Source organism: Micrasema longulum, unplaced genomic scaffold (assembly GCF_059751315.1).
Source record: "Micrasema longulum isolate JH-2025_06_02 unplaced genomic scaffold, ASM5975131v1 h1tg000760l, whole genome shotgun sequence".
Classification (NCBI taxonomy): Eukaryota; Metazoa; Arthropoda; class Insecta; order Trichoptera; family Brachycentridae; genus Micrasema; species Micrasema longulum.
Genome location: NW_028277954.1, coordinates 1 through 144,179, shown reverse-complemented (window position 1 = coordinate 144,179; position 144,179 = coordinate 1). Strand labels below are relative to the sequence as shown.

At 33.8% G+C, this 144,179-nt stretch overlaps 2 protein-coding genes and 1 long non-coding RNA gene across 5 annotated transcripts; 2 read left to right on the top strand and 1 right to left on the bottom strand.

Annotated features, from left to right (window-relative positions):
• The first annotated feature begins 43,334 nt into the window (after window positions 1-43,334).
• On the top strand, window positions 43,335-104,908 carry Pc (chromodomain protein polycomb). 3 transcript variants are annotated; one of them, XM_088230430.1, is made up of 4 exons: window positions 43,335-43,454; window positions 44,086-44,502; window positions 95,297-95,368; window positions 102,759-104,908. In XM_088230430.1, the coding sequence occupies exons 2-4, from the start codon at window positions 44,434-44,436 to the stop codon at window positions 103,554-103,556; spliced, it is 939 nt and encodes a 312-aa protein (XP_088086556.1). In that variant the 5' UTR covers window positions 43,335-43,454; window positions 44,086-44,433; the 3' UTR covers window positions 103,557-104,908. The 3 variants fall into 3 exon arrangements, with proteins under 3 accessions (XP_088086556.1, XP_088086557.1, XP_088086558.1); XM_088230431.1 differs by lacking the exon at window positions 95,297-95,368; XM_088230432.1 differs by lacking the exons at window positions 43,335-43,454; window positions 44,086-44,502; window positions 95,297-95,368 and adding an exon at window positions 101,305-101,529.
• Window positions 104,909-112,242: 7,334 nt separating this feature from the next.
• On the bottom strand, window positions 112,243-139,906 carry Tbc1d8-9 (TBC1 domain family member 8/9). Its single transcript, XM_088230429.1, has 19 exons — window positions 139,641-139,906; window positions 139,387-139,553; window positions 139,134-139,301; window positions 138,963-139,059; window positions 136,871-137,134; window positions 129,434-129,698; window positions 128,628-128,842; window positions 126,647-126,773; window positions 124,432-124,711; window positions 123,447-123,640; window positions 122,632-122,826; window positions 121,834-121,983; window positions 120,990-121,175; window positions 119,579-119,764; window positions 118,944-119,152; window positions 117,073-117,221; window positions 115,266-115,508; window positions 113,614-113,732; window positions 112,243-112,690 (listed from the first exon to the last, which is right to left on the bottom strand). The coding sequence occupies exons 1-19, from the start codon at window positions 139,682-139,684 to the stop codon at window positions 112,514-112,516; spliced, it is 3,435 nt and encodes a 1,144-aa protein (XP_088086555.1). The 5' UTR covers window positions 139,685-139,906; the 3' UTR covers window positions 112,243-112,513.
• A 1,920-nt stretch (window positions 139,907-141,826) lies between these two features.
• LOC148279117 (uncharacterized) lies at window positions 141,827-144,178 on the top strand. Its single transcript, XR_015822975.1, has 2 exons — window positions 141,827-142,028; window positions 143,666-144,178. It is a non-coding gene; the product is annotated as an uncharacterized LOC148279117 (long non-coding RNA).
• The last annotated feature ends 1 nt before the right edge of the window (window position 144,179 follows it).

Below are 144,179 nucleotides of genomic sequence, written 5' to 3'. Positions count from 1 at the left end.
TCTCTCACCGTCCAACACTCCACGCCGTACTTGAACATTGATAAAACAAGGGCCTTCACCAAACTTACAAAACTCATAAATGATCGCATTCATTTCTAACTATCCAATTTTTTGGTAAAGAGAAAAATTTCTAACGTTGAATTTCTTTGTCCATTGTCCCCTAAATAGGTCGTTTGAGTTTCGATGGTGATTTTGTGGCTCGTCCTTACGCAGGATTTTATGAAATCTGTTATGTAAAGGATAGTAAAGAGCCAATACGTGAGAAATTAATTAATTATGTATAGATATGGCAGTCAGTTCGTGGCAAGCGTTCCAAGTTATACTCTGTATATACTAGATTGGCGTATAAAAACCACTGGACGGCCTTCAGTGACTAGACTTTCTGCAATAACCGCCCAAGGAAATAAATCCGCATTTTACATCGCCTACTCTTAACGTAATTCTTATAATGTTCTTGTAGATGCATATTTACATTGTAAATGTTATGAATCCATTACGTACCCATGTATAACTTGAATATTATGTGCCTACATTTTACGTAAAATTATGTCCTTTTTTTTTAGCCAATCAACAGGCTTAAATAAGCCCTAATAGATTGGCATTAATGAGTAATACTTAATCTAAACATTCTTAAAATCTACTTAAATTAACAAAGTGTATAATTAACAAAAGGTATGTATGTATATAGCATAATCTAGGCGGAAATGGCAAGTGTGACATAGCGAGTCAGGAGAGACAACACCGCTTGCTTCTTAAATGCCTGCCTTTGCTGTAAGAACACATCGACAGTACCGTTTAGTGAGATTTCGTTTACTGTTCTGAGGATCCTTGGCAGAGGGGAAAAGAATCCGATGTTAGTTTTATAATTTCCCACAGCAAAGACAGGATTGGTACGCAAGTTATGGCGAGATACATTAACGTTTATCTGAGCAAGGATATCATTGGCAGATATATTTTTGGAAGAATAGGTCGTACAGACAACAAGCAACGTAATATTACACTAGTTAAACTCAAAATCGAGAGAAAAAATATTTATTATCACCATTTTGTTAACTTCCCATTGTGATATGGGCCCAAGGCTCCGATTAAAATGGCAAGTTAACATTTGTATTCAATTTTATCTACAAAGTAAAATTTAGTTTTTTGTATGAAAATCAGAATACGCATACATTTTTTTACTTTAAACATTTACTTTAAATATTTAAAAATGTTCAATTATTGGCTATCGATGAAGATACTTAAAATGTTTATGAAAATATACTCATTTTCGTACACAAACATCGATTTTTCTTTATAGACAGACGAAGATAACTCTGTTAACTCGACATTGTAATCGGGGCCCAGATACACTTGACATTCGACGATATAGGCACTTTTATATTGACAAGCAGGTTAACAGATCTGATCAATTTAAAAGTTTTTTAAGAAAAGGAATTTTAATTCTTATCTAATCGTTTTATATTTTGGAATATAATGATATATCTGGAAATAAAATGAAAATATGAATACCAAAGTATTGAAAATACGTTTTTGTAGCAACCGACATCTTGACTTTTGTAAAATCATCTAGATTTTATACTTTTACCATCGGTACTCTCTTATATTGTATTTTATCTCTACAAAGTTACCAACTTTATATTTAATGCGGTCCAAGGATTCGTTGCACGAACCACCTATTTATTTATCTTCGAAGTTTTCTTCGCCATACGGAGTATATGAAACATTTCCATGAAGTGGAGACTAATTCCCTGAAATATCTAGTCAATATGACGAATAGGAACTTGGAACTAAAAAACATTATTACCTCGAAACGGGTACATCCAATCAAGAATTTAAAGCATAAAGCTGAAATTAATGTAACACAACAAACAGCCTCCATTGTATTCCGCATTATTTTTACAAAAAATGGAATCATTTCTAAAAGTAAAAATATCTTTTAAAATTTCGTTCGCTATTAATTGTTGTAGATTTTCGCAATCAATCGTTGTAGATTTTCGCAATCAATCGGTGCGATCTCCTTTAAAAACGCCTGAAACATTACTAAGTATCTATCTATCTTCAAAATTCTGATTTTCATAATATCTTTCCTCTTTTTTCGAATACTCTCCCTTTCCCCTTCCAAACTTTACCCGATCACACTTCTTACGAATTTCTTATCTCGTCATAGTAGTCATTTATTTTTCTTTATAAAATCACTATCTGCCCATTAAACAAAAATCTGTATAATCGGTTAAATACAAAAATTACACCAGTAGGTTTCTGTTGATTAGAAGATATCGACTTATGAAATAAGCTCTTATATTGATTATCTCGCCATATACATACATATATTCATAGCCATGATTATTTCTAATAAATTTGGCTTTCCAATAGAAGCACTCCAGAGGTAGGCTGGAGCAGAATAAAAAGGAGCGGAATCTCTAGAAAGATGGCCAAAAACAGAAGCTGATGAAGAACACGCCTAAATGAGATCGATTTCTACCCTGGGATGCAGTGAAGAGAAAATACATGCTTTGTTTACAAAAAAACGTAAACTCACATTCCCGATGTAAACTCACATTCCCGATGAAGAGTAGAATGTAGAATCTACAGAAGTATTATTCGCTCGAAGTCAGCGTCGCGACATCTCTCAAATTTTAATTTTCTCCTAATTCAAGCATCAAGAGATATTAAAAATTGAAGCTCCGATTTTACTATGAATGTGATTTTGTAAGGACAAAAATCGTACCAGTCATAATTTAAAAACACGCGTGAATTTCAAATAGTGAATTAAAATATTTGTATTCGTTATTCGCAAATTTGACCACATAACCGAGTATCGCACGCAACTACACTGGCTCAGTATCAGGCATAGAAGAAACATTCACATTCTGTCACTTCTTCACAATATTTTAAATAATCCCACTTCGCCTGTTTATCTGAGAAAGCTCATCCAACCACTTTCACAACACGGACTATCTTACCCCCTTTATTACCCTGTCATCGCTTTAATTTTCTTGCCTCCTCTTGCACAGTAGTAGCCGCTCGATTGTGGAATAATCCACCCACTAATGTTAGAGACACCCCTTCTTTATTTACATTTAAGTCAAGATTGAAATGTCAATATCTAAATATTTAAATTGTTCCTTTATTTTTCCCCTCTCCTCTCTTCATAGTATTGTGTTAATTTTTTTTTTGTATATTTATTTTTGTTATTCTTTGCTTTTAATTTTTGTATAAAATTGTAAGATTCAATATGTCCATGTCTTTATAATTTTCTCAAACTGAACGGTTTGGGTAGGTAGGAAGAAATTGCTTTAAGGCAATATGCCCACCCTTATATGTATATTTATTGTATATGTTTATAAATAAATAAATGAATAAAATAAAAAATCAAGGCCTGTAGTATTTAAAGGGCCTGGAGAAGACATCACTATCTAATTGCGTCAATTAATGATTTTAAACAATAAATAACACAGAAGGAGAAGTTCATCTAAGTAAGATGGTACTTATTTTATCTGATCAGAAAATTAGTTCACGGGACGCACTATTAGATGATATTAAGGATGCTTACATTAAAACGAAAGAAAGCGAATTATTAAATTGATACAAGTAGGTAGCGGGAGTTAAATTATTTTTTATTTTTTATTTTATTTATTAAATCATACAATTTTTTTTTGTACTCCCAGGAGTTACAACAAACTCATTTTGGGACAGAAAAATATTTACATATAGGTATGTTAACAATAATAATCTAGCAACAAATAGTAATAAAGTAACAAGTAATAATTTGTACATAAAAACTGAAATAAGATAGCAAGCAAATATATGATACAAATCATACATCCGCTTGCCATCCTTTAAACAATCCATAATAAAACTAAAAAATAAAAAAAATTATATTTACATATTGCAAGAAATAAATATTTAAGGGAAAAAAGAACTTAAAACTAAATTTCACCCTCCACGTACCTCCTCAAGTAGTAATTTTTTAAATGAGTAGTCATTTATTGACGTTTTATAGGACTCCGGTAGCCTGTTGTACTCATTACAAGCAAGGTATAGCAGAGACCTTAGACCATACCTTGTCGTGCGTGATCCAGGTACGTGAATATTTTGACGCTGTCGCGTATTATATTGATGGACGTCACGATTAAAGGTATAGCCAATATTAGTCAGAGAGTCTTTATTCACACCTTGAAGCACCGTTTTTGCAATCTCATAATACGGTATGACCAAAAATGGGAGAATGTCAGTAAGTTTGTAAATGTCTTTGACATGCGTTTCCATTGGTATACCGTATATGTTTCTTATAGCTCTATTTTGTATTACTTGTATTTCTGATACACACTTTTTTGTGGCAAATCCCCAGATGCACGACAAATATACCATATTAGAGTGTCATCAATGTGGCCAAAACAAAGATGATAGTGTTTAGCCGAAACCCTCACAATAATGCTGTATTGCGAATAAATGGTCAAACAATAGAGAGAGTGACTAACTTTAAATACCTCGGCAGTCAAATCACTTCTGATCTGGATCCGGATAAGGAAATTAGATGCAGAATAGAAATAGCACGATCAGCATTCAATGGCATGAAATCATTCTTCTGCAGTGATAGCCTTAATTTAAAACTGAGACAGAGGATGGTCAAGTGCTATGTGTGGTCAATACTGCTCTACGGGGTTGAAACATGGACTCTCAAGGTGAACTCCATGAACCGATTAGAGGCTTTTGAAATGTGGCTTCACCGGAGAATGCTGAAAATCCCGTGGACAGATTTAGTGACCAACGTGGAGGTGTTGAGACGAGCCAGTGCCGAAAAAGAACTACTGTCCTCAATAAAACAGAGAAAACTCGCATATCTGGGCCATATTATGCGCGGAAGCAAATATACGCTTCTACAGCTTATTATGATGGGAAAGATCGAGGGAAAGCGTGGGGTTGGAAGGCGATAGATGTCCTGGCTGAGAAACATCCGCGACTGGACGGGAGTGCGTGGGGTCGAGGCGCTGTTCCAGTTGGCGCAGGACCGGAATGCCTACTCTAGAGTGATCGCCAACGTCGGGGAGACCTGATATGGCACAGAAAGAAGAAGAAGTGTATCATTGAAAAGTACACTGCGCGGCGAAGTGAGATCGGAAGAACTCCCCTAAACCTATGCATTATACCAGTGATTGAAGAGATTTTAGATTTAACATAATCAAAATGGTGAATCCATGAGAGCTGTGAATCTATGTAGATTCCCAAATATTTTGTCAATGGGAGCCCCGAGAAAATAAAAACATCACGATCCTGCGATACATCCTAATTAACACATTATTTTTTTAGTCTCAATTAATATGAAACCGCCCATCGATGAAGGCATGAAATTAATTGAATAATAATCAATTACCCCCTTAGAGCAAATACGGCGGGTGTCGTTGTTTTATCGCTTGTTGATCTTTACGGACGTCGGTGACACGAGAAACTTGGAAATGTATCTGAGAGATTAAATCTCTCAACTTAAATAACATGCCTTCAAAACCTGAAAACACTCAGCATCCTTAATTGGACCGAAGGCCGTTTGAGACTAAAGTCTGCGCTGCTGTGCGGACTCCTCTCGACTCTTGACTCACTTTATGTATAAGTGCACTGTATAAATTAGAGGTAGTAGGTGTGTATTTAAACAGTCATATCGTAAAGTGTCTCGTTAATTATATTTTATCTTTTTATTGGCGCCTCAAAAATGATTTTATCCCAAACTGGGTAGATCCCATTATTTATTTTAACAAGTTTATTCAAGTATTTTTTTTTATTAAATTTTTTCATTGATAAACCCTTGCGGGCTACACATATTTAACAAAATATTTTACTTTTAAAATTCACATTCTACTTTCAATAATAATATTTTAACATCTTTTGTAAAGGTTGTCTGGGTCTTTCGTTTAGTTTTGTCTGGTAGTTTATTGTATAATTTCAGTCCATGGTTTATTAGTCTCGATTGTCCTTTCCTCGTTTTGAAAGGTTGTATATGATATTTTTCTGATATTCTCGTATTGTGTTCATGTTTACTACAGTTTTTTTTAAGCTATAATACTTACAATTCGTCAACAATTACATCACTGGCTAATTTATGAATAAATTAAAAAATAAGGATTCTAGTTAAAAGAGTTAAGTTACATTTAATTGTTTAGTTTGTTTAAAAAGTTCTTTATTTGCTTTTAGATGGGGTATGTCATATACTAACTTCAATATTTTATTTTGCTGTCTTTGTAGTCTGTTTATGTCATTTTGATTTCCTGTTCCCCAAAGTAGTTGCATTTAACATATTTTTATTTTTACATAGGCTTCATCCATTTTTTTTCTTCCTTTATTGGAACAAAGTTTTTAATTTTAAAAAAAGACTCGATAAAGTCGCCACTTTGCTAATTAAATTGTTGATACGAATTGTCCATGTCAATTGTCTGTCTATTGTTAGTCCTAATAAAACTACCACGATGCTAAAGATTTGATTTATATTTTTAAACAAATTTAAATCGAATCTGAATCGTCTACATGCGCTGGGTAATAAACATTCGGATTTAGGTGACATATTTTTATTGAAATTTCCAGCTTATAAACAATTACTTGTAAAACATTTTAGTGTGGAATCAATATTTTAATTATGTTCTTTGTAAGTAAGCATTGAAAAAGTTGTTACTGTATATACTCCACTGTAAATGTAAAAGGTACTTGTACCATTAATTCTCGAAAAAAAAAAGAAAAAAATCTGCGTCCGTGCGTTCTATTGGTATAACCGAAATAAAAAAGCCTAATAAATTCGGGTTTATTCCCGGAAAAGTACCTGTTCGTTTTAGTTTATGTCACAATAGTAAACAAACAAATCATGGCGTCATTTCACCATAAAGAATGGATAAAACGCCACACAACTATGTCTTTACCTACAGAATACCGACCCTGGCTTGCTTCCTCAATATTCGTTAATCTTCTCACCGATTTGCTTCGATTATTGCGATTTTTGACATGCCCGTATTCGAATATTTCTCGAATTTAGTTATGCCAATTCATTTTCTAACTTTCTCGTTTCCTACATCCACCGACACTCTTATTTTAGTTAGTTATTATTATAATTCCTGCTTACATTATTCAATACACCGCCGGCGTCTGATAGGCAAACGGAAAAACTTTGGTTTAAATCATTGGAGCCAGTAGTTAATTTTTTTCTTTGATGGTACTTAACTTTAAAAGACTGTGGTAAATAATTCCTTTGCGCGCGGAGATGTAACATCGTGTTATCACAAGCAAAATGCGGAATATTCTAAAATTCAGATATATAAAAAAAAAACATGGAGACATACAGTTTAATAATTTCTTTTCCATATTTTTTTATATACATAATTTAGCTCTGTTGTAGCAAAATAAATTTTAAATTATGAATACGTCGGTCATCTTACATGCGTGCGTCCCCCAACTCTGTCAATAACCGTCTGAACCTCACACAAACACCGGCCATAGATCAGAATAGAGTCTCTGTCTTCCGTGTTATGAATTATATCTCTGTGTTCTCTCTTACACAGATTTTTCGCTGTATTGGCGTCACATTCGTTATTCGCGTAGCAAATATAAATATTTTTTGTATTAAGAATAGCGATACAAATATTGCTTTCCAAATCCGATGTGAAAATGTCCATTTGAAGATAAGAAAAAAACGTAAATTCATCATTAAAAAAAATAAGAGAGATTTATCAAGTCTTGTATCGTATGTAGACCAGTGTGACGTTACAGCCTCACAAGAGTTCAAGAATAGTTATTTGTTATTAAAATTAACAGATTTATCTTCTTTTCCATATTACCTTATCTTTTTTAAGTGGTAGGTGGTATCTTACAGCATATGTTAAAACATTAAAAAAACAGTCGGTCGAACCTACATACATGATTTAATTACAAAATCAATTTTAAAAACGCGTATATATAAGTACCTATCCAGTTGGCGGCCTCCGTGGTGAAGTGGTCAAAACACTTGAAAACACAAAAAATTAAATGTGATTTTTCTCAAGCCTAGGTGTTCTGTGATGTAATTTATTATTGTAATTGAGCCTCCTGTTGTGGTGCAAAAATAAAATAAATAAATAATGTCGACACAATTCGAAGTTTCCGAAGGATATTAAAAAATGGATAAAATAAACAAAAATATTCCAAATATTTTGTGTAGGTTTCTCTACATCCAAATATACGTAAACAAACACGTTCGTAAACAAACAAATTCGATACTAGGCTTTTCGTATATACGTAAGTATTTGGCGAATGGATACTTTCCACAATATTTATATCTAGGGCAAAAAGTGCATAGGAAATAAGCCCACACGCACCGTTACTCCTTTGCGGATTCTGAGTTCTATGCTCTAACGACTTCAGCAATAAAACAATAAACTCAAACAAAGAGAATTCTTTTACACAACAAAATCGGCTAATCAAACTGTCACGGTGTCTTCCCAATATTGTTTCAGCGTAGTTCATAGCGGTGATATCTACTGGCGTTCTTACCCAATGACCTGTAGGTCGCACAGGAACGATCAGTGACCCCGCGTTACCGGTGGTGGTATTCTGAATCTTCTCTATCCCCTAGAGAGCGGTTAATTTGGGAATTTTTATTTTTTGCATGCACCTAAACTTTGCTTCGTTTATGGCCACACTGATGATTAAACAAATACGAACACGTGCAACTAAATATGAAAATTTTCAACTGTGAAAACAAAATTGCGACCTTAAGCATTACCCAAAACACTTAATTGGGTTTAATTGACCGAACCGTATTCGTTTTATTCCTCTTTTTTAAACAGTTTTATACATCATTTGACATTGCCATTTTATGAAGTAAACTGTCGTCGCATTTAAAAATAAAAGTCCCCAAATTAACCACTCTCTAGGGGGTATAGAAGATTCAGAACACCACTCCTGATGAGTATTCTCTGTTCTGTGGCAGTTGAATAAAAATAAATCTCAACAGCAATCCTCCGTTTCTTCTTCTTTCTTTTATTCTCCATCAACTTGCCTCCATATCCAGACTAGTCAGTTTCCAAATAAAATCAAATAATGTCGCTATGTTCTGTCCTATTAACATATAAAAGTATCTAGGCGTTAGAAAGTTACTAATGTAAAAAAAAATATTTAGTTATAATTTTTTTTCCATCTGTTTTACTATTTTCTGAGAGAACGTATCGAGAGTCGGCCTTGTAATCGCTCAGTACCACCTCAGTAAATAAATTCAGACGATCGTTAAGCATATCGTCTTGGCAAGTGTCAAAAGTCTTTTAAAAATCATGTTCAAGCGATCATTTTTTGCTTGAATTGGGATTCATTGGAGTTTATAATCGCTTTAAAATGGGCACTTTCTATCACAGAAGCCTGTATAAAATATAAATGAGAACTATTTTAAATGTTAATGAAGTAAGGAACGTGGACTAATTTTTGCGGTCATTCGTTGGTTCGTTTCGATCATATGATGTCGATATGATAAGTAGGTAGAACATACCGAGGAAGATACAGATAGTACATAAATTAAGTATTCCGTCTCGATATGTTAAGATTAAGATAGCGTTCATAATTGAGGCCCAGGCGCAAAACCTAGCAGCTTATGTGATAATAGTAAGATATAGATAAAATAGGTAAGGTGGGTATAAAGTGAAATCGGGTTGTGGTCCTGTGGCTAGTGTCTCGGACCCACGGACCGAAGGTCCGTTGTTTGAATCCCACTCTATCCCAACTTGATTCCATTTTCTAATAGTGAGTTATTTACAACTCGTTGAAAATGGCCCTCAAAATTAAATATTTGGGTAAATCATAAGAACGCAAATATTTCTTTTTCTCTGTTTGTTCTCGGTCTGTTTTTTACTAGATTTTAATTAACGCCATTCGATGCGATTTGCGGTGGCGTTGATCCTGGCGTCAACCTTATCGGTGTCAATTGCTACTTACAAATGCGATTAGGGAAGATGGGCTACACTAGGATTGAGACTTATCAACACTTTCCCTTGGATCGGATCCAAACACTTAACACTATAATAGCGCCATCGCGATTTTCAAGACACACCGCTGCGCTAGCGTAAGTGGGTGAACACGTTCAAAACAGCATAAGGTAATTTAAGGTAATTTACAAACAAATACGTTTATTTCTATTTTTATATATTGTTCACTTTTTAATCTTTTTATTTTTTTTTTCTATTGAATATGTTCTGTAACTTGAATTATAAAAATAAAACTTTTATTTTATTGGTTGGTTGGAAGAAATTGCCATTTGGCAATAAGCCCGCCAATGTACAAATAACATTATGTACAAAAAGTTAAATAAATAAATAAGTTACATATTCTAAACAACATAGTATAAGAAAAAATATACAAAGAATTAATTATGCCCTGTCGGTAAGTTTCATATTTCAAAAAGCGAGCCAGTTATTTATCTTTTGTGCAACTCTTTTTGCTGTTGGAATACGTCAACCGAGCTGTCAGTTGGACACTTCATTGTAGAGCCTAAGCATTCTTGGGATTGGTGAAAAGAATCCAGTGTTGGCTCTGTAATTTCCCACAGCAAATAAAGTATTAGTACGAGTGGTGCGATGTGGAACATTGATGTTAATTTGAGATACAAAATCTTGAGTATCCATCTTACTGAATAAAATTTTATTTTATATTATGAACCCCCTAATAAATGTATAAAATTTAATTCTTAGACTGATGCTTCAATGTCCCCCCACTTTCCCATCGGAGACATTGTTTCAATTCATGAAGTTACTGGGCTAGAGGAGATTCCAACAGATAGCTCCTACGAGGTTTTCCTGCAGTTTGAATTATTTAATACCAAAAACACGTACGACTTTGCTCGGAGAAATTTTTGTTTTGTGGCCCCAGGAGTGTTCAGGGTCCTGAATGAATATATTAAGTTCTCCAAAACGAAATCCATGTTCAGGAGATGTGCAGGTGCAGGTACAAGTTTGGATTTTGTCTAAGGGAAGGGACTATTGCAGGAGACTGCTGCGAGATATTGCATAGATTTATATACTATTAAGCGTGTTGTCCAGATGTTTATTAAAATATATGTTTATGACAATGTATCTAATTATTTTTAATTTTTAAATTTGCTGTTATTTAATCATGTGCATGCTTCCACTTTCCATTATGTTGTATCCCAACTGTACACAGGGCTCTTGGTCTCATAGAGTTAGGGATACGTTATTAATATTTTTTTGATATATATGTATTTGTATAAAAAAAGAAATATAAATAAACGAATAAATACTATTAATGAAGCTAAAGTTCTCCTGAATTTCAGGCTAAAAATATAAAATTATTCCAGTCTATCGAAGTTTCTTCGAAATTCTTAAAAGTTTACGTTACACGGATTCAATTCGCTTTTTGTGGATATCGTAGATGGGACACCATATCGTCCGGTTTCTGGCACAAATTGGTAATTATACATTTATTTATTTATTTTATTTTATTTTATTTGGGAAATCAACCGTTCTACATATATATTTTTAGTAAACAAACAGATATAGTGTATAAACTCAGAACTAATAACAGATTTCCACATAGTATACAAAGTTAGTAAAGAAAATATATTACATATCAAATAAATACTTACAATTTATACATATAAAAATGTTATTTTCATGTACTCAATAATCAAAGATTTTTTAAATATTTATTTTAAGAACATTAAGTTACTGTAAATTGGGCGGGATAAGGACAAAAATGCTTGAAGAGAGGATAAGAAGGGGAGGGGAGATGTACATATTTATTTATATTATGTCTACTAAGTTACAAAATACATTTTTAGTGTAAATTTTAAATCTGACAGAGTCGTCGGTATCAATTAACAGTAGTTACCAACTTGTGCCAGAAACCCGACGATATTTTATAAATAAACTCTAATATGCTCCTGACCCAGGATTTATGAAGAGTAATTGCAACTTCGTTCGTCAAAGACTAAATTCATAATGGGAAGGGGTGGGTAGTTTTTTAAATTTGCGACAATGACAACCGACATCAATCCGTATGCGCGCAGGCAGAATATTTTGAAAAACCATTTTTCTCTGATTTTCCTCGACACCTTCGCATTTCGTGTACATTAATGCTTAATGACATTGACGAAATTCACGTGGGTCACCATAATTCCATGTCCGCTCCTCGGTTGGAGGTTGGAGCACTTGAGTCCACAAACAGTTTACTCTTGTGCCTCCTCCGAAGTCAGGTTCCGATATAAACTACCGGCGAACAGCAGACGTCCCGGAGATCGAGAACCTGGACCTCGTAACGTAAGCAAGCTTGGTCAAAGCTCCTAGGAGGAATCTGCAGTAGATATTTCTTTGATAGGCGGACATAACTGCAAAAGTGTAACTTTTCAGGAAACCAAAAAAACGTTATTATGAACTACATTATGGCTACATAACTTATATTTTGCGAAATGGGTTATTATTTGCAAATCATTTCATCTGTGTTACCACATTCGAGTAATTTGTACAAGTAATAGAAATATTCCAGATATACAACTTGAACCATTAAAGATGGGACACAAATGAGACAGAAAACTAGAACTAACTTGTACTTCGAGGCATATCCAGAAAGTAGGAGTACTGTTTGGCTCTCGTGCTTTGATTTATTTCCCCAAAAGTTGGTAACACTGATTGGTAGTGGGGGGGAGGTCTCCTGAACACAACGAGCACCTGCGACCCTCGTTAGGACCAAAACTTGCGTAGTGTTCGTTTCTGTGAAAGATTTCAATGAGAAATCTCGCAAGTGCGAGGTGCGCGCTGTCATAAAGTTCCTTCTCGCGGAAGGAAAAACTACGGCTGAAATTTTTGCAAAGTTTGAACTGGTTTGGTTAGGACATTTTGAACCACCCTGCATACTCCCCCGACTTAGCGCCTTCAGATTTTCATCTTTTCACCTTCCTGAAGACTCACATGGGTGGAAAAAATCTAACCGATGAGGAGGTCTTGAAGTGAGCGAAAAAGAGGGCGGGAGAGTTCTATGAGGAGGGCATCAAAAAGCTTGTGCCATGACTTACAACCTGCATAAAACGGGAAGGCGACTACGTCGAAAAAAAAGTAATTCAAATAAAAACAATGTACTGTAATGTTTTTTTTTTAATATTTTTTTTTAAATACAAAAATTGAGTACTCTTGCTTTCTGGATATGCCTCGTAATTTTACGACTCAATGAATGATAAACAATGTTTAATAGGATCAAAGTTGTTTATTTATGTTTTGAAAAGTCGCATAAGTGTACTGTTAATAAAATTGATGCAGACACAAGGAACATAATCTAATATAAATCGTAAAATGAACAAAAATGCAGTGCAAAACTGTTGTCACCGGAGGTTGCTGCGTCTGTTCTCTAATTAGTTTATTTCTTACCAAATCAATTCACGCCAAGTCAAGTCTAAGGCCGAGAAAACATTTGACCCTTTTAAATAATTCCCATCTAACGTAAGTAAGTACCAAGTTTTACCTACCTAGGGACAACAAAAGTAATGTAATATTAGGTACCTACCTACCTACCTATATTATGTATGTAATAATGGTACATGGGTCGTTTAGTACATAAGCATAAATGATACACGTGTTAAAATAAGCTTGAACATCCATTTACAAATAGCATCCAATAAAACAATTCATTCGTTGTCGAACCAACCTTCTGCTAAGGCCATAAATCATTTTCAGCCATTTTAGCAACAAACAAAACTCGCGCAACAACGCAACGAAACGCGGGAATGGAAAAAAACCAATCCGTTTGAAATTAACCCACGCGTTTTCCAACTTAATCCGGCCTTTGAGCGCTTCTGTTTCGTATCGAACGCCGCTACACCGCTATTACTCCAATGCGGCTTGTTCCTAAAATTCAACTAACCGCGCACAATATGAATACGTTGTAAAAAAGTACAAAGTTTTACGGTGTATTGAAAAAAACACGAACCTTCAAAATGGTATTCTTTTATAAAACGCCTTGTTGCTTTTGTTCTCGTTTCCGAACGAGGGTCGGCCAATGCGCGCGTGTCTATAATAATGCTGTGTAGGTATGTACTGACTTTTCTGTATAGGAGTTCGTGCGCTGGGGAAATGAAAACAGAGACTTGGCAACGCCGCGCGTCACTTGGCGGGACCGCACGTTCGAATTACAAACGAGTGAGCGGAACATAACCTATAATTACGGCTATTACCTACAAGTAATGAAGTACCCGAGTGACGTACAAAAGAAAATTTTGATGCTGCCTTAATACCTACATGGTTAATGGGACTTTCTCACGGAGCTGTGACATTATGAGTACACCAATGTGCTAATTTTACCATAAAAATAGCATTCAAAAGCTCACGATTCAATAAAATGAAAGGTTGGCTTGACGTTATACATTATTTTGTGCAAAAATACGTAAATGTTTGTCGCGGGAGGCGAAATTAGTCGTTCACAATGAAGTCACAGTGGAGGAAAGTATAGCAACAAAGTATGAAATTGGAAAAACGAGGATGAAAGTAGGCAGAATGCTGTCCAATGCGATCTCTCGGGCGAATGTTTGATAAAACTAGGTACGATACCTACGTGTCGAAAAGCCGAAATACGTACACTATCCAAAGCTGGGATAAGAATTATCGACAAAACCAAGAAAGGAGTTCTGCGTAGGTTTGGTTTGAACATGTAAAAGCGAATGGATGGCGAAAAACGGCTCTAAGGATTAACGATGCGACAGTTAATGAATCAAATGACCAAATCTAACGAATACTTGAATGGACATGTCAAAAGGCGGAATGATTGGCGCGGGTACAAAAGGCGATAGTGAAGAGGAAGCGAAGTATGTATGCAAGGACAAAGTTACATGGCGTTCTATCTTCACTGCCTACACCTACGGGGAATCGGCGTGATGGTTTGTTTGTTTGGATATAAGTAGGTACTGCTTTTGATTAAAAGGTTAAACTCGACATATTTCTATTTCTTCAACGTCTTCGTTGATTTTAAGCCCGTCTTTGTAAATGTTTTGACACATGAGCGAACTTGTGATGTACATTATTGTCTAATTTCTATCGAGGAAAAAATTGTGGCTATACCAACATAAAGTTGGCGTTCGGCTAGTCAAATTGGCAGTTGAATGTAAAACGTGTCCCATTTTGGAATTTGGTTTAACCTCCTAGAAAATCTTACAACATTTCTTCTTGAATTCGTAAGTCAGAAACTAATATAGGTTAGTGACCGGTGCCAGAGTTGATGCATATTCGGGCTCGTTTCGTAGCATTTTCCATGACATTTGTTTAGACCAGTGGCTTCAAAACAAACCGGACGATCTTGTGGACCAGAGCATATCGCCAAAACCAGAAGCAGCCGTAAAACGCTAGCTTCAGAATGTCCACGGTCGCTCGTGCTGTTAGTGAAATATTCACTTCCCTCTTTTCCTCAATCCAATGAATCAGGTATATATTATGAACTCCAGGATTACATTCTTTCAACATAAAGATGCTAAAACCACCAGATTGTAAATAGCTTCTTCGGGAAGCTTTTCTCGTTCGGAATCGAGTAATTTTCTTTGTATCTTGGCACCTCCAAGGACACTTTTCTTTTCTTACAACGTACAAACGTATTCCCGAATTTACTCCCTGAAAAATGACACTAAAGTAATGATTTTTTACCTACTACAGATATCCGACTACGACTTTATTCGGCGGAACTGAGGGGCGCTGGATTGACGCGGAAGGAGGCGAGAGTGCTGGCTGGCGATAAGGTCTCCCGGAGGCAACTGGTGATGTCCACATGCTCCACTTAGGAACGGATGTGGAAAAGAAGAGAAGAAGATAGATATCCATCATTGGCGGGTCCCCGCCGCTCAGTTTTTTGATAAATTGTCAAATAAGAGCTAGGACCATCCAAAAAATTAAAAAAGAGCCTAGTTTTATCTGCGGTCTTCGGACGTACGGTAGGTATACAAACATGATATGAACACTTGCCGAGACAATTTTTTTTTCTGAAACTTAAAAAAAAGGGGAGTTTGGATCTTCTATTGTCTATTAAGGAAAATCGATTTTTTTGCACGAAAATGTGTATATTTGTATAAAAAAAAATAAGTATCTTTGTCAACAAGCTGTGACTGAAGATGTTTTAAAAAATAGTTTTATGAATATTAAATTTTTCGTACGGCATTTTTATTTTTATTTTATAGACAATTAAAGATAACTCTGTTAAATTTCCATTGTAATTAAGGGGGTGGCAGCTTTTTATGTAGCCAGATGCATTGTACAGTTTCGAAGGAGAAAAATGGAAAAAAAATCATTTAAAAAAAATATTTTCAATGATGCCCTATTCGGCCATTTTCTATACTGAAATATCCGAATTCTAACGTTGTTATCAATATTTTCAATCACTTCCCATTTCTTTGCTTCGAATCTTATAATTATTGTAGATAGGCAGAAATAATATCAGATTTTCCTAATCCGGGTTCCTATTCAAAGCGTAAGTAGGTAGGCAATGCTTTGCCTACCGCTGACATATCTGTACCTCAGAGGCAGACGGATGCAAATCCAAACGTCAAATGTTCAACAAGAGTCTAAAGAATCTTCTTATTCTAAGTGATTTCTAATAATTTATTGCATTAATTTGTATTCTCAGTATATCAATATATAGGATATTTCGTTATAAGACTTACGTTTTTTTTTAATCAATGGATATGATCATAAACTGGATACGAAAATCGAAATGTCATTTCATCAAATTCTGGATTTGCATCCGTCTGCCTCTGAGGTACAAATATATTGTTCGTGTTTTACCCTCGCAAAAACACTGATACATGAAAAAAACTGATCAAAACTGCACACATAAGTTTATTTTTCTTTACCAAACAATATGTTCATGTTACCCATAGATAAACAATGAAACAAGATAAAGAGATTAATGATGAGCGCTGTAAGTGTACAATTATTTAGAAAATATAGTACTTTTAAGGCCGCCGTCACGTCAAACATATTTTTTATTAAAATGACACTACGCAATGAGTATTTTTGATGAATTAATTCTGAATGACGCCACGACGATCCAAAACTAAACTGCCAAGTTGCTCGTAACCGGAGCCGTTACATCAATTTAACGGAATAAAATAAAATAAAACACCGATGAAAATTAAAATCGGAGTGCCAAAAAGAAGCAATTGCATGAAATGCTATCGATGTTTTGTTGATCCATGAATCGCATACAAGTCAAAATTAAAACACATACATAATAATCAGACCTTTTTCATGTCGATAGGCATACTGTAGGTAAGATGTGCAACGTGCATCTTTGATTTTATCAGCTTTATGGACATTGTAAAATAGATAATGTAAAATAACAAATCGAAATGTTTATTAGTATGTATTATTTATTCCGTACCAATTTTGAATACGTTTAGCTAAGAAATGTTAACAGCATGGCACCTATCTTAGATTGCGTATGCATTCTTCTTGAATAAATATTATTCTTACATTGAATTACACGATTATGAATAAAATATAACGATAACCTCAATTTTTCCGGAACTGAAGCTGACTGATAAACTCTCGACCATATGCCTCAGAAGAAGAAGATTGCCCGGAAAAGCTTGTTGTGGTCGGCAGCGTAACAGCGCAGGGGAAGAAGAGAACGAGAGAGGTCTACCATGCGCTGGTCGGACCAGATAAAAACTGCCACAGGCTGTTCCTTTATGACAGCTCTCAGAAATGCAGGGTGCCGAGACGAGTGGAGGACTGTAGTTTCGATAGTACAACGTGGTGGTGACGATCCTCAGTCATGAGGGGCCGACTAGGAAGAAGAAATAACAATAAAAGTAAATACAGGTTCTTAGAAAACAAAAAACAAGCCGATACGGATGACATTTAAAAATGCAATGGGTTCTCACGTCATGTAGGTTATAGTAAGAATTCAATTTATTAGTTCGTTTTGTTTCTTACTTTGAATATACATATATATACGTGACTATGTACCAGGGACGAACCGTGTATAGAAGCGATTATGCGCAGCTTCTTTATATTTGACTAACCATAGTAATGTTTTACTGTAACTTTATTTACAGAAAAACAAATAAATAATTAGAATGTGTTTTAAATCATTTCCACTGTTCGTATTTTTATCCTAATATAAATATTAATATTATTAAAGCCCACCCAGCGCCTGCGGTGAGCCAAGAAACCAGCCGATTATTCCAGCTTATTTTTTCATACAAATAAGTATACTATATTTTAAATGTCTTAACCCCAGTGCGGGTTTTTTCTTCTAGATTAAACTTGCCGATTACACAAATTATTTGAAGATTCTTAATTTGGAAAACAGTATATCAAACATTATTTATTTACGGCTATTTTTTTGTAGATGGTACTTTTGACATAAGACTATAATTACTTCCATGCGTCATATTGGAGGACATGTGGCGCTCGACGAGGCCGTTTTTAGCACTATTAATTCCTAGAACAATTCGGCCAGTTGACATTTTAATTGAATACCTAATATCGACTGAATTCGTAGTGCTATTTTTTATTTATTTTTTGAAGAGTTATGTATTTAAGTAATGGATAATATATATATATATATAATATAATATATCACTGAAATATTATATTATATAGATATATTATCGATTGTTGATTTCATGGATGGGAGTTGTTGTATCTCACAGAAAAATATCAATTTATAATATATATTAGTTACATTATATTATGTACCTTCTATGTAGGTACGAATGTATGATATTATTTTTATAGGTTACCTGTAAGTAAAACCACCATTCGCCACTGTTATGGACTTAAATAAATATGTAGGCTTCTTTTTCATCTTCTAATTGTTCTGGATCATTGATATGTTCTTGAGCAAGAACCGTTCTTTTGGATGTAGAGAATTAACTATCTTTCCATCTTTTTGGCGGTCTTAAGAGTAATAATGGGTTATATTATTGCTTTTTATCAAGATACAATTTAAATTCAATATAAAACATCCTGTAATTTTTCACAAAAATGGCGCTCATTATTTTTTCGAATTAGAATATATTATTGAAATTGTCAATAAATTGGAGGGATTCAAAATCAACATATCTAAATTGACAGACTGGGGAAGCTGCTGTCGTTATTGAAAACGAATTATAAAAAGGACTGCTAGCTGAGGGGGGATTGTTGTTCCCCTGAATCTGTATCAAACAGTCCCAAAAATATCTGAATAACAAATTCTGAGCCCAAAAAGAGTCTAAACATTTAATAAGTCTAGCGTGGTTCTTTGAGTAGTAGAGACGCAATAACCTAAAGTTATTCTGATACCCTTCATTGAAATATTATGTATACCTTTATACAATTATTATGAAAATAAAACAAGAAATGCAATATTTGGAATGATTCAAGATTTACGTTTATCATGATCAGATACATGTAGGTATTTCTGTTTTATAAATTATTCTTAATTAATTAAATTAATTATACATATTATTAATCAAGGTAGGTACCTACTATAATATTTATTATAAGAGTGGCTGTTATATCGTAAGAGAATTTGGCGGGGTAAAGACTTTCTCCGCAAAAATTATTCGGAATAGGTATTTGAATTTCGAATTTCAATACGTAATAGTAAGAGACAATTTTTTCCTATATAGATTTTATTTTTTATTTTATTTTATTTTTATTTTATTTTATTCAGAAAACATACAGTCATACAAAAAAGGTATTAAAAACAACAATTTTTTAACATAAAAAGACCAATTAAGTTTTCATAAATTAAAAGGATATAAACATTAAATGTGACAAAAAAATAAATAAGAATTTTAAGTGAGAAAAGAATAATTGTTGACGTTTGCGTTTTCCATGGAGGTAATAAATAAAAATAAATAAAAATACCGAATGTACACTCCGAGCCATCCACGCACACACATGAACGCACATATAAAACATATACAAACATATACATTACATGCGGCACATATACATAGCATAAACCACTCAAGATGCACATTCAGCAACTATCCCAAATAATCGACCCCATGAAGAAATTTTCTGTACAAATGCAACGTGCAGTTAAAAATGTCTACATCAATACTGAGTCCGTTATAATTTCTACAGGTACGTCTTATGAATGAATTAGAGGTATAATTGTTTTTACAAGTTGGTACATAAAAAAAGGGAATTTAATCTAGTATAGCGAAGAGGACAACTGAAACCAAAATTTTGTAAAAGATTCGGCGAATCAACTATATTATTGAGAATTTTGAAAAGAAAAATTAAATTAATTAATTAGGTGATTATACTGCTGGTGTTTTCATAGACCTAAAAAAGGCTTTTGACACTGTGGACCACAGCATTTTGATCAAAAAACTTCAGTATATTGGTGTAACTGGAATACGTTTAGAAATTTTTAAAGACTATCTTTCAAACAGATCATCTTTGGTAGAAGTTGGAGGTAAGTTTAGCAATTCTGGTAAAATCACCTGCGGGGTACCTCAAGGGTCTATACTCGGTCCGTTGCTATTTCTTATATACATCAACGATGTGACAAAATGGGGCATCAAAGGAGGAATACAGCTTTATGCAGATGATACGACTATTTTATATCACACTAAAAACAAACAAGATTTACAGAAGATGGTTGAAAGTGACGTTTTACATCTGGCGGAATGGCTGCGTTTAAATAAATTGAGCTTGAATGCAAAAAAGACTCACTACCTTCTATTTGGAAACAAGAGTAATGAATCTATTGATGTCTTTATTGGTGTTGATCGTCTGGAGAAAAAAAATAGCACTACGTACTTGGGACTGTTAGTGGACTCGCAGCTTACTTGGAATGAACATGTTGAGCGCGTGAAAGGAAAGATTGTCCCTGTAGCTGGAATACTGTACAGATTTCAGAGAATGCTTCCAGTTTCGCTGCTTCGAGCAATCTATTTTTCTATGGTTCATTCGCATTTATCATACCTATGCTGTGTTTGGGGTTTTGCAACTAAGAGCAAAATTTCTGAGGTGCAGATTATTCAGAATAGAGCGATCAGAAATGTGTTTCACCTACCGTATGATACTCATGTAAGGGACATTTATTTTGAAACAAAAATCATGCCTTTTAGCATGCTTTCCTATTTCGAGATAACTGACACTATCATTAATACTACTCTCGACTCAATGCACAGTAACATAAAGCCAGCTTTCATTGGAGACATCCATCGGTTCAGTACTCGATCAAAAAACAATATATATATTGATTCTGTGAAGTCTACGAAGTTTGGTACTAGATCTTTACAATACATAGGTTTCAAGGAATTTAATAAATTGCCACAAAAATTTAAAGTACCTATTTCAAAATATAGAAACAGGACGTGCGAATTGAAGAATTATTTTTTCCAGAAGTACTTTGAATAAATAATGTTAGTTTATAGAGAATGCGCATCTTGAACATATACCTTTTAATATTTCACCGTTTTTGCTTGTATATGTAATTTTTAATACTATTTAAATGTTATTTGTGTTTTTTTCTTTTTATATACCTTTTTTGGCTTGTATGCATAATTTCAATTTTTTCAACGTTTTTGATAAAAAAAATTAACCTGTATTGGGTGTGCGCATATTTTGTTAATAAAGAAAAATGATTTTATTTTGTACTAGTTCAGTATGTATATATACATCCATGTAATTTTTAAACTTTTTAAATTTTCTTTCCCAGATTGCATAATGTAAACATTATTTTGAATTTATTTCCATGCCTAGTATTCTGTTTATTCTGTTATTTTCAAGTATTTTTCATACCCTTTTTAATTTGTAGTATATCATAATTTTAATTTTTCTGCTTTTGTTAAATAATATTATAGTTTAAAATTTAAAAACGTCTCTAAAAAAATTATTATCTGTATGTCCCTAAATGAGTTTTTTTTAAAAAAACTCCTTGGGAATATTGTATATAATTATGTATAATATGTTTTCAATATAATAAAAAAAAAAAATAAAAAAAAATCATATGTAAGGCGCCTTTTTTGTAGTGATTCTATATTAAAATTGTTTAAACATGCGCCGTAATCATTTTCAATGTTGCCAAAACGATATTCCAGGCTCCTTATAAATTTCATTTGAATGTTTTCAATTTGATTAATATATACATTATATTAAGGGGACCATACTAATGAAGCGAATTCTAGTTGACTTCGCACATAAGTATAGTAAAGAAGTTTGAATGTATTTGGTGATGAGAATGGCTTGGAGATTCGTAAGATAAATCCTAGAAGTCTGTACGCTACTATTGTATTTATGTGATCTCTAAATAAAAGATACACGTATTCATAAAATTAATCTGTCACCTTTCGGTCATTTTGGACCCTCGGTTGTTTTCGACAGACGAACTAGTAAGATGCGTTTTCGCGTGATCGGCGAATTTTCAAGATTATTTTAAAACAAAAATGTCGGACGCCCGCTCATGCCTCGCGGCTTGTTCGCTTGAAAAAAGTTAAACTGCAATGATGCCGCAGCCGCCGTATTCAACGGACTTGGCCCGTCGCGACTTTTTCCTGTTCCCAAAGATGAATATGACTATGAAAAGAGGCAGTTTCGCGACCATAGAAGAGATAAAGACCGAACCGCTGACAGATCTGAAATTCCAATAATGCTTTTAGGATTGAAAACAAACGCTGGCGTAAATCCGACGGTGATAACTTTTTTTAATGTTATTTTTATTTTTAAATTTCATTGATAATTACATTGGTTACATGGGTACATTTAACAAAATATTTTTACTTTTGAAATTCACATTCTACTGTCGATTATAATATTTTTAACGTCTTTTGTAAAGGTTGTCTGAGTCTTTTGCTTAGTTTTGTCTAATAGTTTATTGTATAATTTCAGTCCATGGTTTATCAGTCTCGACTGTCCTTGTCTCGTTTTCGAAGGTTGTTTATGATATTTTTCTGATATTCTCGTATTGTGTTCGTGCTTAGTATAATTTTGTTCAAGTTTTAGTTCTTTGTCTACAATTACATCAGTGGCTAATTTATGAATAAATTTTAGGAATTCTAGTTCAAAGAGTTCAGTTACATTCAATAATGGCGGACGGGAAGTGTCGAGGAGAGGGGATAATAACGCCATAAACAATGATACCAATGTCAAAAAAAATAATTACGTGGTGTGACGTATTTTTAGTACCAACCAAATAATATAGCGTTTCAATTAGCTTTGATTTTATAAATTAAAATTATGAATGAAAATATCAATTTCTAGAGTTTTGATGAGGTGAAAACGATTTCAATAATGAATCTCTAAATGATGAGTGTATTATTTTGTAAATTCATCGTTCGTGATAATACCCTATTGCTTAGTTTGTTTAAAAAGTTCTTAGTTGCTGTTAGATAGGGAAGGTCATATTCTAACTTTACTATTTTATTTTGCTGTCTTTGTAGTCTGTTTATGTCATTTTGATTTCCTGTTCCCCATAGTAGTTGCTTTGAACCGGACAGTATTAATATTGAGGAATAAATAAAGTTTTTTTTTTAAATATACCTCCGCGAATTCTGTAATTGGGATACCGGACTTTAAAAATATATCACAAACCTTTCGCTCCATTTAGATTGTATCAGTCTTAAATCCCTTGAGGTATTTTATTACGAAAATGGCGCTATATAAGTTATCCATAATTAATTAATTAATTAATAATAGTCCTGATTTCGTTTGTTTTGACGCCTTTCCTATTCTAACCTTGTGTGATACCACCTCTCTCTTTTCTAGTTCGTGGTTTTCTTTTCACTCTTAACAACAATAATCATTTTAAACAGAATAGTGCTATATTACCCAGCGTTGTAGCTAGGTGCTAACCCCCAGGGGGCCCACCGCGCGCCTGTGTAATTTTAGCACCTATATGATGAGTGTATCAAAACCAAATATCAAAGTAAAAAATATTTTTTAATCATAAGTGATACAAATACAAAAAAAAATGTAAGCAGGTACCTACCTAGAAAATTTCATTAAAAAAACAATAAAGTAAATTAAATTATTAAGACAAACTATTGTAGCAGGGGTTTTCGAATCCTGTGCACGATTCATGCAAACAGGTCACATAAAATCGAAAATAATAAATTAATAAAATATTTGGGTAGCTCATAAAAATTTGTATTCATAATAAGGCACCTATCGGTGCAAAATATTATATATTCCGCACGCGGCATATTGCTCAATCCCTCTAAGGGGTACTACCGCATAAAACAATAAAAAACATTATGTACTAAATTAAAAAACCAAAGGTGTCAAAGCAAGCGGTCGCAAAGAAGATCGACACTGCTTGAGATATGTATTTTTTATTTTTTTTTATTGATTTATTGAAATCTACAGTCATATACACAATAATGCGGTTATTATATAATAGATACTTAATACTAGACTAAAAATGAATTCAAACTTACAATTCACAATACCTATACGTAATATGTCATAAATAAAGTTACATTACGCAAGAATAGAATTTGGAAAACCATAAGTGAAATTTTTATGCATTGTAGATTTCAAACAAAATAAGTATTTACTCATCACTAGTCACCCACGACGACAATGCCTGCATGCTGTCGCTGATTTCCCTTTTGAATTTATGATTATTCAAGTTGAATATTTCACTCGCATTAGCTACAATAATTTATTTATTTTATTTATTTATTTATTTAATCCAATATAAAATACAAATACATCGTTAGCAAAAATGTTTATACAATAGGTAGGTACATTCAAAATATATATTTTTTTATTTATGGATATAGCCACTCCACTGGCCCACAGGCACGTTCCGGAGTGTCAGTGTATTATTTATTTATACATGTTCATAATTTCACATGAATCGTGTAATAATTCAAAAGAAATAAAAAAAAATAAAACATACTCAATAAAACGAAAAAGGATTTTCAAGAAACTAAAATTATATTCTTATATATGAAACATATTCTTCAGCTTCCAGTCTAGTCTTTTTAGCAATCCATTCGCCAATATGTCCTTGCTTAAAAAGTTGTACAGCTTAGGGGCCAGAAAAGTATAATGCCTTTGTCCGTAATTTGTTTTTTTCTTTGGGAGCAGAAGTATTGTCTTTTGACTTTGTCTAGTGTCGTAAATTTGTTGTCCGTCATTATGTCTGTCAGGATTTTGATGGAAATGTCTTAAAATTGTCTTTATGTATATTTGTCTTATGTCTAGTACTGGAAATTCTGGAATAATATTATTATACAAGTTGCAAATTCTATGTATGCATGAATTTTTTGATGCATTTGTGTTTACATCGGTGCAGTCAAATAATTTGGTGTGACAGGTACGTTTAAAAGATAAATGGAAAATAATTAAACTAAGTAAGTTGGGCCAATCAGTAATGCCATTTAAATCTTAAATAGAAACAAGTCAGCAAATTGTCGTCTATTCTCCAAAGAGTTTATTTTAAAATGTACTCTCGCTTCATTATGATTATTGAATTGGTAATTATTTCTGTATGATAGACATTTTGATAATTTATTTTGGACTTTTTCTATTTTATATTTGTGACTTTCATAGTATGGGGACCAGATTAAAGTTGCATGTTCAAGCCGACTTCTAACAAATGCTTAATACATTTTTTTTAGGGTATTTATATCTTAAAACATTTTAGTGACGCTAGTGACAAAACCTAACCTTTTGAATGCATTACCCGTAATATGCCTGACATGTTCGATATAGTTGAGTTTACTATTTAAAAGAACACCGAGGCTCTGAGTTATTTGAATTTTCTTAATAAATTTGGTAACAAGGTTATATTGATGATAAATTATATTAATGTTTCGAGCATATATCCCAAAGGAAGAAGTTCAGCGTTTTTAAAATATTTTTTATTTGTTAATAGACTATTAAACGAAGCCAAAAAAATATTTTCAATATTTATACATCGTATTATCAGCGCTACAATTTTATAAAGTTTTGTATTTCTGAAATAACCCCGCGTGTGACATGAGAGCTTCATTTCCGCATATTCAGTTCTTCCCATTGGTCCAGAAACGGCAATCAAACTATTAAAATCATACTTAGCAAATCGGAAGCAGTATACATATGTAAATGAAAAAAAAGCCTTTTGCAAACGGTAAATTTTGGAGTACCCCAAGGATCCATTTTGGGTCCAATATTATATATTTTATACATTAATGATTTGTCACTGTACAATTTCAAGGGAAAAATTATTATGTATGCCGACGACATTGGACTATTCTATAAAAATCAAACAGACGTATTAACAAACAATGACATAAACAAAGACCTAACTATGTTGACTAAATGGACAAACACAAACTTACTTACACTTAATGAAAAAAAATGCAATATTATCCATTTTGAAACTAGAAAAGAATGTCATTTGTTTATTTGTTTAAATTTAATGTTGTGCACACAGTGCTATGTTAATATAAATCTAGACAATATTACGAACAAAAAATAAACCTAACACAGCACCAATTACGTACACAACACAATATATGAAACAACTATCTAACAGTACAACAAGATGTAAGAAGAATTTGTGCTTTGTGTGAATTTACTAGTGATTGTGTTTTTATTGTTGTGAGTATGAAATGTAGTGCGTGGAGTGAGGTGTATGGAGTGATGTGGTGTTTATGTAGTGTGTATTCTGGTAGTACCTAGTTTAGTATTAATTGTTTCTGTTTATTTTCAAAGAGGCTAAATGATACTAATATTACAGTAACTTTAAACTTTGAAGTAGGGCACACATAAGCAAATTCCCCTATGTGCTCCAATAATAACAATAAAGTAGATGCTTACATAAATAATGAACGACTTACTGAAATTGAACATGTCAAATACTTAGGACTAACAATAGACAGACAATTAACATGGACAATTCATATCAACAATTTAATTAGCAAAGTGGCGACATTATCGAGTCTTTTTTTAAAAATCAAAAATTTTATTCCAAAAACGGAAAAAATTCTAATGTATGAAGCCTATGTAAAAACTAAAATATGTTATACGCAACTATTATGGGGAGCAGGATATCAAAATGACATAAACAGACTACAAAGACAACAAAATAAAATTATTATTATTATTATTATTACTATTTCACTGCAAGTTGAGAACTTTTAAAACAAACTAAGCAATTAAATATAACTGAACTCTTTCAACTAGAATCATTAAAATTTATCCATAAATTAGCCACTAATGTAATTGTAGACGAAGAACTAAAACTAGTAAAAAATTGTAGTCAACATGGACATAATACGAGAATATCAGACAAATACCATATACAACTTTCTAAAACAAGACAAGGACAATCAAGAATAATGAACCAGGGACTGAAATTATACAATAAACTACCAGACTAAACTAAACAAAAGACTCAGACAAACTTTTCAAAAGATGTAAAAAATATTATTTTGAACAACAGAGTATAAATGAAAAATGTATATATTATTTTATGTAAAATGAATGTAATAATCCGTAAGGGTTTATAAATAAATTTTCAAATAAAAAATATAAAAAAATCTTCCATAGCTCTCGTTAATTCATATGAACCAGCGACGTCATTCAAAGTTGTGGGTTTTTTTTTTTTTTCGTACATTTTCAAGAAACTTTGCCATACAATTTAATGCTTTGATTTTTACCCCGCGCGAGAAAACATTTTTTGTATCCAATATCCCGTAGGGCTGCAGCTCCTCATTGATGCGTCGTTTATAAATGACACACAGTTATAAAATGGTCAGTAAAAAAGTATACCTACCTAATTTTGTTTTTTTTACAAACGTACTTTTTGTATGATAATGTGACACCGAAACCCCAAAAAATTATCTAAGATGAACTTTCGACAATTTATGTTAAAGATTATCGCCATACGTGTACAAATTTTAAAATTTGTACTTGTTGTTATTTGTAGTTGTTTACCGTGTTAGAGCGGCGTATTCCTCGTAGGGCCATATTTGCCCATTTTACCTTAATGTAAGCATAGAAAAATCATTTAAAAACGATATTTTCAGAAAAAAATTGTTCCGTAAGTAAAGTGAATGTTGCCATAGATATTATGGAATGCATGCGAGTTAGTTAGGTGCGCTTGTCACCAGTTCCGACTAAATGGAATGCTTAGAAATTCCCAGTTTATTGCCGCGCGCGTCGTCACCGATCACGTCATCGATGCGAGTCCCGAAGGCGTATCAAGAACCCATTTTTATCACTTACTCACAGTTTCGGACGATTACGTACTGGAATTTGTAAGTACATATAGGGTAGGTATCAGGGGCGAACCGTGTAAAGAAGCGATTATGCGCAGCTTACCATTATATTTGACGAACCACAAAAATGTTTTATTGTAACTTTATTTCCAGAAAAACAAATAAATAATTCACATTTATTTTACATCTTTTCCACCGTTTGTATTTTTATCCTAATATAAATATAAATTTTAATAAAGATCTCCCAGCTCCTGCGGTGAACCAAGAAACTATCCGATTTTCCAGCTTATTTTTTCATACAAATAAGTATACTATATTTTGAACGTATTAACCCCAGTGCGGGTTTTTTCTCCTAGATTAAACATGCAGATTACACAAATTATTAGAAGATTCTTGATTTGGAAAACAGTATTTCAAACATTGTTTCTAAAGGACTATTTTTCTTTGAGATGGTACTTTTGACATAAGACCATAATTACTTTCATGCGTCATATTGCAGGACATATAGCGCTCCACGCGGCCGTTTTTAGCACTTTTAATTTCTAGAACAATTCGGCCAGTTGACATTTCAATTGAATATCTGATATCGACTGAATTCAAAGTGGTATTTTTATTTATTTTTTAATGAATTATATATTAAAGTAATGAATAATAGATCTATATAATATAATATATCAAAAAGTTACATCGTTTGAGTTGATTTCATGGATGAGAGTTGTTGTATCACACAGAACCACAGAAAAATATCAATTTTTAATGCATATTATTTACATTATATTATGTACCTCCTATGTAGGTACAAATATATGATTTTTTTTATTGCTGACCTGTAAATAAAATCACCATTCGCCACTGTTAGGTATGGGAGAGTTGACCATGCAAGAGAGATAACCAGCAAAATTATTTGAGCATGCTGATAATCAGCTGAGAACTAGAATCCTAGACGACGGTTTTCGATTTGATAAATTTACTGGCTCTGTAGCTCAACATACGGACCACTTCACCACAAGACGGACAAATACTTAAGTTTGGATTATTTGACTTGCCTATTGAAAACCCTATTTTTATAAGCAAGTGCCTCTGGGCCACGATTACAGTGGAAAGTTATCAGAGTTATCTCTGACTTCATAATGTAAATACCTCAAAAGCATATTTAAAAAAATATTCTACGCAATATTTAATTTTATTTATCTTAGCTTAATATTCCAAGAATAACTTCAAATGCTTTAGAAAACAAGTGGATTACATTTTTTTAAACATCACTTCACTCTTGCAGTTTCGCACTTCTGCTAGGAGAACATTCCGTCATTCCATGCCGTAGGACTTGCGACCGCAAATGCATGTTCACTGAATTTAGTGCACTGTTGCCTTATTCTGTAACTAATTCGTTTCGTAAATTCATTCGTATCGTATCAAAGGGAATTAGAGCGAAATACGACTTTGATTGCGTTAGAGCGAGTTGGGTATATGACGAACGAACGAACTTACGAAACGAAATTAAAGACAGAATAAGCCTCCTGGGTCCCGATAACAATGTGAAGTTAACATTTATCTTAATTTTTTTCTACAAAGTAAAATGATTTTTTCTGCATGAAAAGCCGAATATGCATACATTTTTTTCTTCTAAACATGTTTAATTAAAGGTTACCGACGAAGATACTTTAAACGTTCATGCAAATATATACTTATTTTTGTACACAAATATCGGTTTTTCTTTATAGACAGTAGAAGACAACTCTGTTAACTTCTCATTGTAATCAGGGCCCTGAGCTGCTTTTCCTATCGACATATAAGTATGCCTAGCTGACCTAAGCTATAGTCCTTAAAATGTAACATGATTAGAATGACAGTTGTCAGAAAAAGTGACGACATAACTTTGTAGTAACGTCAAAGGAGTTATTTATATTGACACACGAAAAATCGTTTGTATGTGGCGTGTTAATTTATTTTTTAATACAATGCTTGAAACATAAATCAACATTAATGTATAAAATCAGGTTTAAAACTAAAAGAAAACTAAAAAAAACCTAATTATTAACGACGTTCTTACAAGGTTACATCATTTTGCAAAAAAGTTACAGATGGGACAAATTGATCAATGTAAATTGATCGAATAAAAAAATAATTAATTTTATTTTGTTCATGAAAAAAGTATAAATATCTCCTTTTTTGGTGAATAATTGTGTTAAACACACTATAATAGGCTTGTTTTTGCGTTTTTTATGTAAATTTTCGGAAACAGAGTTTCATGTTTGCATGAAATAAGTAATAAAATCAATTTGATCAGTGATCAGTAATTTCCCATCCCTAATGAAATTAGTTTGACAGCTGTCATTCTAATCAAGCTATATTTTAAGGACTATAGTTAGTCTGGAATCCATAGTATAGTTAGATATTCCAGAGCACAGTTGTGCAGTGATTTAACATAAGCCAACTGAGTTTATGTTCCACCCTCGGTGGAAAGCGTAGCCAGTGTATCTAATACGCAATGGCCCGAAGTTATACAGACTGAAAGCGAATAGTTTTTTTCATTTGGCCCCGATTACAATGAAAAGTTAACAGAGCTATCTTCGACTGTTTGTAAAGAAAAACCGATATTTGTGTACGAAAATGAATATATTGGTATGAATGTCGAATGCATCTTCGTCGGTAACCTATAATTAAACATGTTTAGAAGAAAAAATGTATGCATATTCTTATTTTCATACAGAAAACTTAATTTTACCTTGTAGATAAAATTTAAGATAAATTTTAACTTACTATTGTAAACGGGGCCATGTGTAGATACCACTACAATAAAGCCGAATAGATACGTACTTCCTACAGATAGGCTATTGTGATTAAAGTAAATACAGTTTTTGCTACCATTCGCATTTGCATTTGCAATATAGTCATGAGGATGAACGACTATATCCGACAAAGGTCCTCCATATAATTTGCCAAACTCACAGTGAGAGGGGAAGTGAGAGTAGCAGAGTTAAATTTAATTATAATCGCGATATACGAAATTGAACATTTTAAAACAGTAACTCGTTTATTGACAATTTTTTTTTGCTTTTTTGTATAAGTGAAACCGATAGGAAGACCCACGATATTTTAAACGGTTTCGGGTATGTGTAGTAATGTACTTTCTGGTATTACCTATAGCATAGCATCAAACCAATTAACTCCGACTTGTGCAATAATTCCCACGTATCTATATAATGGTTGTTTTTGTGGGCCTTTATCCTTAGCATTTCACTTGGCGTCCATCATTTGAACAGAAAATAATACGCGCGGCATAGAAACCCGGACAAACGTTTTTTTATAGCTTTTAGGTATCGTGTATCTGAAGAGTCGTGAAAATCTCAAACTACTAGTAGGTACTTATATGAAGTGAGGAAAATCTACCCGGCTAATTTCAAAACCGAATAAATGAATTAATACTACGCTTTCGACGTATGTAGGTTTTTGCAATTTCAAATATTCAGTGGACGTTGTTCATTCATCTGTTTATTTATGTAAGGACGCCGCGAAATTGCACAAATACCAACCTAGACGATTTCAATCATGATTATTTATTAGCGACGCCATTGCATTGCGGCAACTTATATCCAACTTAACCCGGCCTTTAGCCCAAGCCGGTTGCCGTTTGCATTCGCTCAACTCATTGCGGCGTTGCCACATATATTCATTTTCATTAATGTTTTATTTTTATTTATTATTTGTGTAGATAACATAAATACGTACCTACCCATGTAACCGACAATAAAATACGCGATACTGTTCTATGGTGGACTTATTATTCATAAATAAGTTGCTGACGTCATTGGACGGACAGCCTCTATTTATTATTATTATTATTATTATGGATAACTTATATAGCGCCATTTTCGTAATAAAATACCTCAAGGGCGCTTTACATAGTGATTTTATTGTTAAATTAATTTAATTGAAGCTTTTAAATTTGTAATTTAATTAAAATAATTTATTTTGTTGTCACATGCTACGGATTTATTCAAATGATTTAGAGAACAAGTGGGTCTTTAGTTTTTTTCCGAAACATCACTTCACTTTCACAGCCTCGCACCTCTGTTGGGAGAGCATTTCATGCCATAGGGCCTGCGACCGCAAATGCGCGTTCACTAAATTTAGTGCGCTGTTTGCGTAGAGGTATAATAATTTTTCCTCTCGCCGTAGACGTAGCTGATCTAAGCGTGAGACGCCTGTCAGCTAGTTCATCTGGAATGCATAGTTCCCTTAGATATTCCGGAGCAGAGTTGTGCAGTGACTTATACATAAGCCAACAGAGTTTGTATTCGACCCTCTGTGGAAAAAGTAGCCAGAGTAGTTGTTATTTCATTGTTTATCGAATAATAATAATTATGGATAACTTATACAGCGCCATTTTCGTAATATAATACCCCAAGGGCGCTTTCCAAAGTAATGATATAAGGATATAAATTTAATTTAAACTTTTTAATTCAAGAAAAATAATGTACTTTTTCATATTACTTTTTCACCACATGCTAAGAATTTATTCAAATGATTTAGAGAACAAGTGGGTTTTAAGTTTCTTCCGAAACATCACTTTACTCTCACAGTTTCGGACTTCTGCTGGGAGAGCATTCCATGCCGTAGGGCCTGCGACCGCAAATGCGCGTTCGCTGAATTTAGTGCGCTGTTTGCGTAGAGGTATAATAACTTTTTCTTTCGACGTAGATGTAGCTGATCTAAGCGTAAGACGTCTGTCAGCTAGTTCATCTGGAATGCAGAGTTCCCTTTGATATTCTGAAGAAGAGTTGTGCAGTGACTTATACATAAGCCAACAGAGTTTGTATTCCACCCTCTGGGGAAAACGTAGCCAGTGCAATTCCTGAAGTAGTGGAGAGATATGACTGAACTTAGAGATTCCAAAAATAAGTCTCGATGCGGCATTCAATACAGACTGTAGGCGAGTCATTTTATTCATTCATAGACCTGCATGGAGATCATTACAATAATCGACTCTAGACACTACAAACGCATTTATTAATTGACGGGCGGCATCAACTGACCAATTTTTGCGTATGCATTTAATCTGTCTCAGCTGGTAAAAGCATGAACTTATCGTTCAACTAATTTGAGCGTCAAGAGAAAGGTCAGAATTAAGGATGACTCCCAGTAGTTTAACGGTGGGTAAAACGGTACTCCTTACATCGGGTAGTGCCGTATCCTGAATCAAATTCTGTCGTCTGGCTGAAGCCATCCATTTTGGGATATAAATGATTATCACTACTATCCGTGGCCCTGTTATAGGTCCTGTCGGATATACAGATCTGGTGGCTTCTAAAAAGAATTTCAAGGCTTTTAAAAAGTTTTGTAATCATTTCGGCGAATTGATCATGCCAATCAATTTAATCCCAGTCAGTGAAGAATTCACTTCCCTCTCTTCTCAATCCAATGAACTACATATTATGTACTTCTGGATTACTTTCTTTCAGCACAAAGATGCTAAGACTACCAGATTTCAGAGAGCTCCTTCGGGCAGCTTTTCTCGTTTGACAACGAGCAAATTTTCCGTGTATGTGGGCACCGCCAAGGAGACTTATGTCCTCAGATGCGGTGTGCGGTATGTGGTGGGTAAGCTATAAATGATTATCAAACCAAATAGGATATAAATGATTATCAAACTGCAAAATAGAGTTTTCTTTCAAACATAAAAATAATAATATCTACGCTTTATATAGATTAGAATAGCTTTATAAATTTATCAACAACATATGTATCCTACCTGCACGATGCACTTAAATCAACCTTGGCGAATAAATGTTTGTCGCAAGAGGCAAAACTAGCAGTTCACAATGGAGTCCTAGTCCCGAACATGATGAATGGGAGCGAAGAATAGACTTAGAACAACAGGGATGAAAGTAGGCTGAATGCTGTCGAAATGCGACCTCTCAGGAGAATGTTTGGTAAAACTATGTACGATAGATGCACAAATGTTGAGATCCGTACATTAAGCAAGGCTGAGATAAGCATTATCGATAAAATCAAGAAAGGAGCTCTGCATTGGTTTGGACATGTAGAACGAATGGACAGTGAAAGAACGGCTAAAAATATTTACGATGCAAATGTTAATGTTTGCAGAAATAGAGGAAGACTGAGAAAAACATGGCATGACCAAATCCAACAAAATGCTTGAAGATGGACATGTTAAAAGTCGGAATAATCGGCGCGCGTGCATGAGAAGATGTATAAATGTAGAGGAAGCGAGATCTGTATGTAAAGATATAGTGATGTGGTTTTCTATCCTCTCTGCTTACCCTTACAGAGAAACGGCGTGATGATTTGTTTGTTTGTGTAATTCATCTAATGATTTCAAGATCATTCCAAGAATATGTTAAATTAATGTCAATAAATAATTATAACCATATAACCACTTACCTACCGACTTTTGTAAGGCCACCGGTTTCGAGACACATCCGCCTCTTCGTCAGGACACTAATTACACTAACATGCAAAACCCACAGGTCAGAATAAGGAATCACAATCGTAGCAGAAGTAAGAACCAAATCCACTATGTGAGGTGCATGATTCGTGAGCCCAACTTTTACACTGGCCGCATTGCATCCAATCCTCTGTTAGTGGTTCAACATAATTTTCCTCACAAATTAGGCATTTAAAATGTTTATTTTCATCTGATTTTGCTATTACTTTTAGTCCGCTGGTAGATGGGCAAACTTTTATTCTATTCATAATTTTATTTGTTTTATTTTTTCGAATTTTGGCTTCATTTCTATCTTTTTGTATATTTTTCATGGGAGTAGAAGTAAGAACTTCCGACTTTTGGCATTTTTTTTTCTCTGCGCCGAATTAAAATTTGATTTGGGCATTGGTCTAATATCAAATGGTGACTTAATCTTCGTTAATAATGAGTGCGTAGATTTGAAGGGTGTTTTTTAGATTTCACTGGTGATTTCAGCAGGAGGCAAGGAGGCTTTATCTATGATAGGCACAGAATGCGATGGTTGATTCGTTGGAGATGTGCGTCCTTGAGAATTCACCGATTCAAAATGTTGTACAGGACGATCTGTCACTGTAGCAGGAGCATAATTAATGTCACTAAATGTATTTCGATTGTAAGGCCATATTCCTGGTTTTTGAAAGCCACTGGCTGCATTTTGTGGAGATGCTCCGTTTAAAAAATAAGTTGCAAAATGTTTTGCCATGTCATATTAATTGACTATGCGTGATTTTATTAAGCATGATTCTTTTGAAACATGTTTAGTTCTTGATTAAAATATTTTTTGATTTAGCCATCGTTGAGTCGGTCCAACTTGCCTGGTATGTTTTTCGTTCGTATGTATACACCATCTATAAAAACGAAAAAAATTTAGTAAAGACGTAATACCCACATAATCAATCAAAAAGTAATTCACTCGGGCAAAGCGAATGGTCCATCCGCTTTGCCCTATTCGCTTTGCCCAAGGCAGTATCGAGTAACGTTTTGTTAAAAAATATAATTTGGTTGCTGTATTTCATAACTAATCTAACTAGTTTTTCACATAGGTAACAAATGAACATTGGATGAAATAAACTAATATTCACCTGATATATAACCAAATAATTATAATCACAAATACCTTACCTTTGTTTATCGTAAGAAAATGCTAAAAAAACGAATTATTATCACAAGACGTGTGCATTCCTGTCAAACGACAAATATTCACTGTCATGGCGTCAGTAGTGATGCGGTACACCGATTGTAAGACTATTACCGCAATCTAAAGGTAATTTTCGGAAATATTCAATTCATTCGCTTTGCCTGGTACATTCGCTTTGCCTGGGTCTCCCCTAGGTACCTATACCAGGGGCGATTAGTCAAAATAAGCTATTATACACAGCTAACCATTATATTTGACTTTCGATAATAATGTTTTATAGTAAATACGTTTAAGCGAAAATAAATAAGATAAATTTATTAATTATAAATCGCCATCACCGTTTATATCTTATATTTTATAAAAATATATATGAAGTGCGTCCATCGCCCAGCCCGTTCTTTATGATCGACGAAACTTTCCTTACCTTAGCTTATTCCTCCATACAAAAAAGTACACTATATTTTACGTATTTGACCCAAGTCAACTTTTTAAGTACTAAAACAAGCAAATTTCAAATATTGTTTGAGGATTGTCTATTTGGAAACTAGTATTTCGAACATTATTTCCAAAGGTCTATTTTTCTTTAATAGGATACCGTTGACATATTATATAGTATCACATAGGACATTTGGCGTTCGCAGTGGCCGTTTTTGGCATTACTCATTTCAAAAGGAATCGGTCAGTGCTCAGTGTTTACAGTCATTGTGGTAATTGTTAATAAACTTTTGTACAAGTATTGTATTGAAATAGTATAGAATAAAGCTACATATATCGCGTGGTTCATGATAATTCTTGTTTGAGTTGATTTTCACAGAACCACAGAAAAAAAATAATTAAATAACTTAATAACAATATGTATAAATTGTATGTTTTTATTTGATATGTAATATTTTCTTTACTAACTTTGTATACTATGTGGAAATCTGTTATTAGTTCTGAGTTTATACACTATATCTGTTTGTTTACTAAAAATATGTATGTAGAACTGTTGATTTCCCAAATAAAAAAATTTAAAAAATATTATGTAAGTACAAATTAAGATATTTTTTTGTAGATTACCTATAAAATAAATCACGGCTGGCCACTGACCTATAGGTAGGTACCTAGTTGGAAAAAAAAATTTTTTTGTGCCATTGTGATATTTTTGTGTACCTTACGACTATGGTAGAGGTTTGTAGTGGGATTGGCAGGTTTATTCAATTAACGTCCCGATGAAGAGACGGGTACGTCTCGAAACCGGTAGACATAGAAAAGTCAGTAAGTGTTTGTCTACAATTATTTACTAACAGTAAATAAAATGTTTGACTACAAAGACAGATTGATTGAGTAAATAAGGTTTAGAATTCCATCCGTCCATGTGCTCTGTAGCAGGAGGACGCGTTGTAAAGTGCTTCTATCTGTATTTTTTTTTATCATGTATGGAAACTAGGGACTAGAATCTCAGCCGTACATGCACTAGGCAGCTGCAAGACGTGTTGAGATACTTATTTTACAGCGCCCTTGAGTAGATTTTCACAAAAATTGAGGTATATAAATTAACCATAATAATAGGTAATAATGCCTACCTGCATCTAAAACGTCCATTTGTAAAAGATTATTCTTTAAGAGGCACGGTTTCATTGTTATGTTGTGTTGTGGAGTTGTGTGTTGGGGAGCTATCTGGCGCGTACCACTTCCATGTATTTTATTTAGTTAAAATTATTTCAGAGCTATAGTGTGGTCTCTCGTGGCGCGCCACGATGCAGTCCCGATCCAATGATTTTTATGTTTGCGCTAGAGTGATAAAGGGATGTAATAGCGCGTCACAACACCCCACAACAACGTGTTTCTAAAAACGTCTCCTTAACGCATTGAGTCACTGTTTACAGTTCCGAAAAGCACGTTAAGCAAGCAAAGCAAACACAATGAATGATCAATAAAAACGACTGAAAACCTATCATCACACTTTACCACTCCATAACACGACACAACAATGTAATCATGCCTTAACTCGCCATTACGACAGACCAGACCTCAACACGACACACGAGAACAGTGTAATCCTACATTTAGTCGTTTGCTCTTGCCAGAGTACACATCCTTGTACCACCAATAAAAATTGAAACTCAAAAGATTCTTAACAGAAGTCAATTTTAAAAATAATGTAAGGCGGTAGTATCATAGAAAGTAAGAAAACTGCACAATTTCTTCTTCTTCTTGCGGTGCCTTATTAGGTCGTGCGCTACTCCGAGGCCTGGACAACTGTTTGTTGGATGTACTCGCCACAGTAGTTCATGGGAAAATATGACCAGAGTGGTTCAGACAGTTCTTTGCCTTCTCTGGTGGATTTTTCTGTTAGGGTTACCTTCCCTTAGCTAGTTGTTTCTGGTTTAGAGGCGCCAGAAACTCGCTTTTCATCCTCTTGTTTTCATCACACCGATATGAGTGTGATCCCATTGCCCGGGGTTCGCGACGTGGACGCTAACGAGTTGGACTAGTCAGTAGTGTTGCCGGTAGAATGCAACTGGGCATTCGCAGCATTTAATATAATCACACCCTCTAGCAAGATGTGACTCATTTTGACCTTACTGACGCGACGGTTCGAACCCCAATAATTGCACAATTTAGCCACTTTATAAAATTTAATTTATTTTTTAAAAGTATTTCGAATTTTGAAATTTAGACCAATCTTTGGCTCATTGATTTTCGTATAAAAGCTTAGTTAAAAAGCAAAAATAGTTTAAATGATACAAATATTCAAAAATTGTTTAAAAAATACAAATATTCAATTGAAAAAAAAGACAAAAAGGCAAAGTCCTATTTTTTTCCCTATAAATAAATACAGTTCATTGGCGAAAAATCGGCGTTTACTATAAAAAAATAATACAATATAGTATTGCATTTGCAAAACATTAAGGAGTATCTAATCCAAAAAAGGGAAAATAAAATTACAATTACTATGGCGACTGCTTTTCTTGACATTTGGCTTGCCAACCGCTGGCTAAATGCAATAAATAGCATGATAAATAACAAATAAATAAATAGCAGTTTTGGAACATTTTCCATATTTAAAACGGTAAAATTCAAATATGTGATTGCGCAGCAGGATTTTACGTCGCGAAACGTAAATATTTTGACATTTAATATTAGGTGTTCACGTATGTTCCATTGCGATCGCGAATACGATAAACAACCATAGTGAGAAATTGTAATCACGTCGCTTATTAGCACGTCGATAGTTATTTGTGATTGAGCTTCTGGAAAACGTGGCCAGTGTAATTCTCGAAATGGTGGTCTGATATGACTGAACTTAGAGATTCCAAAAATAAGTCTCGCTGCAGCGCGGCGTTTCGAGCGTTGCGCGTTGTATGCGAATCATTTGTTCAGAAAATTGATTAGGATGTCCGCAGGGCGAAGGGGAATCAACAATTTTTATAAACAACTTTTTAAAATTAAATTTACCACGACCTGATAAAAACTGAACCACCAACTACAGTAGTTAACTTCCTTTCTTTTATTTATTTTTTTAAATCTGTCTCGCCTACGGTCCACCATTTTATTACTTACCACCTATGTTTTCCGACTCTTTTTCCTATAGGTGGAAATTCATATTTCATCTTTATCTACATCCGCTTCTAGGTGGAGCATTTGAGTATCACCCGACTCCGGGAGACCCTTTCTCCAGCCAGCATTCTCGCCTCCTTTCACGCCAATCCCGCATGCCTTAGTTCCGCCGAGTAAAGCCGAAACATCAAAATTGACGGCCTTCCAAGACGGCAGCGGGGCCTGCACATGTAAAGAAGAGGCAACTTGAGTTAGGCTCTCGTCGAAACCAGGTCCACCACCGCTTTCTCAAAACGCTTGTTATAGGAGGCTGCTGTGTTAGTTCTTATACTTAAATATTAGTGATGAAATCGAATCACCTTATTGCAGGAGCTAATCGTCCAAACAAGCGACTATGCGCAGTTTATCAATAAATTTGACTCGTTATTTATTATAAATCACTACCACAGTTTTCTGTGTCTTCCTACAAAAAAATATCTATAATGTGCGCCCGTTCTCAATGAACAACGAAACTAGCCGATCACCTTAGCCTATTCCTCGGTACAAAAAAGTTCTCTATATTTCGCACCCAGTCGCGGTTGTTAAGTACTAAAACAAGCTTGCAGATTACAAATACTATTTGAAGATTCTCTATTTGGAAACTAGTATTTCGAGCATTATTTCCGAGGGACTTTTTTTCTTTGATATAATATTGTTGATATATTATGTATCACATAGGACATGTGGCGTTCGAAGTGGCCGGTTTTGGGAGTGTAAATTTTAAAAGGAATCGGCCCGTGATCAGTGTTGACATTTTAATTATAATGGAAATATCCACAGAATGTCATTGTGGTATATTTTAATAAAGTTGTGTACAAGTACCGTATTAAAATAGTGTGGAATAAAGCTACGTATATCGCGTGGTTAATAATAATTGTTGTTTGAGAAAGAATGCTATTTATAATTACGTTAGGTAGGTACTTATACCGCTTCACAAAATTATGACAGGAATAGTTGACTGTGCAGAATTACTTAGTTTAATAACAATATCTACATGTTCCAGTCAGAATTTGTCGACGGTACCATTTGCTTCATTAACCAATAAGTAAAACATCGTATGTTAAAAATGCTTTTTTTTCGGATGACTTTTTTTCAGTGTACAATACAAAATTTAAAGACACAGACTACACAAACATCAATCTGTTTAATTTAAAATTGACAGTAAAACTACATTATGTAACTTAGTAGACATTATAATGATAAATATGCACATTTCCCTTCCCCTCCTTATCCTCTCTTCATGCATCCTTGTCCTAATCCCGCTCAATTTACAATAACTTACTCTTTCTAAAAAAGTATGTTCTTTGATTATTCAAAATATGTACATAAAAATAAGATTTTTATATGTATAAACTTATATGTATTATATTTTCTTTACTATCTTTGTACACTTTGTGGAAATCTGTTATTGGTTCTGAGTTTATACAATATATCTGTTTGTTTAATATAAATATGTACGTAGAACTGTTGGTTTCCCTAACAAAATTAAATAAATAAATATGATGTACTTAAATGTACATTTAAATTAATGATATTTTTTTGTAGATTACCTATTTAAAAAATCACCGCTCGCTACTGCCTTAAAGGTGGTATACTCCCAAAAACTAAACTAAACTCTTTATAGCTCAACTGTTCGCCCTCTTCTAGAATATGCCTCCGTGGTCTGGTCTCCATTCTATGTCAATCGCATAAATCACATTGAATCAGTTCAACATCGCTTGCTTCGAAAAATAGCGTGGATGCTTGGACTAGAGAGAGGTAATTATTCTTATGCTGAAATAGATTCGATGTTAAATATTTCTAGTCTACAAAAACGTAGAACTAATATTGACTCCCTATATATGTTCGGCATACTAAATGGTATAATCGATGTTCCATCATTACTGGGACAAGTAAAATTCAATATTCCGACTCGTAGATTGAGAAACAATGAAGTACTGTTCATCGATCAGCATATAACAAACTATGACCTTAATTCTCCAATGACCCGTCTTTGTAGTATTGTTAACTCAAGACAAGATCTGGACTTTTTTGGTTTTGGTTTACAACGATTTAAACGAGCACTAAATAAATTCCAGGATTCGCACCCATGTCTAAAGAAGTATGTACCTAGGTACTCACTGGCATAATACAAGAGTTAAATAATCGTCATTTTGTTTTGACCTAGTATCGACTAACGACTAAAGTTACTAAAGCTAGGGTTTCCTAGGACAGCGGTGCCCGTATTTTAACGGCCGTAGTAAACGGTGATGCAGTGGACAGCCATCGTAAAAGTGATTAGAGAGTGGTTTCCTAGGAAAACGGTGTTAAATGGTGTTGATAACACCGTTTTCCTAGAAAACCACACTCTAGTCACCTCTACGACGGCTGTCCACTGCATCACCGTTCACTACGGCCGTTGAAATACGGGCACCGCTGTCCTAGGAAACCCTAGCTTTACAGCACCACAGTACAAAATACAAATGGAAAACTTCCGTTTAAGCATTTTCACTAAGTAGGTAGGTACATACTTAGCGACCGACTATCGTGTGAGAGCGGGTTATTTATTTATTAAAATATTTTAAATGCAGTTCTACTAAAATTGTCAATAAAAAAACTCAAATAAACATCTATGTTTCTATGTTAGCCAACCAAAAATTGTCTAGAATCTGGAAGAAGGAACACTTGGGTATAAAATTAATTTATCTCTAAATATCTATGTACCCACATAACAATTAGTAGAAAAATGCCTTGATCAAGTAGAAGAAGATTCTTGTTTCGAGAAAGCATGTTTACAAGAAATGAAAGAATATAAAAAGATGTCGAGAGAAGGTTGAAACGCGATCTCTTGGATGAATTTGTGTAAAATCAATGTAGGTATGACAGGGTTAAGAATGATGAAATCACGCGAGAGTGAAAATCCGAGATATAATTAAGATAAAATTAAAGGGTCACTGAGATGGTTTGGTCATGTAGAACGAACGGACGAATAAATAATGGTAAAGCAGATATGTGGCGAGATTGAACGGCAACGCAGGACGTGGACGGTGAAGAAAGACGTGGCGCCATCAGATAAACCAAAATTTTAAATCCGGTCATTTCAAAAGCATACACAACCAAAGGGCATATATGACAAGTGGAATGTGGAAGCTAGGAATGCATGTCAGGATAGGCGTAAGTGGCGGTCCATCCTCTCTTCCTACCTAGTAGATAAGGGTAAAACTGCTGGTTATGCTGCTGATATCACTTCTTTACAAATTGTGATTTTTTCGTTGAATCTTAAAACTTGAATCTCATGTTATGATTTAAAATCGTGGTTTGTCGCATAACCGTTTTAATGAATGCGGAGATTTCAAAATCCTCAGTCTGAAAGTTATTTCAAATTATGCAAATCTATCTATATTTCTTCTAAGAAATATCATGAATGCTGAGCCTTGAATTTAATAAAAGAACCACGTTAAGATGCCAAGGGATAATACGATAAATTATCACGAGGCACAAAAAACATTCCTTATAGGCGTGCCTTTTTAGTTCGCTTCGTTTTTTCTAACGGACAGGACCACGTGCATTGTTCCCGCCGAGCCGCTCCGAATACATTATGTTTGAGAAGAAAAAAAACGACACAACGCTGCGAGCGTTTATTTTTATAACATATAATCTTCTCTATGGCCGAACAAAAAGAGCGGGCCCGCAGCGCTCGCTTTCCCCCTCGGCCCTAAAGTTCCGAACGGCGGTCTTTTTTTGTTCTCCCGACGAGACAGCGCCGCGAACAAAATTCATTTCCAGTTTCGTGACCTCCTCGCGCAGCCTGCCGCGCTCGAAACGAACGAAAGGCGGAGTCTAAATCAAATGGAGGTCCGCAATTGGCCGGCGACGTGGTGGGGATGCGTTCGATCCCCTCGGCAGCCAATGGGTGCGAAGGGTACGGCCGATAATTGTACGTCGGGCCGCGGGGTTGTCGGCTCTCCGCGCTCGGAACGCCGAGCGGAGTTTAGTTGGTGTATGCCCGCGCTACGCTGCGGCTGTGTCGTCCGTTTCCGAGAAATTTTTTTTTTCTGAAAAATTTAAGTGGTTACTTTTTTTCAAACTTGGGATTATCATAACGGATTTTATCCATCTTTAAGGTATTTATAAAAAAAAAAAATTAAACATTTTTTTTCATGTTATGATTATAAAATATTGTTCCGTATTACCATTCCAAAGTACGTTTTTGAATTTTTTAGTTTTGTGATATCTTTGCCCCAAAACCTTATTACCAAATAAAATAATTATTATGCAAGCTGACTCGGCAACCTAGCATATCGATGGTAGGGTTGGCGCCTGTCTCGCTCGGACGCGCGTAACGCGGAGTCTGTCTCTGTCTCACTCTCGGCACTGCGGACGAGTCCATTTATGAGGCGAGGCAGGAAATTTCGTGGCCCATGTATTCAGGTTGTTAGTTGCGCACATACTTTTTTCTGGTATTTATGTATCATTATCGACTTAGATAAGAAAGTAATGTGACTAAAATACGAGAAAAACATAGAAATGCACTGTGTAGAGACAGCAACTCTCATATTTGTACAATATGTCAAAATTTTGACATTTATGTCATTAATGATTAATTGAACATCTCTAATCAAAACGATCCCTTAAATTTTGCTTTTTGTTAGTAATTAGAAAGAATAACAATACATCGAAGGTTTTGTAAATGTCAGGAAACAAACACCGGTAGTATTTGCGACTATGTTGTAAAAAAAATGTATTTTTTTACAGAGGAGAATATCGAGCGAATTTGGACATTTGACAACCGAACGCCAGTGAACTCTAGCGAGTGAAAAGTGAACTAAACTGCCTAGGTGGGGGTTCGCCTGACGTCACTCGCCCCCCATGCTTCAGTGTTGTGGAATGCGCGGAGCCATGTAGACGTATCGCCGGCGTATTCTTTATCGAGCCGGTTGAGCGGGAAAACGTTGTTTATCGAGAGCTGTGCCGCGCGACAGCTGAGCGACCCTCGGATATTGTAAACAAGCCTGAGTTTGGATTAACATGCTGTGAACGCGAGTGAATTTTGTGATTCTTCGCCATTTGGATTAATTGGGATTAACAATACTCAACATTGCCATGGAGCTGGGAATCGTCGGAGATCGGGTCTATGCGGCCGAGAGGATTATGAAAAAAAGAGTGAGAAAGGTACGTCATCTTACACTTTTTTGTGCAATTTTACCGCTCTTAACTAGACGTGAAACCATTTCTAAATTGATGTCCCATATACTTTTTATGCAAGTTGGAATAAACGGGTTTCCGCGCGAATACAATTGCACAACATTTTAAAATTATTTTTTGCTTAGTCGCTATTCTTTTGTTTTTTTCTTTTAAAAACTTTTCTTTTTCTGGCATTATTTCTTAAAACATAACGAATAAGAACGTTATTAATCGGCATTCAATGTTTTTTTCACTTCAGGAACACGATAAATTAGATTTTTTTGTAAGTTATTTTAATAAATCCAATGTTTTTATATTTTTTAGTTAAATTACACTGCATATGAATGTTAACCGTTGCTTTTGAACATATGGTAGAAATGGATTTTGTTTTTTTTAGAAAAAAACCTCAAATCATTCCTTAGTTTTTTGTGGGTTTCGGCATCAAAAATGTAAAATTGTATTTAGTTTTTTTTTGTTTTAAATTCGGAATAAAACTTAACGCTATTTGTTTTATTGCATGCATATCTATTAATACATTACATGCACACACCTATTTTGCATGGCTAGTAGAAATACATAATTTTAAAAAAATAGGTTTTATCTAGCAGATCCTAAAATTTATTTGTCCAATTTTTCGCTGTTCCGATAATTGATGAATGAAATATTATATTTGACTTTTAAATGTTAAAAAATTGCTTTTCGTAGACTTTTCTTGGAAGAATACATTTTTTTTAAAGTTGTATTTTTAAGACTTACTCCGGTCACATTAATAAAATAACACTTTTTGGTTTGATTTTAATCCATGATAATATTTATACCGTCGTCTTTTGTTTTATATTCATTTTTTTTTTAAATCTATTTTACAAAATGTATTTTTTATGCATGTTTAACCAAGTTTAGCCAAGGAATGGAATCGTCATTCGAAAACAGAATTTTAATTTCAAAATTCTTTTCGTTATTTTGTATCGTATCTACTATTTGATACCTGAATGCCCTTTCTTGTTCAGAAGATGCCATTTGATTGAATAATCAAACGAATTTGAGGGGTTGAAAGGTTCCTAGTTCCGATAACTTGTAATGGGGTTACTTTGCACAATGTGGAGTAAACGTGTTTTAAAAGCGTAGATCCCTTCCGATTTAGGTACCTGTATTCGATATTTATTATTTAAGTACCTACACATTGATATTATAATAAAAACGATTTTCTGTATATTGTAGTTATAGTATTGTGTTGTAATTACATGATTTATGTGGTTCCGTTTTAAAACTACGATTGTGTCTGATATGATATTAAAATCTTCACGGTTCGTATGTATATTGCCATTCCCCGATTGTAATTGATAGATTGGCATCAAAATCTGCTAACTATGTCATTTCTACTCCTATTCAATATAGGGTTTCCTAGGACAGCGGTGCCCGTATTTTAACGGCCGAAGTGAACGGTGATGCAGTGGACAGCCGTCGTAACGTCGACTAGAGAGTGGTTTCCGAGGTAAACGGTGTTAAATGGTGTTGATAATACCGTTTTCCTAGGAAACCACACTCTAGGCACCGTTACGACGGCTGTCCACTGCATCACCGTTCACTACGGCCGTTAAGATACGGGCACCGCTGTCATAGGAAACCCTAGCTTAAGGTATGTCTCAAAACGACGCGTAGTAAAATTCAGCAACATAGGTTAGCTCGCTAGCGCGTTTCACCTACTAAATACGCGATAAGAACTAAGAAAGCGGTTTCTACGAGCGTTATAATGTTCAGAATACCAGCCTAGGTCAGGGTGCCCAATTGCGGTAGTTAATTACAGTACTAAACACCCAGACTTGATCGATCTACCGGGAATCGAACCCGACACCCTCCATGCACGTGGCGAGCGTCTTAGCCCTTAAGTACCGACACCATGGGGCCGCCAAGTTTACGGTAAATTAATGTGTTATTTGTAGGCTATCGAGTATTTAGAAAAAAATACAAACTGGCAACAGACAGGTAGAGGTATAGGTGCCTACCTACAAGTTGCAAAATACATACGTATATATTTTGTTTACCAATCGGTAAGTTTTCCAACTCGAAATGATTGGAACAAAATTGTTCAATTGGACCTCGAAATGCCGTTTTGTGGGTGAGGATTTACGTAAGAGTTGATTTCCGTGGAAATTTAATATAAAACAATCGCAGCATCACTGAAATCGCTATTACTTATACCTGCATTGACACTCTTTAACATAAAAACTTAGCGCGTAAGAATCTTCATTAAAAGTGTCCATTTTGTTAGTAATTGTAAAGGTTTTTCAGTCAATGAAATATTTTCACCCAGTTTCACGTAGGTATTCCAGATTTTTTGATCTACATAGATGTGTTAATAATCTACCGTTAAAAAAAATTGACCTCACTCAGTTAAAAACAAGCTTACAGATTAGGAGCAAACCCAATTACAAAAGAGGCGGGCTTGGAATTTAGGAGTCGGATTGGACGAAATTAGGAGTCGGTTAGGATTAAGTTAAGATAGATAGGAAATTTCCTTGTTTATGTTCTTCGTATGATCTCCAAAGTACCCATAGAAGCACAAATTAGAACTTATTAATTAGGTACTAACCGTTTCCTTTAGTAACTCGACTTTCTTTCAGTTCTTTGCCTCGCCCCGTATTTCGTATTTTTAATCTTATTTCGTCTTAATTGCGTTTTTTCTGTTGAGAAATATGAGATTTTCACGTTTTGAAACATTGTCAATATTTCCTTTTGCGAGTAAGTAGTATCCTAGATATTCGGTTAGTACCTTCTAATACAAAGAATAAGGCTTTATATTATCAAGGGTAAATTTTAATTGCATCTTCTTTCGAGTTTCTCGTTCTCATATACCTACAAATCGTAGAAAATGTCTAAGCTATAAATAAAACTATGCAGCCGCGTCTATTGATTGCTTTTTAATGTTCTATTTTGATGCACTGAATAATAAAAGAAAATAAGCAACGTTTTCATGAAACCGAATCCAGAAGACGCGTCAGTTTTGAAAAACGACGTTATTTTGTTTTTATTGTCATTCCAACTTAACCCGCGCTCTCCATTTCGAACGTGGCCGCGTGGGAATACGCCGCGACGCGCCGTACAATACCTACAGCTCTATCTCCCTCTCCCTCCCTCTCGCCGTCCTCCTCGGCTAATCAGTCGCCCCATCCCTGTCTCGCCCGGTGAAAATTTCAAATTTGAAATACCGATGCGGCCGGCTTCGTGTGAATTATACGACCTATCCGCGCGGGGCAAAGCGTCGATTCTAAAATGGCGGACACTGAACAAAAAGCGACGGCGTATTCGATGCCATCTTCTTATCGAACCTGCTATGGAAATTATGTTTTTTACCATTTACTTTTATATCTTTCTTTTTTTGTTTCGCATAATACAACCGGCTTAATCTCTCGGCAGTCATTCGTCAGTGTAACTTATATTCCGTGCATTAGATTCCTAAACACAAAAAAAAACTTTTTCGCATTTGTTTTATCATTCATCATTCTCCATTCGTAGTGCATTAAGCGCCGAGAAGGCTAGGTATGACCTACATTGCAAACAAAATGTAGATTTACAAAGATAAATTAAAGGTACAAATCGTCGGGATCGTAGAACAACGACGGATGTATGGAAAATACTCATTGACTTTCTTTTATATTTGATCTTGAAATTTTATATAAGGTTTTTTCCTGGTTTGAAAAATACATAATATACTTATATAACTAACCCAAGTATCGAATAATGATTTTTTGTATGTGACAAGTGTCCGCTCTGATTCAAATGTGGAAAAATTCTCATGACGAAATATATAATTAGGTACCTACCTACCTTAATCCTATGCATTGTTTCAAAGAGATTTTTTTGATTTTTAATTTTTTCAAAATTAATAACAAAAAAAAAACAATATGACAACTAAATATTTTTTTTTTACATTAATCAAATACATATATTTACATTAACGTTTCCCATTACGTAAAAGAAATAAACAATTATTGTGTACATAATGGGGAGTGACGTCTTACAATAGATTATTTTATTTTAATCAATAATATTTTTAGAATAACATAAATAAATTACAAAAAGATATGAACGATGTTTTCAATCAGTGTTACGTAAAGAAGAATTATAGATGTAATTTTTTTTACTTCTTTCTTAAGTATATTGTATTCCTGACTGTATTTTTTATTATCTTTGTTAATTTCATTAAAGAAAAATATTTCTCTGTAAGTATAATGATGTTGTGCAGTAGTTGTTTTTGATTTAGGAATTAAGATATTACCACCTGTTCTAGGTCGCGATCAATTTTTACTTCCGTGATATCTCGCTTCTGATGACAAGAGAAGAGCATTATTTTACACAGAGCCGGATTCATAATCTGAGGAATCCTTCTCCTTCTGTAATCATGGATTACTTTCTGTAAAATTATTATGTAAGAGCTCTAATTTATCCACAACTAAATATGTCTTAAGGTGCCCTTCCTACCCCTAACCGTGCCCGTGCCCGGTGGTGCAAAGTACCCGTTGGCACTGAGTGTAGGAATAGCGATTGCATCGTACGTACCTATCCGCTTCATAAGCGTTTACTTAAATATACTTTGGTATAATCACAGCGGTTAATTATTACAATTAACTATTATGATCATTTAGAGTACTTTCACATTCACAGAAGGGTTTTGACTGGTTTAATATCTAACTATTTAGATGCTTATGATATCTTTGCTCAGGGCCTAAATTATGAACGCTATCTTCATCTGAACATATATACCAGTAGCGTGCCTAGGGTTTACGAGTAAGGCAAGCCGATATATATATTTTTAAATCCACATGTGGTGTAATTCCCTGACGGCCTCATAGTATAGTGGTCAGCGCATTTGCCTACCATGCAAAAGGTCTCGGGTTCGATTCCCGACATGGTTGATTTGAAATATTTATTTAAAAAGGTGTTTTTACACTAGTATGTGTCATAGTCCCTGGACTGGTACTTGAAGCGTAAGACTGATCATCTTACCTTCATGTAGCAAAAAAGATTAAGATATACTGCGATTGCAGTGCTCTATGCACCATTAGGTGCGGAAAAGGAATGATGATGAATTCACTTTTGTGAAAACATGATGTATGCTTTCTTCACTACAGTTGTACAGTCTACAAAGCATCCAAAAGGTATATTATGACGAATAACAATATTTTATGAAAATATGCATAGGATAATCTTTTCTGAGTTTGTTTAAATAAACAAAATAAAGAAAACACAATATTATTTTATATAAAGTAATTCCTCAGATATCAACCATTACCAATAAGTAACATTAATAAAATATAGCATGCGTAGAGTTGAATAATAGTCATCGGAACCCATAGGTACATAAATATAATAAAGATAAATTATAATTGATATAGAATATTGGAAAAGGAAAAGGATAGTAGATAGGCAAATAAAAAAGAAACGTCGGCCATCTCCGAATTCTTTTTATATATGACGTTTGCACAAAATGAAGTAAATTATCATAAATCTTAATCAGTACGGGTCTTTAATCAATGAAGATAAAAATAACCGTTTAAAATTATCAAATTCCGCAAAAAAGAGCATAATAAACAATCGTAAAGTTTGTTCGATACGAAATACAAGATACGCTCTCTGCCAACTTTACCTTAAAGAAGCTGGCTTCAGATTCCCATATAAAACTCAACATATACAGACAAACATTTTATGAGTTTACTGTTTGTTTACATGCGAATTGCACCGTGAAATAAGCCCCATAAGAACCCCACGTGCGAGAGCGAGATAAGAAGACATAGTGTCGTTCGCGCACACGGATTTCATACGGTTCGGATCTCGGGATGCGTACAGTACCAACGTCGAACAGATCTCTAATTCTCATGCGGCGCGAAATTTAAACAACGAAATGAATTATTTTTAAGCGTTTGGTCCAGATTTGGTAATTTTGAAATAAAATTAATAGGCAAGCCCGGCTTATGGGCTTCTATGGAAATACCGCCACTGATATATACATATATAAAAATGTAAAAGGGTGTGTTGGTGTGTATTTGTATGAGAGTAAGTGTAGAGGTGTGTTTGTGGGTATTTTTGTGGGAGTAAGTGTCCAGGTGCATGTAAGCATGAGTACCGTTAAAAAGCAAGTTGGAGCATATCGCAGCTAGATAAAATAAGCGCATATCTGAGTACGGTATCAGAGACGGTACTTAACTTCTGTACTATCTGTATCTACCTCGGTATGTTCTCGACATCATATGATTTTTTTATATATTTTTTATATTGCTTTATTATTTACCTTGCTTATAATATACAAGGTTTATATTTGAAAAAGTGGATTTTTCTGCAATTAAATATCTTAAAAATTATCTAAACTATTGGGATCAGGAGGGATATATTAATGTGAAACTTTTCAGCATTTGCTCACGTGCAGAAGAAACCACTTATAACTCTTCTAGAGAAGCCGGCCTGTTGGCAGTAGTCAACATGCCTTCCTCCGCTCCACTAGAGGAGTGTTCGGCATTTTGTTCCCTACTTTGGTTTATTTTACAAATTGCCTGCACTATATTGATCATGTATGATACTACCTCTCGTGTGAGTTCTTTATTACCTATCACCGATGGGATGTCGCATAGATCTTCACCCCGGCTTCTGCATCGCGCCTCCAGCTGTTGTCTTTGAAAGCTGAAAAGGGGGCAATGCATCAATAGGTGAGAGACATCTTGATGAGTTTCACCGTCGCATGGGCAGCTGTCGATCTCAGAGAGCTTGAAGCGATTCAGGTAGCTCATGAACCCACCATGACCCGTAAGCATCTGAGTGAGAGAATCGACCAATGAATGACCCCAAATATTTAGTCCGCATTCCTTACTTCATTACATTTAAATAAGTTCTCATTTACAGGGTTTAATGAACGCCGTGTATTTTCAATATGCTTCTGTGATAAAAAGTGCCCACTTCAAAGCGATTATAAACTCCAAATCATCCCAATCCAAGCAAAAAATGCTCGCTTGAACACGATTTTTGTATGACTTTTGCTAATTACCAAGACGGTATAGTTAACGATTGTCCGTATTTATCTACTGAGCGATTACAAGATCAGCTCTCGATACGTACACTCAGAAAGATAGTAAAACATATGGAAAAAATATAATAACTATGTTTTTTTTACAGTGGTAACTTTTTACGGCTAGATGCTCTTGTATGTTAAAAGGGCAGCATCTAGCCAGTTTAGCCACTGTTTCTAGCCGTACATTTTTCAAAACTGACAGTTATGTCGGAATTTAATTCTACTTAAAAAAATACTTATTTCTCTCTTATATTTTTAATAAGCTTTTAAGAAAAAAAGTGTCAACCTCAGAACGATTAAAATTTTAAAAATATCGTCATTTAAGAAAAAATTACTCGGTGGGACAAATTTTTTATCACTTAGATAAACGTATCGAAGGGTTCTTGACCCGTCGGTATAAACCGATGTGCTTACATCAAATCTTGATAGTGGGTGGATCGGTAGTGTATCTTTGTAATCGGTCGGGAGAATTTTACGTCATACTGAAGCTATGTCATTTGAGTGAGTAGATATTTGTACCGTGACGTACGCTTCCCCTTGATTCAGTTTGATGTATCTACCCAAGTAGTCGGTAGTGTATCTTCGTAATCGCTCGAGAGACTATATCTTCAACTATACCGTCATGGTGAAGGTATGACGTACTTATCTTCCCATCACAATCGAGGCCATGGTGATAATTGTTTTATGAGAACACCTTGTCGGGATTCGAACTTGTTATCTAGTCGTACAAATAAAAAAATTCTACTCTTACTTTCTAAAATTTTACTATACCTATCCACTTGTTGCTTATACCTATCTATCTGTCTATGTTAATTTGTTTTCTAACTTTTTTTCTTATAAAAGTAATTCTGGCCAGACCCGCAATTATTTATTTAATGCGAGTGCTTAGCGCATTCAGTTGAAGAGTTCACGTTCACGCGTCATAGTGATGTGACAACTTGAGTATCCCCTCTCCTCCGCCTTCTTGGCGAGGGGATCGTTGCAGTAGTTCTGAGTCTTGATAAAAGTTTATCTAAACGTTGAAGAGTGGAGTCAAAGGTTGGAAGGACCAAGCTTTTACCTACATATTGGGAAATGTAATTTTCAGAAACCGCTTAAGACATTACTAAATGCCACAAGTCAAGTCACCGCGAAATTATTAAAAAATACATAAAGTTTCTTTGAGTGTCTTAATTTTGGATAAATAATAATTTTTATTTAAAAAAAAAAAATCTTAGTAAAAAAGTGGACCCCTTTAAAAGTACTTTTGTCAACTTACGGGGTTTCTGAATATTGCGTTTCATATGTTTTTAATAGACACGTAAGTTTTAAGTTTTTATCTGAAACGTCACCTCACTTTATTATTTATTTCACTTAACACTTTATAAACATAGACAATTTATATACATATAAAAGAGAGCATATTTCCTTAAGATTATTTATTCCTTACTACCCAAACCATTCAGATTAAGAAAATTACATGTACAAGCTTTCATTGTTTCGCATTTCTACTTGGTAGTCTTTTTTTTATTTTATTAAAAACACTTCTTAGTATTTTTTCGTGAAACGTAAATGAGGGCTAGATTGAAACCATCGGTGCGCTCTGAAGCTGCAAGTCATGTTTTATCTAGCTCCTATGTATTATCTATGTATTCTTTATTTGTATCCAAAACTTTGTTCCAAAACCGGAAAAAATGATAATGTACGAAGCCAATGTAAAAACTAAAATATGTTATAATATGCAACCACTATGGGAAACAGGAAATCCAAACGAAATAAACAGACTATAAAAGAACATGAACACAGTACGAGAATATCAGAACAATATCATAATAAAACATTCCAAAAAGAGATAAGGTCAGTCGACATAAAGAGACTACAAAGAAAGCAAAAGCAACTCATCATCATTCCCTTTCCGCACCTAATGATGCATAGGGCGCTACATTGGTAAACCAATCGCAGCGTATCTTGATCATTTTTTGTTCCATAAAGGTAAGATGATCAGTCTTACGTTTCAGGTACCAGTCCAGGGACTATGAAATATTCTAGAGTAAAATCACCCTTTTAAATCAATATTTCAAATCAACCATGTCGGGAATCGAACCCGAGACCTCTTGCCTGGTAGGCAAACGCGCTGACCATTACACAACTAAAGAACTCTTTAAACAAACGAAACAATCAAATGTAACTTAACTCTTTTAATTAGAATCCTTCCAATTTATTCATAAATTAGCCACTGATGTAATTGTAGACGAAGAATTTAAACTTGAATAAAAATGTAGTAAACACAATACGAGAATATCAGAACAATATCATATAAAACATTCTTAAACGAGACAAGGACAGTCGAGACTTATGAACCAGGGACTGAAATTATTCAATAACTATCAGACAAAACTAAACAAAAGACTCTGACAACCTTAACAAAAGATGTTAGATGAAAATATTATCATCGACAATAGAATATGAATTTAAAAAAGCAAAAATATTTTGTTAAATGCATGTAATCCGTAAGGGTTTATATAAATATATAAATATTTTTTTTAATAAAAAAAAATAAAAAATAGCGGCTTTGCGTGGTAATCTCTTCACGATAAGGTTTACTTCATCAGGTAAATAGGTATACAATTATTTTATTCTTTTCAATTTATATTACTTCACACACGCATTTTAGCGGGTATTGAAATAATTTCCACACTTTGTTTAGGCATAACAATATTTTTATTCATACGTTATTGGGAATATGGGCAACATCCGAATTAGCTCCGAGTAAATGCAAAAGCTACAAAATTGAATAGAAAGCCACCACTACTACCGCATGTATTCTGCATTGCATTAGTTGCAATTCCCCTCTTCTTCAGTCCCCCCCTGAACCTCTCCACCAGGCCACCACTAAAGATAGCGACCGTCCCAGCTAAACAAAATCAGCCAAACACGCGCCATTAATAAAAATGTCAATAGACACGACATCGCGTGCTCTTAATTTCATTGATAACCCGCTCACCTTTCAGTTACTACGTCTACTTATCGAAATTCTCGGAATGCTCATTGGAGTCGAGATGTCTGGATAGTATCGTCAATGTCATTCAAAGGCGTAGTTTATTGTTTTGAATTAAAATATTATGTATTTTTTTTTGTGTCTTTTTTGTGAAGTTTCTTCGAATTGCTTGTCGTTTTTTTGCGGTGTACCTATCCCGAGAGAAAATCCTTATCATTGATATCAGTAAGTAGGTAATTGTAAGTATGAAGGTATTCACTTGTACACGCGTTATTTACGGGTGTAGGTAATATGCATATAAATTAGTTGAAAATAACTATTGTATTCTGAGCATAGCAACGAGAAGGTAGATTTGCATTCTATTTTTTTTGAAATACGTTTAAATTATTGGTTACGTAAGCGGTATGCGTTGTAGCGTGTTTGATTTGTATTATGATAAACTATTTGCGTAGTAATGTGTATAATAAATACATTTTAGCAAATTTCCTCGAGAGTTTTTCAGTTAAATCGCAATACGTTGCAGTTAGTGTAAGTACCTACAATGCAGTTCCCAATGAATCATTGGGACTGTCGTCTGATAAAAAGTAAAGAAATCGTCCTTCTTTTCTTTCAAAGTCACGCAATTTTCTTTAAACGTAAATAAACATTGGATAAAAACAATAGATTTCTAAGGTATTTATTATTGATAAAAATATACACACAAATATAAGTTGGTATGTAATATCTTTAAAAAAAGTGAGATTCCATGAAATGTGATAATTACAGAGGTATAAAACTGTTGGACACAATCTACAAAGTCTTTGCTGCATTCTTATTTAAAATATTGTAGGACAACACCAGAGTGGATTCAGACCAGATAGATCAACAACTGACCAAATATTTGCATTGAGGATCATACTGGAAAAATGCTGGAACATAACGTTGAGATTCACCACATGTTTATTAACTTCAAAGCGGCATATGACTGTATCAAAAGGTCGAAACTGTACGAGGCAATGGTGGAATTGGGGATTCCTAAAAAGCTAATAAGACTCACTAAGATGACAATGTCTAAAACACAATGCTCGGTGAAGGTTCAAAACAACAAATCAGATCCATTCCAGACGTACAACGGTCTAAGGCAAGGTGATGCACTGGCATGCCTGCTGTTTAATATTGCTCTTGAAAAATCCATAAGAGATGCAGGAGTAGAAGCAACAGGAACTATTTTTAGAATGACCACCCAGATATTAGCCTATGCAGATGACCTAGACTTAATCTCCTGAACTGTCTCGGGATTGAAAGATGATTTCTTAAAGCTTGAAATGGCTGCAAATGACATGGGTCTTAAAATAAATACAAATATCTCTTTTACCCTGAATTGTACTATTTTGTATCACTTATTCCTTAAAATTTGTTGCAACCGACGAACATACAGCAGTGGACGTCCAGGACGGCGAGAACCTGATGGCTTGTAAAGTAGGCAAGCGTGGTTAAGGCTTTCATGAGTCACCCGCAGTATATGGCATAGCCAACCGTATCGCCTCCGCTTGGCGACAGTTGTCACCGGAGTTTGCTGCGTCCGTTCTCTTATTACTTCATGCCTCACAAAGTCAAGCCACCGCACACCTGAGATTCTTTTGAGTCACCTATTCTCAAAACTCTTCACTGTTTTGGGCCCTAATGAGGTGCCACGATTCGCATCCGTAGAGGAGAATAGGTGTTATGCAGGCGTTATATAGGCGGCATTTGGTTTGCATTGAGTAAATATCCGATCTTCAGACATACTGTTGCGCTTGTTGCTCCTAACCGCACTCCCAGTTATTTTTGAAAGTTGCCCTTTTCTGAAACATATACTCCCGGGTATTGGAAACTCTCGACCCTTTCGATGACATGGTTTGACCGAGTCGGGGGATTCCGAGCATCAAGGCACTACTCAGTACATGGGTTTTTGCAATATTTTAAACCCATGCATGCGGAGTACCTATTTAGCTTATCTACAGTGAGCTGAAGACCCCTGACTAAATTGTCAATCATAACTGCATCAAAAACTATCTACGATTCCATGGCCCCGATTACACTGAGAAGTTAACAAAGTTATCTTCGACTGTCCATAAAAAAGCCGATATTTGTGTACGAAAATGAGTATATTTGCATGAACGTTTAAAGTATCTTCGTCGGTAACCTATAATTATTGAACATGTTTTGAAGAAATTTTTATTTTATTTATTTTTTATTAATAAATTTCATAAAAGGTATACGTTTTTTTTAATTCTATACATATCTACTTTTACACATCTAGTAAATGTTATCACTGTAACTCTCCAAAAAAAGAGACCAACTCTTGTGCTTGGAGAGTTGTAATTGTTTATTTATAAGAGTTTATATAATTTTAAATACGAGTACATGAGAAAAAAAAAACATAGGAAATATAAAGAAAAAATATTAAACTACAATACATTCATAGTAATTAAAATTTAATGTAGTTTTTATGTGTTCAAAAAATTTCTGCTTTTCATACATAAAACTTAATTTTACTTTGTAGATAAAATGAAAGATGAACGTTAACTTCCCATTGTAATCTGGGCCCATATAATTCTATATTTTTGTTAAAAGTAGTCCGAAAAACAAACTACGGAAGGAAAAAATCCATCACTCACTCTGAACAAAAAAATAACTTCAATGCTCGCGCGGACTACTATGGTGATCCTTGCAATTTAACGCCAAATTTAATGCTCGTGTGCGCACACTCAGCGTCTGCGTGAAACTGATTCTTAAGGTGCATTTGTCCTTAAAGAATACACGGAAAAAATATCGATAAAAGTGTCACTCTGGATTTCTATAGTAGTCCGCGTGAGTACTCGTGTTAAATAAATAAAAATAATTATAACACAATAAATATCAATAAATCCTATCTTACTTTACCGTGCCGTGTGAAGTTTTACCATGGTGTGAAATGGGCTATTTGTAACGAATTAATTTCGTCTTTGAATTAACAATCTGTCAAGTATATCAACCTTTTAGTGCCGTCCTTGCGCGTTTAGAGATGGTAAGGTTAGGCCGTTTTACCAGTTTTTCATGTCGCTGTGTATGTGCTTTGCATATATTATGCAAATATTCGCGGTCGAATGACAGTAACAAACATATAAACTGCATAAATAGGCAACAGGTAGGTACTCATATATTTATTTTTATTCTATTTTTTTGTATGCTTTTGGAACAACTGAAAAAATATTGAAATAATCTACGAAACATAAATAAAATCTATTTCTTTTAACAATATGTGCAGTAGCCGGCAGTAAATAAAGGACATCGAGCCTTCGAATATTTTTATCTGTAATGTTATCCACGGTGTTGAAGTGCTTTATCTGTTTAGTTTTTTATTGTTTAATTTTTATCACGAACACTTGGCAAATTTACTATTATGCTCAATATTTGTTTTTGTAAATTTATTGATAATTTTAAGTTGCCAGAATTTCACTCGTCCATGCACTTTGTAGCTGCAAGAGGATTAGTAATCTAGCTTCAATAGGTAAATGTTATCATCTATCAAATCTCCAAATTTAGTAAGTGAGGTCTAGAATTCCAACCGTCCATGCGCTCAGTAGCTGCAAGACTTGTTGTTATCTAACTTCTATTTTTTAAATTGGTTTTTATATATTTTTTTGAATATCACGAAATCTCTAAACTTTATTGTCAAATAAAAAATGTAAATGGGGCTAGATTTATTATTGTATATGTGCTCTGTAGCTGCAAGACGTGCTGTAATCTAGCTCCTGTATATCATAATTGGAGACGAGGAACAATAATCCCAACCGTCCATGCGCTCTGTAGCTGCAAGACGTGGTGGGATATTTATTTATTGTACAGCGCCCTTGAGGTGATTTTCACAAAAACGGCGCTATAAAAATTATCCATATATATATATATATATATACACTTAAAAAAGAGACTGCCGGCCGGCCTTATCAGCTAACTTCGGCTTTGTAGAGCGTCCTCTTTGTCATTTATACATTCATGCAGATACCGGACTCGTGCGACAGAGACGACGCTCTACCGATTGTGCCGGAAGTCTCCTTCTTAAACACGATGTCCTTTGTTTATTGCCGGCTACCGTAGTTAGTTTACTGCCAAGGTAATTTGGTGCATCGAATAGGTACAGTTTGAAATCATCATCACCCCCCTTACCGCACTCAGAATTTAAAAAAAAAAAATATATAAAAAGGCCAGAAAAACAAGTACTTATGAATCTACTGTAATAATTTACCAATTATTTAATGTGATATCACCGGGAATCGAACTCTGAGCCTATTTTATATTTGATCTTGAAAAAGTTATGTATAACCAACCCAAGTATAAATTTATATACTTTTGTACTTATCAACAAAAATAAATTAAACCGCTCTCATGTACAGTTGAGGAAAATCATATGCGTCGTTGTTCTACGATAATGGCGAAATATTTATTTTTCGATTTAAAAAAATGTAGAATTTAAATTGTGTTATTGCGCAATAATTGTGTTTGTGCCTACTGCTACGTATTTTTATAAAAATATTTTTTCTTTATTTTTATTACACGTTTGAAAAAAATATGTTATTCAAAATTTAGCATATATGGTATTTTGTATTTCTTAACCCTTAATGCGTGATATTTTGAATTGCATTAAAAAAATGTTTTATGGTGTATTTTAAGGTGTAGTTTTGGGTAAAAATAAATTTAAAAATCCTGATGTCATAAAAAGTATAATATTTATTTAAATGACATCATGATTTTAAATAATTATACCTAAATAATTGGTATAATGGAAATTTCCGTCACGATGCATTTAAGGGTTAATAAATTTTAAATTTACCCTTCTAATGCCAAGAAGTATCCAACCATATGGATAATATAATAGATACGATACAGAATAAAAGTTAAACTGCATAAGTTCTTTACAAAATAAATATAGACATTCTCTTTAAACCTGTCATTTCTGTTTCTTATTTCTTTAGACAACTTCAGCGGACCCTTTTTTCTGAATGGAAGTTGAGGTAGGTACCTAGCTTGAAGGTAGCTCCTAGGACCTACCTACCTCGGGGGCGCCGCGCCGCGAGAACCGTTCTCCCGTGGAAATAATAACGTATAATAAATACCTACGCCAGTCGCTCCGCAACTGCAACATAGTCGCATCTCGCAATAAGGAATACATAATATCGTGGGTATACTGGCAAAAAACGTTAACTCGAAAATATGCGGGTTTGACTTCATGGTGCAGTTTTGTAAAGTTTTTAACGCTCTACGAACTAGCAAAATACACTACAAGTCATATTAAATTTAATATATCTGTAGTTTTAAAAATAAATTTAAGGTTAAGTCGTATACCCGGTTTTGTGTTTGGGCCAAAGGCTTTAAACTACTTAATATTTACTTCATATAAAATTAAGAAACGGAAAAATTCAAAACATGTTCTTAAATGAGCACTTCACATCTATATTTAAATAAGATATAAAAGAGTTTTGATAATATACTTCTTAAAAAAAAACTCTTTTAGCGCGTAAAAATTAGAGCATTGAATTGTATTGCGAAATTTCTATGAATTAAAAAAAATATTGGTTCTTCGAAATCAACTAATGAAAAAGTGTTGTGATCACAAAACATTTTTTTTGTTGCTATGTAGATGCTGAAGGATGGCAAATTTTCGTGAAGATACATATTAATTTTTAATATAATTGAGACCCAAATAAATTTTCGGGATATAAAAATTACGCAACAAATTATACATTTATGTAAACCTATTATTTTTGGAATACAATAATTAAAAAAACGAAATGAGTATCTACACAGTTTTAAAAATAACATTCACGTATATACATACCTTAGAAATTATTTAACAGTGGATCTAAAACAATAAATTAATAATGTTTATGAAGCATGTGTTAATTATCTTACAATATATTTAATATAAATAAATGCCGTTTACACGTGGCTCATACAATGTTGTTTTGTCCCAGGACTCGACCATTGTCCAAGAGTTAACAGCGATTTATAGGACAAAAATTGTCCCGGGACATCGCCACCGAGATAGACGGGCAGGTTATCTCCGAGGAACATTGATTACCCCCAACCACCGCGCGTGGCCACCACTGGCCACATAGTCCTCGTGTTAAAACGCACGGACATGACCTTGTGACAATAGCAATTTCCTCGACGGGAACGTGTCGCTCTTGCACATTTTTTCCGAAATTTGAGACAGAAAAAAATATTTTCATTTTTTATTTCATTCTTCGACAATTCCAATTCACCTTGGTATAAAATAAATAATATTTTTGTGAACTCGCTCATAATGAACATCGACGTGTATTCATTTTCTAAAAAAATCTACTCTTCAAGGGTGAAACAGTGCTCTATTTTTTTTTATTGCTTACTTCTTGGCACGAACACTTGACAAATTTACCACTATGCTCTATGTTTACGTTATTTTTTTGTTAATTTATTGATATCATTTTAACTTTGCTAGAATTCTACTTGCCCGTGCGCTTTGTAAATGCGCATGTAAATACTATCAACAATAAAATACCAATATTTTGTAAATGGAGTCTAAAATTCCAACCGTTCATGCTCTTAGTAGCTGCAAGACGTGTTGCAATCTTACTCTTTTTTTAAATTAGTATTATTCTTTTTTAATTTCATTAATAGGTACACAATATTTCTATGTCAATTTTAAAATAATGTGTAAAAGGGGCTAAATTTCTTAGACACACTTCTATATAGGAACCTATAATAAACTATTACATTTTACAAGAGAGCGCAGTAACGATCCTCTGGAGCGACGCGACGTGAATTTAAATAATGCAGATAGGTAGATACCTCCCCTATATGTATTAGGTAGATATTATGTAGGTACTTACGTCGGTAGTAGAGAACAGCCTCGGGCGGTATCCGATCTATAGAACCTTGGCACGCGAGCGACTGTCCCAATCTGTTTCTCATCCCTTCTCCCCGCACTTCTGTCGCCCGTCCCGTCTAACCGATCTCCAGCCATAAACTATCACATCACGCTTACTACTCACTCCTTCTGCAATCCTGGTACTTTCTATGGACGACCAACGCCAAATTTAGCAACGACGTGTTTTCAAAATACTCTCTTGGAAGTTTATTAATATTTACAGATATTTCGTAAATAAAATCAGACAAATTGAAGAATAATTATCGATATTTATAGAAAGACCGAGAAAGATATTGACAGAAGGGTGAGTGCCGGGAACAGGGTGAACGGTGCACTGAAATCTACTTTGGCAAACAAATGTTTATCGCAGAAGGCTAAACTAGCAAATCACAATGAAGTTCTAGTGCCAACTCTAATGTATGGGAGCGAAGTATGGAATTGGAAAAATGAAGATTTAAGTAGGTTAAATGCTGTCGAAATGCGATCTCTCAGGCCATAAGCCCTGTAGGTGCCTAGACTTCTATACTGCCTTCTCTAAAATGTTCTTCACCTCTGTTGCAATATGTTAAAATGGTAAAGGTTTCGAATTAAAAATTTTTGCTCTCCAAGATATTGTGTTGGCTTCTACGTAACACAAACTACAACACATTAGACAATAGTGTATTCGCCTTTATTATTTTACAACAAATTAGTCAATAATGCAACTATTCTCAATAATTGTTTTCGTCTTAATTCGTTTGATTGAACGCGAACAGAAATGCTTGTAATCAAACAAAATAATATATGTAACTTTAAAGCAAGTACAATTTACTGTAGAGCAGAGAATTTCCTTTCGATGACGTAAAACATTTACAAATTGTTTTACCTTTGCTCATCATTTTTTAATTGGGAAAGAAATGGACACAACTTATGAAATCTTTAAAGCACCTCACAAACCTATATAATCTCTCTCTGTATTGAAATAATATTGTTATACTACTAATAAATTATAGTAACATTATAAATTTACGAGCTTAATAAATAGATACAAATATGTAATATATTATGGATGTTTAAACTATCCATTGATGGAAATAATTGGTTATAAGCACTGCCAATGCCTACACTTCCATGTTCATTTATAGACCGGATCGTGGCGCATTTGAGTAGACGGCCAAACGCGAAACAGTTACAAAAAATCCGATAAATATTTTTTCACAATGGGGAAGTTCAGTGATACGGAAAATTGTACATAAAAATGTTTTGGTTGTTTAACGAAGAAAATAAAAATGAAATACTTAAAAACGTCACAGGTTCAGGTGAACAATAACAAATCTATTGTAGCGTTCTAAACTGTTGTGATAGATTTCCGGTAAGCCGTGTTTTCAACGTTTAGCGTGTCTTGACAGGTACGGGGTTCTCCTTTTAAATTTCAGAAAAACTCACCGAATTGAACTCGTGACGTCACATTCGGAGTAATTTCAAGATTACAAAAGTTAAAAAAAATCATAAACACGATAGTACGATGTATATTTTATTTTTGCTAAACTACTAAACCACTGGACTTCCTCATTGGTCTGTGTGTTGTGGTGTATTTTTCATAGCTTACTTCCGCTTCCTTCACATCCGCTCTTTCCCACCTGTTGACAAGTCTCTAAAATAGTGACTTGGCGGGTTATTGCTTTTAAAAAATGTGCTCTATTTCTGAACTAATATTAGTGACAGACCGAAACAAGATTTTCAGCCGAAACCGAAATTCGGCTTCTGCTCTAGTTTCTGCCGAAACCGGAACTTGATTTAAAAAGTTAAAAGTCGGTTTAAAACGCCCAAAATTAGGCGTTTTTATTTTTAGACCTTAAGAGTTCAAAATATGTGTTAAATAAACTTTCTTAGAAACCTTCCGCTTCACATACCTCTTGTTTCATCTAATTATAGGCAAAATTCATATTTATGGCGAACTTTTAATAATTTAAATGTAATAAATAAATCATTAAACATAGATTTATTTGCAAATAATCTTAATGACGTACGGCGTTCGCTTTTAAAATGATTTGTAGTATTTTTTCTTTCTTTTTGATTTGCATTAAATTACCATTCATTTTATGTTCGAGAATCTTTTTTAACTTACTGTGATGCTACTTGTGAAAACCTGTAATTGGCTTAATTGTTATTTGTTTTGTTATATATAAGATAATTATAGCTGTTGGTTATCCAAATAAATAAATAAAAATAAAATAAAATACACAATGAAAAAAGGCACATTTTAAATTTTTTTTTATTCACATAACAAATATAAGCATATAAGCATTTTTTTATATTAATTAAATACATATATTTACATTAATGTTTCCTATTACCTAAAAGAAAAAAACAATTCTTGTGTACATAATGGGGAGTGGCGTCTTACAATAGTTTGTTTATTTTATTTTTAATTATTAATATTTTAGGATAACATATAAATTATAAAAAATATATATAGACGGTGTTTTCAATCAGTGCTACACAAAAAAGATTTTTTAATATAACTGAGTAGGTACTTCTTTCTTAAATATATATTGTATTCCTGACTGCATTTTTTATTTTCTTTGTTTAATGATGTAAATTATACTTCCAGTTATAGTAAATTTGTTTATTTTTAGCGCTTTTTGGTTCTTTGTTATATTAAACATATAACTTTTATGTAACAGTTCTTTAATGTATGCTATAGGAACTTAAACTTGTTAACTATAAAGGAATAAAAAAAAAAATACACGAAAGATCTTAGAACTACCGACCATAATCAACAAAGCACAAAATCAGTCTAGTTTTTATGTATTATGTTAAGACAATGGCAATACAATAACTAATTATTTGAATAGACAATAATTTAAGATCTCTAATTATTTTATTTTTTTTATATATAAATAGTAATGTATATATTAGTAAGCCGCAACAAACTAAAGATTATAGGTCACGCGGCCGAGTTACGAGTCATTAAATGCACCCGAGTACAGCCGAACGTAATCCGACACATTGCGACTGCAGGTTTCGGCGGAGCCCATGTTTAGGCCAATATTTAGCATAAACCGAAACCGAAGCTTCGGTTGAGTACTAAATATTATTTATTTTAAACTTCAAGTACAAAGAATCAGTACTTTGGCGGACTTATTGCTTTTAGCAATATTTTCCAGTTAACCAAATAACAGACTGGTCAAAAAAAGAGTTGGTCTAAATTTTGTACTGAAAAAAATATAAATACCTGTTTATAAAAAGATATGTATATTATAAAAAAATAACATAATTAATTAAAACTATCAGCTTTTTTTAAATTGAGAGAGAAGGCTTGCACATATTATTTTTTAAAAAAGGACATTATCTTATACATATAAAATGATAAGGAATGTGGAATCAGATAATGAGTTTGGAATGAGAGAGAAGGAGGAACCAAGGAAAGAAAATATATATTTAAAAAAATAAAACAGTAAAATTCAGGGGGTTCTGGATTCTGGGGATTCATAATAATGTTTCAGGCGTTTCTTGAAGGTGGCTAGAGAAGGTGCATTTTTAATATGAAGAAGTAGCTTATTCCAAAGTCTAACAGCTTGAACGGAAAAGGAATATCTGTTATGTCGAGGAATGAAATGTGTTCTCTATTATGATCCAATTCATCTTATTTATGGGCTTAAGGAGCAATACTTATTATTTTTACATTGTTTTTTCAAATCAAAAGAATGAATATAACAATAATGCCTGGAAGATATTGCCGATGTACCTACAAATGTGTATGTTTGAAAAGGAATATATGTATTTCAAGCCGACTAATCGAATTGTTGATCTCTCAACCTTAGGATACTAGGCAACTTAAGGGAAATAAGTGAGTTTATCACCGACGCTGTAACAGTAAGTGAGTTGCGGCGCGTCGTGCGGGAGAAGGGTCCGTCCGGCCTCCCCTTTACGGCTGGATAGACACGCTCTAATCTCCGAGGGATTCTCCTTGCATATTTTATAAGGTGCCCATCTTCCTTCTCCGTGATTTTTTTACTCTCGCAGTCTGCCTTCTGCGGTCGGAAGGCACTCGGAAGATCCACTTATCACTTTATCGCCTACCCACCCGTGTCAGATATATTTATATTCTAGCAAAAAATGAAGGTAATTGAATATTACCTATTTGATATATGAACGCTACGATTACTGATTATATTTCTCCTTAATAACTGCAGCTTTACAGCAAGTTACAGAAATTTCTCTTTGGTTAAATATCACTTCGTCATGATCGTAAAGCAACGACCCATGTGATTTTATTTAACTTTACATGAGAGCGGTTTAATGTTTTTACACTTTATGTCACAGCTCACAACTTATACAAATGTAAGTACAAAAGTATATCCTTATGGTTGGTTAGTTATGTTATTTATTTTTCCAAACCTGAAATATAAAGCCTTTATATAACCTTTTCAAGATCAAATATAAAAGAAAGTCTATATCGCATTTTTTGCACATCCGTCGTTGTTCTACGATCACGACGATTTATATAGAATATCTTTTTGAATATGCCTCCGTGGTCTGGTCTCCATGATCTATGTGAATCGCTTAAATCACATTGAATCAGTCCAACGTCGCTTGCTTCGAAAAGTAACGTGGATGCTTGGACAAGAGAGAGGTAATTATTCTTATGCTGATATAGAGTCAATGTTAAATATTTCTACTCTACAAAAACGTAGAACTTATATTGATTCCATATATATGTTCGGCATACTAAATGGTATCATCGATGTACTATTATTATTGGGATAAGAAAAATTCCATATTCCGACTTCGTAGGTTGAAAAACAATGAAGTACTGTTCATCGATCAGAATAGAACAAACTATGGCCTTAATTCTCCCATGATCCGTCTTTGTCGTATTGTTAACTTAAGACAAGATCTGGACGTTTTGGTTTAAGTTTATAGCGATTTAAACGAGCACTAAATAAATAGTCCAGATCTTGTCTTGATGTCCCTTATGTTTGTCAATGCTTCTTTTCTTTTTTTAAAAATGTTTTTAACTATTCTTTTATTGTAATATTAAACCCTATACATTATAAAAATGGACAAAATCCGTTAATAAATAAATAAAAACCTCTTAGTTCTTTTGATTTGTCAAAATGACTCATCTTCCTTGTATATTAGTTGATCTTATTAAAAAAAAATTGAGTGCCTGCTTAGTGCTTAATTTATAATTTATTATATAAATAAAAGACGAGTGATACTTGAATCCACAATTTTGGAATAACTAGTGACCGGTTTCATGGTTTATAATTTAATAATCTTACCTTATTTATCTTTATTTTTGCGATCCTTATTTGCACGCGCTGCATTGCAAAAAAATATTGTTACAAGAAAGAAATGTTGACCTGTCTATGGACCTTGAAATAGTCCATATTTTTTGTCTTACCGGGAGTCGAATACAATTAACATGTTAACCACTGCAACAGGAACATTGATAATCATCATCTACACAGGTACAATCCAATGCTTTCATTTTACCGCGTGTAAGAAAACATCCAACATATCCAATTTCCTGTAGCCCTGAACTTCCTTATTATGTAACTTCAAACTTTTTTGGTGCAACTGGTCCTTACCTTATCATGTCTAAACCTCGAAATATTTTACATCCCTGGATATTTAATTTATTTGGAAGCCTCTTGCATCGAGCCGACAATTCTCCGTCCATTTGTAAACATTCTTATTTGGGGAATATTATTTTCTTTATACCTTCACTTATCGTAGTTCCCTACGTATTTTTTATTTTTTAATTTTATATACGGCCTAAGCCAATTACAACAGTTACGTGAAGAAACGTGTATACAAGAAACTGAACAAAAATAATATAAGACTATGTAGCAAAGACAAACAAGGGCCATAAAATAATGGTATAGCACGATGAACATATAAGACTTCGAGCTAAACCATGCAAATCCATCTTCATCCCAAACGTTTTTAGTGCAATAAAATTCTCAACTCACTCTTTGATGCGCCTGAACTACTGAGCTCAATAAAATTAAATATCCCAACTAGAAACCTCAGACAAAACTTACTTTTTCATACCGATAACCACAGAACTAACTAAGGTTTTCATTTCCCTATGCCCAGAATTCGTAAGTCTGCCAACAAACATATCAGTCTTGATTTCTTTGATAAAAAGTTGTCTTCTTTCATATGATCACTGAATCAAATTCAGTTATAAACACCTCTCCCGTTTCCACTCACACCAAGTCTACTATATACCATTGTGTCTTTCTACTTTATTTTATAATAATTTTCTATGTATACATAAATGTCCCTAAAATGCCCATTGAGCGTATTTTTATATAAATATATAAATTTATAAATAAATATACATTATATTCATAAACACGATAATCATATAAGACTTTTAACTAAACCACGCCAATCCGTCTTCATCCCACACTGTATTCACAGTAGTAGCTGCTCGATTGTGGAATAATCTACCCACTAATGTTAGAGACGCCCCCGCCCCTTCTTTATTTACATTTAAGTCAAGATTAATCTAAATATTTAAGTTGTTCCTTTATCCTTCTTCTTCCTTTCCTATCCCATTTCCTCTCTTCATAGTATAGTGTTATTTTTTTATGTATTTTTATTTACTTAATCTTTGTTTTTATTTTTTTATGTCTGTATATGTATAAAAAAAAGTTAAATCAATAAATATTATAAAGTTTTTTTCAGTAAGTTTATTGTTTCCCAAGTCGCCCTTTCTGTTAATGGTATGTTTTGTGTAGGTTTTGTTTAATGATCAGATCCGCCACATGGAGAGGTTTTTACTGCCGGATTAATAAAATCTCAGCCCCCCGCTTGCGTATTGCTCAAAAGATATTACAATATATCACGGCAATAACACTTTATTACACTTTACACTATATCGGTAAGAGCCCCTTTGGTGACTGACCCCATATTATGTATTTACATGCAGAATGATACGAATTTCTGAAGCTAGGGAATAAAACACTTCGATAAATAGAATATGCGTCCAAGAGCGGATTGATAAAAAGGTATTTAAAAATTGTTTTTCTGCCACTCTCTCGATGCTGCCTCCCCGAATAATGTACGAAAAAGACAACTGCACTTCTGACTCATCACGCTTATCTAAAATCGACAAAATTGAGATCACGTATTCCCGTTTTCCGCACCCCAAAACTGAATCGATTTCGATCATCCGATGTATCGGAAAGAAATTATCTGCGCCGGCACGTTTTGCTTGTCTAAAAAATAGCTATCAAATTTATATATTTTTTTTACTCTTACAAACTATAAACAATAATAAAAATAATGTGACCTCACTGGGGTTACCCGTGCCGAGGACACTTAACATTGTATATACAATATGCATGTACAATTTAGACACATATGCATAAGGGCGGGTATATTCCCTTAAGGCAATTACATGTTACCTACCCAAACCGTTTATTAATGATATATGTACATATTGCAGGTATGGTATAATTTTTTCACTATGAAAAAAAAAATTGACGTATACGAGTATATTTTTTTTTAGAGATAGAAATCGACGGCTAAAAAGATTTACGATGCGAATGTTGACGGATGCAAAAAATGAGGCATACCGATAAAGAAATGGCACGAACAAGAAGGTGGAAATGTCAGAAGTCAGAATAATCAATCAGTGTGCATGTATGAGAAGATGTATGAATGTAGAGGAACCTTGGTCTGTATGCAAAGACAAGAGTGATATGACATTCCATCTTCTCTGACTACCCCCACGAGGAAACGGGTGATTGTTTGTTATAATTTATTTGGTGTTATTGTAATTTATAACCGTTAGTCACCATAGTTATCAGTGGATTTTTATAAAATTGTACATAATTACAATCATAGTTATCAATTAATTACAGTAATTATATAATCTAAGTATATTTAACTAAGTCTGTTTTTACATTAGCGATATTAGCAGGCCTTGATCCCCAGTTCCTAGTACCTACCTGCTCATTCCAGCCGCTTATTTTTTTCTTTCACCAAAGCAGTCGCGATTTCCGGAAGCCATTACAAGTTCACGGAAGGTCGAATCGCGAGACGTGCGGACGTTTAGTTCCGATTCAAAACTGATTGATTAATTACAAGCTTTGATTGGGAATTTTGCGTCAAAGAGAAAATGAATTACAGTTCTATATTTTACTTGAAAGTGCTTCAGGATATCTAGTTTTAAAATGTTTACGCATAGGTAAATAAGAATATTTATTTATGGGCATTTATACCCCCCTTTCAGGAAACTTCTACTTTTAATTATGTCGTGTGCCGTTGTGTGTGCCCTATTTCAAGATTCAAAATAAAACAAATAAATAAATAATAAAATTTACCTAATTTATGTTAATCATTTTACCTGTTGTTAATGGAAGATTCGCCCCTGGTAGATATCAAAATTCATCTAAATATTACGCAGAATTTAGATAGTTGGGAATTGAGAATTCTGGTTTTCTCATAGAAAAAACCACGTGGGTATTGGAATATGTAGCCCTTGTTTTTTCCTTCTCCACAACTGGTTCAAGTAGTTAATATATTTAATGTGCACGAGTTCTTCGTTCTTCCCGAAACTAACGCGAAACATTTCCCAACAGAAATTAACATTCACTTGGTATCACTTGTGTTCGTGTTTGCCAAGTTAATCCACCCTTACACTTGCGGACTTGCCTGCTGGGTAATAAGAACATTGGGTGCATTGTTTCGCTTTTTGCTAGCTTAATGTTTTGTGGGTAATTTTTTGGTATTTTAGTAAACGCGTTGCTTACTATTTGTGCTAACCTTTATATAAGATGTTTTCAAAATGATCCAATTTAGTTTGTAAAAAGGAGATTCCTTACTTTTCAAATTTAATAATGTTGAAAAAACGTGACGCGGATATATCGCCTGTTAAAGATCAAAGCGGCGAAACTCCGAAAATTCGGTTTTCGAGTTAGACCACCAAATGGCACAAATAAGACTACTTTTTACATGAATTTTTTGTACATAATGTAAATTGTACATTTGCAAGCTTGTTTATTTATCGTTGTTCATTACCTACTTCAATATTTTAACGTAAGTTGTTTTTTTTCTTCTTATTTTTAAAATATATTATAAATTTACTAATTTATTAAACATATATTTTATTTTTTTACTTTGTTATTATTATTACCATTATTATGTGTTTTTAAACTTTTATTTACTTTTTTATTATTATTTATTAAATATAAGCTGTCGGCCTCGTGGTGTAATGATTAGTGCGTTTGCCTAACATGTAAGGGGTCTAAAGTTCGATTCTCGACATGGTTGACATTAAATATTTATTTAAAAATGTGTATTTACACTAGAATATTTTCATAGTCCCTGGACTGGTACCTGCAGCGTAAGAGTGATCATCTTGCTTTCATGTAACAAAAAAATATCAAGAAACGTTGCGATTGGTGTACCAATGCAGTGCCCTATGCATCATTAGGTGCGGAAGGCAAATGATTTTATTTGCAATTTCTGAATTACTAAGAAAATTTCTTAATTTTGTAATTAATTTGACTTTATTTCTGGGTTATTATAATGTGTACACTTGATTAATAACTTACATGGCTGTGGACATTGATTATTTACGGTTTTTACAATTTAAGTTCCAATGTACCCTTATTTTATAGATGAATTATACAGGGTGTTCTTTACACCCTGTCTCATCTGAAACCACGATGAGCAAGAAGACATATTGCCACATTAAAATATTTTTTTAGAACGAATGAAATTTAAAAAAATAAAATATCAAAGAAAGCAAATGGTTGCTTACTTCTGCAGGGGTGAAACGAGGAGGGGAAGGAGAGAGTCTGACACTGCGCCGCGCTCCCCTCACTGCTCCCCTGCAGAAATAAGCAACCATTTGTTTTTTTAAAAATATTTTATATTGAAAAATTTTCTTTGTTCTAAATATTTTTTTAAATATGCTAATATGTCTTCTTGCCCATACTGATCATCGTGGTTTAGGATGTGACAGGGTTTAAAGAACTGACATTGACATTTATTATGATAGTGCAAATGATTATAAAAAAATATTACTATGTGTTTTAAATCAAATGCCTAATCCTTATTTTTGTGTATGTAAATTAATTTTAGTCTATTTTATTACATCTTATGTGTTTTTATCTTCTTAAAAAAAAAAGTTTCCTATGTTTACTCAATCTTTATTCTTATCTTTCACCAAACTTAATCTTTATTATTACGTAAATTGATTTTACACACTTATTTTATATAATTGATGAAAGATGGTGGAGTTCTATGATTGAGAATATATATAAAGAACGTTAGTAATGCTTACTTTAAAAAATTATGTATTTTTTTTGAACTTCCAAATAAATACAATTAAAAAAAATAAAAAAATAAACAGATATGCTATCGTCAGTTTCACTCATTTCTTTCGGCTCAAAAGTAAACAGATAGGTAAGTTACAAGCTACTTGATGTTTATGATAATGCGGTAATTAATTTAAGTTATGCGATAGCGCGGTAGACACGCGGAACTTTAGACATCATAATATTACTTAGGCGCCATCAGCCGTCATCCGTCATATCACCGGTATTACCACTCACCACTCACCGCGTCACGGTCACTGTAGGACTGTAGCTCTTTGCAAGAATGACATTGATACTTAGATTATGGTAACGTTGGAAGTTTGTGATAGAAGTAACTCTGCTATCAGTTTCGCCATTTCACTTTGGTCGCCATTTCACCTAAACAAAAGAGTTGAATTATCACAAGTTTATTATTATGAAACGAACCAAACGACGCCGACGATAGCAGCTTTGAAAATATGAAACCAGTCATGATAACGCGTTATATAGTATTTCAGCGCCATCGTTTAAATAATTAAAATTTATTTCAACCATGATGTACTCGTATAATCCTCAGTTTCGAACCCGCGTTATTTTGCAAAACGTATTCCATTTCGGTATTTTTCAGTGTTAAACAATGAATAAGTTTTCAGTTTGCTTATTTAAGATCTGTATGTACATAATTTCGAAATACCCCAAATTTAAATTCCATTTTATAAATTTGAAATTTTGTCTCGGGTCCTTGATACTTCGCCAAAAATGAAATAATTTTGCAGAAAATGGTTTACACTATTTAATGGAAATGGTTCCTTTTTGTAAAAATAATCATTCAAACTGGCTTATTTTTTATTTTCCTTAAAGTAAACGTTGGTGCAAGAATCAATTTCTTTCTTCTACATATTTATCTATACATAGACAAATAAATCTACATCGTCCATTTAAAATGTATCATTTTAAATTATTTTTTTTCACATCAAAAACAATGATTATTGATAAAAATTATGTTACCTCACTGGGGTTACACGTGCCGAGGACACTTAGCAATATATATTTAAAAAATATTTTTACGTGTGAGAATAAACAAAGAAGTCTTAATATACGAGTACAGAGAGAAAAAACAAAATGTTCAGTTTTAAACACTACATATTTATGTTTATATTTAATTTATGTATACCTATATTATTTATGTCATCATTATCATCATCATTCCCCTTTCCGCACCTATCGGTGCATAGGGAACTGCATTGGTAAAGCAAATTCATTGTTTTTCGATAATCTGTTACGTGAAGGTAATGTGATTAGTCTTACGCTTCAGGTGCGAGTCCAGACACAATAAAATATTGTAGTTTGAACAACCTCTAAAATCAATATTTCACATCCTCTTTGCCCGGAATCGAACCCAGGACCTCAAGAATGGTAGGCGAACGCGCCAACCCCTTCACAACGAGGCGGACTTTTCCGGGCTCGATTTCCTTATTCAGGATTTTTGCCTGACTGCAGCCATCGGGTCAAAAACACTCGTCGAGGGTTCTGATTCTATTAAAAAATATATTGTTGTATAATAGGAAAATATTTTTTTACTACTGTAAAATAACGGGACATGGTAGCAGTATACAGAGTGTTCATTAAACCCTGTCACATCTGAAACCACGATGATCAGTATGAGCAAGAAGAGATATTGGCACATTAAAATATTTTTTTAGAACGAATATTTTTTTTTTTAAATATAAAAAAAAGCAAATGGTTGCTTACTTCTGCAGTGGAGAAACAAGGAGGGGGAGGGGAGTCTGATACTGTGCCGCGCTCCCCTCACTTCTCCCCTGCAAAGGTAAGCAACTATTTGTTTTTTGATTTAAAAAAAAAAAAATGTGTCCCACCGAAAAGTCTTTAGACTTAGTGGGTAACAAATTCTTATATGTATTTTTTAATTATTAAATAAACGCTGCTCTGCAGCACTGAAACTGAAATATTTTATTTAAAAAAAATCTTTTTTCTAAATATTTTTTTAAATATGCTTATATGTCTTCTTGCCCATACTGATCATCGAGGTTTCGGATGTGGCAGGGTTTAAAGAACCCCTGTATAGTCCATAAGACTGCAGTCAGTTTATTTGAGATAATGGTAGATTAAAGCTTTCTCTCGCATTTTCTTGATTAATCTGAAGATTCCTATTATCTAGAGACGATCGCTTTTGCAGCATTGTCATAATAATTGTTCGTCTTGTAACACGAGCCGCGACCACTCCGCCCGTTTTCGTCTCGTATTGAAAAGTAGATATTATAACTCATACATATCCCCCATCCGGCGTACAATACGGTTCCAGCTTGTATTTTGTATAGCTCCATGAGATGGCACTTCTGACTACTGACTACCCCGCACACTATTGTGCTGCGCATTCAGCCAACTACCATGCCACTAATACGAACGTCATTCACCGGTAGCGGAACGTGGAACCCCCGGATCGGAGTGGAGAGGAAAAAAAACGCATAAAAAAATACAAAGTCTATTCTATTATGTCCTGTTCGTGGAAGCAAATTTAAAAATAGAACGCGTTTGATAGCTCACATTGTCCTCTTGATCAAACTCTTTTTTAAATCTATATATGTTGGGAATCTTTGTATGTAGGTATATTCGAATATGTTAATGTCCGATCATCATCATCATTGTGTCTGTATCCGCACCCTGTGGTGCATGGGGCACTGCATTGGTACTCGAAATGCCGTGTATATTGATCACCTATTTCATAAAGGTGAGGTAATTAATCTATCGCTTTATTTTATTTTTATTTTATTTTATTGAAATTAACGGCACTTAGTGCCTTTTACATATAAGTTGCATATAATAAAATACATTCATGTAAGTGAAATAAGTCAAATATAGTATTCAAAATAAATTATTACTAAACAGTTATTTGCAAATTAAGGAATCAAAAAAAAAAGATACACGGTTTAAAATAATATTACTAGTTATAAAAATACTTGAAAAATTAAAAATTTGGTGATATAAATATTTTGAAAGAGAAAAAAAAAGTAAGAAATTATAACAATTTTGAATGACACTTTAGGTTTTCTTACTGTCCATGCGCTCTGTAGCTGCAAGACGTTCTGTTATCTAGCTCATATATATCATAATTAGAGACGAGGAATTAGAATCCCAACCGTCCATGCGCTCTGTAGCTGCAAGACGTGTTGGGATATTTATTTATTGTACAGCGCCCTTGAGGTGATTTTCACAAAAATGGCGCTATATAAATTATCCAAACATTATTATTAGGTGCCAATCCTGTGACAGTGAAATATTAAAATGTTAAACAACATTTTAAAACATATTTCTCGCCAGGAGTCGAATCCGGGACCTCAAGCATGGTAGGGTGGGTGTTATAATAATTCGACATTCTAAATCTTATGTTCAAAAATCATGTAATGCGTTAATTTTAACAAAAAACACACAAAAAATGTCTATTGTGTGGTGGAGATAAATTCTTACGTTTACTTATTTTTTACAATGGTAATCTTATGAGATTTAGAGCGTCTTATTACTATAGCACCCACCCTAGGCGAATGCGCCAACCACTACACTTTGAGACCGACTTATCCCCACACGAATTCCTTTTTCGGGATTTTTACCTGGAAGTAATCATTGAATCAAAAACACTCGTCCAGGGTTTTGGTTCTGTTTTACACACAAAACTGTATTTATCGTCCGCCTTGGCACGGAATGTCCAATACGAGAAGACGAGTAAATGTAGTAAAATTGTAGGTTAAATTTACTTTTCTCCCGTCTATTTCCTTATTTATTACCGGCGTGATACTCTAATTAAAACACAAAAGTTGTATCGATATTTTTACCAGAATTTAATTGAATACAACTTACTTAATTTATCATTTTCTTAACACATTTTTAAACGTTTTAATTATGACGATACCATAATGTTAACAGTGTTAAACAAAATATGCCCAAACAATAATTATTCGAGATATTTATATCGCGAGTTCGTTGCAAAAAAATATTATCATACAATTCAGTGTAATCTAGAAATCAGTGGCGAACGGTGATTTTATTTACAAGTAAGCAATAAAAATGATCATAAATTTGTACCTTCACTGTACATACTATAAGTAATTGGTATATGCAATAAATAGCTATTTTTTCTGTCGTTCTGTGTGATACAACATCACCTCTCATTCATGAAATCAACTGAAACGACGATTATTATTAACTTAGTGATATATTAAATTATGTAGATACTCGTATATTATCCATTATTTATATACATATTTATAAAAAAAAAATAGCACAGTAAATTCAGTACGTATTAGGTATTCCCTTTACTATTGAAATGTCAACTGGCCGTTTTGTTCTAGAAATGAATAATGTCAAAAACAACCGCGTCGAGCGCCACATGTTCCGCAATACGACTGTATGAAAGTAATGGTGGTCATATGTCAACTGTATCATCTTAAAGAAAAATAGCCCTTAAGAAATAATGTTCGAAATACTGTTTTCCAAACAGAGAATCTTCAAATAATTTGTGTAATCTGCAAGCTTATTCCGCGACTAAAAAATCCCACCACTAGGTTTAAGATTATCAAAATATAGTATACTTATTTGTTTGAAGAAATTAGCTGGAATAATCGGCTAGTTTCATAGTTCACTGCTGATGCTGGGCGCGTTTTATTAATATTTGGAGAAAAATACGGTGGCAATGATTTATCAGAAATAATAATTTTTAGTTTGTTTTTCTTTGAGTAAAGTTACCGTAAAACATTATTATGGATAGTCAAATATAATGGTAAGCTGCGCATAATTGCTTTTATAGACGATTCGCCCCTGTTAGAAATCAAGATCAGAGGACCCTCTTCTACCACAACTTGCTATTTGATTTTATTTCGTCTTACAATTATTACTGATTTTCAAAACCTGTGCCTTTCTGCTAGTTGAAATCAGTTAATAAATTGAAATATATTAATACGAGCATTTTTTTTATTTGAAAACTTACACCCTTCAAAATAGCGATGCATTTTCCTGTCATGGGTCCACGTAGCGTAATAATAATAACGGTTTACTATCAGCCGTGAAAGAGTGGGGAGGTAACCGTGAAAACTTTGCAGCGGGTAAACTTAACTTCCGAGTCGTGTGTTTGGGAACTTTCTTCCACCGTGACTCGTGAGAACTTTTGTCAGGAAGAGAGAAACTCTACTCACCCCTGCCTCCGCCCGCGCCCCCCTTAACAAGAGCGGGGGAAAGAGGGGAGCGCAGTGATTTGTAACACCTCCCCCGTCCAGACGAAAAGTTTTGCCGGCAGCGTACAGAGGGCGCGCCTAGCTGTAAATATCTGATATTACGCTTTTATTGGGTTTCCCTTTTTAAAATGTCGCCGAGTATCTACGACTGGGTCAAGGTGTTTTTTTTCCAGCCAAATTATTTATGGCTAGTCGTCGCAATTATTATACATTTTTTCTTACGTATTTTGTGAATGAACGTGAGGGTTGGTAGAAAACCTGTTTAGAGCTGCTAATAAGAACAGTGTACAATAAAAGTTGTGTCAAGAATGTAAATACGTGCATACTATTTTACAAACGAAATCTCTTTTATCGCTTTTATATGAAATATATAAGTATCTTCTTGCTTATTTGAAATAAATATTTATCTTCTTGCTTATTTAAAATCAAGAAAATTGTAGGAATTATTTTACTCACAAATTTGACAAGTTACAGTAAATAACGTGACTTTTTGGGTAAAATAATAATTGTTTTCATCGACTAGCACAACCGGCATCGTATAAAACAATTAATCATTAAAAAAGTATATCTACGTATTTTTTATATTACCTGCATATATTTTTTCTAAATAATATTTTTTTCTTTGAATTTTACAATAGGTATACATATGTAACAATTACAAAAAATAACGATTACAATAACACAAAAAAATCCTACGAAGGCATGGCCTGTGTGTGGGTACACATTTTATTTAAAATTGATAGTCAAGATCATTTTTTAAATATATTATAATAAAATAAAATCAATCGAAAAATAATTTGATGCACTAATTTTGTGGTTATTCATTATAATAATCATAATTTTAAAAATCAACTGTAAAGATGAGAGTGTGAAGTGAAGGGGATTCTATCTTTAAAACTAGACAGATGTTTGTTTATTTGGTTATTTATTATTATTTATCGCTTTTTTAATTTCTGACATTTCAAAGTTGTCTAATTTTACCAGAGCAACACGACAAAATTACTTGACTTTTTAGCTCCATATGTTTAGTAGACACTGTTAAAATGACATATATTATAACATTCATTCATAAATTATGCCTTCATAGAGAAGTTTGTGTAGCTTGAAAACCGGTCGGTAGAAAATAAATAAGTAGTTAAAAACAAAGTAGTTTTTAATTTATAATATTTTTAATTCAATAATATTCGTGCAATCAAGGATACACTTTCAGGAGAAAATAAAGGATGCCTAGTAAATTATGATTTCTAGGAGTCCTGGATGTTCTGTGTTATGATAAATTTACAATAATTTACTAAGACTTCCGAAAGTTAAAATTTCAACCCACATTGGCGTATTTAATATAATAGTTTGTTTCCTGCTTAACATTCTAACTAAAATCCACTGCATCGAATGACTCTGGCACATAAATATGTTTTATTTAAATATGTTAAATATGCATGTTTTAATTGTGATCCAATTAATTAAGATCTGTTAAATTTTGACCGGGGTAACATTAAGTACCACGTGTGATGTGTAATTACTTCTTACATAGTACGAGTATCATAATATATCGTTGATTAATGATCATAACAATCAGGTAACATCTTCCCAATTAAACTTACAAAGCTTGGGTAAATGGGTTGGGTACTAACAGACGTTTCTCTTTTAGTATTTAAGACCCTACAAGTAATTTTAAATCATCTTAAAACGTTTTTTCGGGTGCAAAATAATTATGAAGATATAAAACTGCCGATAAACCGAATTAGAAAGTAATTTTAGTAAGATTAAAAAAAAAATCCGTTTAATTTCAGTTGGATATTAAGCATTTTAATTCATTAATTTTATTATAATGTATGTATGCAGTTGTTATTATTTATAAGAGTGTTAGGTTACTTATTTTCTTAAAATACTGGAAATGGAAATTAATACGTTTCTAATCGGGGAACGAATCGCGGGCCTTTCTTCCAATGAATCACACCCCACTCTCGATGTTATTGGTAAACAAGTTAAAGTTAAAGTTATTTATAGCAAAAGTTATTTAGAGTTAAGTAGGTAAAAGTTATAGTTAGTAAAAACAAAAATAATACTCCGAATTTCAAAAATTGTGTTAATCCAACACCAAATCTATTTATTTTACCATCACAATGGTTGCTCGCAATTTTCATGCATCTGTAATAGCAAATTGGATTCACCTTCCCCTAAAACCGTACGCGTGGCGCCTTGCATCCCTGTCATTGATCTAGTAATGTGTACACTCCCCGGGCGGGGGTGCGGGTAGGGATGTACCACGGGCTAGGGGGAGGGGAGGTCCTTCGGCAAATGTAGAGCAGGCCTTTGATAGTAGATAAATTAATGTCAACTGGATTCCATTGCGTGTCGATGCATTTTAAATGCGAAGGTTTACTTTTATATTTGTTCATGACTATAAACAAATTAAGACTTCGTTATAAAACAATGCAAACAAACCATCACTCCAACTCCGTAGGGGAAGGCAGAGAGGATAAACTCCTCATCACTCTTAATGAACAGACATCGTTTCCTCACATTAATACGTCTTTTTACATTTGGTATTTTTTTAAATTTGATCATGCCGTGTATTTCTCGGTCTTTATCGATTTTTACATCGGCTAACATTCACATATTTAAAAAAAATGTTTTTCACTATTTTGTAATTATTATCCTTGTTCTAAGTTTTCATTTCATTTCATTTTTTTATTTTTAGTTACATCGAGAACATTACAGAGTATCCAATTAATTCTCAACACATTATAAAATAATATATCAGATGTATTTAATAGAAAAGAGAAAAAATCAAGTAAATTGTCATGTAAAATTGACATACATATTACAATTTTGAAATTCCCCTCCTAAGAGTAATCCCACGGTAATGAAATATATCGACATCCGAGGCGATACGATTGAATAACACGATTGCTCTACCTACCGGCAGGTTGGTTCTGCATCGTGGTAGATAAAACATCCTGTGTTGCCTTTGTCGAAGATAATTATCAGGGACAAATGGACCGAATTGATTCAGAATATCAGAATTATGTATGCGACCATTGATGAGTTGAAAAAAGTGGACACCCAAATGAATATTCCTTCTCCCCAACAATGATCGGTAGCCCAGCATTCCTAGTAAGAAGTCAGTCGGGAAAAGCCACGGCTAAAATTTATACTCCTTAGTTAGCTTCTTAGTGTCCTTAAACAGCCTCAGGCATCGTCGCCAGCCAACTCCTGTGTTACGATCCAAGTTTGGTACACGCCCTGTAGTTCTGCCTTGTTTCTGACGAACTGTCAGGTGTGGACGTCCAGGGCTGTTATTCTGAACGGTATAGCGCGCGAAGAGATAGCTGTTAGCGTGTATTTAGTAGATATGTAAATACGCGTTAAAAATGCGTTCTCTTCGCGAGATTTTGCAGAACATAATTTTACGCTTTGAATGGCTAGCATATTCAACTCAAAACGGTCTTTTTTTAGGTTAAGTGACTTTTGTCTGAACGGCGACGATATAATGTCATTTGAACAATAATAATTAAGTAGGTAATACATGTAAAAACTAAAATGTTTTTTATATCCGCCGGTGCTACGAATTTTCAACACTGCAAACTAAATAGAAAAGAAAATCTATTCAGTAGTTTGCAATACCGAATACTTAAAAATTACATTGTTTATCTACCCAATCGTGATATGTGTCCATTTTATAGCTAAACCGCATCGTAAACGTGGACGCTTTGTGCTTCTATATCTATATTTAGTGTCAGTTTTGCGTTCTACAACGCGCTAGTGCTGGTCGCGGCGATATTAATGAGGGAATAATTATTGGCAACGTGAATTCATAATGAAATGTGATGAGCGTTAACCGATGCTATTTGAAGTTGTTCAATTTTATAAAATGGTATTGAATTCAAATTCAGGTACACTGAAAATTATCTGTGTCCAGATGAATGAAGAATACTGTTCTCTGTGAAATAGAACCAGAACCTTGGAAGAGTGTTTTCGATACGATGGCTTTTCTTAGGTAAAACTTCTAAATAAAGCAATCGGGTGGAGATGAATCCGCGTCGTTGCGTAGTGGTTGGCCCGTTCGCCTATTATTCTTAGAAGGGTGGACGAGAAATACAGATTTCGAATGTTGTTTAAACTGCAATATTTCACTGTTCCTAGACTGGCACCTGAAGCGTACGACTGATCACTTAACCTTCATGTAAAAGATAAAATATTATCGATACATATATGCTGCATTTGGTTACCTAAAGCAGTGACCTATGCGCCGCTGGATGCTGAAGGAGGAATGATAACATAAAATTTTTTAATTATCATCATGTCCCTATTCACACCCATTTGTGCGTAGGGCACTCCATTGATACACCAATTCTAGTGGGTATAGATATTTTTTTTTTACAAGAAAGGTATCAATCTTACGCTTCAAGTGCTAGTTTAAAACAATGAAATATTCTAATATTGAACCTTCTTTAAAACCAAAATTTTACTTCTGCCCTGACAGTAATCGAACCTAGGACTTCAAGCATGGTAAGCGAACACACCAATCACTAGGAACACTACGAGGCGGACATCCCCACTTGATTTTCCTTTTCAGGATTTTCGCCCGATAGTACCTAGCCATCAAATCAAAAAAACACTTGTCCAGGATTCTGGTCTATTTCACACGTGCAACTGTATTCTTCATTCGCCTGGACACAGAAAATAGTAGTATGTATGTGTTAACTAGTAGATGCTATTTAGCGAATAGCATTAGCAATCCAGTAAATGGTTGCGAAGACTAAAAAGGTTCAGGAAAAAAAAAGTTTAAATACAAGAAAAATCCATTCCAATTATGATATTTAAAATTGATTATCTTACAGTTCGTCCGACTATTGAATGAGCCCGTGTTAATGTGTTAATAGGCACACTCGAATATTTTATTTGTAAACGTTCTGTCACTCGCACATAAGCAAAATGTAATAAATATTTTAATGGAAACTTGTACAGTCCATTTAAATATTTAATACCTTATAAGTTTTCATAAAAATCATTCTAATGTGCCTACTACGCAAACTGTATGTTAACTTGGTTTACCGGCAGCGAATACATTAACACGGGGTTATTAAACATTGTAATGCACTGTATGTATAATTTGATGCTATGTTCTTTTTTATTTCATTTGCACTAGCAAAAAATCGCATTAATTGTAATCACCAGGCGATATAAAACGTTATCTCGACTGGCCGAACGGCTAGCAATTTACGACCAGAGGAGTGCGATTCTGAATGGGGATAATCTAATTTCGTGACAGAATTTCCTAAGAAAGAATTATCTAATCCAGAATTTGCGTTACATTATTCCTCAACCGTTTAGCTATTACGGTCAATCACGCTACACAATAACTACAAAGAAATAGACCAAATTGAATTTAGCAGCTCCGTAAATCCATGCACAATTTTATATGCATATCGAATGTTATGTTTTTGTGTTATTAGCCTTTTTAGCGTACTATGTGAATAAACTCCCTTGAGTCACTGCGTGGTAACCTGAGGTTAGGAAATGATCGTCTGATAATCACTGTTTCTACTCCCTAGCTCTTCCATCTATTGAAAGCTGGATGTTTAAACGATTAAAAATCTGAATGTTACGCAGTGTGTAAAGTAGCCACTAAAACCAGCCAATGACAGGTCATAGGCAAGCGTCGCCTTGCAAGTGAAATGGTTCAGCCGGATGAATCTCACCCACATAATAAGGTTTTCAGCTTTTACTTCGCAAAAGTCAACAGATGAATGAATTAGGGAAACGTGGACGTTTAAACATAGGCAGAATATTAAATATTACACAGTGTGTAGGCAGGTCATGAGCCATTTAAATACCTAGACTTCCATATTACCTTATCAAAAATCAATTCAGAACGCCTAAAATTAGGCGTTTTTTATTGTTAAACCTTACTAGTTAATTGAAATAAGTGTTAATGTTTTATTATTAGAATCGGGTTGTGGTCCCGTGGCTAGTGTTGCGGAGTCACGGGCCAGAGGTCCGAGGTTCAAACCCCACTCTAACCTAACTTGATTTCTATTTGCTAATAGTGAGTTATTTACAAAAAATTTAAATATTTGGGTAAATTATAAAAACGCTAATATTTCTTTTTCCTTTAAAAAAAATAAATGAACAAGCACGAGTACCTACATTTGTTTATTTTTAGCGCGTTTTGATTCGTTGTTATGTTATACAACGTATAACTCATATCGTCATGAGCCATAAGATGCATCCGAGTACAGCCGGACGTAATCTGACAGGTTTCGGCCGAGCCGAAGTTTCCGTCAATTTTTGGTCAAAACTGTCCGAAACCGAAATTTAGGTTTGTCGTTAATACTGAACAACCCTCTACTCGGTACGCCTAGTAAGTGTCTCGAAGAAACAAATAATTATTTCACGCAAATTTTCATAGGTAAAAATCTAGAACAAAAATGTATCGCCATCTCTACATTTTCGTATATTTGAATTTGTACTAAAAATCCTTCGAGATCTTGATGTTTACCGTTTGATATAATAATATGTCAATTTCATATCCCCTTACGTCTATGATTACGAGCGCAAGATCCCCGGGTATCAGCAACGCGAAGAGGTAACAGACAGCAAGGATTAAGGTGTATTTCCTACTATCTTCGTCCTCTATCTAGGGTTGCTCGCGCCGCGGCCGGCGACGCCGCGGACCGCGGGCTCCTCGGAGCGTGCCGCAGGTGCGAGGGGCGCGCGGAGAAGGGAAGAGGCACCATCTAGTTCCGGCGGGGCGAGGGAGGGTGTCCCCCCCGGCTGTCACTTTACTGCACCCTCCCATCCCGCCTTCCACCCCCGCGCTCGACGGGCTTCCGTTGCCAAATATTTGGTCGAGTAATTCGACCCCTTTGTCCAAAAGTTTTACTATTTTCTTGTTTTTTTACAATAAATGTTACATATTCAACACACACTTTCACACTAACAAAAACAATCCCGCAATGGCATAACTTGTGTGCGGGTATTATTAAAGAAATAAATCAAATAAGGATAGCTTAATCGATGCTTATCGATGTAATTTTGCATTTTTAATATGCATGAAGTTTTGTTGGTATGATGATTATGTATTTCAAATCAGGAAGTTTAGTAGAACGGAAAATTGGATTTAAAATGTTTTCTTACGCGCGGTAAAAATTAGAGCATTTCTCGAAAAAGTCTGAAAAAATAATAAAAATGATTTTGATAAAAATTTACTGCTTTGAACGACATCACTAGTTCTCCGAAATCAACCAATGATAGTAGTGTTGTGATTCATTTCCTCTTACCGGGAAGCCAACCCACCAATCAGAACAACTCGCCGATTACAACTTGTGACGTCACAGGCGGAGTAATTTCAAAACCACAAACCCTTAAAAAAATCATAGCGCTGATAAGATACATTACAATAAATACATATTTTTTTATTGGCTTAGTTTGATAGTCTATTAACAAATAAAATAATATAAAGTAGCCAATGAATTTGATTAAATTTCCGATATTTAATACCATATAATTTTGTAGCAACATCTTCTATGTAAATTAATTTTTAAAACATTCATAAAGTAATTTGTTTTAAATTATTATATAAAATTGTATAGGTATAAAAAAAAAATGGTTTCAATAACCTCGCTCAATACGATCGAATTTCCATTACTCCATTCCGAAACATCAAATGGCTAATCAGTAATAAAGGTCAATCCATCTCGATCGAAGACTAGAAAACAACTTTTGGAATTTTCTACTTCGTAGTTTTATATTATTATTCTCAATCTTATCAGCGTAATATCCCGGAGCGATAAGTAAGGCACGTTGCAAGCGAATGAAGTTGTTCAGTGGTTTTAAAAAAAAAAAACTTAATATACTATTAAAACTAAACCAAATAAAAATAAAAACACATTTATCGTATAATCAGTTTTATTTAAAAGGGTGTTTTCACACCAGAATGTTTTATAGTCTGGACTGGTACCTGAAACGTAAGACTGATCATTTTATCTTCATGTAACAAAAAAATATCATGAAACGCTGCGATTGGTGTACCAATGCAGTGCCCTATGCACAATTTTTTCGTGCGTCTTTGTAGTCTGTTTATGTCATTTTGATTTCATGTTCCCCATAGTAGTTGCATATCACATATTTTAGTTTTTACATAGGCTTCATACATTAATTTTTTTTCTTTTATTGGAACAAAGTTTTTGATTTAAAAAAAAAACTCGATAAAGTCGCCACTTTGCTAATTAAATTGTTGATATGAATTGTCCGTGTCAATTGTCTGTTGTTAGTGTTGTTAGTCCTAAGTATTTAACATGTTCAATTTTAGTTAGTCTTTCATTATTTATGTAAGCATCTACTTTGTGACATTTTTTTCTATATTCAAAATGGATAATATTGCATTTTTTTTCATTAAGTGTAAGTAAGTTTGTGTTTGTCCATTTAGTCAATATAGTAAGGTCTTCGTTTATGTCATTGTTTGTTTTTGTCTGTTTGATTTGTATAGAATAGTCCAATGTCGTCAGCATACATAATAATTTTTCTTTTAAAATTATACAGTGATAAGTCATTAATATATGAAATATATAATAGTAGACCCAAAATAGATCAGACCAAAATAGATTTTTTAAAATACACTATAAAAAACTTTGCCGTACAATTTAATCCTCTAATTTTTACCGCGCGCAAGAAAACATTTTATGCATCCAATCCGTAGGGCTGAAGTTCCCAATTAAAGCAAAAACTGTAATATATATTTTTTAAATTGACCTTTTGAATTCGTTTCATAATTTATTATGTATGTACAACAGGGCCTTCGTTGAATACAGTAATTATAATGCGTATAGAGTTTTTACCTCTTTAAACACAAACAATAGAAAATGACTTACAATGTCACGTCGTGTCTTCCACACAAGAGGTATTGTCAATTTTTAGGGCAGCACCTACGTTTATTTTCTAATGGGTGAAATTCACATTTGAACTGATTTTACGCGAATCAAAAAATATAAATAGTCCAAAATCAGAATAAATGTTGTGCCGAAATACTATCCAGTCAAAGAGATTTCGCTTAGCACAACCATAATAATATACCGTCTCTATTTGGTTTCTGAATGCAGTTATGTCACCCATGTCAATAATAATAAATCCTAAATTAATAAGGATCAACGTAGTTTGAATCTTGAACACTTTTACTCCGCGTGTGAATTTCCCTTCCTGGTTGTTGCTCGTTCTCGCCCTCCCCCCACCCCCCACGCCGCCCCGTGCGAGCCTTTGTAAAAGTCTTTCCAGAAACGCCGTCGGGTGAAAAATGCGCGGGAATTTCTCTTTTTTTCCATTTGTCGGACGGTTTCCTTTGTCGGGAATTCGGTCTCGGGTGGCAGCACACAACATACACTCATACTCGTATGTACAACACACACCATCGCATATTTTCGCCGGCTCTACGAGTTGTAATTAATCGCCATTTTGGACATGTCAAATTACCCCAATCTCTGTCCAGCCAGATTTTCTTTTCGCTCCTAAGATTCTTGTAATAATAACTTATGATCACCTCAATTCATCGTTTATTTTTAAGAATCGTTCTAAATTGATTCTCTCACCCCCGCTTATTTATAGGATGGGTTTTTGCTGTGCTCAATGTGCGAACGCATCAAACCAATATGTACAAAAAATAAATGTTTTTTCGGGAGTTTCTTGGTAAATGAAATCACATAAATAAAGATTCCAGCTCTTTTGCTTCGCAAAAATTGACAATAAATATTGCATGATGGTAATATATAGTGTGTGTGGTGATCGCTTAAACACAGCACATCAAATTCTAAAAACGGTTTTCCGTCTCTGTTGAGTAATCTGTCAATCTTGAACTCTAGCTGGCGAAGATTAGGCAGAAAATCTCGAGATAGACGAATTTATTTAGGAACGTAATTTTAAGACGTTTTTTTAGAAACCTGATGTTGATTGTTGATATAACGTAATAATATTGTTAGTTGTCAGAAGTCGGGTCGTCTCAAAATATCTCGTTTTGTCAACGTTGAATCTGCCCCATTATCTGTCATGGCGCCGAAAACATCCACGAACTGCTTATGAATACGCCCAATTTTCAATACCAAAAACTGCCCCGTGTAAAACAGCAAATAAAATGTCACAATAATTATTGTACAAGAAACCGCACTAGATCTTGCGCAAGATCTTGAAACGTTTCTAACCCATGTAATCGAGCTTTACTTTTCCACATAAATAAGTACAGAAAACCAAGTCAAATTTAGTCGAAACGTATGTTTTAATCTTTCTCAGGGAAAATAGAAACATAGCATAATTAGCACGTACATTATTGCTTTTAAAATTAGATTTATTTATTTATTGATTTACTTAACGGCTGTTTATTACACATTATTTGATACATAAGATCTAAGTATTAGAAATATCACAACATTTCTACATGCCTAAATAAATATCTCCATCAATATTTTACCTTATTGTAAAAAAGGTACCCATAAAAATTGGAATTTTTTCTAATGCGAATGAACATTTAGTTGAAGCTATTTCAAGGTCCTACATAATGTGTTTTAAGGTTCCCGGCGCTCTAGAAGTGGAGTTTGTTGACAGAAACCTGTTATTTTGAGTAATTCTAAGTTATAGCTCGTACCGTGCATTGTGCATACGAATAGCTTATTTCGACAGGAGCTAAATGGGTAACATAATTAAACGGGTCTTGTTTTCGCGGAAGCGTTCAACCAATTAAATTTAGGGGATTACCGAGAACTCGGTAGAGTAATAACCTCTGAGAAAGGCTATTGCCAAACTAATAATAATCATTTGTAAAATATCTGCTTATTTACTTACACATCGGTAATAGCAACAGTTGATTCATCAACAATTCATATACATAAGGTTTTAATGTAGGAAATCTTACAGTTTTTGATTTTTTACTTGAATCTACTTGTGTTTTTTGCCACCCGAACTTACGAAAATTGTGTAGTTCGGGGCCATTTTCAACGAGTTGTAAATAACTTACTATTAGAAAATGGTAATCGAGTTGTGGTTACAGGGGTTCGAACCTCGGACTTCTGACGCGGGCCCACAACACGGTTTATATGTGCGTAACAGAAAGTTTTCTAATAAATATTGTGATGCGCGTTCTAACACAAATATACATCGTACGATTTATTGGTTCACCGACAGGCACTAAAACATTAAATGGGCTTAAATATTTTTTAAATTAACTAAATCTGCCATTTATGCTATGATTAATTTTGCAAATTTCTATTTTTATTAAACGTAAAACAAATCAGTAAAAAAAAGTACTGAATTAAAATATCTTAATGAACACACTTGTTTTAATATTTCAGTTTTTTTCTTCTTTAAAGTAGGTACCTATTTACGAATAATTATTATTACCATCCAGATAAACCTCCCACTCAAAAACCAGCAAGAGCGCATTTAATTTTTTTGTTTCCTTTCTTTTGAATTTTTAGAACGCCATATTTAAGGTTTTACATTACAAAACTAGACTGAAAGAAAATAGAACAATAATAGTAATATGGCCGCCACACGCATAAATCAAAGTGGCATTGAAATGTTCCAAATAATGATTAGAAGATAATGTTCTTACCGCCATGCCCCGTCTCCCGCCAGTAGAAAATAGCAGCTGTGAGGGAGTCAGAAGATGTACAAAGGAGCGGAGAAAGTTTCGCATCCACTAACAATAGAGGATTATTTGCATACGGGATCGGATGCCAGCCAGATGTATTGAAGCTCGGCTTGTCTGAAGCTCACATACACCCATTATGCCGCGCCGAATAGACTGAACATAAGATGATCTCAATATCTCAATGCTTGAGAGTATATGCAAGCTATTAGAATTTTAGAATGAGGAAGATCAGTGGATTTTCAACATATACATCGATAATTGTATGAAAGAACTGAAAGATTTAAGAATGGGAGCAAAAATGAGTGGTATAACTGTTAACTGTCTTCTGTATGCGGATGATGCCGCGCCTCTTGCTAGCAGCAAAGAAGACCTGCAATTCTTGGTAACAAAAGTCTACGATGTATGCAAGAAAAGCGATTTGCTTGTGAATGTTGACAAATCGAAAGTGATGGTTTTTTAAAGGGATGAAAATATAAGTAATTGTGAGATCAGTGTGAACGGAGATATTCTGAATCAGGTAGAAGAATTTGTGTATCTGGGAAGTATGTTTACTAGGAAAGACCGAGAAAAATATTGAAAGGAGGGTGAGTGCCGGGAACAGGGTGAACGGTGCACTGAAATCTACTTTGGCTCTAATGTATGGGCGTGATGGTTTGTTTGTTTGTTGTTTGTTGCAGTGGTTTTAAAAAAACTTTCTTATTGGACTATCAAACTAAGCCTAGATTTATTTTATTTTATTTTTATTTACTGTATTTACATCTCTGTTTTTTTTTTAATTTTGTGTTTTTGAAATTACTCCTCCCATGGGATCCCAAATTACTCCCCTCGTCATGACGTTTAGAGTGAGAATCCCGTACCTGTCAAAATTAGCTAAACGTTGAAATACATGTAACTACGTTAAAATTTATTGGTTATTGTTCACTTGCAACTGTAACGTTTCAAAATTACTATTTTTTTTATCCATTTTCGTTTACTAGGATGATCGTGAGATGATGATGATGATAATTTCACATTAATTAAAACATTTTTCTGGACAATGTATATATTTTTTTACTGGACAAATTGCAATATAAGTGTATAATGATGATTTTTTTAATGAAATTTTGATTGTAGAACACTATTATGAAGTAAGTGTGTCTATTTTGATCTATTTGATGTCTAAACCATATTATGATCACTATGCACTAAAGCATTTTAGATCCACCTGTATCTAATCTTTATATTACGACATTATGCACCAAAGCATTTTAGATCCATCTGCATCTAATATCTATATTACGATCACTATGCACTAAAGCATTTTAGATCCACGTGTATCTAATCTTTATATTACGACACTATGCACCAAAGCATTTTAGATCCATCTGCATCTAATCTTTATATTACGACACTATGCACCAAAGCATTTTAGATCCATCTGCATCTAATATCTATATTACGATCACTATGCACTAAAGCATTTTAGATCCACCTGTATCTAATCTTTGACACCTGGGTACGTATTTCGCTGGAAAATTAAAATTTATCTTCAATTTTGTCTACAAAGAAAAATTAAATTTTCTGTATAAAAAATAAAATATGTTTACAGTTTTTTTTTCTAAACATGTTCAATTTCCGGCTACCGACGAAGATACTTTGAATTTTCATACAAATATATACACTTACGTACATAAATATCGATATTAGTTTGTACCGTCTCAGTATATACCGATGAAGATAGCCGTCATAATCGCGGCCCTGTTCGTGACACCGGTAAACAGATATATTCCGCGGAAGCTGTTCCGCGTGCGGTAGAAGTCCGTCTACCTTAAATACAACCAAATGCGTTATAAAGTGCTTAATTTTATGACGGTCCATTAAAATCCGGTTTTGTTATTACCTTTGTATAATTTATTGCACGTTGGCTACGCCCATTTCTAAGGCCCGAGATTCGCGAGCTCTTGGCGAACGTCCAATGGCTGGGTCTTCGGTATATTGACTATCCGGTACCCGCACTATTAATAGTGACCGTTAAACATTGGAATATTCATCGATGTACAGCGCCCTTTGTGATTTCATAGAAACAATGGCGTTCAATAAATTACTCTACCTATTGATGATATCTACGGTGACTAATCTTTACACTAATGTATTTATTTATTATCTTACGGTGATTATAAAGCATGTACGAACAGCATAATACACATATTGTTTAAAAAGAAAACAGTCACGACCCTTATGTGTGGGAACAAAATATGGAATTAGAAATACAAGGACGAAAGTAGGCTGAATGCTGCCGAAATGCAATCTCTCAGCTCTCAAAGGCAAAATGGTGAATGTTGTACAGTGTGTAAAGTGGTCACTTAAACTAACCAATGACAAATTAAAACCCCCCTTGTTTAGACTTCCATACTTCCCTCTCTAAATGCCCCTATATAAATTCTCTATAAGTTCAAACAAACAAACCATCACGCGGTTTCCCTGTAGGGGTAAGGCAGGAGAGGATAGAACGCCACATCACTCTGTATTTGCAAACATACCTCGCATTCTCTAAATTCATACATCTTCGCGTGCACGCGCGCAGATTATTCCGACTTTTGACTTGTCCATCTTCAGGTATTTGTTGAATTTGGTCGTGCCATGTCTTTCTCGTTTTGTGCATCCATCAACATTCGCATCGTAAATCCCTTTAGCCATTATTTCGCTGTCCATTCGCTCTACATGTCCAAACCAACGCAGCACTCCTTTCTTGATTTTGTCGATAATGCTTGTCTCAGTCTTACATAATGCACGGATCTCGACATTATTTGTTAATAGTTTTATCACACATTCGCCCGAGAAATCGCATTTCGACATTATTTCGCCTACTTTCGTCCTTGTTTATCCAATTACACACCCCTCTCATACATACTGCCCTGCTAAGCCTAAAAGTCGTAACTGAAAAAAAAAATCGTTTAGTAAACTTTAATATTTTTTTTCATGAAACTCATTTTTTTAATGAATTTCGTTTTTAAATTTGAAAATGGAGTAAATCTTTCATTTTTTCGGACTGCCATCCCTTCCACAAACCCCTACTCTCCTACCCAGCCGTTTCCTATGTCCGCGTCCGGTGCGTATCGCTTCGTTGATCAAATATGTTTTTATCTCATTTTTTTTGTAGGGGAGATGCGGGGGTTTTATGGAAGGAATGCTAGTGCGAGAAATGAAAGATTTACTTCATTTTCAAATTATTTAAAAAAATAGTTTTTGGAAAAATTTCATTAGGACGTTTTTTAAAGTTTAACCTGAGGAAAGTTTCGCTGTCTGTCTCGAAACACTGTATTTGTGAGTTCGCAGGCCCTTGTTTCGCCTCCCCTGGGGCTGCTGTCACGTGTTCGACAGACTTTTCCAAGATGACCATACTAAACGCGAGTTTGCTACCCTCTCCTCGCTCCCCTCACCCGACTCGGGTCCCGCAATAATACAACGCTTTTGTTCCGTTTTCTCCCGTCCATTCACAAAGTGCCCGCTCGTTGTAACTTAAGCCATTTTTTGTTGCCTTTTCTACTTCTCTTTCTTGGGAAATGGCAATCTTAACCGGTAAGCCATTTAAATTGGCAAACATGTTCTCCTACGTTATTATTATGCACTGTGTTCATTTATAATATTCTTTTGTACATTATAGGCCTCGATTGATGCGTCACCATAGTCGAAATTGTGAAGCGTGGACTTGGAAAACCGGGGATGAAAGTAGTCTGAATGCTGTCGAGATGCGATTTCTCGGGCGAATGTGAAGAACACGTGACTTACCTAAGACTCACAATGGACAGACAATTTTAGTGGACAAAACACATAGACGGACTCACTAAAGTAATGGCATCACTACATAGCCTCTTCTATAAAATTAAAGATTTTATACCAAGAAAGGAAAAAATTATGATGTACGAAGCCTATGTCAAAAGTAAATTGAGTTACATGATCGCCTTCTGGGGAACTGGTAACGAGACAGACATAACAAGAATACAAAGACAACAAAATAAAATTCTTAAACTAACATAAAACCTACCCTACCTGACCTCTACGACTGAACTGTACAAAAAAACACACCAGTTTGACATAAACTACACTGTAACAAAATAACACTGGGAAACATACAAGACGACGACATAATATTAGTCAAAAATGCTGACATACACAAATATATCACCAGACAACAACAACACTATCATATTGAAAAAGCAAAGACAAACACAGGACAGTAAAAAATAGTACATAATGAACACTACAACGACTTACCTTACTACTTGAAAACTTTTACTGGAGACAAATTTAAAATCAAACTGAAAAAGCACATGATGACTGAACTAACTAGACTAGACGAGACATAAAATGACTAGACAATATTAAATTTCTAATGTAACCCTAACGGGTTTTTTAAAATTGTAAATAAATAAAAATAACTACGTACGATTTTTTTTTAGTAAAACTTTATTAGCATGAAAACATTTTTTCTTTTCTTTTCTTTTCTTATTCTTTAAATTTAAATTTATCTTGTTTCTATTTACTTTATTTTTATAATTGTAAATAAGTATATGTATTTTTATTTTATTTTCAACTTCTAAGTCCCTAACATTTCTTAATTGTTAAATTACTTTTATTTTGATACCGATAATGAACTTAATCAATAGCTTACACCACTGCCGAAAAATTATATTGACTGTTTTCATAATTTTCGTTTATTTATATATTACTATTTTCTGTATACAATATATGTAAAAACTGTTGTTTTTTTTTCCCATATAAAAATAAATAAAACTATACATAAAATAAAAAATAGAACACCTCAGGTTGAACTTGCCAAAAAAGAGTCTTACTCTTGTGTTTGGCAAGTATACAAAATTATATAAAAAGGAAACAAAAATGCAAAACAAAATAATAAATATATAAACAATTTAAATAATCGAATACCTAAAAAAAACATTAATGCTTTTTACTTCTTTTTTACACATTAGATTGAAGATTTTAATATCTACAAACACGCACAGCGCAAAGATCCATATTTCTCTGAAAACCGCACGTAAGCCGTTTAGAAAGAGTTCAGTGACATCACACGTATATATTATGTAAAGACAGCTATAATAGTTCTACACAGGCAGCGCTATTTTATACCAACAAATCTGGTATAATTATTTTATTCACTCGCCCATTCAGAGACTACATAAACTTGGCAATGACTGATACCTTTCGCTGTTCAATATAATCATTTCGCCTCTAAAATACTCCGTTGATATTTAAACTTGGTCATTAAAGTCTTTATAAATTTATTTAAACAACTATCTTTTGTAGTTTCAAATTTGAGATGCATTATTTAGGTCTTTCAAATACAATAAAATCTCAAAAACGACAATTTTGGCAGTTACAGTAAATTAATAAATTTTGTATTGACTATACTATATTTTCATAACCTTCAATTGAACGTAGTTATGCAGAAAGCAGCCAGTCCACAATTTTGAAAAAGTGCGATATTAATGTCATCAGGTGCAGTAAGGTCAGTTCTATGTTCTGCTAAAAACAGCCAGACCGCTTTCATACAAAAAACTGTATTGATCACCTTCTGAAAATGGTGTCGATTGCAAAAACGACATTTTTCAATTTGCTAAAAACACCCGCAGCATTAGAAAAATCTTACGGTTCTTTGAAAATCATTGAAACTGGTCAAATACATAATTAGATTCTTGTTTGTCATATAAAAAAAAACTAATGTTTTCATTGTTTATCATTTCTTAAAGTCAAAAACATTCCAACGGTTTTGTAGACTTGATTATTCAGTCTTTCCACAAAAGCGCTATTATCTCAGTTTCACTTTTCTATGGCTGGCTGCTTTCTGCAAAACTACGTTCAATTGATCATTTTTGCCAAATTAATTTTACTGTAGCATTGTCTCAATTATTGTATTAATTCCGAAGTGATAATTAATAGCGTAACACTTGTACGCATTTCGATTTTTTGATTGAAAGTACTTCGCGTGATATAAGAGAATAAGCTATTCCCGTGTAATGAATGCCACAGGTAATGACTCGCTGTGCCGTAGATTGATTTATATCCCACGATACAATGATCTCGCTAAAAAGCAATGCGAAGTATTGCGTTTCCTTATTTACAATGAGCACCGAGCCGTCGGTATTTTATCGATCATTTGCGGTATATGCGTTATCGATTTATTCGAAACGATATTGTATTTTGCGTACTGAGCGAATAAAAATAAAATTAACCGAAAAAACGAAAACAAAAAAACACGTTCCTTTAGTAATTGGTTAACTTAAAAAAAAAAAAATTCATACTTCTTTACATATCTTCGTCTTATCAGAGATGGATAAATTTTTCGGGATTATTCCCTTATGGAAGTTTGGTCAATTACATGGTTTACAATCTGAAGTTACAGCTTTACGTAATATGCGCCATTAAATTAATTATAATGAGTACAGTTAAACAGATCTTAAACAATAATTTACATTTTGAATTCGATCTATTTATTGATAGTATATGGAATTAGAAGTTGTTTAAATGTTCATAATTTCACGTAGATAATCATTTAATATTTTTATTATTTCGTTTTTCAAACTGTTAACATTGTTATTTGTTAAAAAAAATTGATTGAGTGGGTACTGTTATGACAATTTTTTTATTTGTAGGTATATATCGACGCTGGAAAGAAAAAAGTTACCAAGCGACATGTATCAACTTTACAGAAGAGCCAATTAAAGGTTTTTATTTTTTTAATTAATAAAGAATCTCGTATTTTAAATTTTTATTCAACTTGTTTAGGAATCACGTCAAAATAATTCATATGTACCTATGTGATTTCTTAAATAAACAAAAAAAGCAAAAAACTTTAAAGTGGCTACATGTCGCTTGGTAACTTTATCCTTTCCAGCGTGAATGCGATTATAGATTATAGTTGTACCGTATGGATTAAATGTACCATTCTGCCTATGTTATTATTTTTACATATTGTTTGAAATGTTTATTAAAAGAATACACATGTGATTTAAAGTTGATAGGTTATTTTAGCGTGTCAAATCGAAAATGGTACCAGTTTTATAGACTCAGAGGTTCTATTCAGAAGTCTATTTTGCTTGTTATGTTAAATCTACATACTTTTTACATTTGGTATGATACATTTCCATCTTAGTACATATGTATATGGGATTCGCTGCATTAAAAAAAAAACACAAATTCTTCAGAATAGACCTTTGATAAATATCTCGATCTGCCTCGAGATTTGACTACTTCAACTTGAAGTGGTGTACTGTATAAATATATCATCATCCCTAGGTAATCATTTACTTGAAATAACTTATGTACTAACCGTTTTGTGAACATCAGCGTCCTCACTTCCCGGTAGCTATACCTCCGACACTCGTCCGCGCGTGCGCACGGGCCCGACTAGGCTCGCGCTCGCGAACCTTCGGGGCGGGAAGCCACCCACGCGGCCTACCCGCCTCGCCCGGGGAGGATCACCCCACCCGCCCGCGGACACGAATGCGGGGAAATTATTAATTAACCCCATCGGGGGATTTAAATTTCCTAATTTGGAAGGTGTCGACGGGGAAAATACTTTCCGCGCTGAGCAATACGCCGGGAATCCAATTTATTAAGTAAACTGGTTATAACGCCAAATTTCAATAGTACATAAGCATGTCGATACGAGAGATTTCAATGCATCTGCTTAGGAAATATCACTTTGAGACGGCTCATTGAATTGCTGCTTATTTAATCAGTATAATAACTTACAAATCAAATAATATCACTGCGAAAAGCGGGCTGGAAACCTGTAAAGCTGACATTTTACAAGTGAGGCAAAGACAAATATTAACCCGTTTTATAGTAAAAAATAATAAACCTTCGCTTCGTAAAGCTATGTGTTATATTTATTTCCGCTTTTTTGCTTCATTTTAAAGGGAAAACCTTGTAGGAATATTATGGTTTTTCCTATTTTGTGGATTTAAGTATAACAGGTCTTTCATTTATAGAATAAATCACAATGAACTTCCACTATCCAAATATTAACGTGTTTTTAATGTCATGCAAAATTTAAAAAGTAGGTAGGTGAGTCAAGTTGTGACTAATTCGATGAACTATATATTTTTTGGTTAAAGGGATCAAACACAATATTGTAATAAGTTTCTTTTAAGTATTACAAAAAAGTCATTTTGATGGTATGTAATATGATTTCGATGACTTTTCAATTAAGGAAAAAGAGGCAATAATATAACGACTTTGTCCAAATTTTTGTAGACACGGATTGGATTTCAGTCCCTGGGAGTTGTTGAGATTAGCAGAAGGAAATATGGAAGTTTAAATTTAAAAAAATAAATAATTCAGTCGGATGAATCTCGCCCACGTCAATAAAGGTTTCAGATCTTACTTCACAAAAGTCAACAGATAGAAAAGTTGAGGAAATGTGGTTGTTTAAACATTAGCGGAATGACCGTTGTTGCAAAGAGGACACACAAACCAGCCAATGACAGCGAGCCCTGTAAATGTCTAGACTTTCATATCCCTTCTTCATCTTTAAAAAAAGTCATTTGTAACGATGACTGAGGCCCGTAATTCACGCTATTATTTTTAATGAGGGTTTTTTTATGACGGATTTCTGATAACTATGCTATGACGTCACGAATTGAATGTGCACTTCCAAACCTGTAATAAAATTGTTATTCCTGTCATTACTTTATTTTTCCTGTAAAAGGAATCAGGTTTACGATTGAGGTCCGAAACTGGTATCCGGTCAAACGACTCTTCGGTTATATGGTGATCAAATCTTGTTAGGGATTTCTTATTACTTATTACCGTCGCAACAGGATCTCGACGAGGAGACGGGAGACATCACTTAGATTATGCTTGTTAGATCGCGAAATTCACAATCGATATTAAACTTGGACTTTGTCCGTAAATAAATAAATAAATAAATAAATAAATAAATAAATAAACTGTACATACATATTGTAAAATTCTATTTGTTACATTAAAACTTTAACGAGTAATTTGGAATAAGAAAATTTATATTTAAATAAATATTATTATGAATTATCTTTGTATTTCTCTTTATAATATAAATTTAATGGAAAGAAAAAATATTTATTAAAATAAAGTTTGGAGCTCTCTTTTTATGACATATTGAATGTAGTATTTTTTCTGAAAATTTAGGTTTAGGTTACAAACTGATATCGTTTTCCTTTTTATGACTTGTTACCATTTTCTCTTTTATATTCGTCGATAAAATTCCACATGAATATACATATTTAATAATTACACCAAATTTATAGATTTTTTATATTTCTTATATTAAACAAGCTGTTCACGTGTACTATAGACATTTGTTTATTCAGATTTATTCCCAAGAGATTATTCGCATAAGTTGTTTAAGGATTGTAAAATGTGAATATTAAAAAAAAATGGCCAGATTGACGAACAAAAAAATTTAAAACTAATTTTCGTGCAATTTTGTTCGCACAGCAGAGCACATTTCGACGAAGTAATTACACGCGGAACTATTTTATAATTTTTTGAACCCGGGACCTCTTTAATCGTAACCCAACGCTTTTAGCTTTTGTGTGGCTATGATACATAAAATACTTTACATAAATACATTATTGTCTTATTTTTTAAACAGTTGTATGTATGTGTAATTTTTTCGTTTTTAAATATGTTTTTTTTAAATATCACCCCCTTTTGCTTAATATAACACGACGTTCAAAACCCGTTTCTAGAGGGATTTTTAGCACTGTCTTTTAAAAGTGAACCTGCAATTTTTGTTACACTTTTTTCTGCACCTCACACTAATTCAATCTGCTGTTATTTGCTCGCGATTTTCTAAAGGATTTTATTCCCACGTCTCGTTAGCGTAACCGTAATACGGCGATCCCAAAAGCAATAAAAATTAGCACAAGGCAATAAAGTTGCTATTCAAATTTAACCACATTTTAATTGAGCCAATCGACGCACGACGAGTTTTTTGTCTTGGCCGATGTAGGTAACCCCCTTGTTTGCGCCGCAGTGAGCACTTCCTGGTGATATAATAAATTGTTCGCTAATAACGCACCCCTCTCCCGTGGATGTTTGGCGTTTGGCCCGAGGTAGTGTGGTATAAAAAAATACTCGTACATGGTTAAGTGCCACATAATACACTAGTATCGCTATAATAATTAGCGTGAACATTGTGAATTCGTAATTACTTTACATCGGTAATATCAATTGCCTAAATGAACCACCGAATTTGCTAATGTTCTTTTTGTTTATGTGATATAGAATATAAATAGCGTAGTAATCGTTCGATCTAATTTATTCGTCGATCATTTCTGAAAATCTGAAAGATTTTAAATAGAAAAACTTATCGTGTCAAACGAACAAATGAACTTGAGTCATTTTTATCTTAGGTTCTTAAAAAAGTTGATAGTAAAAATTAAAATTAATTAATTATGTAATTCGCTAATTTTATAACGAGTGAGTCTGAAAAATGGTCGTAAAGAGAGAAAAATCTCGCGGGGTTTTTCTGAGGGATTTCGGAAAAAATACTGTAAGATGTGAAGGTGTGGTAATTTAACATGTCACGTGTTAAGGGGATAGATTTAGCACGATAGCGTGCTAAAGTGAAATAAAATGCATAGTAATAATTGCCAAACACCACTACACCCTACGGAACAGCGTGAACAAAACAGTGCACACAGCCTTTTATTTGGCAGCTGCACTTATTGTAATACGATGTGCATTGTGGCGGTATGGGGAAGCCCTGCATGTACATGTACACTGTAGGTGTGGGAGTGTGGGATACCCGCGTGCCAGTGTTAGTTAGGGTGCCGGAGCGGCACATATTACACATACACACACCCAGCACCCAACTTATACCTGGTAACATGCAACGTATATAAATACTTAGGTATATGCATTTTTAGGGGTGACCACGATGCCTTCATTTAAAACCATTTTTTTTTTAATAATTCAAAATTAGGGAACCGTACAGTATTCAAAAATACGGAATTGTTGAAAGGTATCATCTTGTTAAAATATCTCCAGTTTTTATTTTTAAATGTCTGTATTCTGGGAAAGGAAAAATAAATACCTCAGCACGGTGTTTGTTGTCCGGGGTAAATAATTGTTTGTTTTGAATATTTACTAAGTTTTTCCCTCTTCCTGAGAAACCCATTTTGATGTTAATTTATGTTTCTACAACTTCCGCAAAACATTTCGTATTGTATTCAACACTACCTTGGAATAGGATGAAAATACTCTCTCTCCCCCCTTGAAAACGATCTCCGCTCAATCAGTGCGTGGGGCATTGAAATTGAAACAAAAATACATCGTGATATCGATTATTGAATTCGCAAAGGTAACATGAAATATAGCTTAAGTAAAATCATGGAGTCAAGCCGGGTGTCTCGCTAATAAAAATTCTGACCATTCGAAGCATTACTATCGGAGCCGTTAGCGGAGGATATGATTTATAATGTGTTGTGTTCAATACCCACTGTCTTAATAAAAAAGTGCAATTCCTGGCTCGATACAGGGTTCGATACCTAGTGAGGCAGGTAATTGGAAATAAGTTAAATAAAGATAAGACAAATATAATAAAATGTAAAAATCACCGCGAGACAGTTGTGCGGTAATACGAGTACTTGAAAAAATACTAGGCACTCATTATTTTGAAAGGTATTTAGTTCACAATAGGTACAGAAAATAACTAATTGGCTTGATTCAGAATAACACAATAGACGGTTTGTCTTTTTTTGCTCTTTATTTCTTGCCATAAAATTAAATGCAATTTTCCACTCCTACTTTCCTTCATTCATCCTTCACCACTCCTCGTCAATTTCCTTCTTATCCTTCCCACTATCTCATTGTTTTGTCCATATTTCTTTTATTTTACGTATAGTACATTTATTCTTTATAAAGTTTAAACCGTCGTCGCTTTATTTTTAAGCCAATTATTTAAGCGAATACATTTTATTGGATGGCAGGCTCTACGATTTTTATATGTACGTTTCTTATAGTTTCTATTTAAAATCATTTAACTTGTACATCCGTTTTTATTCTAAATAAAAAAAAAATGATAACCTAATTAGGTACTTGCTTTGTAAGTAATCCCGTGAATTTATCTCTCACAAGACTGTGCTAAAAAACCCTCCACAAACGGCACTGTAACGTCCTGTTGCATAAGCAAAAAAGAGATATTTTTTAACACGTGTATTTTAAAACGAAAATTTAATATATTTACATACTGTTAAGTAAAATAATTTTAAGCCTGATCCGACTTCATTATCTTATAAAATAAGAGATATATATTTCAAGTCTTGTGTTATATGTAGGCTCACGATAGCCACATATAAGTTAACATGATAAATACAGCCTTTAGTGGGTATGTAAAAAAACGTCTCGGCCGTTATGTTAAGCGGCGTCGTTACTATTCACCCGGCGCTCGTCTGCTTATTTACCCTCGCTACCCTTCCGATGCGGGGTCCCGCTGTTTCCCTAATAGAGCGCACCCTATCTCGGTACCGTGTTCCCATACATACATAGTCCGTGTACTGTCATTATGTACTGCAATTTTGTGTAAAAAAAACCCAACCGACCCTTCGCACCGGTCCGTGTAGCGAGGCAAGTCAGTCAGAAACTTCAGTCAGCTCTCATACGGCGACGGGGAACATTGCACCGCGTCAGACAAGTTCAAGTCACTCGATTCAACAATCAACTGGACTTTCTTTCTTTTCGCGCAAGTAACCTTCTCGGTGTAAACCCGCTCGTGAATTATCGCGTAATCTAGTTTCTCCTAATTCGTGAATAAATTTAATGTTATTAGTTTTTTTAATGTTTAACGTTTCAAAGTTTATTGTGTGATTATGAATTTCTAATGCCGTTTATTAAAAACGTAAGTTGTTTTTTTTGTTTGTGTTTTGAATAAAGTTTATTGATAAAATAAAATTTTACTTAACAGTTGTATATATTATATTTATAATTAAAACTTTACATTTCTTTATATTGTAACACTCGTTTGTACGGTATCGTTCATTTTTTAAATAAATCTAAACTTCATAATAAATTATATTCCATTTAGGATGTGAATCCTGGTATTTTATTACGCGAAACGTTATTCTTAAAATTGTTTATATTTTTTTCTAACTCTTCCGATTACTCGAACAGTTAATTTGAACGCTCGCGAAATTGTATTATTAAACTTTCGTATAATATGTTTGTGACTGAAAAGTTTTGCAAAGAGCCCCGAAACTTTCTGTCCTCAAATTCCCAGAACACAGTGCAGGTAGGTGGCGGGAGGGGCGGTATTTGCCTTACTGCGTAGGTAAATATAATTTACTGTAGGTACCTGAACTTACTACATTGAGTGAATAGTCTGGAATGTAGTTGACTATGCATTATTTTAATAGTCAAATAAAACCAAGGTTTCGGAAACTTTACCATCTACTCCCTCTCGTTCAATCGACTGTTGTTATTGTTATTTCAAAAGCGTTAAGGTGAATGATCAATTATCTCTACAGATACCTACGTATATATTTTAATTAAATTATGTTAAGAAAACACCAGTCTTTACAAAAAAAACAATATTTACGAATTTTTAATGGGTACATGTATAGGGCTAATATATATGTAAAAAAAAGGTATCACTGCATTTCTTATCTGAAAAAGTATCATAATACTGAAAATGAAATGGTTTCATAAAACCATTTCATTTTCAATTTATTATTATTTTTCACACCCATTAACATGTATCGTGCTAACCCACCCGGCCCGGTAAAATTACAGCGGGTTGATACATATTTATTATTTTCTTTTTTCGTTTTATTTCTTTAGTTTCTAGTCGCTTGTGAAAATTTTACTAAAGGAAATCGAGTGGAGATTAGTCGGCCTCATGGTGTACCGGTTCGTGCGTTTACCTGCCGATTAATAAATAAAATAATAAAAAATATATACCATACGATAAAAGTCGATCCATCGTATGTTTTTTTATCGGGCCGTGTGAATTTTTGCTGCGGTGTGAAAACGGCTTTATTTTAGAATCCATCAATCTGTCGTAAAACTGAATCCATCTCTTCAGCTTCGGTAATGTCGCGCGATGATTAATTGTTTTGTGTTTTTTTTCAGAACAAAGTGGAGTACTTCGTGAAATGGAACGGCTGGAGCCCCAAGCACAACACGTGGGAGCCGGAGGAGAACATCCTGGACGCGCGCCTCATACATAGCTTCGAGCAGTACGCCAGGCGCGGCGAGGGGGGCGGCGGGCGCAGGGGGCCGCGCCGCCGCTCGCCGCCCTCGCCCTCCTCCTCCTCCTCGTCCGAGGACCGGCCCATCCTGCACGCCGGCGCCAAGCGCAAGGCCGAGGTGCTGTCCGAGGAGTCCGGCAAGATCGGCGTCACCATCACCACGTCCCCGCCCGCGCTGAAGGTGCCCCGCCTCGCCACCCCGCCGCCGCTCAACAACAACCGCGCGCCGGCGGCCGACGGCCGACGCGGGCCCGCGCTGCCGCCCGCGCTGCCCGCCGCGCGCAAGCCCGAGGGGCCCCCGGGCGGCGCGGCCCCGCGCTCGGGCGCGCCGCGGCCCCCGCACTCGCCGGAGGCCGACACGCAGACGCCCGCCTCGCGGCCGCAGTCCTCCGGGCCGGCGGACCCGCCGCCGGGCGCGCCCCCGCCGGCCACGCCCGCGCCCGCGCCCGCGCCCGCGCCCAGCCCGGCGCCCGCGCCGCCGCCGCCGCCCGCGCCGGAGCCGCCGCCGCCGCCCCCGCGCCGCCCCGCCGCCTGGTGGGTGGCGCGCAGCAGCCTGGCCAGCCAGATCTTCATCACGGACGTGACGGTCAACCTGGAGACGGTGACCATCCGGGAGTGCAAGACGGAGTGCGGCTTCTTCAGGCCGCGGGAACAGCGGAGGGTGGCTGACGTCACGTGACACTTCCCCTTCTCCCCCTCAACCCTGTGGTGAGGCCCCGATAAATCTCGTCATATTTGTAAATAACTGCTCTCGTGTTTTTATCAATTTATAGATTTATGAGAAATAAACAAAATGTTATGTATAATAAATTATCAATTTGTATAAATTAAAAAATGAAAAATGTACAAAAATTAGTAAAAATTGTATGTAGGTTTGCAATTTTTTCGAATTACAAAATGTAGCTATAATAATAATATTATATTTTTCTTTAATTATTTTGGCAAGGTGAATTTTATATTGTACCTAATTATTCATATTTCATTATTTTATAATCCAATAAAATTTCCCATATTACATTCCCTTTTCTAATGCATCAGAATAATAATTATGTCAAAATTTCATTGTCGGCTTTAAATTTAAATATAATATAATATCAACATTATCTGCCAGTCTTTTTTAATTTTGTTTATCACACATTTATGTGTTTGCATTTTTAGATATTTATACATTTTATTCTTTTATTAAAAAAAAAAGTCTGTTAGTTCTGTACACATTATGAGCCATATAATCACTTTTTTCATCAATTTAAAGTTTAAAATAAATTAATGTACATACAAATTGTGTACATTCTACAAAATGGTCTTACAACACGGTTTTATTTGTACAGACTTAATTTTATATAGATTTTGTTTTTTTTTTGCACCACAACAGGCCAGAAAATTACAGCACAAAACACACAGGCTTGAGAAAAATCATATTTAATTTTGGTGTTCTCACCTAGAATCAAACCCGGCACCTACGTGTGTGAGCCAAGCGTTTTAGCCATTGCACCACGGAGGCCCCTTTGTTAGACCACGTCGTTGTTAATTTGCAGCTTTTAAAAGCTTCTTGTTTAAACAGGACACTTCTTTTCAAAATGCCAAATTCACAGAAAGAAAACATATTCTCATCTGAAATTATTATTAATTGTATCCATAAAGTATTTATTTCAACTATTGCAACTTCACTGAAAAGTTTTTATATTCCATTCTTAGATTGTAAAGATGTTATTAATTTATTTAGAATTTTATATAATTTGATTATTGTCTAATTGTAAATATATTAGTCTATGAAATGATATTCGTTCCTCATGTTTTCTGTTCCAAGTGAAGTAATTATTGTAGAACAGTACAGTCACTATTAATGTCTAATGTCCAGTACCTTCGTCTATCCCTGTCTGTTCTAGTGAGTCTTATAATATGAAGTATAATTATTTAATTTTATTATTAAAATTCATTATTTTGTAAATATTGTAAACTGTAAGTTCGTTATCGAGACCAATCCCAACTATGTAAATTATTTTACGTATATAATATGTAAATAAATAAAAAAGTCAGTAGTAAAATAAGTGTTTTTATTACAGCGTTTTACCTAAAGAACAAAAATATTTTCTATCCTGATACCCTTAAGGGGGTTAAAATCCAGTCCTTGTTTACAAACGTTAAGACAGATAAGAAAGATGAATAAAAATTATCAAGTCAGATGAATCTCACCTGCATCAATAACGGTTTTATCTCTTTAATTTCACAAAAATCAACATGGATGAATTTAAGAAATGCGAATGTTAAAACATGGGGAAAATTGTGAATGTTACACGGTGTGTAATGTGGCCACCCAAACCAGCCAATGATAGGCCATAAGTCCTGTATTTACTTTGCCTAGACTTTCATATTCCATTCTGAGGACGGAGAAAGATTTCTATGGGTAGGTATTCCATTATTACATAATCTCATTTTAAGACCAAAAAATATGAATTGATATAATATAGAAAATAGAAATGCCGAGTTTACGAATATAAATATTATTTTTAAGGGAAACAAAAGAGTGTATAGTTGGCCCAACAATAAGGATTACAGCTTTTATGGTGTGAGACTCTACCCATATACAAAGAACGCCTACTTGTTAGATAGGAAAGCTGCGCAGAAAAGCTTTCCTTGTCTTGGTGTTAGTCAGGGAAACTTTAAAATTATTATTATATTTAACTAGTTTCTCTAATAAAATTCTATGGTTGACTGTACATCAAAGGATTTTTTTTTAGATCTATAAAAATAGCTGCAGTGCAAAAGCCTTTATCTAAATAGCTGCAAATGGATGAGACATATTTTAAAGCTGCAACTTTTGTAATGGCTGGAGCCCCAAGCACAACACGCGGGAGCCGGAGGAGAACATCCAGGACGCGCGCCTCATACATAGCTTCGAGCAGTACGCCAAGAGGGGCGAGGAGGGCGGCGGGCGCAGGCGCAGGGGGCCGCGCCGCCACCCATATTCATAAAGAATGTCATTTGCAATTATCTAGATACTTTTTGAGTTTAAGAACATATTTAAATCATTTAGAACGGGCTGATAATGGATAATTTTTGTCACTTTTCCTATAATTGTCTTTGTAAATTGATTTGATTTTTGGTATCATCTTTCATTTATCTGGAAAAACACCCTGTGAAAAACCAGCCCATCCTTGGATTTAGGAAAACAAAGTGCATAATGGTAAAATATATGTATATTTGCATAAACTATAAATGCCAGAGGATTACACATGGAAATAAAATACTATAATAAGAAATCTTAATATTTACAAAACTAATTAATGCTTTATACATTTCTTAAAAAAATATGAAATAACATTTTAAAAATTACATAAAAATGGTCAAAATATAAAATTGTATGTTTTTAGTTAATCTGTCATTGATAGAAAGGTGAAGAAAAAAAAGTTTGCTATTTTTGATGTTATAAAAAAAACCTAACAGTCTTTATTCAATTACGCTACAGAAAGATCATTAAGTAAAATATTATACTGGAATGAATGCAGTTATTTAAAAATATGAACAGAGACAGAAGTAATAGTTGTTAGGAAAGTAAATTAATTTGTGCTCAGATAACTACAGAAGGAATTGAGCATCAGATGGTCAATTTTAGTTTTCGTTAGTAAAAAAATACATTTAATATAAGTTGCCGTGGACGGTTTTGTTCCAATACTTTGGAAATTGCCTTTAGAAAACAATATCTATTTATTATAATTTGCAATATTATAATCATTATGCAACAGGGAACAGCAACATATTCCTTTTGATATTTACTATACACAAAACTAATCCGTCAATTTGGATGAATAACAAAATCAAAGCTGTCTTTCGATTCGAAAAAATGTTTTTACATTTAACACAGGGGACTTGATTTTCCTCCTTCATAATAATCAATATATTTGTGAAGACATCAAATCAAATACAACAGAAATTAAATGGTGATTTTTTACTTATTAGCTAAAAAAGATTACGTGCAGATTACAGGAATGCAATTATAGAAATATCATTACAAACTTTTACCTCAGAGTCAAACCAAAAGAGTCCTGACAATATTTTACACAAGGAACATATCAACACACAGGGGATATCAATTAATCTAGAATTATGTCGGTTTTTCAGCACTTTATACCACTATATTATTACATTTTTATGTTGCAAATCTATTTATCAAATTTGTACTGTGTAAGAGATTTACCAGCAACACAGAGATCACATTTATATAAACATAGCAAAATTAAAAATACTTATACTATGGAGTCCACAGTAAGTTTTATTAGTGCGAACATTATGTCGATTGCATCTCTACGGGTTGCTGGCATATGTGGCCTAATATTGAGACAACATCGAGGCAATGCAAATCAAAAACATCCAAAATTTATTTTTAGCCCATTGGAAAATCAGTAAATGTAACGCGGAAGCTTTAGCACCATTTTTATAAATCACTTTACAATAACAACAATATAACATACATTTCGCACCCCTAGAAGTACACTGTCGTAATTCTAAATTTGACAGTTTTGAGTTACGAATGCAGTTTTACCATATTTTTTCCTCTTAGGAAAACACTCAGATATCTACGATTTTTTTAAGAAATATACTACAGACTTTTAGTATTCTTTTATATCAATTGAGTAAAACATTGAGAAGAACACTGCAGCAATAATGATGCTACAGTGTTCTCCCCATATTTTAACAGTCAAATGAGCAAATATCACAAAAAATCTGGGCATTATAATATCAATGGTACATTAATTTTGGTTTCAAGCATTAATATTTTTTTTGCTCTCATGTAAAATGCCCGATTACCAGTGTACTTCTGGGGGTGCGATTTGCAATTTCTTATATTATAACAAGCAAAATAGATAAACTATGCTCTTTTATGGACTAGGGTTAGTACAAATATGAAGTTACTGGATTATTATTCAATAAATATCACTAGAATATAACTAGAAACCTATACTATCGACATCCTCCATTTCTACTTTTAAATCAGATTCAGAAATATTGATGACCTTTAGCATATTACGAGTATGATAGTTTAAATTGAATGTTTTAAATGAAAAGTTGATATTTAAATAATGTTCTGTAACGATATCCCACTTCAAAAAATTAGATCATTCATTTGCTATGGATTGCTATAATTTACTCCAAAAATGATGTCACCTAAATGTCCGAGAGAGAGATGTTTCGGCTAAGTTTTTTTGAAAAATGATAAATTCTAAAATTTGGGAAAATGAATAATATTCATCAGCCTTAATCAATTAACGAATCTCTAAATCGAAATAGCTTTTATTATTCTTATTTAGTTTAATTACTTTAGCAGATCATTATGTCAAGTTTTTACTGAGTAAACAAGATGCCATTTTAGGATTTTACACTTAGAATTTGAAGAAATAATAAAAAGGGGGAAAAGGGAAACTAATCTAAAGTCATGTTTCTTACATACTAAATAAATTAATAGATGGAATTCTTGGAATTCCCCTAGATTTTGTTTACAAAAAAAAACATTTTTATTCTCCATTTTACAGAATAAGAATCATGATTCTGAATAAAATAATGTTGGGCTCCTTTTAATGCGAGTGAATAAAATAAAAACTAGAAGCTCTCAAGCTGATCCATGAACACTGATACAAAGGTTTGAAAAATGACGCCCTATCAGCAAGTCACAGCAATCTGCTATCACAATAGAAAACTCGGAGGCAAAAACAAATTTGTACGAACTAATCTCAACCGAATGAAAATGTTTGACAAAGTTGGAATATCAATTTTTAAATCTAGATTTTTCAAGATGCATAAAGTTTATAAATGTTTCAATAACAGATAATTTAGAGCAAAGGATTTTGTTTTTTCATTTTTATGTAAAGCGAGCCAAAAATAAAGTTGCAATGTTTTCAACAATTAATGTATCACATTTGCAACTACTCACTTGACAAGACTTTAAAGGCAACAAATTTAACATCAATTTTTTTTGTATTTAATTCCAAAATTAATAATTTATACATTAGGTATACATGCATTACAAAAGGTTGAAACATGAATTAAAAAAGAAAAATTATGACAATAACATATGTTTATTGAATTGACAACTACCGTGAGCTATGTTGTACATATAGACCCCGTAGAAATTAGACATAAGTCTACCTAATTATCTATAATATGAAGACTGTTGCATATGTACACATATTTTTTTTATTTAAAAAGAAGCTCATTATTCATTATTGCACAATAAAATATATATATGGATAGCAAAATGATTATCAAACAGAACTTTTATTAATTTAATTATAAATCGAATTGAAACATTACTATTGACAAATTATTACATGATATGCTTAGACAGCTCATTTGAGTTTCAAGCAAATGCTACCAAAGGCTTCCATTAGGTTTACGAAATATCTGCGGTAGAACTCCGTTTATCCAAACTTCAGTCATCTGGATTTCCAAATATCCAGATTATATCTTCTCCCGTCGAGCGGGACCACGCCGCTCCTAAAAGTGTTTCTTCATCGAAGCAATTAACTTTGCTGGACATGTTTAAGTAAGTTTTTAAAGTGATTCCGATTCGCTGTATTATTTCAAAAGCAATAAAAAGGTGATCTAAAGAATACATTTTGGGTTGTCTTTCAAAACACTGGCCTAACTCAATGGTTAATCCAATTATCTAGATTTCTGCATATCCGGATAACATCTGGCACTCATTAATCCGGATAATTTGAGATTTACTGTATTGCATAAAGAGCAATTTTACTAATCTCAGAATTACTTTCTTTGTCAAAATTACTTCTTAAATATGTCAAAAAGTCAGGAGACATATTATGGTAATCATATATATACAGGTGTTCTTTAAACCCTGTCACATCCGAAATCACGATGATCAGTATGGGCAAGAAGACATATTATCATATTTAAAAAATATTTAGAAGGAAGAAATATTTTAAAATAAAATATTAAAAAAAAACAAATGGTTGCTTACTTCTGCAGGGGAGAAGCGAGGGGGTCGCGACTGTGCGGTTGACAGTGTATCAGGCTCCCCTCTTCTCGTTTCTCCCCTACAGGAGTAAGCAACCATTTGTTTTTTATTTATCTTTTATTTTTTAAGATTTTAGTCATTCTAAAAATTTATTTTAATGTGCCAATATGTCTACTTGCTTATACTGATCATGTGATGTGACAGGGTTTAAAGAACACCCTGTATATATGTAGGATTATGTATTTGAATGTACCAAATGCTATATTTTATTTCTTACTTTATCTATGTACCATACTTGTAAAAGCCCTCCGGGCGTTTATGTGATTTAAATAAATAAATAAATAATGACAAGCAGAAAAAAGTATTGTTTATTTGTAAAAGGTATGAAAAATGATTATTCTGTTTTGTAATTAACTGTCAAACTGGTAGGCATATATCAAAGTAGAAATTTGAATTAGGTTTTTCTCAAATTAATTGAAACTATAAACAAAGAAAATACTTGGCACACACAACTAAATTAAAATAACGTGATAATTAATATGTGTGCATCAGCTGCTTAGAAATTTTGTTGACTCAATACTAACAAAAATGTGAGGCGTATTGTTAGCGGCAGTCATTTGTTGATATTACAAATTAAATACAACTAGAGATGAAAATTGTGAAGATCTTAATAAAATCTGTTGCCTACACATATAACTCGATGATTTTCAAGCTGTCATTTGTCGCATGTATAATGGAATGTTAGTTAAACTAGTTATTCTCGATCAAGATGACAAGATGAATATTTTCAAAGATGTCAGACAGCTCAATGAGTCGATTAATTAATGAAATATACTTTATTGTATTGAACTGCATGTGCGATATTTTTTATAATGATAATTTTCAACAATGAACAAATTGATTCAAAATGCCTGTAATAAACGCCGCAGTGAGACTTAATTTTGGAATCTCTAAGTTCAGTTGATCACTCCACTACTTTGGGAATTATACTGGCTACGTTTTCCACAGAAGGCGAAAACAAAATCTATCGGCTTTCCGTTCGACACTGCACAACTCTGCTTCGTAATACAGTCGAATTTGGTTATTGCGAGGAAAATGGGACCAACTGAATTTGCTCGTTATACCAGAAGAAGGTTTTTAAAATCCAATCGCCATGGCATATTGTCACTATTGAAAATTATAAAAAATGTTTACAAACATACCACTTTCAAAATTTAAATTGCAGTTAAATAAACATTTTTTTTTTCACAATGTTAACACTGTGGATAAGAATACAGAAAACTTTTTACACACTTACTATCTCGCAATGTTCTATTTTACAAATAATTACCACTTTTCCACAAATTGAATCACTTCCGCTTGTTAGTAATCATGTTTACAATTATTCAAGGATTAGGTTTTAACTTATCAGACATCACCCATAGTAATGTTTATTATGCATTGACCATAGAACATAAAAAATAATAAAAACATTGTAAAAACTCCCGAAACAAGGATGTCATTTATAAACTACAAAATAAGTTTTAAATTTGAATAAGGTGCCGAGCCCGTACTTACTAAGTTCACAAAGCTTAGATTTTTAGCTCGCAATTTCAACCATATGTGCGATACTTTGTCAATGTTGTCGGCAAAAACACCAATCAGGTACTTAGACACTTACATAGTGTCATAAACGTAAACCGATCCTAATGCCCAGAGCATCAGTACTAAGTTAGTCCCCCTTTTGGATTTTATTACTTAGGTTCTTATTTCGAAAACCCTTTGAAAAGTTTTTGCTGAACTGTCGACAATATTTTTGTTCGGTATGCCCGAGAAGCTCGTTATAAAAGTGAATGAATGTATGGAGAAAACCACAAACTAAAATTTTAACTAATGTTTCCTCATCATATCTGAGATCGTTATAACCATGTTCGACTGTATTTAAAAGAACTAACTAGCTGATAGACGACTAACGCTTAGGTCAGCTACATCTACCTGTAAATTTAGTGAACGTGCATTTGTGGTCGCAGGGCCTTATGGCATGAAATGCTCTCCCAGCAAAGGTGTGAAACCGTGAGAGAAAAGTGGTGTTTCGGAAAATATTTAAAACCTACCTGTTATCTAAATCATTTGAATAAATCCATAGCATGTGATGACAAAATAAATTGATTTACTAAAAACTTTTACTTCAATTTTAAATTAAATTAAAATCAATATTAATATAATCACTTTGCAAAACTTACAAAAATGGCACTATAAAAGAAATTAAAGTAATTTACAGTACAATACAATATAATACATTTAATTCATTAATAAATCAACTGGTCTTCGCTGTCAGACATCTTCAAAAATATTAATCACGGATAAAATAATACCAATATTTTTGTGATATACTGATTTTTTTTTAAATAATCACTTTTTTTTATAAAGAAGCAGTTTTTTGTTTTTTTAATTTTGATGTTTCTTGTGAAACTTGATTGCCATTTGTTGCTGACACATTACTACAAGATATGCTTGTCATTTAACAATCGTCATGTCTCGGCAACAACTTTACTGTCTGTAGCCACCTTTAAATCCATTATTTGTCTAAAAAGATTTGAATGTATTAAAAATATTGTCAGTTAAAAAAACATGCACGCATTGCTGTGTGAAACGAGCCAGGGATTCTCGAGATCATTAGGGGGCTTTCAGTTGGACATGGAGTTGAGGCGTCCCCTGAGGCGGAGGGAGTCCAGGGAGAGTTCCTCAGTCTGCGAGAGGAAGCGCACGAGGGGTTCGCTGGCCAGCACCGTCGCCAGGAACTGCTCCAGCGTCACAGCCCAGTCCAGCGGAGGCCGAGACGGGTTGCCATTCTTGTCAGACATCTACAATAGTTGAAGACATAACTCATTTTAAATTTTATAGGAAAAACTCTAAAGGTAAATAAAAATTAACTCAATTAAGTTACGGGGATGAAAATGCAGAATCATAAATGTAAAATATAGTCTCGAGAGTTCCCACTTTTTCTGATTATAATGAAGTAGTTATGTACTTACGGATTTCCTTGTTTCTGTACAAAGATGACCTACCTATTAACTACCTAAAGATGAGACTACCAGATTACAGAAAACTAAAACACACACAAAATCAAATAGTCCTTATTGTAAATTAGCTGAAATTGTAATAAATTGTAGACATTATAATATATGTAGATAATTTAATAATATTAAGCTTGTTTATTAAAAAAAAACATTTTCTTTTTACTTATTTGCGCATGGTGTGCTCACATTTAATTGCTGAACAATATCTTAACTTAACAAACTGATTATTATACTAATGTCTCATGTATTGTTTGTGAACAATACATATATATATGAACAATACAAGAATAAAGATAAATACAAAAAAATCTGGCAGATTTTCTCGTTCCACAAAAAGCAAATTTTCATTTTATTTGAGCACAGCCAACGAGACTTAAGTCCTCGGATAAAGTGTGCGATATGTGGTGGGAAAGCTATAAACTCTTGAGTTACAATATTCCCTATTTTTAATATTTTGAATAAAAATTCGATATTTTATTGACCTGAAGCCAAAAACCCTACAAAAATTGGGATTTTAAAAGTGCATTCCAATTAACTTTTATTTTTGTTGTAGTGAATAGTTTTATACTTGACAAGACAATGGTACTTTAAATGTAATTTTAGAAAGGATTGTTTTTACTTTAAAAGTTAAATAAATAATTAATGGGTTCTTCGAAAAGACATTGAAATGCACAAATAAAAAAAATTAAAAAAACTATGACAATTACCGGTGTGAGTAATTCTGGCGTGTTCTGTGTGGACATGGAGGGTTCTGAACTGTCTACTGAATCCTCTCTTCCCAAATTCCATGTGCGTCTCATGTCGCCCATTTGAAGCAGGTCTGTTCCTAAAAATATTTTTAAAAGACACTCAAAAGCTAGATATTATTGTATTTCATCCATTGCAATCCCAGCTAATATTCTGTCACACAAATATTTACACAGTTTAAATTTATCCAAAACAGTTGTCAATAGACGGTGCATACATAATTATCATCATTATCATTCCATTCTATTATCATTCAATCAATCGGGTTGTGGTACCGTGGCTAGTGTCTCGGACTTGCGGCTCTAAGGTCCGTGGTTCAAATCCCCCTCTACACCAACTTGATTCCCATTTTCTAATAGTGATTTATTTACAACTCGTTGAAAATGGCCTTCAAAATGAAATATTAAAAAAATAAAATAAAATAAAAATTTAAAACAAATAATTCCAAAGTGAACGTAAAATTGTATTTTTGAAAAAAGGTGTAAATTAATAAATAAGTTGGAGTAAATGGTGTAAAAGAGAGGCGTGGGCGGCCAAGAACATCGACTACTGATGACATCATCCACAAAATAAAACAAACTTGCGGAATCAATAATCAAAAGGTGATCATTCACCGACATTTTGGGCATGCCTGGAGTGGCTGTCAAATTCGTGACAGCGCCCGCTTCCGCCTTGCGGTGTTTTTGCGATTTTATGACAAAAAACGAGGACACATTGATGCCACAGCTATTCACCGAACTTGGCACCCTGCGACTTTTGTCCGGTCCCAAAGATCAAGAGGACTCTGAAAGGACGACGTTTTGCGACCGAATCGCTGACGGAACTGGAGGCCATACCAAAAAGTGCATTCCGGAAAAGTTGCAAGGATTGGAAAAAAAATCAATGGCATAAGTTTATCTGATAGGATGGTGATTATTTTGAAGGGGACAATATTAGTAGTGAGGAATAAATTTGAAAATAAGTATATTTCATAGTTGCACTGAAAATATTAAATAACATGTTCACCTATTTTATTATTATTGGATCAATGACTAATAATAAAAAAATGCAAATTTAGGCGAAAGATAAACCAATTGGCTGAGTTAGCAGTGAACCTGTTGAGTAAACTTATTTTTCAAAAGTATTTTTGATTTCCCATTAAGTTTATACAATTTTATAAAGACAAAATATTAAAACGTATTTAGTGAAAAAAAATTGTAATAATTCTCCTTTTTGTTATAGATTAAAAAAAATATTTATTTATTTACGGATATTGTCCATTTATATAATTCATAGGAATAAATATTACAATATAAGAACAGTTAAAAACATTAAAAAATAAAAAAGAAGCATTGACAAACATAAGGGACATCGAGACAAGATCTGGACTATTTATTTAGTGCTCGTTTAAATCGTTGTAAACTTAAATATGTCGAAAAGAAATGCATCATCCAAAGACACATTGTTTTATTTATCAACTGAACAATTTTTAAATGTCACTTAACAGATATCAACGGCGCAATGATGATATACAAAAATTCAGTATATTATTTTATCAATCCTCTTAATTATAGTACTAATACATTTTATTTACCGCAATATTTTTAAAGAATCGTAATATAGTCAGGCTTACCGACTTTCACCACCGCCTCCTGCAGTTCCTGGTCTAGGGGGGGAGGCTGGGCCTGCACGAGCTCATGCAGGGTCTTCCACAGCTCGATGAAGTGCGGCTGGGGCAAGACGAGGGGCGTGGAGGGGGGAGCTGGCCCCCGAGGACGCGGGCCTCCCGGGGTCCGGGGGCCTGTAGAGGTGTCCGAGCCCAGGGCGAGAGAGCGTAAGGACGCAATGGACTGCACTTCCCAGCACTCGCTTACATCTAAATAAAATTATCGAAAGTTTTGTTTATTAAAGGCAGGCGGCAGCATTTGCCTGTATGCCAATATCTCGTGTACTGCTTTCTGTTTGCGTTCTTCTTCCTTTGTGAATGTTGAGACGGGTTGTAGTCCCGTGATGTGGCGGACTCCCGATCAGCAGGTCCTAGGTTCGTATTCCGCTCAAACACAACTTGTTACCCATTTTCTAACACGCAGTCGAGCTTGGTTATAACGATCACGGAAATAGTGAGATTTCAGACGTAATGAGCAAACATTCACTAACATTTTAGTTTATGGTTTTCTCCATAAATTTATTCACTTTTATAACAAGCCTATTCTCGGGCATACCGAACAAAAACATTGTCAACTAACAGTTACCCAAAAAATCATCAATTGTTCAAAAACATAATTTTCAAAATAAAAATTCGAGTAATAAAATCCAAACTGGCGACTAACCTAAAGAAGCAATACCGCCGGGCATCGGGATCGGATTATGTTTATGAAAATGTGTCTATTTACCGAATTTGTTTTTTTGCCGACATTAAAAAAGTATCACACATTTGATTGAAACTGCTTGTAAAAAACCCAAGTTTGTGAACTCAGTAAGCATCGGATTACAATTTACAAATTCCTTTGTAGTTTATGAATGATATTTATGCTGAGGGGTTTTTTACAATGTTTTTCAGATTTTAAATGTTCTATGGCCAATGCATAATAAACCTTACGAGTGGGTGATATCAGTTCTAGAGGAGATCAGTTAAAAACTAACCTTTGCATTGTAAACTTGTTTACTAACAAGCGGAAGTATCTCTCGATTTGTGAAAAATTGGCTATTATTATTAGTGAAATAGAACATGGCGAAAAAAATGTGTCTGGATTGTGGAAAAATAAGAATCTTTATTTATCTGCATTTGAAAAGAACATCGCAGACATAAAAAAAAATTATAATTTTTAAATTTTATGACAAAAAGGGATTCACAGAAAAATGTGTTTGTAAATAGATTCCAATTTTTTTTGGATTACAACTTTCAGAGTCATGTGTCATACATTATGTCTTCATGTGATTGGATATATTTGTAGGCATTTATTATAATTTTCCTCAACAGTTTTTTAAAGTTATCTGTACGAATTACATATTTATTTGTTATTAATGTTCAATAGCGATAGTATTTTTAAAAAAAAACCTTTTTCCGGTATAACCAGTAACACTTACAAAAAGCAAATTCAGTCGGTCCCATCTTCTTAGTAATACCAAGTTCGACTGTAGTTATTTATGACTAAAAGAAACTATTTGGGTAAATCATAAGCAATGCAAATATTCATTTTTTAATGATTTTTTTTTTTGAAAACTCACAGATGAAAGTTATGTGTATGTATGCTTCAAATGGTCCATGGAGAATTTTTTTTTGAAGATTGAAATGCACAAAAATCCAAATTTTCATAGACCAATATGAACCGGATTTCATATTGGATATATCGATAGATTTAATCAAGACTGTACAATAGAGCTCCGTATTCTTTCTTTAAAAAAAAGATTTATTTTGGGATAAAAATGTTTGAAATTACCAGTCCGACTTATAGCGCTGTCTTTGTCGGTATCCGCAGGAGGTTGTGAGGCTGATGAAGAGCACGCCATGTCGCTGATGGAACGCTGGAGGGGCACACAGCGAGGGTCCAGGAGGGGAGACTCCAGTGGAGTACCGGGAGTTTCCATACTGCAAGATGAACACAGATTTAACAGATGAACCTGTATTGAGCGACCGATCCACGCCGAAAAGTAAACAATTTTTAAAAATGTATTTTTTTAACGTTTTGTAAAATACATATGGGTGAATATACGGTGTTGGAAATGGAGATGGCCCAATGAGCATTGTTATGTAAAAATAATTTTACAGTAAAACTATAATTCTCATAGGATAGTAAAGATTGTCTTTTTCAAGGACCATATAGTTTTACTATAAAAATATAAATGATTTTAAAGATAAAAATAAAATACACTCTAAATGTCTCCCCCCGGGCTGCTCCTTCACCATATTTTCATATTCACAATTTATTTATTTTATTGCTAGTGTTAATCCATTATTAATTACATTATATTATCGAAGTTGAAAACTTCTCACAACTGTTAAATGGGAGAGCTATTCATTTAACAATCATGAAGTATTTAGAATTATATTTTTGACCCCTACATTTTTCCTCATCAAATATTGGGCTTATAATGACTTTTTGCTGGACAACTGCAAATGGTCCTGTAGTATTTGCTATCAATTTAACTACAAAGTAAAAACGCACAACGCCAGGTACCAGTGATTGATGTCTCTCCCCTGGTATGCGTATTTATCAATCCTGTTATATCCCATTTATTTAATCTTCAAAAATGAGGACGTAAAACTACAGTCAATGAGCAGATTTGATGTGTTTAAAGATTGCGTTTCATATTTTCTTAGAGCTTTAAGTTATGTTTAAATTTGTCACTTCCCTGGCTTTTTCAGTGCCAGGGGAGATACATACGAACCAGGGGGAGACATTTCGTAGAACAATCTTGAAAAGGCGTCATTGACTGTATGTAAACAACAAATATCTAAACATCCAAAATACTGATTACCTAGCACAGATGTCAAATCGCTGACAGCCAGGGAAATAAAAAACGACCTCAATTCCTCACTAGGAAGTAAAGAGAACACTATGGACAACTACTATAAAAGCGGTAGCACCCTTAGGTAAGTTCAGTTAGGTACTCAGTCACCCAGTTTAATCAGTTCACTCTCGCGCTCCATTACTGATTTTGTATATTATTAAAAATGTAATTTTCTGTGTCCAGGTGGATTAAGAATACAATTCCGCGTGTGAAAGAGAACCAGAATTCTGGACGAGTGCTTTCGACTCGATGGCTGCTCTCAGATAAGAATCCTAAAAAGAAAAATTCAGTGGAGAAATGTCCACCCCTTTGTGTAGTGGATGGCGCGTTCGCCTACCATACTTGAGGTCCTGGGTTCGATTCCTGGGAAGGCTGACATAAAATACTGATTAAAAATGTGGTTCTACACTGCAATATTATGTGTTCCTGGACTGGTACCTGAAGTGTAAGTTCGTTCACATTTTTTATATATTTTTTTTTATATGAGAGATGCATTATTTGATACCTCACTTATAATGTACAAGGTTTATATTTACTTTACAGTAAAACTTTAAAAAGTTATGTTTATATTACATAATAAAAAAAAAGGCTGATAGCCTTATCTTCATGTAACAGATAATCGTTATACTCTGCATTAAGTGTACCAATGCAATGACATATGCATCATCCGGTGAATGATGATGATGAATAAATACACATCAATGTACATAATTTTTTTCCGTCTTTTCAACAGAGATAGGCGCTCCCATGCATCCACTAATATCAGCCGAAATATTCATGAATTTTTTTAAAAACTTACTTTTGGAAGAAGTCTATGGCCGTAGTGGCAACCTCCTCTCCAGTGGGGAGCGAGGGGGCCGGGCGCAGGTCGGCAGCTAGGAGGGCGGGGGGAGCGTGCAGACAGAACAGGGCCTGCGCTCGCACCGCAGCTGGCCCCCGTGCCCCCACCCCCGCCCACCGCACACACTCTCTCACGCTCACAATGCCCGCGTCGCTTGTGTCTGACAACTGTGAAGGAAGCAAAATGAGAAATATTTTTATTTGTGTCTATTGAAATACAATAGACAGATGTTTGGCAATTCTACACTATCTGATAGCTTCTGAAAAACATATCAAGCTTTGTTTTTGCTCTCCTGTAAATTTCGCAAAATGCAGATTCTATAGTATACTATATTGAGTTTTTCTACAGACATTTCTTGGTGGAACTGCATTTTAATTATAATAATAAAAATACTTTATAGTTTTATTCCACTTTTATAAAAGTGGAATAAAACTATAAAGTATTTTTATTATTATAATCTATAGTATACATTTCCAGTCTCTGGGAAGCAATGATTAACGTGATTTCATATATATGAGGTTCACTTTTTGCATGTCAGGACAAATCACCGACGACAATTAGTGACATCACGTCAAATACGAAAAAACAAAAACCTTGAACATGCGTGCAGCCAAACTCTCTCCATTGCTTCCTCTGCCCCAGGGAGACATGGCGGCTAGCAGCAGCCGGAACTGAATGAAGTCCAGAGGGTACGCGTCACACGGAGAGCTGTTGTCCATGCGGTCATGGGCAATATGGCGCGGAGACAGAAGCTCTTCTCGTACAACAGATATCACCTCCTGGAACACATGATGATAAATATAGGGTGTCACAGTAGATGTACCATTTGAATTGAGCGATATTTTTTGTTAGTCAAATTCAGAAATGTCATATTTGACAAATGATATCTAGAGACATAGGAAATTTATTAATTTCATTAGCATCATGAGCATATGAAGCGCTATACAGCTCAATAACGTTGATGATGCTGGAGAAATTCGAAGTTATGGCTGATTTTTTAAAGAAAATCATCTTTCGAGGTGAGGCACGTTTCCACCTCAATGGATTTGTTAATAAGCGGGACTGTCAGATTTGGGCAGCTGAAAAAGAAAGATTGTCGATAAACATATGCATCCACAAAGAGTCACAGTTTGGTGCAATTTTTGAACTGGCAGAGTCATCGGACCGTATTTTTGGAAAATGAGACAGGCCGAGCAATTACAGTGAATGATAAACGTTAATGTACCATGATTACAAACTTGACATTGTTGGACTTTTTTCTCTGAAGCTTTTGAAAGCAAAAGTCTAATGTCAAAAAGCCAGCAATAATTCCAGACCCAAAGAACGAGGTGATCCGGCATATTAGTGAGATAAAGCCCTGATTATCTAAATATGTCATTTCAACCAAAGGATAGTGTAATGGCAGAGAAGCCGAGGAGGATATTTGAGTGATATTGTGTTCCATACATAATTTCCATGTCTATACTTTATATTAATATCAATAAAGTTGGAAATTTCTAAACTACATAGTTGAGTTTTGCTGCAAAAACAAATTGTACACTTGAGGCCCTTAGTGCCAATTTTAGAGAAAATTTTGAAAATCTGTAATAGCACTTTTTAATTTAAATATTTTTTATTTGATAATATTTGGTGCCATCAACAATTTAAACAACTAACCTAAAGGTTAACATAACAAGAAACAATATTTTTACTAAGTATTAAATATGCAGTTGGCCGCTTTTGATACTCACCTAAGGGCCTCAGTTTGTCTAGTCACATTTTTCATGTTTTTTTTTTTTTGCACAACCGGCCAAGAGGCTAAATCGCTGTGGTGAATTACAAAACAGAACACCAAAGGTTGAGACAAATAATCTTGAATTTTTATGTTCCCATGCAATTTTAACAAGTCTTAGTTATTTTTCGGTATCTTGAAAGTTTTGATCTAATTTCCACATTCGCAACAGCACTTAAGCATTGTAAACTTCACCATAATCCTTTTATGCAAATGTTCAAAATTTATCTGACCTGTAGTTCAGGCTGGGTGTAGAAGCCATCGTGTAGCATACTGCGTATAGCATTCCTCTCCACTCCTTGCTCTAGGTTGCTGATGACCTTTAGTCGGTGTTTCAGTCTCTTTTCCTCTATCACCTCGCTGCTCATACCACCGTATCTCCTGTATGACTCATAAACTAGAGTCTGGACTCGGACTATCTAAAATCAAATAAAAATAATGTGAATTATAGCTTAAAGGCATTCATACAAAAATGATTGAGATTTGAAAATAATATAAGTATACAAATATTGATAAAATCATAAAAGAAAAACTACTGTTTAAACAACAAAAAGGTAGGATACATTTCTGTACAAATGATGTATGTATTGTCAAATAAATATCCATCTTAGATTAGTATATTACTACAATGTCGATAATTTTTGCAATCCGCCACGTCACACATGTTTTTGGATCTACTTATGTTTGAAATATGTTGTCAGAACTGTTCAACACAATATTCCTAGCCTAAAAATGTAATTTATGTTGGCATTTTAAAACATTGTATACTATCTGACCTTCACAAAAATTGTTTCATGCATTCAGAGTCCCCATATAGGGAATCCAAAACTTGTTGTAAATTGTAAAAACGATCATTGTATGGTCTTCAATAAATAAAAAATATTTATTTATTTAGATCCAAATTTGTTGCAACAGAGAGGGAAAACATTTTGAGACTCCCAGGGAGGAAACATCCTAGGGAAGAAATCCTAGGGGAGGAAATCCAGCCTGTCTACAATCATTTGGACATACTTAAAAACTGTTGAAAAAACATTTAATTCAAATGTGAAATGAAATATTTCACATTTGAAAATATACCTTTTTCGAGACTCTCGGTTCTATAGTAACGGCAATAGCTTCATCATTATACACTCCTTCGAGGTACTCCGCCAGGATCTGCATCGCCTCTCCGTCATCACGACACCCCATTAGAACATCCTTGTTGTATTCCAGGATTGTCAGGGCCACCTAGAATTCAAACAACAGACACATTGTACAATGCAAGGTTGGGTTTTTAACCTACGCATATCCGCTTTTAGAGAATCAAATCTGATTTAAGTACCATTTGCATCATGCCAGGCATAATTAATTTTCTTGGATGTATTAAGGGTTAGCATATGTTGGGTCCGTTTTTTTGACACTGAATTATCTGCATACACAATAAATAATTTACAGAAACATTTGACATAATTTTGAAACATGCCCTAAATACATATTTAACAAAATTTTATTTTAACATTTATCCTATAAGTAACATTACAAATAAAAATACTTATTTATCTATTTGGCCTGATCACTCTTCGATCTGCGTGCAACGCACTCCCATAATCCACTTCTTGATAGCAATTTTATGGTGTGGGTACTTACTGATTATCCATATGGCCTATGAAAATAGGTTTTGTACACTTTAATTGAGAAGTAGATCAATCCCCTTTGGCTGAAATTCATGTTAATTTAAAATAATTTTTGTAGCATCAGAGTGGAGTGTCTCGTAACTCTAGTAGTTGTGTCTTGCCGGCAATAATTTGATTCCTGCATTTGCAGGACCTTATGTGTGTGGTAGTCAAATAAGGTAAAAAAAAAATTCAGCCCAAAAACTGAAAACACAAAATTTACCTGAAAAATGACTTTGGCTCCGTCATAGAAAAAGCAATCCATGATGTGAACTGCACTCTCGTAGGGCATCACACTGACAAACACAGTCAGGAACCAGGACAGGGATATCATGGCCATCATGCCCAACTGTCCCAACTTGGCGTGTAGGTCAGGAAGGTGCTCACTGGTCAGATCATCCAACACCCCTTGGTCGACCTGGTTTAGGAAAGCGACACTTAAAAATTTAAAACATTTAATTAACATTACCAATAAACAATAACTTAAATCATGATCTGTGATATTAAAAAGAACAACCATAAAAAAATGTTTCGATTAAATAAATATTCTGTAAATCTTTAGGTGGATTGAAGGACTGTAATAGGACCGGAGAAATACCAGACTCATAATCCATGGGATGCTTCTGTATGACTTGGAAATACGTTTCCCGTTCGGGATGTTTCGGAATCATTAATTTACGTCTCTCGGGCGCTCATTAATTTATGTCTCTCTTAATAAGCACTGCTCAATTTTATAACGCGACAAAATCGCCTCCGAGTAGCGCCTGCTGACGTCCCTCAACAAAATATCCTCATTTTTATTGTAATATTTCGGCTATGCCATCAATTCTTTCTTCTTTGAATAATTTGGTATGTTTCGGCTAACGCGCCAGATATCGCCATCCGACATGTCTGCTTTTTACGAAGCCACTTCAAGTGCTATCTTTCTTTTACTCATGGTGCGGTTCTTTTTCTTACATATTTTGAATGCTATTTCTCTTGCACTTACAAAATTGGGTTTGCTTAGTCTATAATATGTGTACTTTGTATAAAACCTACCAGCGCTCCTATTACTCTGGTGTTATAATAGTCGGTGAGAAGGGTTTCACAGATTGTGGCTAGTAGCCAGAAGGCCTGCTCCTCGGGACAGTAGATAAGGAGGACAGATGCTACTATGTTCATAGCCTGGCAGTACCCTATCTGAGGGTTGCGGAGAGCATACGCGCACAATACTCGACGCAAAGCCGATATGCCTGAAAATTTAACAATTGTTACGGGTAAAATACTTTAAAACCACATTGTAAATAAATGGTAACAATTTTAATCGTAAACCCTCCGACTGAGTTAATGAAATGCTGAAAAAATATTGCGCAAAGCAGATTTCAAAGATCTACATTCACATAATAAATCCTTTTAGTCGTTCTTACACTATCCATTCATTCTACATGACACAGCCAAACCAAACCAACGAAGCACTTCTAAATTTAGACTATAATGTTTGTCTTAGCTTTATATAAACGAATCTCGACATTTGTGCACCCATATATCGTTTCATGACACATTTACCCGGGAGATGGGATTTCAACTTGTTTTACCAACGAGGACCAAAAATCAAAAATATATCAAATGTCAGTTAAAATCATTTAAACGATACTAAAAATCCATTGAAAATTAGTTGATATGTAGAAATTAAGAAATTGTGAGGAAATTGATTAATTCAGTATCCATTAAAAAAATTGATGTTTGTAAACGTTAAAATACAAACTTTTTTAATATCCAAAAAAACAACATTCTCCGAATTTTTTGGATTATGCATTTTAGTCAAATGCAACTCTGGAAGTTTGATGAAAAACACACATTCGCTCCTAACTTTTTTCTGATGAACATATTGAAGATATTATTATTTACAAACCTAATTCACGTAAATTAGATTATTTTGCAAAAAATCACATGTAAATTGGTCCAGTAGTTATTGAGTCTATGAAGGACAAACATACATACATTCATTTTTATATATTTAGATGAGTGAATAATCGAATTGTACCTATATCACTCTGGAAGGCTGGATGTTCAGGTAACGAACGGTGTAAATCTCTTTCTATTTCGTCATTGGCCTGGCTCCGTCCGGCCAGAGCGAGGTTCACCAGCCTTCGGTACTCGTTCCTGTTGGCGGCCCTCCTCAGCACGGAGCCTGAGAACACTCCCCATAGTTCACCGCGCAGGGCGTCTGGTATTCCGCGGACCACCAGCTCTCCACCATCCGAAGTTCGGTACATGCTGACTCCTCGTCCCATTTCAGACATGTGGTGCTCCCATTTTTTCTCCTGGAGACAGTGCATGATTTTTTACATGTTGATTATTACACAATTTATATTTAAAGCACTTATTTATTTAAACACTTTATATGCATATGCATAAGGGCGGGCATATTCCATTAAGACAATTTCTTCCTACCTACCCAAGCCGTTCAATTTGAGAGAATCAGTGGTATATGAACATATTGTTAGTATATTATAATATTTTCAATATAAAACAAAATATTGATACACATATTTTTATAGGAAATAAAAATTGACTAAATATCTACACTATACTATTCATTATATAATTAAAATCTAAATAAAAGCACATTGTTTTTAACCACTAATTATTTATTTAATTACCGATCAGTTTCGAAGCTACAAGTGCTCCTTTATTGAGAATTCTTAATTAATTTATTGAAGTATAATGAGGAACTTCAGCCCTACGGGAAATTGGATAAAATAAATGTTTTCTTGCGCGCAGTAAAAATTTGAGCATTAAATTGTGCAGCAAAGTTTACTGAAAAAGTTTAAAAAAAAAAAACATTTTAATAAAAACGGACCACTTTGAATGACGTCACTGGTTCATATGAATCAACCTATGATATGAGAGCTATGGAAGATATCCAGTTTGCTTGCTATGGATGGACCAATGGGACGAACTGAATAAGAATAAACGGAAGAGAACCGCTGACGTCAGACGCAGAGTTATTTCAGAAATACAAAACTTTAAAAAATCGTAGCGCTGATAATACGATGTACATATGTATAAAGATTGAAAAAAATTTTTTAGGCTTGGTTTAATAGTCTATTAAAATACTACTGAAACTATTCCTAGTGGAAAATATTCATTTAATTATTGACGTGAAACATAATCTTGCATAAATAAAAAATGGCAACGCGTTGAACTCGGAGTTTTGGAAAATATCATCTTGGTCAGTTCCTTCAATAATCTGGAGTGTTCCATCTAAAGTCATGGGTCATCTGGTTTGATTTGTTATCAGGTCAAGTTGATAGATGCTTCCATTAAAAGCATAACTTTATACAACTGACAGACTTCGACATGACACAGCATTATGTAGTGACGATGACAGTTTCTTGATTCATTCTTTTCCAAATTACACAAAATCCATTTTTGTTTTATATGGTTGAATGATTCATTTATGGATTGCATCATCGAAATGACCCCTGATCCATTAATATTGAATCAATTTAAATATACAACATGGCAGAAGTGTCACTAAATAAATATGATCGGTAAAAAAGGGACTGTATGGATATCAATTGAAAATTAATGGGATGTCTAGAGACATTCGATCAACATGAATTAAAATAATCTAGATAACTCCCGCGATTCGCAGCCTCTACTATTTCAGTTTTGTGATTCCCTCCATTTTTGACAACTAATTCGCTCGGAAAGAAACGCTTAAAAATTGAATGCTACTAGAAGGGTCTAACGTCATAGAAAAAGCTAATAGAATGGTGGCTTCAATTTTTTAGTGAATAATAATCCTTGTGTCTACTAACATCACTCGTTACACTGTATACAAAACACTATGCAACACAAGAGTAAATATCAACAAAAAAAACCCTCTGAAACCTGGCAGTTGTAAAAAATATTTAATATAAGAGAATTACTTGAAAGTTTTGGTTGTTTTTTTCCTTATAGCGTAGAAATTATTGGTTAGTTAGTTAAAACAAACATTAGGTTTCCAATGGTGTTTTTTTTTTATTAGCATGGGAAATTAATACCAGTTGCAAATACATACTCAATTAAAATAATCCAAATGGCATAATTCTATAAAATACATGAATTTGAAATGCTTTCGGCTACAGATGACAATAATGATAAAATTGCATGTAAAAGATATTGATTTAAACGAGGCATAAAATATGTTCAATTAAGAGATGTAACTATACCTTAAAACATAAACATGTCACAGAATTGATTACAAGTACCTTATCATCCTGTATTTGTTTTATGTGTGCTGAGGGGTATGTTTTAAATAAAGTCATTAAAGGTGGCTGTGGATTCCAACTACTGCTGACCGATGTGCTCGTATTGAGAACAGTTTTAGGTTTGTCTCTGCAACAAACAATAAAAGCAATGATGTAACGAATTCAATAGATCGTTTCTCATCCGCATCCGATGGTGCACTATGTTGGAACACCAGATGCAGCACACCTCGATCATCCGTCACATGAAGGTAAAGGTGATCAGCCTTAGACATCAGATACCAGTCCAGGGATAGTGAAACATCGCAGTGTTACACCACCCTTAAAACTAATATTTCACGATGACTCATCCCGTATTATCCAATTTACTCCCGTACCTACCAAAGTTAAATTAAACAGTGAGTTCATTTTTCAATTGCTGGAATTTCTAAATATGCCTCTATTTTATGCTTAAGTTGGTAAAAGGCAATGCAGAGAAAAGTTCATTTTTAAATTGAAAGCTGGCTTCTGGCTGCCTTGTTTGTTTTAGAGCTTGAATTCCTGTCTTCCTTCTAAATGATGTTTATTTATTTTACTTCTTGTACACACATATTTGTAGATCGGCAGGCTTAATTCAAAATGGCAATTTCTCCCAACCAATAAAATAAAAGGTGTTATTTAATTTAATAAGGTTAATTTTAATTTTGAAATGCATGCATGAGAAAAAAAAGACACAAAAATAAGGCAAGTTTAAAATATATTCCACTAAAATTAAACTAACTTGATCAAATAAACATAGAATATAATAATAACACACCTTTAAAGAACTTTGTTTGCTTATTTTTCTTTAGATTTGTTAAGTACACTGAGACATAGCTTATACGGCCTATGGAGAAAGGACTCAACTACCATTTTTGACAAAAATGAGAAATGAGGAACATTTGTATATAATATCAGCGGGTTTCTGGAACAAGTTGGTAACAAACATTTTACTAGTTTATTTTTTTTCTCTCATAAAAACAAAACACATTATAGAATTTATACAATGGTCTTAACATGTCAGTAGAAAAAAAAAGTGTGTCAATTACATTATGAGGATAACTTTTATTATAACATAATAATATTTAGTTGTGAGATATTACACTTTTAATGTCAAAAGCTCATTCTAAATCAACAATTCAAATAAAACCGCAAGTTGAATATTATAAAATATTATTTTTAGTATTTATGTCATACTTTTATTTACTTTTTAAACAAAGATTATTTGATGTCAGTTATGAAGGAATCTTATTTTTCGAAAATCTGTAGTTACCAACTTGCGCCAGAAACCCGACGATAATAAATATTATGTAACAAAGTACAAATTGTTTTTTTATAAAAATATCTTATGACAAAAGGGTGCAATTTCACTGAATGTATTCCGCAGCTAAACCGATTCCATATTTCCCAAAAACATTAGTACAAAATATAAAACATTTACAGTGTATACAAAAGTATTCACATGCATAATATACAACACATAGGTGTTACAAAACAAGTATTTTTGTCCATAAAGCCACGACAAGCTCGATTCTTCACTTTTGACAAACGTTTATTTCCTCAGAATTGATTACGATGTAGTTACTGCCTTTCTTCGCGTGACGGCAGAATAATGATGAATTATTATTATTTTTTTTATTTTTTTATTTTTTGAAATTTTTTTTTAAGAAAAATAAATATTTGCGTTCTTATGATTTACCCAAATATTTAATTTTGAGGGCCATTTTCCACGAGTTGTAAATAACTCACTATTAGAAAATGGAATCGAGTTGGGGTAGAGTGGGATTCGAACTACGGATCTTTGGTCTGTGAGTCTGAGACACTAGCCACGGGACCACAACCCGATATCAGTTTATCAGTTTGAGACCCAGTCTCAATACTAATCTTTTCGGATTGTCAGCAAAATTTTGTCAAATAATGTCTTATTTAAAAACGTCGATTGATAAATTAAATATAGGTTTCCTACCTGGGCAGCTTAGCCAGCAGCTCAGAAAGTTTGTGTACGAGGAAGTCCCGGTCGTGTAGGTGCGAGAGAAGGAAGCTGGAGTTGTGCGATGTGCTGATGAGGAGGGACGCTCTCTCCCCTCCCCCGCTGGAGCTGCTGCCCCCTCCGCCCCCGTCCGCGCGCTCAACCTGCTGTATGCTGGACAGCGGAAGGGTGAGGCGGACGAGATGAGGTACCTAAGATGAGATTAGAAAGAAATATTTTGACAGTGTTGAAATTTTTGTTGATAAAAAATATTGACTCATTTTCTTGGAGGTTTATTAAGGTTACGAAGATTTTTCAACAGATATGGAGAACCTCTTTGAAAAGGGATGTATTAACAGGATTTACGACCTGTCGGCCGGTTTAAATTATCACTTTACACACTGTCTACATTCACCATTCTTCCAGAAGACAAAAAAAAAACTAATCAAAAATAGAAATTGGACAATTTGTATACACTATCAGCAGATGAAAGAATTTAAGAAATATAAATGCTCAATAGACAATTTCTTCTTTTTAGTGTAGGCCTTGTGGTCAAGAGAAAGAGTCTCCGAGGCAGAATAAGAAACTCTAGGCAATTTGTCTTAATCAATTGAATTGAAATCAATATTATAACATTAAAAGCATGGAAGGCACAGATCATCCTTTTAGCAGGTGTAATAATAAAGTGGTGTTAGCGTATTGTCAATTTGGTGCCCAATTTTTAGAATAAATTCCAGTGGTCTCATAACAAAGAGTTTTGTTTGTTAAATTTAAATAAAAAATTTAAAAAATAAGTTACTAACTCTGCTGTCAAAACACAAAAAGTTCTGCGATAAGTAAAGTCTTCCCCAGTTGTGTCTCTTATCATAAGGAGTCCACAGTGTGCACTCAACAGTTCCATCGAGTTTCTCGTCCTGTGGAAGTCGGAACTTCAGTGTAAAGGCTGCTGTGTGCTTACGCGCATCCAAGTCTCTTTTCAGGAAGGATGGCTGCTTCTGCACGTTCTTACACAGTTTAGTTAACAGGTCTTTGTCTTCGTTGAAACCTCCATCTTTTTCATCTATTAAACTGAAATGATAAAGAATTTCCACATTGAAATGTGACAGCACAGACTGTCGGCATGAGCGGTATAATTTACGTAGAGATTCTACTAGTGGTAACCAACGTGAACAAGGATAAAAAGACTGTGTTGTATTAAAATATAATAATTTATTTATGGACTTATTTATTTCATTTAACAATGGTCAATACATTTCTTTATAATATATACAGGTACAATTGAATGAAAAAAATAATACATATATTTATTTGTGGTATTTCTGGCTGCACTACTACAGCCTGTAATGCGTTTTACAAGATTATGGTGAGCAAATGTTTTAAAATAGTTCTGTTATATAAAATTGAGCACTGCAGTACTAATTAAGATTATGCGCCTTTACATTATATGGGATTTAAACAGATTCTCATACATGAATCCATATTTCGACTGTGAGAATGAGGTATGAATCCTCTGTTAAAAAAACTTGCTATCTATTTAGCAGCATGGAATGTTTGTTTTATTAATATAAAGTGCCTGTTTACATAAATGATGATAAAGTTATTCAACCATATTTATGCCAACCAGTAATGAGGTAATATGTGACTGTCATTTAGATAAGTGAATGGAAGTGCATCATTATAATTTATGTATAAATCACATAGAACAATATGATTAAAAAAATATTTGTGAAACTTTTGGTGGATATTATTTTTTAAAAATTTAATTTGGTAAACACGGGATTTGATAAAAAAAAATACACAGAATATTTTAATTTTGAATTTAAATACATCATAGGGTATTTTCACTCATATCCGATTTAACATACTGAACATACAAAGACTCTTATAGTGTTTATAAAAGCCTTGATAATCAATCATTTCATTCGCAGTCCTGTGAATCATCATTTTGCGGACAAGCTGGGAGGCGTGAGCAGGCGTTGGCTGGAATTTGACAGCTACTCGAGACATGCTAAAAATGTCATTGTTTATCGATTTGCATGATTCGCATGAGACACCAACTACCTCTGCCACGTCTCTAAAGTGAATCGGCGATTGGCAAGCACAATTAATTTTTATTTTGTGGATGATGTCCATAATTAGTCGATGTTCTTGGTCCCCCCGCCACTCATTATCTTCAATGCCTGCACGGCTTTCTTAAAAACGTTTATACCAATTGTAAACGGCTGTTTTCTTCATGGCAGACTCACCATAACCCCCTGCGACTTTTTCCTGTTCCCAAAGATGAATATGACTATGAAAGAACAACATTTTGCAATGTAGACGAGATAAAGACCAAATCGGTGACGACACTGAAGGACACACTAAAAACTGCATTTCAGAAATGATTTGAGGATTGGAAAAAACGCTGGCATAAGCGTATTATATCGGACGGTGATTACTTTGAAGCGGACAATATTATTATTGAGGAATAATAATAATAATAATAATAATCACTTTATTAACAAAAATAACAATAACTTTATCTACTACATAAACACTTAGGTAATAGATTTCTCTGGATCATGTCTAGTCTGCCTAACTAGGTACAACCTGTTTTAAGGCAGACATTTTTATGCAAAAATAAACAATAACATTACTACCTACTTGTTAATATACTAAACAGTTATACAATATTAATTTATGAGGAATTTATTTTTAGTAAATTTTCCGATTTTTCTCGACCTAAATCCAGTAACCAATTTTTTACAAATTTGTTAAATTGAATCCGGGTCATGGTTTTGCAATCTTTAGGTAGCATATTGAATATTTTGGGGCCCAGAAACCTGAAATTTCTTTGCCCGCATTCAGAGTTTGTGATAGACCCCATGACCCATCCTCTAGTTTGACTTCTGGTAGTATGGGAGTGTTCCTTTTGGGATTTGATAGAATAATTTACTTGCACGAACATTATTATTCTAAAAATATATAATTGTCTTATACCTAAGATCTCGAATTCCTTAAATAACTTAAATGAATAGAGATTTTTAAAATATACACAAATTACACTTTATCAATTCTCGTACGGTGTACATTTAAAATACAGAATGTTACATTTCTGTACACACTAAAAAACTTGTAACAGAGATCAATTATTTTCAAAATAAAATAAATTTTATGAAATGAAACATTGAAATACAATTTACACATGTAGATCAATGGGGCAAAACCTTTGTATTCAATTTTTTATTGTTTATTGTTGCAAAAATTGACAATATACCATAGGTACATAGTATTTTCCGATTATTCGACATTTATCTCAACAATGATAAAGAAATAATGCAATTAAGAAAAATCCCAATTATCTGCACAATTGGTTATCGGAATTTATAATTCACTGCTCCTATGTTCATCTGTCAATTATAATGGCATAAAAACAATTATTACAATTTATTGAAGAATTTTTATTATGTTCCATGACAATAATATAGACATTATTTTGTTGCTTAAAAGCTGATAAAATTGCTACAGATGTTTTATTGGAATTAATCCCATTTTCTTGAGTTCAATAAAAATAAGGTTTGAAAAAATACAAGTATGTAAAATTACGAATAAATTTTTTGAGTTGGTCCAAATTTTTGGAGACAGGGACTGGATTTCATCCCATAAGGAGTTATTAAGATTAATATATTATTACACGCCCCGTAAATGACTTCCATATCCCTTCTATAAAATGCTCCCCATCTCTGCTGTAATATGTAAATCTTAACAGCTACCCAAAATATGTTCAGGCGTTGCCTAGTATGTAGGTGAAATAATTCAGTTAGATGAATCTAACCCACATCAATAAAGCTCTTTAACCTGTCAAAAATCAACAGATGAAAGAGTTGAAGGAATATGGATATTCAAACATAGACAGAATGGTGAATGTTAGTGTGTAAAATGCCCACCTAAGCTAGCCAATGACAGGTCACAAGCTGTGTAAATGCCTGGACTTGCATATACCCCTTTCTAAAACCATCTCCATCCCTATTGTAATATGTTGATCGTAATATTATGCGATGAGTATTTTAAATGTTATTGATATTTATGAATAGCCAAAATCATAACTGGCAAAATAGTCAATGACCTCAAGATAAACGCTTTATCAACACAATTGGCCATGATAATGACTCCCAAATATTTTTTAGACCAGATAACAAAATCAATATTTACATTTTACCCGCCAAATACAGATAATCAGAGATTTACATAGTATGTAACAGCGTGAAAATTTGCAATCCTCCTAGATTAAACAATATTCCTAAATGTATTTTGGATATTTGTTTAGGTATCTAGAAGATTTTCTTTAAATAACATAATTATCTCGTATCCGTATCTCTTTGGATATCGACATCTTTCATATTAGTGAAAAAAGCTCAGAGAGGATAGCATCCTTTTTCTTTATTTGCTGGGTATTTTTATTTTACCATCTTTGTAATATGTATTTAATTTTAAGTATAAATTTGTTCGTGTTATATATGATTTGAAACATTTATGTAATGTACATAAACTTATAAAATGAAGAAATTGAAATAATAAGTACAAACTACAACAAAAAATACTATAAAAAAATACTATAAATCGTAAAATTTATACATCGGATGCCATTATCTTTTGATTTTCTACCGAGTTTATCCTGATCTTTTTACTAATGTTTATGAAGGGTGGCAAAGTAATGCATAAAAAAATGGATAATTTATTGCATGTCAGCAACCCGGCTCCCTTTCAATAAATTTCCAGTGCAGCAGACGAAAATAACTTGCACGAAAATAATTTACATAGTAATTTTTAGTAAATGTTTATGTACGTTAACGATTTTACTACAGCAATTCTACATATTACAATGAGGAATTCCAGCCCAACCCGGAATTAAATTTTAAAAATGTTTTTTTTGTTTTTTTGCACACGTGAATATTTACAAATTTTGAAATAGGATGAAATATCTCAAAAACGCACACAAAAATAAATAAAAAATGTTTAAAATAGTATTCATTTTAAAATCGTAAATAATGACGTCACTCCTTATATCTACGTGTAGTATTTCCGGTTTCCGCTTTAAAGCCCCCGCACCTTATAAGGAACGTTTTGACCATAGAAAAAAAAGAGTATAATTTTCACTATACTCTTTTTTCAAACAGAGATTATGTCAATTTTCCAGGTTTTTCTAAATCGAAACGTTCGTAAAAACAACCATAACATAGAAATTAGCAAATTACGACCAACTAAATGAAGTAATCAAAGCAATATTCCATAGATTCTTATCAGTTTTGTTATCGGCTGGAGAAATACAACTTACCGCAGTCAGTGAAAGTAAGAACGCCAAACGTTTCATGACGTCACTACTGAAAAGTGACACACTGATTACAGTCATTTGGCGCGGTATTTGATAAATGTAACTTTGAAAAATTATATCTTTGTAAATAACGCACAAAAAATTTATATATTTTTGCTTAGTTAAAAAGTACGCTAATAGAAAAGAAAAAAAAATTAGAAAACAGTGGAATTCCTCATTTTGGATACAAGTTCAATCAATCATCCATTTAAATCGTGTTATTTTGATGCCATTTTTAAAATGTTTAAATTCATACTAGCGTCACACTGCACCACTCTTTTCGCCTAGTTCTGCGAAATCTGCAGATTTTTACTATTATGGTTAAACGAGCCTTAATGATTGGTAAACTATTTAAAATAAATTTTAAAAAAGAATAATATTTACTTAATAGAGCTTTATAAATTATTATGATAATAAAACTTTGTTATTAGTGTTACACAATTTTTATTATTTTACAAGAACACTAATACAGTTTCGGGAGAGCATTCCTCCCATCAACGAGTGTCCAGGGTGCGGGCCTAGCACAGTGGCGACAGCGGGCGCGAAATTCCAAACGTATGAAAACAAGGACACACCCTTAGTTTTATACCACCTGTCGATGGGAGGAGTGCTTTCCCGAAACTAGTAGTGTTCTGGTAAAATAATAAAATTGTGTAACGCTAATAACAAAGTTTTATTATCATAATAATTTATAAAGCTCTATTAAGTAAATATTATTCATTTTTTAAATAAAACAATGTTTATTTCACCAAATTCCGTGACTGTCAATGGTATCTCGTTACTATATATATATACCATTTCATGTTTAAATAAAGCTGTTTTTTATTTGTATGGTATCTGTCCTTCTACGTGGGCACAACTCTATTAACAATTATAGTTAAAATACAAGTTTAAAAAAAAAATTATGACTTAGTCTACCTTAAATAATTGTTGATAGGCTAAATAGGTACTCCAAAAGCATTGGTTTAAAAACAAATGTTAAGGATGTAGTCTGGTAAAACGCACGCAAAATGCGAAAATCATACGATTTTTCTATTTTAAAACGAATGTTTTTTTAAATCGCGCAATATTAAAAAATTAAAAATCGTAAATTAGATACAAACAATATTTTTTATAGGTATTTTCATTAAAAAATATACTTAAAAGTTTTATATAACTAAAATATAATTTTATATACTTTTAGACCAGCAGATTATGCCATTTCAAATTAAGACTAAACTTAGGTATCTGGGATCTCAATAAAGACTAAGTATTTTAATAATTTGAAGATAATAAATTGAACATGAAAGTGGCCGCAGGAAAATCTTATTTTTTTTGTTTTTGAAAAGAAATATAAGCATTTTAAATCACAAAAATTTTTGTGATATTTTCCTTTATTTCTACATAAAATTATGCTATCGGTAATACCAAAAAAACTAAATAGTTATTGAAATAGTCTAGTTAAAACCTTTTTTTATAGAACTGTATTTAAAAAAAAAAAATTATACGATAATTCTAGTTGTAATATTCAATTTTAAACAATATCTGCCTAGATGTCCAACATCCCCTGACATTGCCAGGCCAAGTCATCGAAAGGGTCGAGTGTCGCCTGCATAGTACCTATTTTCCTCTACGGATGCAAATCGTGGCACCTCACTAGGTCGCAAAACAGCAAACTATTGAGTTTTGAGAATAGGTGTCTCAGAAGAATACTGGGTATGCGATGGTATGACTTTGTAAGGAATGTGGAAATAAAACAACAAATGCAGCAACCTCAGATGACAACCGTCATCAAGCGGAGGCGATACGACTAACTGGGCCATATATTACGGACCCCTCCTGAGAGCCTTAACCATGCTTGCCTGCTTTACAAGGTAACAGGTTCTCGCAGTCCCGGAAGTACACGGCTGACATACACACATATCAGAACGACAGGACGCGGACCTTGATGACACTGTATTTAAACTAAGACGAACGAGTGTGCTGTATATATTTATTGCTGCATGGATACTTTGCGTATACAGAGATAGAAATACATATGCATGTATAGGTAAGGTCTACGTTCAAGGCACATCGATGGAATGCAGTAATGTGTTTCGACACTGCCTGGTTAAGTTTCAATAAAAATTGGCAGCTCGATATTCAAGAACATAGTTATTATTATTTGTTATAGCTATATGTGCGCTTATATCTCGTGTACAGCTTTGTGTTTGTATTCTTCCTTAGAAAAACCTAACAGTAATCAGCTATGGAAAGGAGAATGCTTGGTATTTCGTTGAGAGACAGAAGAACCAACACATGGAAGAGCGAGATCAAAGGTCATCGATGGACTCCACAGGGTTGCCAAACAGAAATGAAGCTGGGCTGATATACAGCCAGAACCACAGACTCTAGAAAGACTAAAAAAAGTCCCGGAATGGCAACCCAGAACAGGCAGAAGAAGTGTCAGCAGGCCAACACTTCTTCTGCCTGTTCAACAAGGTGGTCTGATGAAATAAGAAGGGTTGCAGGAAGTGCTTGAATGCGGTTGGCTTAGGATAGGGAGACGTGAAAACTTAAGGGGGAGGCCTATGACCACCATTGCACAAGAGATGGCTGCTGATGATGATGATGATGATGGTGATGAAGAGTTTTTGGATTAGTTGACTGAAATGGAATGGACAGCTAGGCTTGTAAATTTATTCCAGTCTGAAACCACATTGCTGGAAAGGAAGTTTTTCTTAAGATTGAAGTGGAATTGGGGACGATAGAGATTCTGTATATTATTCTTTTAATATATTAATTCCTTCATATAATATACATTCCTTCCGTGCACCTCGGACGTAGACCCTGACTATGCATAACTATAACATGTGTTTAAATTAAGAACATTCAAAGTGAAAATGCACCCTTAGGAACTTAGATAACTCACAGTTTAACTGCCATATTGGTGAGTTGCTGCATCAGGGCGAAGGTTTCCGGCATGTGAAGAAACATCGAGAAGTAGTGCTGTTTATCTCGCGTGCGTATTTGTATGGAGTCCGAGGATAGGAAGTTGTTGGATTTATTAAGCTCTATAATGTCCGCCCATCTTATGACGAGCTTTGTTTCCTTCCCCAGGATGTAGGCATAGAAGCAAACGTGACTCACGGACAGATATAAATATCCCTGATGTGGAATTTTTCCTTTCCAGTATCTGAAATATTTTGTCATGTTACCTGTAGAGTATATATAGCGAGGAACGCCAGTCAGAATAAAGTATGATAGTAAGGTTGGGTGGTGTGATCATTAGGAATAGTTTAAAATATTGTCTTTTTCATACAATAATATAAATTGAAAAAAAAAATTTTTTTTGGAAAAAAATAATATTTGCGTTCCCATGATTTACCCAAATATTTCATTTTGAGGGCCATTTCTAAAGAGTTGTAAATAACTCACTATCAGAAAATGGGAATCAAGTTAGAGTAGAGTGGGATTCAAACCACGGACCTTTGAGCCATGAGTCCGAGACACTAGCCACGGGACCACAACCCGATTCAAATTGTCATGATTATAACTTATTTTTAACTATCAAGTACTACTAACCAAACGACTAGACGTAAGTGTAGTATACATGTGTGTGCCAAAACACTATATTGAAAGATTTTTAAAATTTCAAATATGAAAATAGTATAGTTTACATATTTATATATCGGTAGTGCGATAGCTAAAATGTATAATCTGTCACTTTTTCCAAAACAGACATTTTTACATAAAACATGCTAAAATCTGAAGATCTTTCATATGACAAGAGGATGTGTTTTTCTAGTTAAAAATTGTCATATTAAAACATGGGGTTCATTTGTTATTTTCACACTTTAAGTTATGTGTCATAAGGAACTGTTTGCTTGTCCTGTGCAGTTCAGAAAATAACGGATATACCCTTTTGCCATGCCACTACCGATCTATAAAAAAAGAAACGGTACCCAGTAATACTTCGTAAAAAGGTCCTTCAGACAAAAATAATGAAATTCAATTGCTATTACATATTTTTTTATTCCATGTAATCCCTTACTATTTTTTAATAAGTAAGTATGTTCAATTTTATAATAAAGATACCAGTCTGGAAAATGTCACAAAACCGGTCACTGGTTATTTCAAATTTGTGGATTTAATTAACACCCATCTTTTATTTCTGTAATAAATTATAATGAACTCTCAGCAAGAATTTTGACAAAAAAACTTTAAGGATATTTAATTTAATGATTGTGTAAAATGACTTCAGCAAATTTTCAAAACAGAATCTACAAATGTAATAAAAAAAAGACATGAACACAATGGCTCATGTTTTGAATTTGGAAAACTACAATTATTCTAAAAAACAAATAAAACAAAGCGAATGTTTAAAGCATCGTGATGAATTATTTGACAAACAAATCTTCGCAATTTTGGGCAGTTAGCTAGTTTCGATTCACCACGCAATCAGCGCACAATGCAACTTAGCCACCTTGTTTTTAACAGATTTCACATGACTTAAAATCATCGGACATTTTGACTTTCATCTTTCAGAAAGAATGCTTCAACCCATTTCTTGTCGATAAATATTATGAATTTGAAAGCAAATTATGAATACTTGAAAAATATAATTCAAGTATTGTCACCATTTCATAATATTTGAAGCATCAACAAAACATGAGACGATTAAATAAACAGCATTTGAACTATGTATGTAAATCAAAATATTAGATCAGTAGGATATTGTGTCAGAGCAGTGACAAAATTAGTGAGGGTAAAGAAAAATAAACTGACGAGATAAATAGCACAAATAATACTTTGAAACTTAAAATAACAAATAATAATGCATTCTAAAGAAAACTCTTCAACAATAGTGCATGCTGTACATTCATGTGAGGTGACCAAACTGAGTAAATACAATCTCAAGCCCTCGGTATTCAAACAACAGCGTGTTTATCATAATAGGCATGCATATGTGTATCTCGCATTGTGTGCTGAGCAATTATCTCTCAACAATCCTATATACTTACGTGCATGCGTAGTAGTTAACCAATTTTTCTTCTTTCGGCATATTGAATATTTTACGAAACTTGTAGATAGTATATTTAAATGTTTTTGTATCTTCATCTGGAAAACAAAACAAACATCATTAAATGCAATTTTAAAAAGACTTTAAATATGAAATATTGCATTGTGTTTACCTTCTGTAATGCTGTCGTGTTCTGTTGCAATGACTGATTTAATTTTACAACACACGAATTCCGTAACTTCATCTTCCTTGTCAAATGAGTGTAAAGTCGGGAGGACATTATCAAACAACCACTTCCAATCTCTTTCTATTTCTTCTAACGATAACGCGCATGCAATAACTGTAAATTAAGATTCACAAGATAGTTGAGAGATATGCTAAATGTAACATTATTGTAAAGGTTTAAAACTACGTGAAAGAATTACCGTAGTATACTTCCGATGATGGTGTTTGATGTAAAATGCGATAAGGAGCTGGTTTAGTGTCCAATACACTGTCCAATGTACCAACTAATAGCGACGAGAGCCCTCTGGATTTCCCGTGACCCTTCCTTCTCTGTTGCACAAAGTATAGCGTAGTTTGGTCGGTTTCCCTACGTCAAATACCAAATAAACAAATGAGACGCGAACAAACAATGCAAACTTTGCACAACACCACGAACAAGCGGGAGGATACTTACCAAAAAGCGGTGGCCAACAACACCTCTTCGGGCTTAACCCACATTTTATAGCCTAATATTACCGTAGGTATTGAATGTGTTGATCCTTTGTCATTGTGTACAAACGCATCTCACTTATAGCCAAATTCTTAGATCGTAAATATATTATCTATTACGATAAAGCTCAGTAAAAAAACTGATTCACAGCTGAATGTCAAAACAAGTATTCGAAATGCGATGCTATCGACCTCTTGTGCAACTCTATTGTACTAATTGGAAAATACAATAATTTCTGACAGTTCACTTTACTGACATCTGTTGGTAAAACAAAGCAAAATATTTTGCCGGTCGAGTTTGAATAAAAAATTGCGGGCGTGTGGGTATATCAAAAATTCTCATGAGAATATTATCAGAATCTATCAAAATTTCCAAATACGTATTTAGACAGTGCCTCTGGCTTCTATAGTCAATATTTGTCAGTACGTTTTATAAACATAACAAAATTATGTCATTTTTATTGTTTTTATACTTTTACATTTTTCGTATTATTATTTTTGTACAGAATAATGTTCCCTCACTAGGATGTCCCGTTCCGAGGGAAATATTTTACAATAAGTAAAACATGCCTTAAATTAGTTATTTAACATAGTTAACATAATAAGAAAATAAAAACGAAACTAATCCAATCAACCTAATTATCATCTTAAACATAATAAGCAATATAAACTAAAATAATCATAAAAAAATCCAATAGACTTGTGGACCAAATTTCATAAACAGGTCACAAATTTTTACCTATTTGACTTGATCCACTCATCGATCCGTGCGCAACCCACCTCCACTTCTTCTATATCCATTCCATTTCTAAATAGCAATTTTATATTGTGGGTACTTATTAATTGTCCTTATGGACAATGAAGGTAGATATATTTTACATAAAAAAAGAAATCAATAAATAAATCCACCTATGTGTTTTTTCGCAAAATGCGTCAAAAACATGTTTAATTTATAAACTTTTCATTTATATTTATCAATAAATTATTGATTAGGGATGCTTTTTGCATATAAACATCTTAAATGGTTTATTTAAATGTCCTCCAAAGCAAATGACAATGAAAACACTGTTCTTACATATAAATATTTTTTTTAATTATTCATATTTACCATTTTCTTTTTAAAGAAAAAGAGAAATACTTGAGTTCTTATTATTTACTCAAATATTTGAATTTTCAAACCATTTCCTAAAAGTCGTAAATAACTTGTGCTGGAAAAATGGAAAACGAGTTGAGGTAGAGTGGGATTTGAACTTCGGACTTTTGCCCGTGAGTCCACAATAATACCATGGGACCACAACCCGGAACCCGGTTTATCTATTATTGTATTCTAGGGGTAATTTTATTATTTTTGGCTATTAGTTTACAGAGTTGAAACATTCAGTAACTCCTAATAAACCCAAATATTGTGAAGATAAATGATTTATTATTATAAAGTTTATATTTGAAGCACTTACTTTGTGGTTATTCATTATAACAAAACCACTTTGTTTTTAACCATTAATTTTTTAATATTAATACTTTGTTATTTCTTAGCACTAATCAGTAACCTATTTTATTTAGATAAATATTTGAGTTTGTGTTAAAATATACCTACCAAATGTTTTCATTTTCAATATACAATGAATTTATTATTCTTTATATTGATGTTAAAAAATATGCTTCTGTACAAATTACTTTATCTGAATAATATCTTTTAATCAGCTAGAGTAAAATCTCCGTTCCAAGCCATACAAGAATACATAGGTATTTCGGTTTCTTACTTTATTACAGTTCTCTTGTTCTTGCCTCGCTTGCCAAGCTCTCAAAACAACAATTGTGTTCAGCGGTCCCTGTGCAGATCCCTGCAGTACCAGAGCCCTGATTTGATTATAATCCTCTAAGAATAAGTCTGTGCAGAGAAGCAACGCTTTTCATTACAGTCCACAGCTGCATTATATTTTAGGGTCTGAAGTCTGGTGAGTTAGGAAAAGGATAAATATAAAATTTTTCAAATAAAATAAAAAAATGAACTATTGAATGTAATTAAATTAATATAGATTATTTAATAAGGATTTTATTACAATTCATTTCAATGATCAATACAATATGTTTAATTAATTGTAAACAACTTCCATGTTTGCTCGAAAAGAAATTCATTGTGAGTATAGATGATAACGTTATCAATTGTTATAAATAACTTAATTGAGTGCTTCTTGTTACCAATCTGGTAAGAGGCAAGTCAGTGTATTCAATCTTCAGTGTACTGAAATCAGTGTCTAATGGAACATATCTATGTTGATAAGCCTGGAAAATAATATATATCACCAGTGACTAGGTTCGATACTTTGCAGTGTTTGTTTTTAATAAAACAAAAGTAGGAAACCAATTATCACTATTTATATTTTAAAGAAAACTAGATTTATGAAGGAAATAGAGAAAGTTTAATTATTGGTGAAATGGTGTATGTCAGTGTATGAAGTGAACTTAATACTGGTCAATAACAGGCAGTATTCGATATTCTCTAGTGATTCCTTCATCTCTGTTGAAATATCTGTCTATATTGATAATCCGGCTTACAAAGATTAGGACAAATCAAAAACATTTTTGATACACCTATTATTTAATATGTCCCATGAAGCTCCTATTAATTTTTAATCCTAAATAAATTTTAATGTCCAAATAATTTATAGTCATTAAAAGCAGGTTTTTTTTTATTATTGTTACAAATAAATCAAATCATAGTTTGATAATTTTTTGAGTAGATTTGAGAAATAAGTTGAAATTGAAAACATAAAAACAGAATTCAAATTTGTTCTACTTGGCAATTTTTATTGAATTTAAAGTAAGCATACAATATGTTTTTCTTATAATATAAAATTTATCCATTGTAAATGAAATGTCGATGGTTTGTAAATATAATTTGCTAGTGAACAATAGGTAGGTACGGTGTATTATATAGTTATAATAAAAAAATAAAGCCGGTTTAAAAAAAGGACCAATAATAAAAATTGTTTTGTCTAATAAAAAAAAGAATATGGTCAAAAATAATTTTGAATGTTGCTTAGTTAATCTAAGAAATACGTTATTTGAATTATAAAAATATATTTTTCATTTTTATTTAAGAAGGTAAACATAAAGATGTTTCAATAATAAATCTGGTTTTAACCGGATTGTGGTCCTGTGGTTAGCATCATGGATTAACGAGTCAAAGGTCTGAGGTTCACACCTCGCTCTACCATAACTTGGTTCCCATTTTTTAATAATTATTTACAACTCGTTGAAAGTGGCCACTAAAATTGAAATATTTGAGTAAATCATAGGAACGCAAACTTTTCTAGGGTATTTTCATAAACTGGGGATATGATTTTAAATGTATTCAGTATTTAAAGAATATTTTTACAATTGCGAGCATTTTACTATAAAAATCTAAACGAATATTTTCATTTATAATTTCCTATTTAAAGTTTGATAGAAATAAAACGGCCCGTAACTGGCCAAAAGGTTGATAACATCACGCGTGACTTATGGATCCTACGTTCCCTCAAATCCTATACTGAGATCGTCCATCGCGGGCGGCTTGTGGCTTTTTATAGTTAAATTTAGTCTTTTCCTTTGCTTTTTTTTGTTTTCATTTATAAACATCCATAGCATTATGATTGATATTGTTTTTTTACAAGGAAAATCCGATAACTTGCCCAAAATAATTATAATCATGATGGGTATTTTTTTCTCATCGAATACAAACTTTTTAAGTTCCGAGTATAGAAATGTAAAGGCCGCAAGGTAAGGAAATATATATTGTTTGCTTCCAGAATGTATTCATTTAAATAGTTGTATTATTTGCATGTAATATAAATATATTGTTTCGCGTACATTTAATGCAAAAGGGAAGTAACGTGACTTTGACACAACATAACCCATAACATACCATTGTTTGTAAACATCTCTGTTGCTCGAGTGCGTGTTAATGCCTTTTTTTTATTAAACGTGATTTACTTATTAATATATCAGCTCGGGAAAATTACGGAGACAATACCATTGGTTACATTCATCTAAAACGGGCGGGTGATATTTGAATGGTTAAAAGTCGAGTCACCCCAGAACATAAAGTTAGAACCAAAGCGTACTCGGTGACGTTGATTTGCGATGAAGTCTAGGAAATAATAGATTCCTGCAAGTGTGAAGACTGTCCAGCATCTCAAGGTCAGTTGCCATTTTGTAAATGCAATACATTTCACAAATAAATAAGGAAGGTTTTCATACAGCAATTTTTCAGTAATTTTATTTTTTATTTATAAAACCAACAGTTCTACAAATTAAACTTAGTAACATACATACAGAAATATAATAAAAATATAAACAATAATGTTTAAAGAATAAACTATTTTAGTATTGTAGTAACTGTCAAGCTTTATAAGTGCTAATTTTAGCACCTACTGATAGTAAATTTTTATAGTCTACAGTCTGCTACTATCGTGTACAGTACATCATTAAATTTAGTATTTTCCACTGAACAAGACCTACA

Coding starts and splice junctions, on each gene's coding strand:
- Pc (XM_088230430.1), top strand. CDS start 44,434: ATGGAGCTGGGAATCGTCGGAGATCGGGTCTATGCGGCCGAGAGGATT. Junction 44,503..95,296: donor TGAAAAAAAGAGTGAGAAAG/GTACGTCATCTT, acceptor TTTTATTTGTAG/GTATATATCGACGCTGGAAA. Junction 95,369..102,758: donor TACAGAAGAGCCAATTAAAG/GTTTTTATTTTT, acceptor GTTTTTTTTCAG/AACAAAGTGGAGTACTTCGT.
- Tbc1d8-9 (XM_088230429.1), bottom strand. CDS start 139,684: ATGTGGGTTAAGCCCGAAGAGGTGTTGTTGGCCACCGCTTTTTG. Junction 139,060..139,133: donor ACACGACAGCATTACAGAAG/GTAAACACAATG, acceptor TTTGTTTTCCAG/ATGAAGATACAAAAACATTT. Junction 122,827..123,446: donor CCAGAGTAATAGGAGCGCTG/GTAGGTTTTATA, acceptor TTCCTAAACCAG/GTCGACCAAGGGGTGTTGGA.